This window comes from Heloderma suspectum, chromosome 7 (genome assembly GCF_057233095.1).
Source record: "Heloderma suspectum isolate Gila_16-S chromosome 7, 16-S_ref, whole genome shotgun sequence".
NCBI lineage: Eukaryota > Metazoa > Chordata > Lepidosauria > Squamata > Helodermatidae > Heloderma > Heloderma suspectum.
The window spans coordinates 59,375,190-59,519,368 of record NC_139464.1 but is presented as its reverse complement, the minus strand read 5'-3'; the positions used below and the strand labels follow the sequence as shown (position 1 = coordinate 59,519,368).

General features: G+C 44.4%; 1 protein-coding gene and 2 non-coding genes across 4 annotated transcripts; 2 read left to right on the top strand and 1 right to left on the bottom strand.

The window, feature by feature from the left end:
• The first annotated feature begins 75,784 nt into the window (after positions 1–75,784).
• Positions 75,785–75,856, top strand: TRNAW-CCA (transfer RNA tryptophan (anticodon CCA)). Its single transcript has one exon. It is a non-coding gene; the product is annotated as a tRNA-Trp (tRNA).
• A 736-nt stretch (positions 75,857–76,592) lies between these two features.
• On the top strand, positions 76,593–76,664 carry TRNAW-CCA (transfer RNA tryptophan (anticodon CCA)). The gene has a single exon. It is a non-coding gene; the product is annotated as a tRNA-Trp (tRNA).
• A 10,470-nt stretch (positions 76,665–87,134) lies between these two features.
• SLC6A15 (solute carrier family 6 member 15) lies at positions 87,135–140,904 on the bottom strand. Of its 2 annotated transcripts, none has more exons than XM_084810386.1 (12): positions 140,222–140,904; positions 120,070–120,545; positions 114,374–114,531; positions 112,030–112,156; positions 105,768–105,949; positions 102,670–102,780; positions 97,125–97,366; positions 96,826–97,015; positions 92,809–93,001; positions 90,618–90,777; positions 89,933–90,095; positions 87,135–88,579 (listed from the first exon to the last, which is right to left on the bottom strand). In XM_084810386.1, exons 2-12 carry the CDS (start codon positions 120,356–120,358, stop codon positions 88,208–88,210), a joined length of 2,187 nt encoding a protein of 728 aa, XP_084666512.1. In that variant the 5' UTR covers positions 120,359–120,545; positions 140,222–140,904; the 3' UTR covers positions 87,135–88,207. The 2 variants fall into 2 exon arrangements, with proteins under 2 accessions (XP_084666512.1, XP_084666513.1); XM_084810387.1 differs by lacking the exon at positions 140,222–140,904 and adding an exon at positions 125,715–126,616.
• Positions 140,905–144,179: the final 3,275 nt, after the last annotated feature.

Below are 144,179 nucleotides of genomic sequence, written 5' to 3'. Positions count from 1 at the left end.
GGTGAATATTGCAGGACCAGTAGCAGTTGATGTTTTTGATAACATGCAGTTAAGCTAGGGGCCGATCTACATTGCGCCCGTCATCACAATGAATTTGGTGTCCTGTCGGGTTAAACGCTCTCGCATTAAAATGTGATTATCCACACTCACCCATTTTCCCTGTTGCAGTGCTTCATGGAATGCACGAGCTCGGTTCACACTCGAGCGCTGTGCTGTTTTCCTGCTCTTAAAGACGGAGGCTCTCATTGGAGGATCAGAAACTTCCTGTTTCTGCTGATTCATAGAATCATAGAATCATAGAATAGTAGGGTTGGAAGGGGCCTACAAGGCCATCGAGTCCAACCCCCTGCTCAATGCAGGAATCCAAGTCAGAGCATCCCTGACAAATGGCTGTCCAGCCTCGTCTTGAAGGCCTCCAGTGTGGGAGAGCCCACCACCTCCCCAGGTAATTGGTTCCATTGCCGTATTGCTCTGACACTCAGGAAGTTTTTCCTGATGTTCAGTCGGAATCTGGCTTCCTGTAACTTGAGCCCATTATTCCGTGTCCTGCACTCTGGGATGATCAAGAAGAGATCCTGGCCTTCTTCTCTGTGACAACCTTTCAAGTACTTGAAGAGCGCTATCATATCTCCCCTCAGTCTTCTCTTCTCAAGGCTAAACATGCCCAGTTCTTTCAGTCTCTCTTCATAGGGCTTTGTTTCCAGTCCCCTGATCATCTTTGTTGCCCTCCTTTGAACCCTCTCCAGCTTGTCTGCATCCTTCTTAAAGTGTGGTGCCCAGAACTGGACACAGTACTCCAGATGAGGCCTAACCAGTGCTGAGTAGAGGGGAACTAGTACTTCCCGGGATTTGGAAGCGATGCTTCTATGAATGCAGCCCAAAATAGCATTTGCCTTTTTTGCAGCCACATCACATTGTTGGCTCATATTCAGCTTGTGATCGACGACAATTCCAAGATCCTTCTCGCTCGTAGTGTGGTTGAGCCACGTATCCCCCATCTTGTAACTGTGCATTTGGTTTCTTTTTCCTAGGTGCAGAACTTGGCATTTGTCCCTATTAAATGCCATTCTGTTGTTTTCTGCCCAGCACTCCAGTCTATCCAGATCACTTTGAATTTTGTTTCTGTCTTCCAAAGTATTAGCTATCCCTCCCAATTTTGTGTCATCTGCAAATTTGATCAGCATTCCCTGCACCTCCTCCTCCAAGTCATTAATAAAAATATTGAAGAGCACTGGGCCCAGGACTGAGCCCTGCGGTACCCCACTCGTTACCTCTCCCCAGCTTGAGAAGGTCCCATTGATAAGCACTCTTTGGGTCCGATTCTGTAGCCAACTGTGGATCCACATGATCGTTGTTTCATCTAGCCCACTTCGAGCTAGTTTGCTCATCAGGATATCATGGGGCACTTTGTCGAAAGCTTTGCTGAAGTCGAGGTATATGATGTCTACAGCATTCCCACGGTCTACAAGGGAGGTGACTTGATCAAAAAATGAGATCAGATTTGTCTGGCAGGACTTGTTTTTGACAAATCCATGTTGGCTTCGAGTAATCACTGCATTGTTGTCAAGGTGCTTCCAGATGGATTGCTTTATTCCACACCCACCATGCTCACAGCTCTCAATGGCCCCATGTCATCTTCCAGCTACTCATCACATAGCTTCCTCAGCACTCAATGTTTCCTTGGCAACAAGCAAAGGGCTGGATGTGCATGCGCTTGTATGATCTCGGAAGCTAAGCAGGGTCGGCCCTGGTCAGTAGTTGGATGGGTGATCACCTGGGAATCAGGCTTCCTGCATTGAGCAGGGGGTTGTACTATCCATTCAAATGAGACTAAGTTTTTTAAAAAAAATTAAGGCGTTATCTTCGAAGAATGGTGCCTTCTCCATGATATTTTTTTTTCTAATTCAGGCATGATCTTCAAAGATTCGAAACTTCAAAGATTCGAAGATTCAAAGATTTGAAGCTTCAAATCTTTGAATTTTAGAAACTTTGAAGATTCGAATCTTCGAAGATCATGCCTGAATTAGAAAAAAAAATCACGGAGAAGGCATGATTCTTCGAAGATAACACCTTAATTAAAAAAAACCAGCCAAAGCAGGGGATAGAAGGGGGTAAAACTTAAGTCTCATTTGAAGGGATAGAACAACCCCCTGCTCAATGCAGGAAGCCTGATTCCCAGGCTGTTGCCCATCCAACTACTGACTGCGGCTGACCCTGCTTAGCTTCCGAGATCAGACAAGCACGTGCACATCCAGCCCTTTGCTTGTTGCCGAGGAAACATTGAGTGCTGAGGAAGCTATGCAATCAGTAGCCGGAAGACAACATGGGGCCATCAAGAGCTGTGATTGGACAGGAGGGAATACAAACACTGCTGTATATGGACAGGCAGGGGAGGGGTCTACGACCAGATATGGTAGCGGAGGCAGAAAATCAGAGCACATTAAGGGAAAATACTGGGATATCAGGGGATTGAAAGCGGGAGCATGGAAGTGGGAAATTCCAGTTCCAATTCGAGGCGGGTACTGCATAGTGTGAAAGATGGGTGGTGAAACCTCATTGGAAGCAAAAGAAACCTTAAGTGTAGATAGGCTCTAGGCTGAGTAGGTAAGGTATGATATTGTTGTGCAGAACTGGAAAGGTATTGTATTCTAAAGAGAGAGAGAAAAACATTTGAAAAAACACAGAGAGAGAGATGTTTCCCAAGAGGACTCAGGGGAAAAGTAAATAATTTTATTTTAAACAAAATAGTTAAAGCTAATGAGCTAGAGATGCTATTATGAGCAATTTAACAGACTTGATCATGAGAGATTAGACTGTGATTGGCATTAGAGATCCAAAGCTGCAAAAATACTTTTTGTAGACATGAATCTCCATTTAGGTAAAGCAAATGGAAGCAGGGATGACTGAGAAATGAGTTCAGTTCACATTTGAATATGAACATTCCTAATGTACACTTCCCAAACCAATATGTAAATGGAAATGCCATTGTCCTATGGTTCTCCAATATGTTTCTGTCCTCTGTCCAATTGTAAACATCATCTTTGGAGGCTCTTCTCTGGGTTTCACTGCTGACAATGGTGCAATGCCTACCAGAGAAAGAGCTTTCTCTGTAGTGCCCACCCCGCCCCCGTCTGTGGAATGCCCTTCCCAGGAAGATCTGACTGGTGCCTTCACTGTACACACCAAGCTGAGTTAACCTTCCTGTGCCATAATGCATTTAAGCTTTACCCTATTGCTCTGTTTACTAACCTTGCTGCTGACTCTTTAATATTTTTAGAGTGGAGCCCAATGAGACTGGAGCCCTCCACCCATCCAGAGCACTGCAGGCAGGGCAGGTGCAATGACAGAGGTGAAAAACGCCTCTTGTTCCACCTTAAGAAAACATTTTGCTTTGCTGTGGGTGGGGAGAGGCAACAGAGAGGCTTGTGGATCCAATAGATCCATGACTCTCCTCCCCCCTCCCCACCCATCATCCCATCCCCTTTGCTCCCTCTCTGACCCTCTTCCAAGGTTGCAACAGTGATCTCAGAAAAGGAGCCACCATGAAGCTTTCCTGGGAAGGGGGACAGACTGTGTCTAAACCAAACTGTTGCCTGGACAAAAGATCCAGATCTCATTTGGAAACATTCAGAATCTAGCCAATGTGACCAGATCACAGATAGCTGATGTCTGTTTTGGGATGGATCCATTCTTGGGTATGGAAATGACAGTATTGCTCAGTGGTACAGCTAGGTGGTTTTAGTCCCAGGACTTAATGGTCTTATGCCCCTCTCCCTTGAGATGGCCTTGTGTATTACTTCAGTTGTGAAGCACATCACTAGCATTTCTTTCCCCTCCTGCCATTCCATGTTTTACAATTGCCATGTTTTATATTCCTTATATATGAGAATGTTTAAAAAAAAAAAAATGGTTAAGAAGAAATATTCTGAGCCTGTGCAGTTTTACATTTTAAGCTCACTTATATCATAGTACCATCATGACTACAGAAGTAAAATTGAGTTTGCTTCTCTTACTCAGATGGCCTCATCACCTTTCGCTCCATGGGGTGATCATTTGGGCCACCCCTTGGACTGCAGGACCCTGGATTTTGACCCCAAGGTCCAGGCCTAGCTGTATTGCTGGTACTGCCCCATTTCTCCTCACATTGTTGCTATGTCTTTCACAGCATGGGGCCTGGAAAGTTTGTGGTTCACATCCTGGCAGATACTGAGTGGTTACCAAATAATGGCAGTAGGAAAATAATTTTGTGAGCCACTTTCCCTGTTAGAAAAGAAACCAGAGTTAAAGGCATGGCAGCTCACATAATATCCCATTTCTCTTTGGTGCTTGAAGCAATTATAACGTGAGAGTCCTTCCCCCATAGGTAAATAAACTGCTGCACTAATACGTGGAAAATGGGTACTTTCAAACAACTGGCCCAGAATTAGCCAAATAAGGAGTGATGTGTAAAAGAATGTTTTAAAACACTGCAGCGACTAGTTGCCTGCTTTGCCCTAGAGTAATCAGGAGCAAATGTGACCATATGCTTACCAAATAATTGTTCCATTCCCACATATTTACTGCTTTTAAATAGCATGGAGCTGGCATCAAGAAACTCCATTTTGGCCAATTTGGGGGCAGCTTTATGATGTATGAAAAAAGGCCATGTATTTTCATATGTTACAAGATATGCCGAAGTTAATCATCCCAGTCATTAAACAGCATTTCTGAGTAGATCCTGTGACATCTGCTTTGAGAGTACCTGATGACCAGACCAAATACATTTGTTAGTCTATTGCCCGTGGATAAGCTCAATGAAAACACCTGGAACAGCTTCCCAGGGCCAGTTAAGTAAGTACTCTGTACCACAATCCAGCGAAATATGAGCACCGTTAAGTCCTATTGATCTCAGGAGAAGAGTGTACTGTATGCTTACCTATCTTCTATTTTTGTTTGTTTGTTTGTTTGTTTGTTTCATTTCTATACCACCCAATAGCCAAAGCTCTCTGGGCAGTTCACAAAAATTAAAACCAAAAAGCACACAATAAAACAATATAAAATATATAAAACATTAAAACCACAGTATAACAATACAACCAGAATAAAACCATAATAAAACCTAGCAGCAACGCAGGGATTTAAAATACAGATTTAAAACAGCAAAGCTAAAAGTCTAGAAAGCTAAAATGCCTGGGGAAATAAAAAGGTCTTCACCAGGCACCAGAAGGAGTACAGCGTAGGTGCCAGGCAAACCTCACTAGAGAGCTCATTCTGCAGCCAGGGTACCACAGCAGAAAAGGCCCTCTTCCTGGTAGCCACCCGCCTCACTTCCTTTGGCAGAGGCTCATGGAAAAGGACCATTGAGAATGATCTTAAGGTCTGGGCAGGCACGTATCTCTTGAAATCAGAGGAACCAAACCATTAATTTTGGCTGGATTGTGTCTTTCACATTTTTGAAGAATCGTAAGAATTGTAAATGAACCATATTTTTAACAGACGGCAAGCATGCCAGTTTCATAATGCCTGAAAGCACCCCTATTAATTACTTTTTGATATGTTTACAAGAAAATACAAACAAATAAAATTCTTAGCAAGCCTTTGTAATGATTGATGGGCACAATATCACTCTAGTGTTCTGCACTAGAAATTTCATTAAAAGCCAATAAAGTGTTTGCATTTGTTCTTCGCTCCTTGGGAAATGTATGGTTTGCAAAGAGGAAGGGTAGTATTTGCTGTCATTTAAAAGCTATAATTTTCCTCACTGAAGTATCTTCATTTATTGCAACATGAGTCATATCCTGTGGGGACATTTCTAAACAGATGTTCAAAAACTACTTTTTTCCAAGTCAAATGATTTCTATTTTGGATATCTGTTAAAAACTATCACTATCTGAGAATTACTGCCTATTTTTACTGATACAACAAACCACCCAACCATCCCATAACAGAAGGTGGAGCCTGCAGTAACATGCCAAAGTCACCAGCCCTGTCTCTTAATTAGCCCGTGAGTCTCCAAGCTGTTTCAAATATTTGCATTATGCTGGCTGGCCATAGTTCAAAAAAAAGAGTGAAATGTTTAATGCATGATATTGTAGCCTTTGCATAGGTGAACTGCAGAGGGCTGTCAAGTTGTTCTGTGCTGAATCTTTTATGAGATTCCATTTTTGCTGTGAAAATTGCAGTTTCAGGAGATGTGAAAATCCCTGCAAAACAACCCCTACCTTGTACTCTTTCACACAGCCATCAAGGTGGGACTTTGGGCCAGATGTCAGCAAAATGAGCAGGAGGGCACCTAAACACAGTAGGGCTGGTGTACCACATTTTGAAGGGAAGTAACTGTCAAGGGCTCCTCGGTGGCATCTCTCAGTTTAATCCAGTAGCCAAGTCCAGACACAGACAAAGGGAATCTTTTCAAAGCTTTATTCCTCTTTTACAACTTAAAAACTCTACTGTCAGCAACTAGATATGAGCAGCAGAGTACCTATGCCCTAAGTTGGAACAGTTGGTCCCCATTTGAAAGAGAATCACTGGCAGACCCTGAACTTATGGGCTAGGGAGAGTCCCTCCCCTTTTCCCTTGGATCCTCTGGGTGCAACCGTTGTTTGTGCCCAACTGGGCACTACGCCTCCTTTCCGCGCCCTCCATTTGGCGCCGCTCCCTGCGTCGGCGTCGCGCGTCCAGCAAGTCTGCTTCCCGTGCTCTCTCACTCCCGGGACTGCTATCTATGCTAGGAATGCCGGTGGGAAGAATCTCTGCCAGCTGTTGGCCCTGGGAAGGATGAGCGCACTCCTGTCCCAGGAGCGGCTGCTCTTCCTCAGAATCAGAACTACTCTGGGATTCTATGGGCTTAGTGTCCACCCCGACAGTAATACACATTAGCACCTAAAGAGGAGTGCCCTCATGAGACCATTCAGCAGCCCAGGATCTAAAGTTACCTAACTTCCCCCATGCTTTAACAGGTCTTTGTAGGTGTCCATAACTGCTGTTCCCTCAATCTGCTGCTGCTTTGTGGAGAGGACTGGGTGGGGAGAGTCCCATTCATTCATGGAATTGGGCCAGTGCACATCCAAAACTCACTGGGAGTCATAGAATCATAGAATAGTATGATATAGGTTGGAAGGGGCTTATAAGACCATTGAGTTCAACCCCCTTCTCAGTGCAGGAATCTAAGTCAAAGCATCCCTGACAGAAGGCTGTCCAGCTTCATCTTGAATGCCTCCAGTGAGAGAGACCCCACTACCTCTCTAGGTAATTGGTTCCATCGTCATCTCACTCTAATGGTCAGGAAGTTTTTCCTAATGTTCAACAGGAAACTTCAGCCCATGATTCCATGTCCTGCACTCTGGGATGATCGAGAAGAGATCCTGGCCTTCCTCTCTGTGACAACCTTTCAAGTACTTGCAGAGTGCTATCATATCTCCCCTCAGTCTTCTCTTCTCAAGGCCAAACATGCCCAATGCAGAGGAACAACATCCACATTTGGACAAACAACCAAACATTGAGTGTGGATGATACCTTTCCTCTGCCCTGCATTACATTAAATGGGATGCATGTAGGGCAAATCAGCAAAACTTGAGCTCACCAAAGTTCTCCAAATTCCATCGTAAAGCTTGTTCCAGATCAAGTCCATATCACATTGTGAACTTTTTTTTCTTTTTACATGAAAATACGTGAATAGTTCCATGCATATTTTTCCAAATGTAGGCATCAATTGTGTGCATCTTTGAAATGTACACATTCTTCTCCCATTGATTAAAATGTATTTGTGCACATTTTTCAAATGTATGCATGTTGTCAAACACTTTTGGGGGGGGTCTGCAGTCACATTGCAAGCTCAGAAATTTACAGAGTTCGACTGCAGATTGTCCATGTTTGATCTAGAAGGTGCAAACTGAGCAAATCCTGATCAAAAACTAACTGAAATGAATTTCTCATAGATGCATGGTTGGATGTGTATCCTATTGTGAGAGAACATTGGCCCAGTTGCCTCAGCAATGGGTGAGTCCTCCTTCTTTCCCATGACATCTGTGATATTTCCTTTGTGCTTGTGGGTCCCAACGGTGGATCCACAGGCTTCCATATCACCATAAGTTCTGCTTTCAGGTCAGCACTCAACAGGAGACAGGTAGGTTGATAAATAGCTTCCTTTTTATTAGGAACCATACAAGGAAACAGCAAGGCAGATCAGCGCATACAGCCTTATATTTATTTGAAAATGGCACAAAGAGAGATTGAACAAATGAGAGCCACACCCAATGGGACCAAACTACACCAGGCAATTATCAGAGGGAAAACTGGATGATTCCATTTGTTGTTCAGTCGTTCAGTCGTGTCCGACTCTTCGTGACCCCATGGACCATAGCACGCCAGGCCTTCCTGTCCTCCGCTCTCTCCCGGACTGTGCTCAAGTCCATATTCATTGCATCGGTGATGCTATCTAGCCATCTCATCCTCTGCCGTCCCCTTCTCCTTTTGCCTTCAGTCTTTCCCAGCATCAGGGTCTTTTCCAGAGAGTTTTCTCTTCGCATTTGGTGGCCAAAATATTTGAGCTTCAGCTTCAGTATCTGTCCTTCCAATGAGCAGTGAGGGTTGATTTCCTTTAGGATGGACTGATTTGACCTCCTTGCAGTCCAGGGGACTCGTAAGAGTCTTCTCCAGCACCACAGTTCGAAAGCATCAATTCTTCGGCACTCAGCCTTCCTTAGAGTCCAGCTCTCACAGCCATACGTTGCTACTGGGAAAACCATAGCTTTGATTATACAAACCTTTGTCGGCAAGGTGATGTCTCTGCTTCTTACTATGCTGTCTAGGTTTGCCATAGCTTTCCTCCCAAGGAGCAAGCGTCTTTTAATTTTATGGCTACAGTCACCATCTGCGGTGATCTTGGAGCCCAAGAAAATAAAATCTGTCACTGCTTCCATTTCTTCCCCTTCTATATGCCAGGAAGTGATGGGGCCAGATGCCATGATCTTCATTTTTTTAATGTTGAGTTTCAAACCAGCTTTTGCACTCTCCTCTTTCACCCTCAAAAAGAGGCTCTTGAGATCCTCTTCGCTTTCTGCCATTAGGGTGGTATCATCTGCATATTGGAGGTTGTTGATAATTCTCCCGGCAATCTTAATTCCGACCTGTGATTCATCCAACCCGGCGTTTCTCATGATGTACTCTGCATATAAGTTAAATAAGCAGGGTGACAATATGCAGCCTTGTTGTACTCCTTTCCCAATTTTGAACCAATCGGTTGTTCCATGTCTGGTTCTTACTGTTGCTTCTTGACCCTCGTACAGGTTTCTCAGGAGACAGAGAAGGTGGTCTGGTACTCCCATCCCTTTAAGAATTTGCCAGAGTTTGTTGTGATCCACACAATCAAAGGCTTTAGCGTAGTCAATGAAGCAGAAATAGACGTTTTTCTGAAATTTTCTTGCTTTCTCCATGATCCAGCGAATGTTGGCGATTTGATCTCTAGTTCCTCTGCCTCTTCGAAACCCCGCTTGTACTTCCGGTAGTTCTTGGTTCGCATACAGACCCCATAAAGGTACATTCAATGTAGCACTACAACTATGCCCTTGCAAACAGGTTTGCATTCTTTCACAAATCAGTGTGAACAACTGCAAAATGGAAGGCTCATTTGCAGAGTGCAAAAGTATTCATAAGATGGGGGAGTATCTGAGTGTCAGGGTGGAAAGTAAACTGAGCCAATAGAGCCCCAGAGCAGTTCTGATTCTGAGGAGGAACAGCAATCCATGGGAGAGGAGCTCGCTCATCTCTCACAAGCACAGCAGCTGGCAGAGATTCCTCCTGCCAGCATTCCTGGAAGAGATAGTGTCCCTGGCAGTGAGAGAGTGCTGGAGGGGGGTTTGCTGGACGCTCAGCGCAGATGCAGGGAGCGACGACAGATGGAGGGCACGGAAAGGAGGTGTACCGCTCGTTTGGCGCTCAAACAACGGTCGCGTCCTGAGGACCCAAGGGAAAGGGGGAGGATCTCTCCCTAGCCCATAAGTTCAGGGTCTTCCCGTGTTTCTCCTTCAAACGGGGACCAACTGCCTTACCTGGAGCTTAGGCTACTCTGCTATCTTTCCCCAGTGCTGTTCTTTGCTTTGTCACTAGTGATTACTATCTGAAAGAGTCATAAAGGAATAAAGGAATAAAGTCTTGGAAAGAATCCTCGTCATCTGTGTCCTGAGTTGGCTATTGGTGGGGACTGCAAGAGGCAGCTAGGGTGCTCCCGACACTGAGCTCAGCCCTGCTTAGAGGTAAGTCATAGAATCATAGAATAGTAGGGTTGGAAGGGGCCTACAAGGCCATCGAGTCCAACCCCCTGCTCAATGCAGGAATCCAAGTCAGAGCATCCCCGACAAATGGCTGTCCAGCCTCATCTTGAATGCCTCCAGTGTGGGAGAGCCCACCACCTCCCCAGGTCATTGGTTCCATTGTCGTATCGCTCTAGCAGTCAGGAAGTTTTTCCTCATGTTCAGCCAGAATCTGGCTTCCTGTCACTTGAGCCCATTATTCCATGTCCTGCACTCTGGGATGATCGAGAAGAGATCCTGGCCTTCCTCTCTGTGACAACCTTTCAAGTACTTGAAGAGCGCTATCCTATCTCCCCTCAGACTTCTCTTCTCAAGGCTAAACATGCCCAGTTCTTTCAGTCTCTCTTCATAGGGCTTTGTTTCCCGTCCTCTGATCATCTTTGTTGCCCTCCTCTGAACCCTCTCCAGTTTGTCTGCATCCTTCTTAAAGTGTGGTGCCCAGAACTGGACACAGTACTCCAGATGAGGCCTAACCAGTGCTGAGTAGAGGGGAACTAGTACTTCCTGGGATTTGAAAGGTATGCTTCTATTAATGCAGCCCAAAAGAGCATTTGCCTTTTTTGCAGCCACATCACATTGTTGGCTCATATTCAGCTTGTGATCGACAACAATTCCAAGATCCTTCTCGCTTGTTGAGCCACATATCCCCCATCTTGTAACTGTGCCTTTGGTTTATTTTTCCTAGGTGCAGAACTTGGCATTTATCCCTATTAAATGTCATTCTGTTGCTTTCTGCCCAGCGTTCCAGTCTATCAAGATCACTTTGAATTTTGTTCCTGTCTTCCAAGGTATTAGCTATCCCGCCCAATTTTGTGTCATCTGCAAAGCTGATCAGCATTCCCTGCACCTCCTCCTCCAAGTCATTAATAAAAATGTTGAAGAGCACCGGGCCCAGGACTGAGCCCTGCGGTACCCCACTTGTTACCTCTCCCCAGTTTGAGAAGGTCCCATTGATAAGCACTCTTTGAGTCCGATTCTGTAGCCAACTGTGGATCCACCGGATCGTTGTTTCATCTAGCCCACTTTGAGCTAGTTTGCTCATCAGGATATCATGGGGCACTTTGTCGAAAGCTTTGCTGAAGTCGAGGTATATGATGTCTACAGCATTCCCATGGTCCACAAGGGAGGTTACTTGATCAAAAGATGAGATCAGATTCATCTGGCAGGCTTGTTCTTGACAAATCCATGTTGGCTTCAAGTCCTGAACACATTAGAGATTACCTGAAGCCTCATGCATACAAGGGTTTCTTTGTCCATGGGCATTTATCACTGTGCACATAAACAGCTGCCTCTCAGAGAATGGGAAGCCCTGGCATATATCGAGTTTTAAATCCCGCCAGTCACTTGGCAGCAAGTTGCACTGAGTTCAGCTGAATTCATATCTATTTCAGCATGCTTAGGATCACAACCTATGTGTATCAGAAATCAGGGCAAAGGGATAAATGGAGGGCGGGGAATTAACAGCCACAACTATTGGGCTCACTGTTCAGGGCCAGCCCTCTCATTAGGCAGAGTGCGGTGGCTGTCTCAGGCGGCAGATACTGTAGGGAAGGGGGGTGATGCTGAAGCTTTAGAAGACAGAGCTCTGTATTCCAGACATGGTCTGTCTTGCTGCCCTCGTGGTGAAGGGTGCTGTCCTGTCGCCAGTATTGACATAAAATTCAGCTGCCTTTGAGATGTCCAGAGGAAACGTAGGGTATGAATATTTTAATAAATAAATTGACAGTCCAGTTGTGTTTCTGTACATGGAATAGTGACAGCGAGTATTTTGTCCACCTCAGGCCGTGACATGTCTTAGGTTGGCCTTGTCACTGCTTGTATTCCATAATTAATTACAAGCTACCAGAGAAATGGTGTGTTACTGAATAAGGTCAAACTACAGGAGCTCTTTTCTGGCTCATGTTCGCAAAGATTCATAAAACTACTTCTGATCAGCGGGGGATGGTGCGGCTCCAGTATCAGTGGGGTAGCAAATCAGCTCCAGTCAGAAGAACCCGAAAGGAGCTATCCAAGGTGTGACGCACTGACATTGGAGCTGCCAGCCCCCACTGCTTCTGAACAATCTAATCCTATGATTTGGCTTAAGAAGTTGCCTTAAGCCAGGTCAGACTATTTGCCCCTCCTGCCCAGTATTATCTACCCTAACTGGTGGGGACATATTTCACACTTCCCGCTGCCTGATGCTAGGAGTGCTTCACGTAAAACAGTCTTCCCCAACCTGATGCACTCCAGACGTTTTGGATTACAACTCCCAGCATTTTTGACAATGCTGGCTGGGGCAGATGGGAATGGAAGGCCAAAACAGGAGGGCACCAGGTTGGGGAAGGCTGAGTAAGCACATGCTCCACCTTTGAACTATAGTTCCTCCCCTGCTTGAGATACACTAGTACAAGCAGTGACTTGTGGTATCGAATAAAGCATGAACCAGTTAGCAATGACAAGGGGAAGGGTTTTCTGTCTCTGCCAGACTTGATGGACAGCCTCCCTCCTACCCCCAGTCTTATTATAAGAGATGTCTGGTACATGTTTGAACCAACCCTTGGGGCTTCAGAGGGCTCAAGGAATGCTGCATGCAAATGGACTAGAGGGCCCAGTGACCTCTTCCTATTATTATTATTATTATTATTATTATTATTATTATTATTATTATTGCATTTCTATACTGCCCCATAGCCGAAGCTTTCTGGGTGGTTTATAAAAGTTAAAACATTAAATACAATATAAAAAGTTTAAAAGCTATTTACAAAAAAGCACATAAAAGCACACAGACAATATACACAAACAACATTTAATTGAAAACAACATTGAACTATCAGACATAACTAAAGACACATCCAGGACCGATTAAAACTCATCTTGTGCTACCAAATGCCTGGGAAAAGTGGTAGGTCTTAACCTGGCACTGAAAAGATAATAATGTTGGTGCCAGGAGGACCTCATCAGGGAGCTTGTTTCACAGATGGGGGGCCACCACTGAGAAAGCCCTCTCCCTTGTTGCTGCCTTCCAAGCTTCCCTTGGAGGAGGCACTCAGAGGAGGGCCTTAGATGCTGAACGTAGTGTATGGGTGGGTTCATTTTGGGAGAGGCGTGCCATCAGGTATTGTGGTCCCAAGCCATGTAGGGCTTTATAGGTTAAAACCAGCACCTTGAAACTTGTTGGTGTAGGGAATGAGAAATGTGTAGGCTTCCCATGTGTAGGGAAGCTGAGGGAATGACAAAAGGCAGCTGCTGGCAACTGAGGAACAATGACCTGTCCTGCACTGGTCAAGTCAGAATAATATATCACTGCTGGAAAATGAACAGCTTCTGAGTTTGGAGACTTTGCAGGAGAAGATTATACCAAAGTTTAGAATTCAAGATTGTTAGCAGATGTGGCTGAATAAAGCAGACTGAATTCAGAATGTGAAGGGCCTGGCAAAATTTACTGAGTCATAAACAGAAGTATAAACAGCAGAGCAAATCAGACCAGGCTTCCAACAGAATGAAACCACCACTACTACAAACATGGTGAATATGCCAGTCTTTTTATACATAAGAAACCCAGGCTAAAAAGGAAATATATTTGGCTCCACATTGCTGCTGGGCAGCATCCCTGCCACCTCTTGTGACTCCTATTACATCCAAGGCTCTCTGATGCATCGAGAGCTGTTAATTAGCTCTATATCCTGACTGATCTGTATTATTGTGCCTACTGATTACTTTAAAACTCTGTGGACAAATTAACCAATAGCTTGCACCCTCTTTGGTGTGATCCCCTGTCATTGCTATTCCAGCACAAATGATATCCAAATCCCAACATTATGGACTCATTCCATTTCTTTAGTGCAAAAGCTGATTTTGAAGTTGGCGTGGAAGTACTGAATTCATGTGAGGCTTAACTCAATATTATTTCCATATTTAAATGAAAGATGTAAGAAGTACGTATATTAAACATAGTCAAATCATCAAGAAAGGCTGCATGTTGAAAATCCCATCAGACAAGTTACTGCCAGGATTTGAACTAATGCTGTGCTGTGAAAATGCATTAGCTTTTATCAGTTTTAACACTGACCCATCTTCTCTTAGGGTCTGTAGAGATTTTGCTAGGAAGTGTTCTTTTAAAAAAGAAGCTCGCCATATAAATATTTAAACAAAATGCTGAATTAACTATAATCCAGATTATTCTAATCACTACAGTCCCAGCCTCCCATGTCTGGCTCCTGAATTATTACAAGCTGAAAGATTTCAGAACAGCATTTTTGTAGGCTGGTTTGAAATGTTCCAAGTGGGCTAAAAGAGAGCATCAGTTAACCTAAGCTTTGATTGCTGGTGTGAGGCTTCCTCATGAAACCTTCATTATGCTGGCTTGAGCTGCCAGGTACTTTGGACCATGCTGGGTTTTAATGTGTAGTTGGATAGGAGCCAATCAGTTTTCTAGGACTGCATTCATATCAAAACAAAACCACCATGAAGGTCACCTAATGCTGATGCCCCTCCAATTAGTATCAGAGTTGAGCCCCTTCTGTTATATTTGACCCAGAACATCTCCCATGGGAAAGCATCTAGTTTTAATAGGTCAGTATTGCACTCACTAAAAATCTTGCCAACTCCCTTCTGGCAGTCTGTAGCCATGGCTGCAAGCTGTGCTTTATTTCTAATGTTTCTTTCCCTGGAATGTCCAAGCAAATGTGTTGTTGTTGTTGTTGCTGCTGCTGCTGCTTTCTGTTGCTAGTTGCTGAATAGAATGAAAAGGTCCATTACTAAACAATCCCTTTTCATCTAGAGGCATTTATTCATTTCAGTGTTAGCTCACCTAACCTAAGGGCCTTAACTGAGATAAGTACACTCCGCTGAAGAGTCAATCTAAATTAGACATTAGCCAGTCACACTCATTCTCTTGCTTCTTTCCTCCTTTCTAGGTGCCCTAGGCTCCCTGGCCTCTTCTTCCTCCTAACTTACATAACGTACACAACTGAAATGTTCCAGGCAATTCTTCCCAGACTCCCTTTGTTTGTGACTTGGGACAGTTCCTTCCCACAATCCCAGACTCTAAAATGGACTGTAGCTCAGCGGTGGAGCAGGTGTTTTGTATGCAGAAGGTCCCAGGTTCAATCCCCGGCATCTCCAGGTAAAGCAGGAAAAACTCCTGCCTGGATCCCTGGAGAGCCGCTGCCAGTCAATGATGACAATACTGGGCTAGATAGACCAATGGTCTGAGTATAAGGAAGCTTCCTATGTTTCTACACTTCACTCTTATGCAGTTCCACCCATCAACCCAAAGGAAGATCTCTGTTCTCTAAAGGTGCAATCTTATGCTTTTTTAGACAGAAAAGGGTCCTACAACTCCCAGCATGCGGGCTAGGGAATGCTGGGAGTTGTAGGACTTTTTCTGTCTAAAGATGCATAGGATTGCACCCTAACCCATTTGTTTATTTGTTGCACTTATATCCCATTTTTTCCTCCCAGTAGCCCAAGGCAATATACACGAGCCTCCTCTCCCCATTTCATCCTCACAGCAACCATGTGAGGTAGGCTAGGCTGAGAATCAATGACTGGCCCAAAGTCACCCAGTGAGCTTCAGGACTGAGTGGGGGCTTAAACCTAGATCTTCCCAGTCCTGGTCCAACACTCTAACCAGTACACCACACTGGTTCTCCTACCATAATTTATCATCATTGCTTGTCCAGACCTTCCCATACTTGCATATCCCATATGCTGTTGCCACATTCCCCGTACATAGTGAAAACTCATACAGCAAGTAGCTGCTACCTTTGACATTTGAAAATGTTGATACCTAGCTTACAATACTCAGCCATATTTGGGGTCAAATTCCATTGCCCCTGATAATGTTTCTTTACCTGTAATTTAAACTAAGGATATTATAAGAGTTAAGAGAGAGAGATTAGGGCTGTGCAGTGGATTTGGATGAGTCCTGAATTTCAAGTCAGACTAGGCCAATTGCAAAGCTGGATTCTGGATTCATCCAAAGCAAAGCAACAGTCTTCCAAATTGCCCTGAAGTGAATCTGAGTCCTCCCGAATCTCTGGGAGTGATTCGGAGATTTGACACTTTGTCACAGGCAGTGTGTATGAGGAAAAAAAGGATACATTTTCCCTCCAGCTCTCCCCGTAAGGGTGGAGAAAGGGCAAAGGAGAAGAAGGGGAGTTATTTTGTGACTTTCATCTCTAGCTTCCAGCCAGGGAATAACATAACCAGGGCTTCCCTCAGGGGCATTGTTAGACCTGAGTCCATTGTGCCTTGGCTCTGAATCTATTTCCCGGGACCCCAGAACTATTCCACCAAGCCCCAAGTGTCCATTGGTGCCAAGGGAAGTCCATTTTTCTCAGCTTAATTGCCACGCAGGGGACAATTTTCATGGGGATTTTAGCTGGAGAGGGAATGGTTCACTCTCTCTTCCTACATGATGCAACACCTCAACTACACAAGCCAAGTATACACTGTACACAAAGCTCTACACTTTCATATATTTTCTCAATAAAGTGTCAACACTCTATCCACTCCATCAAGGATGAAGCACTAAAAGTTTCTGTGATGTTGGTGCTGTCTATGGAGAAGAAAACTAAACCCTAAAGCTGTTTGTCATTTATTCTAACTCCCTAAGCACTACACCTATCCTAGCTCCAATTTTGCAAGTTTCGTATCTAGGGACATCTGAATGATGTATGTGATTTTCATACGAATTGCCCACAAAACACACAGGTAAGGAAATCATGCCAACTCTCTTCTGGGTTTTTGAAAACCCTCAAACTGTAAAGCAGGGAAGGGCAACCTCTGGGGGTTGGGGGCCACACTGCCCCCCTGGACCCCACTTGGGTCCACATCCCCACCCACTGCTGCTGTATAACTGAATGTACCACTGAAATATGGGGAAAGGGGTCAATTTTACTTTGGAACAAGGCATATAGTGCACATGACTTGTTTGCAAGCAAAATCAAGCTCCTGGTAGGCTTCTGGAAGCACAATTTTGCTTGAAAACAAGGTCCACACTTGCCATGTGCCTTGTTTTAATGTAAAATTGCCCCCTTTTGCCGCCACCACACTGTCACATTTCAGTGGCAAGCAGTTAGTTTTTTGCCTGTACTGCAGCAAAAAAAAAAAAAAATCAGGGGGGCTGTATGTTGACCACCCACCACACATTGTCCAGCCCTGCTCTAAAGGCTGATCTTGCACAAAAGCCCTTACATCTATCCTTAAATTTTACACGTTACTTAGGTTCATTTCTACAATGTATGCATACACAGTGCCCACAAACTACAGGGGGAAATGTGAATCCTTTTTTAGCCCCCACCCCTAAGTCAGCTTTTATGCTCTGGTTTGCATGTAATGCCAAGTCATGGATTGTTTAAGCCACAAATTAGCAGGGAGGAGCGCGAGTGAGTGCGGTGTCTCCAGCGCGTTCCTCACTTCCTCTTTAAATCAACAACCTTCGATCACCCTGTTCATAGGTTGTTAGTGTGACGTCCGAACCCAGACACTCTGGGTTGTTTAGGGGTTAAACAACCCAGAGTTAACCCAACAACAAATTGTAGGTTGACTCTGGATTATATCACCCCTAAACAACCCAGAGTGTCCGGCTTCAGACATCATGCTCACAAACTATGAATTGGGTGATTGTAGGTTTTTAATGAAAGCCAAAGTAATGAGTGCACCATAGGCAGCATGCTTGCTTGCTCCTGTTTGTGTCTGACGACCCATGGTTTAAATAACCCATGGTTTATTTGATGTCTGAGTCAGTTCTATACGTGACTAGCACAAAGAAAGCACCCTCAACCTATCATGAATTTTTTCTTCCCTAGGGGCACCTCTAGGATGATGTTGTCATACAAATTGCCCAAAGAAAACACAGGGGAGGGAAGTGAATCCCCCCCTCTTTTTTTGTAAGAAAACAAGGTACATGGGGATGGCCCACCTTAGAATCACACTCCTGGAAGCCTCCCGGAAACACAATTGTGCTTGTTAACAAGCTTGTAAACAACTCCCCATGCACCTTGTTTCCTCGCAAAGTCAGCAAATTGTGTGGAGGTGGCAATTTCAGCAGCTCTATAGCTTTTGAATTGTACAAGTGATTACCTTGAACTTATTTTGGTCTTGCTCTCTGTCCATACCTAGCATGTGAGCTTGGGTAATCCCTGCTCTGCTACTTGGCTACTTGCTGAAGCCTGTATCATTTGAGGGGAGCAACTCCATCATCCCAGTCCCTTCTTTTTGCCACTCCCTTTTGCCACCTAGTGGGTATCTTCATCTGCTAGCCTAGGTGCTCTCATTATTTTTATTTTATGTGATTTTTACATTTATATCCCACCTTTCCTCCAAGGAGCCCAAGGTGGCATACATGATCCTCGTCCTTTCCATTTTATCCTCACAACAACCCTGCAAGGTAGGTTAGGTTGAGAGTAGCAGCTGGTCCAAAATCACCCAGTGAGCCTCATAGCTTCCCCTAAGTCCCAGTCCATCATTCTAACCACTACACCACACTGGCTCACTATATAGCCCTTTTCCCTCTGGAGCTTAATAACTAGCCCAGCCAACTCTCTTTACTGGCTGTGTTGCCCCAGCTGTGGGCAATGAACTCTTAGGTTAGAAGTGCCAAGATAGTGATAAAACAGATTCAAAGGTTTACTTACAAGGAGTACTTTATTGGGTAACTTACAGCACACAGGCGTACCCAATGGTTGGATCAGACAGCTTCTCTGAACCACAAGCCATTGGATCAAATTGGTTTTATACAATACATGTTAGCAGTATAACAGCAGCAAGCACCCCCTAGCACTCATTCCCTGCATAAACTAACAGCACTTGGTTCTCAGCACAGCCACCTGTAAACAAACTTCACTTCCCAGGCAGAGAGCTTGATAACACTCTCACTCATTACTATGGAATGTGCTAGGCCATGCTATCAGCCCTTTGAATCATCTTCACATGCTCAGAGGCTTACTAGCAAGGGAATTGCACTAATAATGAACTTAAGCAAGCATTATGGATCTCTAGGCCCCTCTAACAGAACAAATGACTTGGCTACTCTTCCTGGGACCAGTACATTGGGTACCACAAATTGCATGTTTTTTGATATAGTGATTGCATGTGTGTATGTATACTCACTGTAGTGGGAATTTTACTTTTAAAGTGGAGCAGAAACTTACCTAGACAGGAGAAGTGTTTTATTTTTTAAAACAAGAGCTGTATTTTTTTTTTAAAAAAAATGTTTTTGCTGCTAGAATTGTTCTTTGTTCTAAATGCGCATAATATCATCTTGGTTGCCATTAAAATATAAAGGATGATACTGAAGAGGTAAAAACAAATATAGTTCTTTCCCCCTGTTTCGTGGCAAAAATTCCATTCAAAATGAAATATTAATTTCCTCTTGGAATTAGAAATACTCAGGCTTGCTTTGATACATTATGCAAACATATTTCTTTGAGTGAGAACACTGCGGTATATATCAGTAATTTCCCTTATGTCTCTTTGATGCAATATGAGTTCCATTTCATGAGATTCTTAAAAAAAAAACTAGATTTTACCCTTCTTCAAAACCGTCACCACTAGCTTTCTCTGCAAGATCTAGAATAACTGAAAAATTATTCTGCATTTAAGGTTCCCTCCAGCTGAAATGCGAACATAAAGCAGTCTTTTAAGTTTGGAGCAATGAATCGCAGTTAATTTAAAATTCACACAGGGATTACAAATGTATGTTTCTGTTAAGAGTTCTATGATGCATTTTTCCACATATCATTATTTCTGCTTTACATTCATCTTCTCCCAGGTTTTTTATTTTATTTTCCTTCATATTTTCTTATTTTGTTCATTATCTCTCCTTTGCAACTGCTGTAGCTATCACGTCTGTATTAAGTCGAATCTCTTTATAGTGTTTTCCTCATATTTCCTCTCCTCTTAAGATGTTATATGAACTGGAGGAATGCTTATACATCTGAATGTAAACTGGAGATGCACAATTCAAGTGTTTTTATGTACATAAAAAAACCATGGGATACTTGATTTTGAAGGAGTATAAATCAGCTTAATTTCATTTATTTAGGCTGAAACCCCGTGACCCCTGGGATAGCATCCTGGGGGCCATGGGAGAGTCAGACATAGTTCTGACCTTGGAGGAAGAGATCCAATCCCAGATTCCCCTTTCCCTGTCCCTGCAGATATTTCTATGGTCCTTCCCTCTTTGACCTCTGACACTGTGGGAGTGTGGGAATGGGTAGATTGGGGTGTGGTATGGGCAAGTTGGGGGAGGCTGTGGATGCTGAGTATTCAAAGCCCTTCCAGCCCTCAACCACACCCTCAACATGGGGAAATTTAGACCAGCCCAGAGAGCTGTTTTGGTTTTATTTTTAGAAAAACTGGGATGAAAGGAGGAACAAATGCAGCTCCTCCCTCCCTCTTGCCCTTCCAGCAGGAGCCCAGCAGGCCTAGGAAGGGCTGGAGCATTCCAGCTTCAGAGCACTCTGAATAAACAATAAGATTGCCCTGCTAATTTCTTTGGAGTGAGCTTTTTATGACCTGGGCCTGAACTTCAGTGGACTTTGGTTTTGGCTTATGTAAAGCTCAGGCATGTGGTCTTGGATGAACTCTTCACTCTGCTGTTATGAGTGTCCATGTCCTGAACTTTAGTGCCATCGCTACTCATTCAATAACTTATCCCTCCACTGACTCATAGCTGAATGTGTGAACTATTTAAAAGCTTTGTGCTGGAGGTGTTGTGAGTCAATATGAAAGTCCTGCCCACGCTATTTCATATGTGAAAACTATTTGCGACTTAGATCTTGATACTGCAGGAATCAGTTAATAAACAGGGATGTGTGAATTGGCCTTTAGATGGTTTGCAAACAGAAATAATTGGCTTCTGTGCTATTCTATTGTCTCTCCTTCGTCATTCCCTTAGTATAATTCAAATCCCAGCTAACCATTCCTCTAATGAATTGGTTTTTAGGCCAATTCACATGCCTGAAGACAGCCCCAGAGCTGTGTGGTGAGTTCAATGTACATTTCAATTGGCTGAGCAGCTAACTGATAATCTGAGTGCTTCATTGCACAGTGAGATTGATTTTCAGTGCATGATGAGGTGAATTACTGTTTTCACACACCTCATCTTAGTCTGAAAAAATCAATCTTTAAATGTATTTCTACCCTCTCTGTTGGAAAGATTGTTGAGAACTTAGAGAGGCCGGTTATCTCTGTTATATTGTTGGGATGAGAACACAAACGGAAGGTGGAGGAGAGAGAGTCAAGAGGTACAACTACAATGAGGAAATTGTGGTATTTGCAAAGGTGCACCACCATTTGTTAATTATTTTGCCTTGCTTTCCAAAAAGTATTGAATTGTTTGTTTTGAAGTGCTGGGATAAGACATTTTGTTACCAGATGCAGAACCAAAATGGCACACCCTTCACTCCACTAGGACCAATTATCTGCACCATTCAGACACAAATAACTGCCCTCATCTATTCCCCTTTCATGATAGGACCAGAAGCAGGTCACTTCACCATGCTGAAATGACAGGGCTGGCCTGTGTGCACAGACTTTTGTCTGTCTTTTACTAAACTGTCTTTTTTCTAGTTTTGCACACAGATACACACAAAGCCAAGAAGAAAGACACAGTGAAGTTCTTTGTATTCTCTTTTCTTTTGTTCTAAAATACATCCTAATGCCTTTGGAGATCTTACCTTGAAAAGAGCATGTAGGTGCAAATAGCCTTATCAAATTATGAGCTCATAATATCTATTCTCAAATGAATGGGCAATGTACCTGTCAGGGTTGTTTCTGAGTGCAGGGAGTGGGATAGCAGTTCAGATTCTGAAGGAGAACTGCCAGACATGGGGGAGGTGTTTTCCCAGGCTAGTCCAGACATGACTGGCCCGGCTTCTCAGGTTACAAATGCCCAGCTGGTTGAGGATGAGGGTTCCTCTCCACACACCCCTGTGAGAGACAGCGAACAGAAGGAGGCAGGGTGTGGAGAATCTGATCTAATAGATGCCAGGCGCAGATGCAGAGCAAAGAGGGAGAAGGCAGAGGCGGAACTTAGATGGTCTACCCAATTGGCCTTGTGTGAGAAGCTACATTCAGAGACCTCACAAGACAGAGGATCCTCCCCTCCTTAAATTAAGCTAGTGAGCCCACCTTCCTCTTCAAATGGTGGGCAACTCTCTTAACTACCTTTTGAATTCCCCTGAAGGCATTCCTTTGTAGACTGAGAGTCACTGAGAATTTGCAGCTGTCTGACCTTATGTAGTAATGGATTAAAAGCCTCTCGTCTGTGTTTGTCTTCGGCATTGAAATAAACTGGAGGCTAAAGGAATCCTGACAGTACCTGCAGTGCAACACAGAGATCTACCACTGCTTTGGCTAAATGAGGATATTATAGGTGAAAGCTGGCTATGGCTGTGGTCCAAAAATAAATATATTTGAAGTCAGTAGAAGTCAATTACAGCACACTGAGTTTTGAGTCAGCTTTCATTCATCAAGTGTGAGTCACTTCGGAATAGTGATGTATGGATTTTGATAAATCCATTTCATCTGTGTTCGTGAACTGTGAGCCATCGTTTGTTCCGTTGTCAGCTCGTTGCCAAAATCAGATTATTTTTACAATAATTTTGTTCCTGTTTGCACTTGCACAAATGCACACTTATGCAAGTCTGCATTTGCATAAGTGCATATTTGTGCAAATCCTCCCCAAAAGTAAAAAAAAAAAAAAAAAAGTCCACAAGTCTATGGAATCCATGTGACTCGGGGGGAAAACAGTCTGCTGTGGAATCTGCAGGTTGGAGTCATAGAAATCCAAAGTCATTTGAATCCATGGGAGGGGGAGTAGGGCCATGTGTGTCATCCCTGCCCTCACTAGCTCCACCCCAACATTTGTGCACTGAGTGGTAATTCTGAAGGGGAAATCTTTGTGTGTTCAGCTGGACTGCTGAGAATCCTCATGATGATCAGGACCTCCAATTGTGGAAGGTTCCCATTAGCATGAAGGATTCCAAGCATGTTTAGCCAAATGTGCAGAGGTTTCTCCTTCAGACCTTCTATTATATGCACAAAGGCTGGGGTAGAGCTTGCAGCTCCAGGGATGTTGGGGCAGGACCAGCATGCATAGGGATGTATAGACTGTGTAAAATCCATTCCGTCTGTGTTTCATGGATTGTTGGGTGCCTTTCATTCCATCGTCTGCCCATTGACAGAATCAAATTTTTTTAGTTTCTGAATTTGCACAAATTCGCACATGCAGAAATGTGCAAAAACCTCCAAGATGTGCAAATTCCCACAAAGTGCATATATTCATGCCTTAGCCTATGGGGGGAATGGCAATTTTGGCCGTGGTTTTTTTCCATATTTCTCTACAACAAAATTTGTGCAAAATTCTGAAAAGTTAGAAACATGGTCCTCAAGTCCACAGAATCCGCCCGACGGGGAAAAGCCAGTCCGCCGAAGAATCCGCAGGTGGGATTCATGAAAATCTGAACTAATTTGGTTCCATTGCAGATTTCTCCAACATGCACAGCCCTGCTACTCCTTGGATGTGTGGAAGAATAACTTCTGAATGGGGTATGTGGCTTCACTGGTTTGTGAATCAGGGTCTTGCTCAGGGGACATGGGAATAATCCATGGCACCATCAGACACTGGGCATATTCTCATGCTAGAATCCTAACAAATGGACCAGTTTTGCAAGCTTAGGACCAATTCTATGGGTCTTGGTTTTGCTGTTTTTATTTAGCATCATCAGAGCCCGTGTTGCTTTACAGAGCAGCACAAGCAAAATAGCAGCCTGCCTTACAATCTAAATTTCAACAGTAGGGGAGACAGTTGTGGTGTAGTGGTTAGAGTGTTGGGCTGGGACTTGGGAGATCTGGATTCTTGTCCCCATTCAGCCAGGAAGCTCACTGGGTGACTTTGGGTCGTCTTTGACTCTCAGCCTAACCTACCTCACAGGTAATTTTATGTGAGGATAAAATTGAGAAAGGGGGGGATTATGTACACTGCCTTGGGCTTCTTGAAGGAAAGGTAGGATATAAATGTAACAAACACATAAAATAAAATAAAGGAAAGTAATGTAATGTAAAATAAAATAAAATAAAATAAAGACAACAAAGATAGAGAGAGGACCAGGAAAGCCCAGGGACAAATGTGAGCAAATGGAATTACACATACTTAGGCTTTATTTTATTTGTGGGTGCAGACTAAGGAATTAAGGAATTCTCCGTCCAGTCTTCAGATTAGCATTACTAGAGAAACAGTGAGTAAGTGATCCATAATCATAGAATCACAGGGTTGGAAGGGGCCTACAAGACCATCGAGTCCACCCCCCTGCTCAATGCAGGAAGCCTGATTCCCAGGCGGTCTCCCATCCAAGTACTAACCAGGGCTGACCCTGCTTAGCTTCTGAGATCAGACCAGAGCAGGCGCATCCAGACCTTGCCTACTTCTTAAAACACACACACACAGTTTGAAGTGTATTTGAATTTATAGGCAGGAGAAAAGGACACACTACATCTAGATCTCGCATTAGTACCAGCTGTTTCATCCTAACATTAAGATGTTAGGATGAAACACATCCTGTGTGTGAAATATAGGCTAATACTACCCTATTATAGCAGTATTAATGTACAGTGCTTTGACCAGTAGAATTAGACATGAACCATGGGGTTGTGTGGCTAGCCACTGGTCATATTTTACTGCTTTACTGCTTCTGTAATGTTTTTAATGTATATTTCTTTTATATTGTTTTAATATTGTATTTTAGGTAATTTGTATGTAAAACACTGAGAGATTTTATGATATCCAGCAGTATAGAAGTAGTTTAAATACAATCAACAAATACGTTAAAAAAATCAAGGCAATTTACAACAATGAAAAAATCACCACAGCTTACAAGAACAAAAGAAAACACATCAACATAACATCTCAATAAGATAAACATCTATAATGGACATTATATAGCAATCCACCACTAATCCTATCATTCCAAAATGGTCCCCAGAAGCCTAAATGAAAAGGTTCCACACAACATTCTGCATTTCACAGGGCTAAGCACTGGCAAACGTCTAGCCAATGCCAAGGAAGTCGCACCCGAACCCTCATTGCGAGCAGAGATGGGTTAAAGAAGACGCAGACAACAAGCTTCGGTTGAAAATTGGGCCACATTTATTGAAATACCTGCAAAGGGGTAACTAGGACAGGCATCTAACTGTGTCAGCGGCTAGCTGGCACTTCTTGGGCGAAAACATACCCAGCCTGAGGGGTGGCAGTGATCTCGCCATCCCTCTGGACTGCCCCTTCTGGGGGAGGTAGACCTTCCGGTGTCACCCCCGACCCGGTGCCGCACAACACCTGGGTGAGTGAGTAGGGTTGGTCTCCCAGGCAACCCTTATCCCCCCCGCCGAGCCGCACAACCCGTTCGGGGGGCCTCACCTGTCACCATAAGATGCCTCTGCATGCACACCATCCCTACTTTCCTGTTTTTGCCTGTCCTAGCCGCCAACTGGAATGTGACCAATGATAAAGACCATATTCCCTTACAGGACACACTCGACCCGCAAACAGTGTGACATAGGCAAAAAAGATGCACAGTAATAGGCCAATCGAACTGTGAGCCAAAAAATTCCTACATGGTTCCCAAAGGGCAAATGGTAATAAACCCACACTGCTTAGGGGAGGGTGGGAGGGAGCTGCATCGAGCCAGAGAGCTGAGATTGGGAGGGGGGCTGAGTTTAAGGCAACTCAGCCTGCCCCTCCTTGCATGGTGGTGCCACTGGGGTGCACCAATCAGAGGCCCCTACATCTTGTCACCCCACCTGCCCGCTAGGGCCCCCCCCTTTCAGCCAGACAAGCTGGCGCCGGGGTTAGGGCATTTCTTATCTTACTCAAGGAGGCAACTCTGAGGAGAGCCTCTCTGCAAATCTTAAGAGTGGGAGGGGCCTCTTTAGAAAAAGATGGTGGCTTTCTGGACTTTACCATGTATAGAAGTCCTTTCACAAATATGGATCGTCTGCAAAACTGGGCATGGTGGAGGATCAATGAGCAGTAGTAGTCACCCCAGACAATGTAGACTAGGAAAGCCCCTTCAGAAGAGCCCTATTCATGTGTTCTATTTCTGATTCTAGTAAACATCTGAGGAGGGCAAGCACTCCAGCCCCAACCCCGTCTGTCACCATTTATGTTGCCCTCTACACATGGAAGGTGACTTTATGAAGGCGAGGGCCTTCTCTAGCCGTGGAGGATCTCCACATGATTTGGAAACCTGATTTTCCCACCCAAAAGTCACCCTCCATGCCTAGAGAGTGACAGACAGGGTGCTGAAAAGGGGCAGAGGTAGAGTGCTGCTTACCCTCCTCATGTGTTTACCAAAACCTGAAACTAAATGCTTGAATAGGGCTAAGGTTGTGTCCACATGTATTGTTCACTCATGGAGGGGAACCATGCCTCCTGGACCCACCCAAATGTTGCACACCTTGCTTGCCCCACCCCTGATGTCCGTGCATTGAGTGCAGACATCTTCAAAAGGCCATGTACTTGTATCTGGCTGAATGTGCATAGGTGCTTCACAGGATGAGGACCCCCAATTGTGCAGGGATTCTGATCACACAGAGTGCCTCTCACATTCAGCTGCTCATGTATAGGAATTTCTTTGCAGACACTTGCACTCAACAAATGGATTTCTCTGGAGGGGCCAGGAGGTGCATCCCCCTCCAAGGGTTTAGCTGAGCAGGGGCAGGGGGAGAATTTGTGAAGAGGGCTTTAGTCATATCTGCTCATCTGTTGGCCCTGTATCTGCCCCTCACATTTAAAAAAATCAATACAAGACCCCACTGTATCAATTTGATCTGCAGCTTAGTCAGAGGTGTGTGAAAACACTCTTAGTTTAGATACACTGCCCATTGCCATTTGGATTAACCTCATTAAGGATTTCCTTCAAAGTTCTTATCAAAGCCTTATACAAATAGATGTTTTTCAAGACTGTAAGCTTTTCCCTAACCATAAAAGACAGATTGTTACAAGATACATTACAGCACATCTCCACAATGATAGGTGTTGTTACATATTCAGTGTGTATTTCCACTGTAGACAGGGAACGGCAACTATTGTTATTCTTCCTCTTAAGTAGCAAAGGTTTATCTCAATGTACTTTCAATGTGCCGTTTTCTAAACCTGAGCTCCATCATGTTTGTATTATTATAAGCATACTTTCCACAAAGGGTCCATATGTGAAAATCCAGAACTGCATTACTGTCTTCTTAAGTATTTCTATTAAGGACAGGTTTGGGTGGGGAGGGGGTTGGTAGAATGACTGAAAAGACACTAGTTTAACATAGCCCTGCCAACTTGTTCTTTATTTCATAGAAATCCGGTAGAGACTATGGTATTTGCTATGGCCAAAGCTTGCATTACATATAATCAAAATTATTATGGAAATATAGAAAACATGCTCACTAACTTTCAACCCGAACTGCAATCCTGTGAAACCGTACTACTTAAATTTACCGGTGAAATGCTTTGGGCTACAATGAAACCAAGGCCAGTAACAGAATATCCATCTCAATGAGAGAGGATTTCCCCCGCCACTGCCACAGAGGCTCTCCACATTCTTTCTTCTCTAATGACACATGTACTTGCTCCTACCCCAGCATGGATTTTAGCCCCCAGCACACTCATCTAATATGTATTTGGCACTCTTTTTCTTTTCTGTTTTTGTCCAAAGCCAATCTTGCGAGGGGGGAGTGTTGGACTTAAATAAAGTCTTGAGATGGAGTGGAAGTAGCTTCTTGATTACCAAAAGACGCAGCCATTCTGCACTCTGCATTGTTGTTGTTCAGTCGTTCAGTCGTGTCCGACTCTTCATGACCCCATGGACCATAGCACACCGGGCCTTCCTGTCCTCCGCTCTCTCCCGGAGTGTGCTCAAGTCCATATTCATTGCATCGGTGATGCTATCTAGCCATCTCATCCTCTGCCTCCCCTTCTCCTTTTGCCTTCAATCTTTCCCAGCATCAGGGTCTTTTCCAGGGAGTTTTCTCTTTGCATTAGGTGGCCAAAATATTTGAGCTTCAGCTTCAGTATCTGGGTGGAAAGGAGGTGGCTTCATAATTGTCACACGAGCCAGCCAATCACCTCTTTTCATAGCCCTCATCTCTTTGAAACAAGAGGAACTGGTTGCTTCCAGGTTTAATTCACTTTGAAAGCTTGTTTATGTATTTGTTTATTCAAAACAGGATGGATCCAAATCCACAATAGGCTAACTCCTCAAAGTTTGTTTGTTTACCTATCTTTCACTGGGGCCAGGGTGGGGTTGAAGATTTGTTCATCTGTCTAGGCCCAAGAGTCTTTTCACAGCTGATGGTATAGCTTAGTATATGGCAAACATAATGAAATCTATAGAAAGTGAAAGAGACCATTTTTAAACAAATCATCCTTTCCAATAAATGTTCCTTTCCTGTTCACTTTACAGATGATCAAAATTCAAAAAACCAGTTGAAATTTCCTTTGTGAAAATGGCCTGAGTTGATATAAATAGAGTGGCCACTTCTGAATTGCCCCCCCCCCAAGAAATGCATCACCAAAAGATGAGTATAAAAGGGGACAGTGATTCACATAAAATTTGGAAATGTTAGTTTGCAGCCTTGGTGCAAGCTCTCTCACTGCAGCATTTGCCGCAGTGGGAGAGTGGGACTGGCAGGGCTCTCCAGAGCACCCACTAGTGTCACTGAGCTGGTGGCTGCTCTGGAGAGCCTCACCAGCCCTATTCTCCCACTGCGGCAAATGCCATAGTGGGGAAAGCAGCTGGCAGGGCTCTCTGGAGTCCCTGCTGGAGGCAGAGGCAGCCCCTCCTGTTGTAGGGGCGGAGAGCAGCAAAATTCACCACTCCTCTGGCTCTGCCACCTGAGGTGGGGCCTTCACCCCTCTGCATGGGAGGGCTGTCCCTGCAAATTTGTATAGATGCAAATTTGGAAATTATTATTCTAACTTAAATGGAAGTACAGCACAACTCACCATAGCATGGATGACTGCGACCAGGTAACCTGTGTGCCTGCCATTTTAGTCTGCAGATCAAGTGCTAAAGCTGATATAAAGCCAAGTGCTTCGGCTTCACTTGGGTTATGGTTCAGAAGCTTATTGTCCAGGCGAAAAAAAAAAAAATTGTGTTACGCATTTTGCTTTCCTCAAGGCAAACCAACTGCTTTCCCTGGCAGGCCATGTTTAGTGCCTAGATACTGCCCTTTGCTCAAGCAGTCTAGGACCTGGAGACATTCCCCAGCAGTTTGGGGAAAATGTACCCATGTAACCCTCTGGCTGCCCTGATTTTGGTGGAATGGGGAGCTGCCTTGATTTTCCACTAACTTTCAGCAAGTGCAGGACTCCTGCTAGCCACCCACCCTAGTTTCCCATCTTACTTGACTGTATATGGGAAGAGGAAATATGATATGGGTATGACAGGCTTAATCTTATTTGTTTGAGGCAAGAAGAGGAAAATTGTTACCTTTTTTGTTTTGTTTTTACATAATAATGTTCTAGCATTCCAGTTTATGAATCTAGGCTTCTCCCTAAATTTATATAAAATGCCTTATATAATTGATTCGTCAGCCTTTGTTTATTTTTTCCTTGCAGCTGCCTCTGCTTTGGGCAGGGTTTATTATTATTATTATTATTATTATTATTATTATATCATTGAAAAATATCATTGACCCATGAATAATGTTACAAACTAACAATATGCAATGGTATGTCATTTTGGCTGCAATACAGTTTCTTAGTTTGGAATATTGCCACTGAAGTCAATGATACTGATCCCAAAATATTGTGGATTAATTATTGTGTGGCATGCTGTGTAACAGAACAATCACATTTACCTATGTCTATTGATTCTGGTGTTCTTCCCATATTTACCTTTTTCTTTTTTGAGGTGGAATCATAGAATCATAGAATAGTAGGGTTGGAAGGGGCCTAAAGGCCACCGAGTCCAACCCCCTGCTCAATGCAGGAATCCAAGTCAGAGCATCCCTGACAGATGGCTGTCCAGCCTCGTCTTGAACACCTCCAGTGTGGGAGAGCCCACCACCTCCCTAGGTCATTGGTTCCATTGTTGTATTGTTCTAACAGTCAGGAAGTTTTTCCTCATGTTCAGCCAGAATCTGGCTTCCTGTCACTTGAGCCCATTATTCCATGTCCTGCACTCTGGGATGATCGAGAAGAGATCCTGGCCTTCCTCTCTGTGACAACCTTTCAAGTACTTGAAGAGCGCTATCATATCTCCCCTCAGTCTTCTCTTCTCAAGGCTAAACATGCCCAGTTCTTTCAGTCCCTCTTCATAGGGCTTTGTTTCCAGTTCCTTGATCACCTTTGTTGCCCTCCTCTGAACCCTCTCCAGTTTGTCTGCATCCTTCTTAAAATGTGGCGCCCAGAACTGGACACAGTACTCCAGATGAGGCCTAACCAGTGCTGAGTAGAGGGGAACTAGTACTTCCCGGGATTTGGAAGCTATGCTTCTATTAATGCAACCCAAAATAGCATTTGCCTTTTTTGTAGCCACATCACAGTGTTGGCTCATATTCAGCTTGTGATCGACAACAATTCCAAGATCTTTCTCGCTTGTAGTGTTGTTGAGCCACGTATCCCCCATCTTGTAACTGTGCATTTGGTTTCTTTTTCCTAGGTGCAGAATTTGGCATTTATCCCTATTCAATGTCATTCTGTTGTTTTCTGCCCAGCACTCCAGTCTATCCAGATCACTTTGAATTTTGTTTCTGTCTTCCAAAGTATTAGCTATCCTGCCCAATTTTGTGTCATCTGCAAATTTGATCAGCATTCCCTGCACCTCCTCTTCCAAGTCATTAATAAAAATGTTGAAGAGCACTGGGCCCAGGACTGAGCCCTGCGGTACCCTGATTGTTACCTCTCCCCAGTTTGAGAAGATCCCATTGATAAGCACTCTTTGAATCCAATTCTGTAGCCAACTGTGAGGATCCACTGGATCATTGTTTCATCTAGCCCACTTTGAGCTAGTTTGCTCATCAGGATATCATTGAGCACTTTGTCGAAAGCTTTGCTGAAGTCGAGGTATATTATGTCCACAGCATTCCCACAGTCCACAAGGGAGGTTACCTGATCAAAAGATGGGATCAGATTCATCTTGCAGGATTTGTTCTTGACAAATCCATGTTGGCTTTGAGTCATCACTGCATTGTTTTCAAGGTGTTTTATAATCTGCTCCAGAATTTTCCCAGGGATAGATGTCAGACTGACTGGTCTGTAGTTCCCAGGTTCCTCCTTTTTACCCTTTTTGAAGATAGGGACAACATTAGCCCTCCTCCAGTCATCTGGCACCTCACCTGTCCTCCATGATTTCTCAAAGAGAATAGACAGTGGTTCTGAGAGTTCTTCTGCCAATTCCTTTATTACTCTAGGATGCAGTTCATCTGGCCCTGGAGATTTGAACTCATTCCAAATCATTAGGTGTTCCTTGGCCATATGCCGATCAATCTCAAACTGCAATCCTGCCCCTTCAGCCTGCACTTTGCCTTTGCCAGGGGGGGTCATAGACCCTCTTTTGGGAGAAGACTGAGCCAAAGTAGGAATTGAGCACCTCTGCCTTTTCTTTGTCATCTGTTATCATTTTGCCATCCTTATTTAATAGCTGAACCATCATTTCTTTCCTCTGCCTTTTACTATGCATGTAGCTGAAGAAAGCCTTTTTGTTGTTTTTAGCATCCCTCGCTAACTTCATCTCGTTCTCAGCTTTAGCCTTGCTGACGCCATCCCTGCAATTCTGTGCTACCTACCTGTACTCTTCCTTTGTTACTTAGCCTTCTTTCCACTTCCTCTGTGTATCCTTTTTTGTTTTCAGGTCATCTCTAAGCTTTTTGTGAAGCCACATTGGCGTCTTCTGTTGTCTTCCACCTTTTCTTCTTGTTGGAATTGTTTGTAATTGTGCCTTGAGAATTTCCTTAAAAAATTTAAGAATTTTTTTAAAAGCTCCCATCCATCTTGGACTCCTTTTCTGTAAAGGTAGTACTTCTTCTATTATTTAATATTTATTTTGCTCAAGCAGTATGCTAATTACTTTACCATTTATCAGATTTTTCTCCCATTCACTATGAGAGTAATCCTGTGGCCCTAGACAGTGCCCCGGGGCCACATCATTGTGTAAGAAAGCAGCCCTGAGGCCTTAGACAGAACTGCCCTCAAGAGGATTTTCCCAGACATCAGTAGGGATGGGCGGATTCCCTACTTTCCGGTCCATGGGGAATCCGCCCGCAGGGAGGAGGCGATCCATTCCTCCCCCCCCCCCCGAATCTTCTTTGGCTGGCACCGCTCTGCAGCAATTCCACGGAGCTGCCAGCCAGCTCCGAAGCGCCAGTGATATGGCCGCCATGCTGTATTGCTGGCTGAAGGGGACTGACTGTAGACACAAATGGCATCCAGGACGCCATTTGCAGCCGTAAAGGCCTTAGTTTAAGGTAAATGCAGCCATAAATGCCTGCATTTAGCTTAAACTAAGACTTTTATGGCCACAAGTGGCATCCCGGACTCCATTTGCGTCCATGCTTTTCATTCACACGATAGGCTATGCAAATATTTTAAAAACAGTGAAAAAACAGGGCCGCAAATGGCATCCAGGACACCATTTGCGTCCCTGTTTTACATGATAGGCTACGCAAATATTTGTGTAGCCTATCACGTGAATGAAAAGCAAGGATGCAAATGGCATCCAGGACGTCACTTGTGGCCATAAAGGTCTTAGTTTAAGCTAAATGCAGCCATTTACGGCTGCATTTACCTTAAACTAAGGCCCTTATGGCTGCAAATGGTGTAAAATTTACTTTTTTCAAGAAAATCTGTAGAAGAGCTATTTTTTTTTTCTGCTTGCACATAGATGCATGAAATTTGGGGAACCTGGCAGCCCCTATGGAATTGACTGAACCTGCCAAAGTTCAGACAGTTAGATCCAGTGGCTTTTGTGCTAGCCACAGGTAAAATTCACTTTTTTCAAGAAAATCTATCAAAGTAAAGAGTGTGTGTGTGTGTGTGTGCGCGCGCGTGCGCTTCACATAACTGCATGGAATTTGGGGACCTGGTAGCCCCTATGGGACCTGACTGAACCTGCCAAATTTCAGACAGTTAGGTCCAGTGGTTTTTGTGCTAGCCATAGATAAAGTTTCCTTTTCTCAAAGACTAAAACAAAAAGTAAAAACTGACAAGCCACACGGTGGTTTAGAGAACCTAATCAAAAGGAGTTTAAGGTGACCATTAGGAGGGCACTATCCCTAATATCTGGTAAAGGTTCTTTTGAAGTGCAAATAGTCCTTTACAGCTATTCTGCAGAGCCACTGGCCGGCTCCAAAGCCCCAGCAATACGGCCACCATTGCTGTATCGCCAGCTGCACTGGTGAACTGCGGATGCAAATGGTGTCCGGTGTAGCTGACACCATTTGTGCCCCTGGTCTTTGACATGATAGGCTATGTAAATCTTGAATATGACTTAAAAGCGGGGGGGGGGGGGAGGACATGCCCATAAGTCAATGTTTGTTTTTAAAATTCTAAATAAGACTTGTTTTGTAAAAATCTAACAGAGACACAGTTGATTGACATAAATGACAAGACAATAGAATGGAGAAAGCAGAAGTAAGGCTCAACATTACACAACAAACACAAGCATTTCCAGAGTCCAAAATCGAGATAAACAAACAAACACAGGAATGGTGGAGGAGGGGGAGCATGGCAGCAACTTGCAAGGAAAAGCTATGTTAGTTTGAAAAAAATATGGAAAGGAAAGATGAATCTAATCAAATACAAATAACAAATGAGTTGGAGGTACAAAGATATAGGAGGAAGAGGTGCTGCAAAAGACACCATCTTAATGGGATGGACGTAGGGATGTACGAAAGTCACTTACCTTTTCGCAGGGGTGCTTTGTGGGGGGGGGAGGCGCTTCGCTTCTCCCCCCGAAGTTCAGGTGAGGGGGGGAAGGCGTCCCGCCTCGCCCGGCCGAAATTCAGGCTGGGGGGGAGGCGTCCCGCCTCGCCCAGATGAAATTCAGGCCGGGGAGAAGCGCCCCGTCTCCCTGGCCGCGAAACAAAGTGTAAAAAACAACAACAACAACCCGTGATAGGCTACGTAACGATTAACGTAGCCTATCACGGCTAGATTTCCAAAGTCAGCCATGATAGGCTATGTAAATCGTTACGTAGCCTATCACGGGGTTGTTGGGTTTTTTTACACTTTGTAATGGTGGCGGCAGCAGCCGGTCAGAAGACCGGCTGCCGCCCCCACCCCCGCTGAAAGGCCGACAAACCGCCGCCGGGACCCGCCGCCGGGAGGGACATTCGCCAAAGATAAGTCCATCCCGGGGGGGGGCGGGGGGGCGGAGAATTTCACTGCCGATTTCGGGGGGCCGAATGCGTTGGCACTCGGCCCCCCGAAGATTCGGGGAGAAATTCTCCGCCATCCCTAGGTGGACGATCAAGGAGTGAGGGAAGGGAACTCTCCCAGTACAACCAAGCTGTTTCCTTTTAATTTAAATTCTGAGGAAAGCCTAATGGCGATCAAAATTGAATAAATTGAAGGACCAACTCCTAGGAATGCATGCACACACACACGCAGAAACCATCATCTACCCACATCAGCCCTCTCTCCCAAAGACACAGCTAGCACAATGACTGAACACAACCTTTCAACGAAGTATATACCCCCTTCTCTCTCTAATTGGAGACTCCTAGTGTTGGTTCAGGCTGAGGGTTCCTATTCACCAAAGCACACTCCCTCCTCCTCCTGCCCTCACCTTCTCACCTCCCCCTGCCTTCCCGTGTCCACTCTTTTTCCCCCTCCTTCCCTCCTCCTCCTCATGCCCCTCCATGTGAGCACTGAAAAGTCAATGCATTTTGGAGACAGCCTGTCTGGACTGCTGAGGCATTCAGTAGAGCTCCAAATATACGAGGCGGAAGAGGCGCTTTGTGGGGGGCGCTTCACCTCAGGGCGCCTCGGTACTGCTCTGAACCACCTCGTATCATGAGATTTTTGCTCTGAAACAAAACAGCCTGCTTCGCCTTGTTATTTGGACTTCATAATGAGGCGGTGCACAGCCCTACTTCAAATGGTTGCGGAGAAACAAAGCTGGGGCTGTTTTGTTTGTCGGTTGCCATTATCCAGCAATAGGAAGGAATGTAGCTCAGTGGCGGAACACCTGCTTGGCCTGCAGAAGGTCCCAGGTTCAATCCCCAACATCCCCAGGTAGGGCTAGGAAAGAAGCCTGCCTGAAACCCTGGAGAGCCACTGCTGCCAGTCAGTGTCGACAATACTGCGCTAGATGGACCCAGGGTCTGGCTCAGTATAAGACAGCTTCCTGTGTTCCTCTGAACAGAAAGCTTTAATAAAAAAATTGGAGTTTGGGGTTTGTTTTTTAAGTGGAGGGGAGATAAATATTGCTACTTTATGCAATCCTATGGATGCCTACTGAGAAGTCCCATTATGTTTCATGAGGTTTACCCTCAGGAAAGTGTGCATAGGATTCCAGCACAAGTTACTTTTGCAGGGAGGTTTGCACCTTGATGTTTTGCATGTTTACTGAGAAATAAGGCCTGATGCAGTGCCTACCCAATTCCATCTAATGAACTGACTACCCTTTCAGCTCCGTCCTATGCATGTTTTGTCATTTGTGTTTTTGTTTTGTTTTTTCATTTTGCATGAACTCTGGCTTCACTGGTGAGGGAAAGGCACTTATTACATGCTCAGAGTTTCTCCATAATTTAACCTTAATTTTGTAAATGGACTCATTGGCTGAATCCAGGTGAAGTTTTGGCACAAATGAAGTTATGGGGAGGAAGATGCAATGACAGCTTGTGCATAACTAGGAGGAGGTAGAGGAGAGTTGCACAAAATAAGACATCTGTTTTTATGAAGGGTTGCTGGAGGATGGTAGGATGAGGAGGGATGGTTGCATGGAGGGGAATAGAATTGGTAGGGAGAGAATGTAAGTGCTCAGTGGTGAAAGAAAAGCATTCTGCATATGCCCAGAGGCTCTCTAAGTGCATAAGAAAAGCTGTGCTGCATCAGACCAAGGTCCATCTAGTCCAGCTTTCTGTTTACACAGTGGCCAACCAGATGCCCATGGGAAACCCACAAGCAGAACATGAGTGCAATAGCACCTTCCCACCCATGTTCCCCTGCTGCTAAGATTGGTGAAATTCTACATTTGCATGTGTGGATATCCTTCAGGAACTTGGCAGCTTTCTTGCCTGGAGGACACCTCTAATGATATATGCATTTTCATACAAATTTACCCCAAAACTATTGGGGGGTGAAGGGAAGAGAAAGCAAATCCCCTCCCTCCAAATTGGAGAACTACCCTTCCACAGGAACTGCTGCACCTATCCTTCTGAAACTTTGCTAGTTTCTTACTCAGGGACACTGAGTAAGTACATTGTCTGTACTTTTCAGGACAATGGTTCACACAGAACATAAAGAGATGTATGTCCTCTTTTACAAACCTCAAAATGTCAAGGCTACCCTTGCACAAAAACCCGTTTCTATCATTCTGAAATTTGGCCGACATGATCTCCTCTGATGGGGAAATGAAATTCCCTTGAAATTTTTATCCAGTTCTTCCAATGAATAAAAATGCTGTTGGCAGTTCCCTTTAAAAGAAAATCAAAATATAAACCCTGCACCTATTTTTCTGACATTGGGCAGGTATAATCCCCTTCTAGGGGACTACTATGCCTGAAATTATCATCCAGTTCTGAGCAAGAGAAAAAAGTTACAGTTGTTTCCTAATTTCCCATGGTAGTCAACAGGAAGCATAAAGACTCATTTTTCCAAACTTTGACTCAGCTTTGGTGCTGAGCTGAAATGGACCAACTACAAATTGGCCCAAGGAGAAGTGGGATGTTTTCCAAAATCCTGAATTGGGGTCTGAGTTGAAGTGGTGTGAGGGGCAAGTGCACACTTCTTATATATGCATGTATGTAATCCATACACACATTCAGGCACACTGCATGCACACCACACACACACACGCATATACAGTGTATGTGTATATATATATATATATATATATATATATATATATGATGTGTGCATAGACTCAGACATGCAAATTTGTGTTATGGGCCTGTGCCCCGGATCTTTTAAGAACCTAGCAATGCCCCTGGTCAACACTGATTTTTAAAATTTATTTAATCTATTTATTACATTTTTATGCTGCCCAATAGCCAAGGCTGTCTGGGCAGTTCAAAATACAACTTGACAAGACATAATATAAAACTTTTAAAAGCTTGAAAGTACCATGGAAAATGAAAGTAAAACCCAGAAGCAGTTACAGCCCAGGGAAAGTCTGTGTGAAAAGGTGAGTTTTCAGGAGGCATTTGAAAGATGTTACATTGTCTGCCTCCCAAACTGCATGATTGGCAGTGGCTCTCTGGGATTTCAGGCAGGGGTTTTCTTGCCCTACCTGGAGATAACAGGGATTGAACCTGGGACTTTTTGCATGCAAAGCATGTGTCCTACCACAGAGCTATGACCTCTCATAGCTCCTGACCATGCCCCATCCCCAGGAAACATTTAGATGTACTCAAGAGTGTGTCTTAATGTTTCCTTCCCATTGCTGGCAATGGGAGGGGATGATTTTTCTTCTGTCCATTGGAGGAAGAAAAATACTGTAAATACTCCCTATTGACTTCCACCCTGCCAGCAAGAGGGCATAGGAAGGAATGGAATGCTCCGACTGCTCTCTACATAGCATTGTTCTCTTCATTGTTCACTACTTTTCATTCTAGAGAATGTATTACTGAGTTAATTATGTGTGTGCTTTCCTTTTTGATAAGATTACCCATCTAGACATTTTAATAAACAAACATACATTACACCCAAAGGACAGCAACCGCCCATATCTAACATTACATTCAAAATCTTCTTGCATCCAAACTTCAGTTGACAATGAAGACATTTTTGTTTTTTTTAAAAAAGACAAAATACTTCTCTAGAACAGATACTGGGTACAGTGTTTCAAACAGCAGCCTGACTTAGCGAGAATAACTTCTTTTTGAGGAATTATCAAGGAGATACATTTTTTCTCTGTAAAAGACCCATCAGAAAACTCATCTATTCTCTTTCTCTTTATTGCTCTCTGTCCCTCCCTCCCCCATCTCTCTCTCCAATGCTCAGCTACAAATGGAGACCTCTTGAGAAATCTTTCCCATACAAGGACTTCACATCAATCCATGGCATAAAAATAATCAGTTTGTTCAGTCATGCAATTCCATACTACAGAAATGTCTTGGACATGGCACAGAGTGTTCATGAATAATAAATAAAAGATTTTTTAGCCAACATAGCATACTTTCACCAGCTCAATAACTGAGTTCTTAAAGAGGAATTTTAAAGGAATTTCTGATGGCTGAGCAAGTATTTTATCATGATAGAAGATGTTTTAATTTTAAAAGAGAACTTTTGCTGCTTTTGAAAGTTAACTGTCCATGACATTTGTGATTTACTGTAGGACAGCACATTCGTAATATATCTACACTGCAAACTTCTTTTTTTTAAAGATTGTTATTGGTTATCTTAAAGATGAGAATAAATATGAATAGAGATGGAATAGCCCATATAACTCACTCCAGCCTCCTTTTCCCCAGCATAGCCCATACAGAAAGTTGTAGGCTAGCTGAACAAGCAGCCAAATATAATAAGAGATAAAGAAGATAAGACCAGGGATATAAGAACAAATAGAAGAAGAAAAGTGTACAAGAGAAAGATGAGGGAAAAATGCAACTGCAGAAGGTGACACATTACTAATGTGTGTATGGGTAGAGTGCATCCCATACCTAAGTGAATGTTAAATCTTTTAAGTTCAATTTCCTATATCTATCTATTCTTTCCCGTATATATATAATCCTAGAATTACTATTTCATTCATATTCTTTCTTATACCCTTTCAGTTATCAATAAAGATTATACTGCTATATCTTTAAACCTTTATACCTTTAAAACCCTTTCTAAGAATGTGATATCTTTTCCTTCCTCCTTCTTTGAAGCCTGATGAGACTACAGGCGCCACTTTAAATTCTTGTTTTCTTTTTAAATGTAACAAACATGGTGTGAAGCAAATAGAATGCGAAGTTTGACCCTGAACGTAACTTGAATTGTAAACATCTGGAGTGTACCCTGTTACCCAAAACATTTAAGAATCAATGAAGAACATCATGAAATGTAAAAATGTTAACACTTTTAACCATTCCATGTCATGTGAATAACCCAGGCCAGGAAGGGGGAAGTGTGAATGGAGAATGAATGGCTTTATTGCAGGAAGGCCAAATGCGGGTGCTCTGGTATGTGCTGAAGATTGGCAAAGTATCAGTTACAGAAGATGGAAATGGGCCAATAAAAGAGGGGTATCTTCAGATGTTTTGATAACAGCACTTCATGACCACAGAAACAACCTTGAGAAATGTTGGGGAGTCAGAAAGATGTGCCAATTTATCAGTAATGGCTGTCAATCCTGGAATTTGGGACATTATGTATTATCAACAAAGAACATGCCAAACCCTTCTTTGATTCCATAGGCCCCAACAAAGGAAAAGAGTTATAAAACCCCTGGATCTGCCATTGTTTGGGAGAGGTGTAGTTGCATCTGGATCATTGTATGTGCACATACCAACAGTACCCTCAGTCCACAGGACATGTATTAAGTGCTCTGGCCAAGTACTTGATACTGTGGTAAGTATGTGTTGGGTAGAATTCAGGGAAAGGATTTTATTGTCTAGGGTGCAATTATCTTTGTACTGTCATACTCACTGTCTGGTGGTTTGTATACAAGATAGCAAGATCTGGATAGAGCCTGGCTGACACTGTATGCCCGTTACACAGCAGGCCAGCTGTGGCATGGACCGAGCCAGGAGTTGTGTAACAAACAGAGACTAACTGTATACTTAGTCATTTAATGCACCACATTTGGGTAACTAAGTTTGTAACTAAGAGGCATGCAACCTCTTAAGCCTCAGAGTACATGCAACTCTCTGAGGATGTTCTACTTTGTTTATTTATTTTATTCCAATAAATCTCCTTTTCTTTTATCTACACTGGTGTGTGCAAGTGTCCTGTCTCCACCTCATAAGATCCCAAACCAATCAGCCTGATCAATTTAGTGGTCCTGGGTAAAAATAAATTCACATTTCACAAAGGATCAGCCTGTGCCTACTTACCTGTTTGTCCTTTCTCTCTGGGCAGTGGTGAAGATTGTGACAAGAGGCAGAAAGCAAGTGTCTACTGGCAGCATTTTGCCTGAGCCTTCACCCCCAAATCCTAGATCCAGCACTGAACTCAGAGAAGATTGTGGGAGAAATGTGGAACTTCTCAGATTATAGAATGGATCCTTTTGTCCATCAAAGCAGTTCTTGCAATCCAAACAGCCTCAGGTTTAGGCAGAGATGTACAGATTGTGTAAAATCTGTCTACATTTCATGGATTGTGAGGTGCTTTTTGTTCCATTGTCCGCTCATTGACAGAACCGATTTTTTGTTTCCAAATTTGCACAAATTCACACTTGTATAAATTAGCACTTGCCCAAATTTTCACTTGCAAACATGCACAAATCCATCCAAAATGTGCAAATCCCCTGCCCCAATTGCACATTTTTGTGCTTTAGCCTATGGGGAATATCTACATTTTGGCTATTTTAATTTTTTTTGCATATTTTTCTATTACAAAATTGGTGCAAAATTCCATAAAGTTAGAAACATGGTCTGCAAGTCCACAGAATCCGCCAGACTAGGGAAAAGCCAGCCTGCTACGGAATCTTTGGGTCGGATTCATAAAAATCCAAACTCATTTGATTCCCATGCAGATTTCTCTAACATTCCTAAGTTTAGGCAGAGTCCATTATCCAACCTTTGGGGAGGAGTTCAATTCAGTTCATAATGGTTCTTTTTCTGAATTGGAAAAATTTGTTTCTGAATACACCCAATTCCAGGTTTTGGTGCCATCACTGCAGAAAATGGTCTGCATGTTGTGTGTGTGCGTGTGTGTGTGGGGGGGGGTATATGTAAGTCAAAGCTTAGCAACCTTGTCCCACTACATATAGACCATATACATGGGGGCAAAGTGTGAACAGGCCCTGTGAATAATGGGAACTGAAAATGAGTAGAGTAGTAGGACTTACAAAATAGTACATGAAATACTAGGCACAACTGAGGGGGAAAGTAAAGTAAAACATGCCTTCAGATGCAGGGAGTGAGGGAAATTCATGGTTAATAGTTTAGTAATAACAGTTGAAGTCTTTATATTTTCTGCATACAGAAATGAAGAGAGTGGACTGAACATTATTTTTGGTAAATGTAATAGATGTGTGTGTATTTTGTAAGCAAATTCAAAACAGATCATGCATACCTTTTTCTGCAACACTACCCAGCAAAACCAAATTTCCATACACTTTTGTTGGAAGAGCATTCATAATATGAACCTTGATTCATATGAAAGGGTTTTTTTTAATTAATGGACACTTTGAAGGAGATTTTTGCTACTTAAAAATAAATATTGAGTTTACAGATGGGCCACTTTGAAGAAGCACTAAGGATTTTTCCTCCATTTCACTGCATTCAGACAGCATTCTGTTCTCTAGGCCCAGATAAATTCAGAATGGCTTATGTACAAACAATTAGAATAGTGTCGTGTTTATCCCTAACAGTGCAATGGCCTCTAAAAAAAGAACTATATTAAATCATGATTGAAAGATGATCACATTTTGGCAGGCCACAGGAATTAGGAAGTTCTAGTATTGTGATCTGCTGTTACAAAGGCCTTACTGCATGTCCTAATTATTCATATTGCTACTGGAAATTTTATTGTGTGGTTATAAAAATTCTGAATTCCAATTTACATGTTGTACAAAATATATTTTGTGGTGTTAATCTGATTCTAAGGGAGCTACAGTAGCTGCCTATTTGCTTCCTGGCCCAATTCAAAGTGCTGGTGTTTACCTATAAAGCCCTAAATTGCTTGGGATACAAATACCTGAAGGAACACCTCTCCCTATACCAGCCTGCCTGGGTCTGAAGATCTACAGAGGAAGCTCTTCTCAAGGTGACTTCCTCTTATTGTATCGCAGCTAGGGAAAGAGCTTCTTCGTTGTGGCACCCTATTTGTGCAATACCCCCCACATGCCACTGGCACCAGCCTTTCAATCATTTCATTTCACTACCAGGTCAAAGCTTTTCTGTTTGCCCAGTCATTTTAATCTGGTCAGTCTGTCTTATTGTATTTTACTGCCTTTTATTTATGTTTTATGATTTTATTTTTGCAGTTGTGTGGCCATTTTTGTTTTATTTATTGTTCACTGCTCTGGTATTTCCTGACAAAGGGTGGTTTATAAATATCGAAATAAATAAAATAAATACGTTCATACATAATGTGTTGGTAACCACCCATCAATATTTAGGGGCTTCAGTCATAAAGCCCTGATTTTCTTGTATCAAAAAAAAAAATCTTGATGGACTGTATATGCAACTTATTAAATGCTGAAAAAAGATCTGATATGTATGAGAATAGAACCAGGTTATGATTTTGTTTCGTTTCTTTCTTAAGATCATTTTCCCTCCGAACATTACAGTGAAAGGAAGATAGAAAGGTGATTACACATAAATATCTAAAGAATCTTAACCAAAGGATGGTCTTGTATTATACTATTCTCTAAGTACTAATTCACAATGTTGAGTTTTTTGCCAGGATAAGTAAATGTATCCTAATTTATTTACAGCTTTCAGTGTTTCACTTTGGCAGACACCTTGCTGAGATGCTTAAAATATTTCAACGTAAGACCTTTAAGCTATTCCTCCCCCTACCCACCCACTCCCCAACAAGCCTTCACAGTGCTAGAGGAGGAGTCCAAAATCTGTTGTTTTTTAAAGTAAGTTTGTCTTTTAATTCAATAAGTTGACAGGATGTATAACTTATCTGCCAAAGAAATATACATTTGAGATTGCATAAGAGACTTTTAAATGTTGGAAAAGGTTCTGAGGATTGTTAAACGTTCAGATACTTCATGGAGACAAAAGGAACCTCAACTTTGTTTTCTGTCTGACAGATAGGGCAATGGAAAATGTTTGGAATAGAACAACTTCCAAATGTCAGGCTTCCAGGCACTTTACATCACTTTACAGGGAGAAAAGATGCAATGAAAGCATGACATCTAGTTTCTTTATTTTTCTCCCTATTTGAAGTGTTTTGACGGAAAACTGTTCAAGATCCTTCATAGCTTTTCACATAAATGGAGCCAAATTGTGTATTTAGCTCAGAAGAGTATCTAAATGGTTTCAAAGCATTCATGATAGCAATTTAATCCAAGGGTATGCTCATGCAGGTTTTTGTTCGTTTGTTTTGGTTCAGTTTTTATAGGGAAACTACAGCTGTGCCCAAAGGGCCTCTCCTAAGTCTTCTCCCTATTTGTGGGCAGATAAATGAGGGTGTGTGGGGGGGGGAGACAATGTCATTGAATTTCACCAGGGGGAGGAGAAATCCTCAACAGTTTCTCACAGATAGGGCTCACCAGGGCAGGGGTTGTAGTACAGCTTCGTTCTTTTTTCCTAAGGGGATTTGGGTCTTTTGTGCTGCAACACCAGGTGCGGGCAGGCTGGCCCCCATTTTGCATCTAGTGCAATTTGTGTGTGAGGGGGGCAGTGTTGTGTCCAGCTCCAAGGCAGAGATGGAACTAGGGCTGAACTTTGTTCTCTGGTTCCTTGAAAGTTTTCTTCTTCCATGAAAGAGGCTTCCATTGGTCTGCCTCATTCTTAGGGTGTTTTAATTTTTGTGGAGTTTTTGAGATTACCTAATCACTGCGAGGTAGCTGAGGGTGCCGTGTGTGTGATTTTTTTTTCTATTACACATCTGCAGCTTCTCAGGCCTCCTGCGCTTCCTGATCTGAAATAGCCCTACGGGAGGAATTGCCTCATGATGTCTTCTTTGGGGCTTTAGTTGAAGGTCAGCAAGCTGAGGAGGCTACAGGCTGCCAGAGAGATGATTGTACAGTGAAAAACAGGACACTTGTACACCCTTCTCAGCCACCTCCTAAGTAAGGTAAGCTCAAGAAACCCAAACCCAACCCAGGAGAATTTCTCCAAAATTTCTTCACCATTGAATTTCTTTTTGAAAGAAATTTCTTTCCTATCAAATTGAATGAGAATGGTCGGGCGGGGAGAAATGTGGGAGAAATGTTCAGCACAGCACTAAGGGAAACATCACCATGGGCTTCTACTCTTGTTTGCTTGAGTAGAATTCAAGCAGAAGCCTACTGCAGACTTCCCCTTTCAACATGGAGATGTTGGGAACTGAGGAGTGTGGCTGGTGCACACGGCCCTGTCACTCATCGGAACATTGGGAACTGTGTTATACTGAGTCAGACCACCGGCCCATCAAGCCCAGTATTGTTGACCCTGACTGGCAGCGGCTCTCCAGGGTTTCAGGCAGGAGTTTTTCCTAAACTGAGCTGGAGATGCCCGGAACCAAACCTGGGACCTTCTGCATGCAAACCATGTGCTCTACCACTGAACTACAGCCCTCTCTACTCATGCTGTTCAATTCCTGAATAGAACTTGACTCTAATTCCAGGGTGGGCTGATGGCTCTCAGAAGATTTCAGCAGTTCAGCCTCCATCATGAAGAAAGAAGCTGCTCCAGAGAGGTCGGGAAGGCCTATGGAACTTCCTGACTGACTTATAGGCTTGCATTTAACTGTTTGCAGGACTCAAGTGTATCAACTCCATCTGATACGGCAGCTGCGCCCCTTCCTTCCCGACCATCTGCTCCCATCGGTAGTACATGTCCTGGTCTCCTCTTGTTTAGACTACTGTAATGCACTCTACACGGGAGTTGCACTGGTTACCAGTTGTTTTCCAGGCCAAATTCAAGGTGTTGGTTTTGACCTTCAAAACCCTATATGGTTCCGGCCCAGCCTATCTTAAGGAGCACCTCCAGCAACACCAGAAAGGCCATTTCACAAGATCAGCCTCAGATGGTCTTCTCTCTGTCCCATCAGCCAGGACAGCTAGACTTGTGGGGATGAGGGAGAGGGCCTTTTCTGTGGTGGCCCTCACTCTGTGGAACTCCTTCCCTAGGGAACTCCATCATGCCCCCTCTTTAATGAGCTTCCGTCGTGCATTAAAAATGTGGTTGTTCAGGCAGGCATTTGGGTGGGTTAGGCTATTTTAGAAAATGTTTTTATTGTAGAATTTTATTGTTTTAAACTGTTTTATTATATGCTGTACATCGCCCAGAGTGGCTGGGTGACCAGCCAGATGGGCGATAAATAAATTTAATAAATAAATAAATAAATTTACATAACAATCCTATGAATGCTGATGGAGTGTTCCACTGTTGGAGCACTCTGAAAATCCTATGCTTTACCAGAAGACACCCAATACTGCAGGAGGAGTGATGGAGGTGATCATTGCCTGTGTATCCACTTTTCTGGTGATTTACCAGCAGATGTGCTTTTGAATATGTCTTGTAGAGTTGTGGGAATGGGGGTTGAGATGGGATGGGACATGGGAGGCTTTTGGATCCAATGGATCATCAGCGCCTCCCCTCCCTGCCCCCTTCCTCATTGTTTGCATGCTCATCCAAAGTCAGAGCTCTGACCTCTGCTGAGGAAACTGCTGTTGTATTTTCTGCGGTGGCTACAAGGGCTGGGAGGCAACTATCTCCATTTGGATTTCCTTTCCTGAGGTCGTAGCAGTATCTATGGCCTCAGGGGGTAGGGAGTCTGCATTGTCCTAAGGTCCCTGGGACACTCTCCCAGGGACCACAGCATTGCTCTCTTAGGCTGTTTCTTTGCTGTTCTGTGCATCCTATGGAAGGTGAGAATATTTGTATTTTCTTATTTTAAAAATGGGTTTGTAACTATAAAGCAATAGCAATTGCATTGTTAAATGTGCTGGGAGTTATTACAAACACTTAGGGCACAATTCTATGCATGTTTAGACAGAAAAAAGGCCTATAACTCATAGCATTCCCCAGCCAGCTTTAAACATGCATAGGATTGCACCCTTAAACGCTTTGGTTATATATATATATATATAGATATAGATATAGATATAGATATAGATATATATATATATATATATATATATAATGTATTCACTTAAGAATATTTAAGTTTGATATTTGTTATTTCTTTTCTTAACTTTATTATTCCAATTCAGGGTTGGAATGGGGCAATCATAGGTGGGAGTTCCACTGTCAATAGATACTGAGCCCGCTCACAGCTCCTGCAGATGTGGGGATGATGGCAGGTTACCGATTCATTAAGCAATGGGTGGGAATGGGCCTGGTTTTTCCAAAATATTTGGGCCACCTAATGCGAAGAGAAAACTCCCTGGAAAAGACCCTGATGCTGGGAAGGATTGAAGGCAAAAGGAGAAGGGGACGGCAGAGGATGAGATGGCTAGATAGCATCACCGATGCAATGAATATGAACTTGAGCACACTCCAGGAGAGAGCAGAGGACAGGAAGGCCTAGCGTGCTGTGGTCCATGGGGTCATGAAGAGTCGGACATGACTGAACAACTGAACAACCACCCAGGAACTCCATTCAAACATAGGAGGGCAAGTAGGCAATGCTCTGTCATTGTGGCCAAGAAACAACAAATGTGAAAGATGGACCCAATCACTGCTATCTGGTTACTGGGAATGCAGGCCATAGTACACATTGTGCTTAATAAATAGTGTTCAGCTTTGCCTTCCTATTTTCTTTAAGTAATTACACGCAGGGGGGATTTGAGGTGGGTGTACCGCATGGAGATGGGAAGTTTATTCCTTCCCTCTGCAGCCATGATGACCCCTTGAACATCTCACCACCACCCTGAGTATATCTAGGAACATTAGTTTAAAAATCCCATTGGTACCAATATGCATGTCCAAGCTTTGTACCTTTGCCATACTGCATATAGAGCATACACATGGGTACACATGGAGGCACAGTGTTAATGGGCCCTGTAGCAGCCATGGGAGGAGGATGATTACACCAATGTTCTTAGCTGGCAGGGAGGGGCAATATTCAGAATGGGTGCAGCTATCTTCCTTCCCACATCCTGTGACACACACACCCCCAAAGAATCGCGCGCACATGTGCCTGGCATTATGCAAGGTGAGGTGCACGTATTCATTAGTAATTACACATAACGTGTAGCTTGGCCCTGAGCCTGGGGTTTGGGCAAAATACCATTAATGTGCCAGTGTGACTGGTTAATGTTCCTGAATAGCTCAATGGGTGGCTGATGTTTCTTCCAGGGGAGAAATACAGAAATCGTTTGTGGGAAGTGAAAGCCATCAGCTATGGGGTGACTCATCCTCTCTCCCCATCAGGTAAGGATGGGTTCTGTGTTCTGTGTGTGAAAGAAAAAGACAGAGAGGAAAGGAGACCGGAGAGCTAGAGCTCTGAAGGGACTTTGCCAAACAGAGACCTCTCTTTAGGCATCTGATGTGGGGGAAGTAGATCTATTGCCTAATGGCAGTGTTGTGCTGTTTGTCTCCATTTATGTTCTCCTTGTACATCTGTTAATACATTAAACAGGTTTTTTTTTTCTTTTAAGAGAAAACATACTACAGGTCTCCAGTGGTCTCTCCTCCAACAGGAAGCCAAAACCTGGTTACCGCTGCTCCTTGGGGAAGCAGGGAGCACATAACGTTTTCCTTTGATTGCATTAGTGAGCCAATTTCCTGAGGGGCCCGGAAAAGTGTGACCAGGGCTCAATGAAATTGTCCTTCACCCTGCTTGAGCCGCACTGAAATGAAGGCAACGTAGCTGCATGCAGCTCAGTTAGACGGTGTCCACTGAATTACTCAATCTAAACTAGGTTGTGGATTAGGCTGACAAAGCCATACCACCAAAGGCTACAAAAATACAATTGGATGGATTGCATGGCAGTGCAATTATGATTGCTGGGAGGGGGGGGGATAACGGGGAGGCTTGACACAAGTGAACACTTCTCTGTTTTCTTTTTTCAAAAAAGCAAAGAAAGAACCTAGTTTGCCACTGACACCTCACACCCCCAAATAGGAAATGCATCACCAAAGAAAAGGACAAAAAAGGACACCGATTTGCATAAACATGGATATGCTATTTTCTACATAGAAAAGAAAATGTGGAAATAATTACTATAATTGAAAGAAAAATACAGTACAACTCACCGAAGCGGGGAAGACTGTGTCAGGTGATCTCTGTGCCTGCTCAGTCTGCTGACTGTTTATGGGCAACTTCAAGGCCCCAGCTCTCTGCTCTTCTGGTTCTTTATCTTTATAACGTACTTGGACTGGACAGCCCTTCCCATGGAGGTCATGTTCAAAAGAGGATGGTCCTCTGACAACCCTTCAAACCTTCCTCTGGAAAATAGGATGTAAGACCACCCTGTTATTGTTCAGTCGTTCAGTCGTGTCCAACTCTTCGTGACCCCATGGACCATAGCACGCCAGGCCTTCCTGTCCTCCGCTCTCTCCAGGAATGTGCTCAAGTTCATATTCATTGCATCGGTTATGCTATCTAGCCATCTCATCCTTTGCCGTCCCCTTCTCCTTTTGCCTTCAATCTTTCCCAGCATCAGGGTCTTTTCCAGGGAGTTTTCTCTTCGCATTAGGTGGCCAAAATATTTGAGCTTCAGCTTCAGTATCTGTCCTTCCAATGAGCACTCAGGGTTGATTTCCTTTAGGATTGACTGATTTGACCTCCTTGCAGTCCAGGGGACTCGTAAGTGTCTTCCCCAGCACCACAGTTTGAAAGCATCAATTCTTGGGCGCTCAGCCTTCCTTATAGTCCAGCTCTCACAGCCATACATTGGTACTGGGAAAACCATAGCTTTGATTATACAGACCTTTGTCAGCAAGGTGATGTCTCTCCTTCTTACTATGCTGTCTAGGTTTGCCATAGCTTTTCTCCCAAGGAGCAAGCATCTTTTAATTTCATGGCTACAGTCACCGTCTACAGTGATCTTGGAGCCCAAGAAAGTAAAATCTGTCACTGCTTCCATTTCTTCCCCTTCTATATGCCAGGAAGTGATGGGGCCAGATGCCATGATCTTAGTTTTTTTAATGTTGAGTTTCAAACCAGCTTTTGCACTGTCCACTTTCACCCACAACAAGAGGCTTTTTAGATCCACTTCGCTTTCTGCCATTAGGGTGGTATCATCTGCATATCTGAGGTGGTTGATAATTCTCCCGGCAATCTTAATTCCGACCTGTGATTCATCCAACCCGGCGTTTCTCATGATGTACTCTGCATATAAATTAAATAAGGAGGGCGACAATATACAGCCTTGTCGTACTCCTTTCCCAATTTTGAACCAATCGGTTGTTCCATGTCTGGTTCTTACTGTTGCTTCTTGACCCTCGTACAGGTTTCTCAGGAGACAGGTAAGGTAGTCTGGTACTCCCATCTCTTTAAGAATTTGCCACAGTTTGTTGTGATCCACACAATCAAAGGCTTTAGCATAGTCAATGAAGCAGAAATAGACATTTTTCTGGAATTCTCTTGCTTTCTTCATGATCCAGTGAATGTTGGCGATTTGATCTCTAGTTCCTCTGCCTCTTGGAAACCCAGCTTGGACTTCCGGTAGTTCTCAGTTCACATGCTGCTGAAGCCTAGCTTGTAGGATTTTAAGCATAACCTTGCTGGCATGTGAAATGAGTGCAATTGTACGGTAGTTTGACACTTTTTGGCATTGCCCTTCTTTGGAACTGGAATGTAAACTGACCTTTTCCAGTCTTGTGGCCACCGCTGAGTGTTCCAAATTTGTTGGCATATTTAGTGCAGCACTTTAACAGCATCATCTTTTAGGATTTTAAATAGCTCAGCTGGAATACTGTCATCTCCGCTAGCTTTGTTGTTACTAATGCTTCCTAAGGCCCACTTGACTTCACCCTCTAGGATGTCCGGATCAAGTTCAGTGACCGCACTATCATGGCTATCAGGGACATTCAGATCTTTCCTGTATAGTTCTTCTGTGTATTCTTTCCACCTCTTCTTCATCTCATCTGCTTCTGTTAGGTCCCTGCCTTCTTTGTCCTTTATCATGCCCGTCTTTGCACAAAACATTCCCTTGATATCTCTGATTTTCTTGAAAAGATCTCTAGTCTTTCCCATTCTATTGTTTTCCTCGATTTCTTTGCACTGTTCATTTAAGAAGGCCTTCTTGTCTTTCCTTGCTGTTCTCTGGAACTCTGCATTCAGTTGGACATATCTTCCCCTTTCTCCCTTCCTTTTCACTTTCCTTCCTTCCTCAGCTACTTGTAATGCCTCCTCAGACAGCCACTTTGCTTCCTTGCATTTCTTTTTCTTTGGGAAGGATTTAGTTGCTGCCTCTTGAACAATGTTACGGACCTCCATGCATAGTTCTTCAGGCAAAGGACATAATCAATCGGATTTCGATATTGACCATCTGGTGATGTCCATGTGTAGAGTCGCCTCTTGTGCGTGTTCTCTTGGCAAAACTCTATTAGCCCTTGTCCTGATTCATTTTGTACACCAAGGCCATGCTTGCCTGTTTTCCTGGTGATTTCTTGACTTCCTACTTTAGCATTCCAATCCCCTATGATGAAAAGGACATCTTTTTTGGGTGTTAGTTCTAGAAGGTGTTGTAGGTCTTCATAGAACCCATCAACCTCAGCTTCTTCGGCCTCAGTGGTTGGGACATAGACTTGAATTACTGTGATGTTGAATGGTTTGCCTTGGATTCATACTGAGATCATTCTATCATTTTTGAGATTGTACCCCAATACTGCTTTTCCCACCCTTTTGTTGACTATGAGTGCTACTCCATTTCTTCTAAGGGATTCTTGCCCACAGTAGTAGATATAATGGTCACCAGAATTAAATTCGCCCATGCCTGTCCATTTCAGTTCGCTGATCCCCAAGATGACGATGTTCAATCTTGCCATCTCATGTTTGACCACCTCCAGTTTACCTTGATTCATTGATCTTAGGGATGTACGAAATTTTAGGGATGCATGAAAGTCACTTACCTGATCTCGCAGCTTGCTTCGCGGTGGGGGGGAGGTGCTTTGCTGCTCCCCCCGAAGTTCAGGCCGGGGGGGGAGGCTTCCCTCCTCGCCCGGCCGAAATTCAGGCCGGGGAGAAGCGCCCCGTCTCCCCGGCCGCGAACTTCAAAAGAAAAACAAAACGCCCCTGTGATAGGCTACGTAACGATTAACGTAGCCTATCACGGCTAGATCTGCAAAGTCAGCAGATCTTTACGTAGACTACAGGGACCAAATAAGGAACGCGAATGGCGGCTCCCTATGGGGGCCGCCATTAGCCATACCCGCTTTTTTTTTTCTTTCAAAGTCACCCGTGATAGGCTATGTGACGATTAACATAGCCTATCATGGCTGACTTTGCAAATTTAGCCATGATAGGCTACGTTAATCGTTACGTAGCCTATCACAGGGGCATTTTGTTTTTTTTTACTTTTCTTGTAATGGTGGCGGCGGCGGCAGCCGGTCGAAAGACCAGCTGCTGCCTCCGCCCCTGACGAAGACCTGCCGAACCGCCGCCGGGACCCGCCGCCGGGAGGGACATTCGTGAAAGGTAAGTCCCATCCCGGGGGGGGCGGGGGGCGGGGGGCAGAGAATTTCTCCCCGAACAACCTTCGGAGGACCGGATGCGTTGGCACTCGGCCCCCCGAAGTTTCGGGGAGAAATTCTCCCCCATCCCTACGAAATTTACTTACTGTTTCGCGGATCTGCTTCGCGGTGGAGGGGGAGGCGCTCCGTCCCTCCCCCTGGAGTCCTGCCCGGCCGGCTACGCTCCGCGAGGATTCCGTGGAGCTGCCAGCCGGCTGCGCCAGCAGCTGGACATCCAGCCGCTGGGTAGCAGGGACGCAAATGGCGGCTGCTGTAGCTGCTGCCATTTGCGTCCCTGTATTCAACTGTGATAGGCTACGTAAAGACTTATGTAGCCTATCCTGTCTGGGTTAAAAAAAAAAACGCGTACGCAAATGGCAGCGGCTACAGCGGCCGCCATTTGCGTTCCTTATTTTTCGCCATCTTAGTCTACGTAAATATTTACATAGACTATTACGGTGAAAATAAAGGGGAACGCAAATAGTGTAGTGGGCGCTATTTGCATTCCTTTTTGATTCGCCGTTTTAGCCTACATAAATATTTACATAGGCTAAAACAGTGAATCAAAAAGGGATGCAAATAATGCCCACTATGCTATTTGCATTCCCCTTTATTTTCGCCGTAATAGTCTATGTAAATATTTTACGGCTAAAAATAAGGAACGCAAATGGCGGCCGCCGTAGCCACCGCCATTTGCGTATGCGTTGTTTGTTTTTTAACCCAGACGTGATAGGTTATGTAAATTTTTATGTAGCCTATCATGTCTATGTAAAAAGAAAAAGAAAAAAAAAAGACCAGACTGTAAATGGCAGCGGCAGCAGCCAGTCGGAAGACCAGCCGCCGCCGAAGCCGCCGCTGGAGCTGCCGCTGTCCAGAACATTCTCCCCAGGTAAGTCTTGTCCCGGGGGGATCCGCGGGGGGGCAGGGGGGCAGGCCATTTCACCACGGATTTCGGGGGCATTCGGCCTCACTGAAATCCATGGCGGAATTCTCCGCCATCCCTAATTGATCTTACATTCCAGGTTCCTAAACAATATTGTTCTTTACAGCATCGGACTTTCTTTCACCACCAGACTAGGGATGTACGAAAGTCACTTACCTGTCCTCGAAGGACGTTCGCGGTGGGGGGGAGACGCTTCGCTGCTCCCCCAGCGAAGTTCAGGCCGGGGGGGGAGGCTTCCCGCCTCGCCCCGGACGAAATTCAGGCCGGGGGGGGAGGCTTCCCGCCTCGCCCCGGCCGAAATTCAGGCCGGGGAGGAGGCTTCCCGCCTCGCCCGGCCGCGAACGCGAAAGTTAAAAAAACCAAACAAACGCCCCCTGATAGGCTACGTGACGATTCACGTAGCCTATCACGGCTAGATCTGCAAAGTCAGCCGTGATAGGCTACATCAATCTTCACGTAGCCTATCACGGGTGACTTTGAAAAAAAAAAAAAGCGCGTACGCTAATGGCAGCCCCCATAGGGAGCCGCCATTCGCGTTCCTTATTTAGTAGGGGTGAACGAAAGACACTTACCTTTTCTCGCAGCTTTTTCGCGGTGGGGGGGAGCGCTTCGCTGCTCCCCCCGCGAAGTTCAGGCCGGGGGGGGGAGGCTTCCCACCTCGCCCGGCCGAAATGCAGGCCGGGGGGGGAGGCTTCCCGCCTCGCCCGGCCGAAATTCAGGCCGGGGAGGAGGCTTCCCGCCTCGCCTGGCCGCGAACACGAAAGTAAAACAAAAAACAAAAAACGTCCCCTGATATCTGGAAAGTCAGCCGTGATAGGCTACGTGAATCGTCACGTAGCCTATCACGGGTGACTTTAAAAAAAAAAAAAAAGTGTGTACGGATAATGGCGGCCCCCATAGGGAGCCGCCATTCGCGTTCCTTATTTAGTTGCTGTAGTCTACGTCAATGTTTACGTAGACTACGGCGAAAATAAGGGCAACGCAAATAGCGTTGCCCTTATTTTTGCTGTAGTCTATGTAAACATTGACGTAGACTACAGCGACCAAATAAGGAAGGGGAATGGCGGCTCCCTATGGGGGCCGCCATTATCCGTACACACTTTTTTTTTTTTTTTTAAAGTCACCCGTGATAGGCTACATGACGATTCACGTAGCCTATCACGGCTGACTTTGCAAATCTTGCCGTGATAGGCTACGTGAATCGTCACGTAGCCTATCAGGGGACGTTTTTTTTTTTTCTTTCATTGCAATGGCGGGGGCGGCAGCCGGTCGAAAGACCGGCTGCCGCTCCCGCCCCGCTCGAACACCGGACGAACTGCCAGCCGGACCCACCGCCGGGAGGGACATTCAGGGAAGGTAAGTCCCGTCCCGGGGGGGGGCGGGGGGCGGGGGGGCAGAGGATTTCTCCCCGAAACTTGTTCGGGGGGCCGAACACGTTGGCGCTCGGCCCCCCGAAGTTTCGGGGAGAAATTCTCCGCCAACCCTACACCAGACACATCCACAGCTGAGTGTCCTTTCAGCTTTGGCCCAGCCGCTTCACTCTTTCTGGCACTACTTGGAAATTCCCTCTGCTCTTCCCCACCTGAGGGGCTCATCTTCTGGCGTCATATCTAATAAATATTAACACTTGAGATTAGGGATGTTGTGAGAAATCGAGGAGGGCTGGTCGCAAAAACAAACAGCCTTGTTCTCTTTCTGCATGCAGGATCAGGACATGAACCATAGCCTACCTTGAGCAGGCTGCCACTGGATGCTGCCCACTACACTGACGGAGAAGTGCAATGGCAGTACTGTTCCTTCTCCAGCAGGGGACTTTGTTCATGCCAGTCAATGAAACCTACACTTCCTGCCTTGCTGGCCAGCAGCAACATAAGAGTTTCTTTTCCCCATTCCTGTAAGAATGAATTATTCTATTTCATCTTATCGGACTGCAGAGGAGGAGGAGGTGATGGTGGTGGAGGAGGGGGAGTAGAAGCAGCAGCAGCTGCTGCTGCAGCAGCTTTGGGAGCCAAATCAGACAATGAGGGAGGAACCACCACCACCCCTGCTGATTCAGTCCCCTCCCTCCAGTTTTGCCTCCAAAGCTGTTTTTCCCATCCCCATAGGAACTAATTACACCATTAGTAGTGATGGATGAATCTGACATGTTTGGTTCCTCTTCTCATTTTTCCAGTCCTAAATTTGGTTCATCCCAAACTTTCAGATTTTTTGTTTTTCAGTTTGCAGAAAAATTCGTAAGCATTATTGTGCACATTTGCCCTAATGCTTGCATGTTTGTCTGCACCTTTGCCTAATATACACACTTTTGCAAGCAATTTTCCTAATATAATACCTTTCTGCTCTAATATATGCATTTCTGGTGTACATTTTTTGATTAGAGAGCTACATTGCAAAATTCAGAAAAGTGCAAATTGCAAAAGATAACTGAGTTTCAGTTCACATAGTGGTTCAAAAGTGCAAAACTAGGTAAGTTATCATTAAAATGCAAACTAAATTAATTTTCCTCCCATTCCTAGTGATCAGTTCCTATGAGGGTGGAGAGCCTGCTGGGACAGAATTTGAGGAGGAGGCTGAATGCCAACCTCTGATGGTCATCCCTGGGGGAGGTTCATCCCCCAACCACCAATTCTGGTCCCAAGCAAGAGCTGCCATTACCAGCCATTATAAACACAATAGGCCCCTGCAAGCAATGAATCAATCATGGAAATCCTTCCTCATTTCTGGAAAATATATTATAAAATTTATACACCATCTTTTATGTCACAATTGCCCCCATCAAAGGCAGCTTCTATGTTTTGGGGAGCTGCTCCACAAGGCCCCATTCTTTTTCGAGTTGAACAGCCTGCTGTTTATGCATCGCAAGTTGAGATTTGGAGTAGTTATTGATGCAATTATATTAGAAAATATATTTGATACTGTAGCATTTTAAAAGTGCTCTGATTATTTATTTATTTATTTATTTATTAAATTTATTAATCGCCCATCTGACTGGTCACCCAGCCACTCTGGGCGATGTACAACCCACCATAAAACAATTTAAAACAATAAAATTTTACCATAAAATATTTTTTAAAAAATACCCTAACCCACCCCAAATGCCTGCCTGAACAACCACGTTTTTAATGCATGACGGAAGCTCATTAAAGAGGTGGCATGATGGAGTTCCCTAGGGAGGGAGTTTCACAGAGTGGGGGCCACCACAGAGAAGGCCCTCTCCCTCATCCCCACCAGTCTAGCTGTCCTGGCTGATGGGACAGAGAGAAGGCCATCTGAGGCTGATCTTGTTAAGCGGCCTGTCTGGTGTTGCTGGAGGCGCTCCTTAAGATAGGCTGGGCCGGAACCATATAGGGTTTTAAAGGTCAAAACCAACACCTTGAATTTGGCCCGGAAAACAACTGGTAACCAGTGCAACTCCTTCAGCACTGGAGTGATGTGAGCTCGCCGGCGGCTGCCTTTAATCAGGTGAGCCGCCGCGTTCTGTACCAGCTGCAGCTTCCGAACCATCTTCAAGGGTAACCCCACGTAGAGCGCATTACAGTAGTCTAAACGAGAGGAGACCAGGGCATGTACTACCGATGGGAGCAGATGGTCGGGAAGGAAGGGGTGCAGCCGCCGTATCAGATGGAGTTGATACAGCGCTGTCCGGCTCACAGCTGACACCTGAGCCTCCATCGACAGCTGGGAGTCCAAAATGACCCCCAGGCTGCGGACCTGGTCTTTCAAGGGTAGCCGTACCCCATTCAACACCAGGTCAACATCCTCCAGCCTCCTCTTGTCTCCCACCAAAAGTACCTCAGTTTTGCCAGGGTTCAGCTTCAGCTTATTCCTCCTCATCCAGCCACCCACCATCTCCAGATACTTGGGCAAGGATTCTATGGCCAACCTTTAAATGAGAGGTGGAGCAGCGTGTCATCCCCATATTGATGACACTGCACCCCAAACCTCCTGATGATAGCCCCCAGTGGCTTCACATAGATGTTAAATAGCATCGGGGAGAGGATGGAACCCTGTGGCCCCCCACAAGTAAGTGGCCACGGGTCCGAAACCTCCTCTCCCAGTGCTACCCTCTGGTACCTGCCGGAGAGGAAGGACCGGAACCACCGCAATACAGTGTCTCCAATGCCCAACCCCTCCAGGCGGTCCAAGAGGATACCATGGTCAACGGTATCAAAAGCCGCTGAGAGGTCAAGGAGAACAAGGAAGGAGCATTCACCCCTATCCAGAGCCCTTATGGGGCAGGAGGGCACTTCCCGTGTCATGGTTTAATATGACATTTTATAAAAAGTCTAGATTAAATTCCTCTTATTGCTTGCAGTGTTTCATTTTGCCAGTGATAGTGCAAATCCATATGTGTGCTTACCTTCACTGTTCTTATCAAAAGTTGCTCTGATTTTTGTTTGCAGTATATCAGTAAAAATATTTTTTTCTGAATTTAATTGTACTTATTTTATGTAATTTAATTTTCTAATAGCCACAAAATGTACATCCTTTGTATCACAATTTTAGAATCTCTTCATACACATATTGATTTCAGTAGTATAACCTAGGAATTGTTCATTATTTTCTGGGTTGTACTTCCATTTTTTCCCCCCAGAACTGTGGCATTTTTTTTTAAACTTAAGACACAGTTGAAACATCAATCTATGCCATGTGGATGGGTATCCAAGAGTATTGTCTCTTTAATTAAAAATCTTCTCTTGGTGACTTCTGCTTAATTGATTGCTTCCTGTTCCCTCCCCTGCCAAGGCATACCTGAATTAGTCCCTAGTTTAGGCAGCTCACATTCCCTGCTTGGATGTCTGGACAGGGTGGGGGGCAGCGCTTTAATTACTGGTTTCCTCTTACGCCAGCGATTACTGATTAATTTAGTTCAGTTTTGTGAGCACAATTTCAAAATTTTGCAGTTGCGCTCATCATCAATGAAATGGGGAAACTGCAATTGCTCTGGTTGCAAAGAGGGCAGAGCCATGGTGAGTCAGCTGATGGGCTGAGTTTCAGGGGCAGAGGTATGACCAGCTTTGAGAGGGTGGAAGGAGGTAGTGCATCCTGAGCCCCTACCTTTGCCAGAGAATGTGTTGGCTAGTAGAAGTCCCCCCGCCACCGCCGCCCTGTCTATTAGTGATTTTAGGCTGCCTGAAAAAGGATGTGTGTGTGGATTTTGTCTTGTATTCAAGGTCTATTCTCATAATCCTGGCGCAGGGGTACCAAAATTCTTTCAGCCCGAGAACCAAATTCAGTTTTTTGAGAAGCTCTTGGGGATCGTATTCCAGTTAGAGCTGTGCACAAATGGTTTCTCAAAATTATCCAGCTTATTTGTGGGCAGAGAAATTGGGGGGACAATTTCGCCGAATTTCTCCTAGGGGAGGGGAAATTCTCTAACAGTTTCTCACAGATAGGGCTCACTATTGGCAGAGGTTGTAGCACAGGTCCTTTCCTTTTTCCTAAGGGTTTTTGGTTTACTTCATTGCTTCTGTAGGTGACAAGAGCATCATCTGTGTTGAGGATTCCATTTTTCTGAAGGATAATTTTAAATTTCTTTTGGTGATATTTTTGAACTCCCCAACAGTTTCTCAGAGTGGGTCTCACCTTTAGCAGTGTCTGTAGCACAGCTTCTTTCTTTGTTTCTAAGGGTTTGTGGATTGCTGTTGTTTTGCACTGCCACTGCAAGTGACAATAGCAGCAACTATGTTTACAGCCTGACCACCATTTTACGTCCCGCACAGTGCCCCATACCTAGAATCATCCCCATTCTGGGAGAGAAGGTGGCCACTACAAAAATAAAAACAGGCTACAGTTTAGAGAAAATTCTGCAAAGTAGCCTATTTCAGACCATGAGGGCAAGAAAAAGAAAATCTGAGAACTTTTCTCAGCAAAATATCTTCTGAGAAATTGTGGCTCAGCTCTGGTTGTTGTTCTTTTCAACTCCTTCCCCAAGGAGTTTCACAAATGTTAAAGTTCGGAGGGTTCTGGATACATCATTTATCTAGTACAGATGCTTATAATACCATTCCTTCTCTGCAAGCCCTGCAGTGGGTGTGAGGGAGACAGTGTTGTATCCAGTGTTGAGGGAAGAGGTGCAGGTAGTGCTGTGCCAAAATCGGTCTTACAATTTCCTGAACATTTTCTTCCCCTGTAAAAGTGGCTTCTGTTTTTCTGCCTCATTCTCATGGGTGTTTTAGAATTTCTTTTGGTGATGTTTTTGAGCTTACCTTACTATTATGAGGTAACTGAGGGTTTTTGTTTCTACTACATGTTTCTCCATGACTCTGCAGCTTCCCCAGCTGCCCACACTTCCTAGTCTGAAAAAGCCCTGGGGGGGGGGAGTTACCTCATAACATCTTCCCTGGGCTTAAATTGAATTGTGGGGAGGCAGATTGCTGCCAACCGCCTGAGAGATGATTGTACTATGAAAGACAACACACACACACACACACACATGCAGTCCTCAGCCACCTCATAACTAAGATAAGTGAGAATTTACAACCATGAGAATTTCTCCAAATTTTTATTTTCCTTTGAACATTTTCTCAAACCTAATGTCTTTTATATCAAATTGAATGAGAATGGTTAAAGAAAATATGGAAGGAATTTTGGAAGGAAACTAGGCACAGTACTAGTTTGTATATTTGAACTGGCTCTGTGACTGCAGGATTGAGCTATATCAAAGTATGAACTTGACTTTCTGTGTTTTATTTTTTATGATGGATGAATGACCTCTAGGCATCTAGCTGTGTTTCACTGGTGGTGGAGACACATTTGAAGCTTGAGCCTAAGCAACAAAATGGTACCAAGCACCAAGACATTTCAATTTTCCTTTCCCTGGAGCTTGTCCTTTTCAGTGTTGCTGTTATCATCTTTGCAAATGTGACACATTAAATGCCCAGATCTTTTAAAAGAGCAATTTCAACTAGACAGAAGAAATGAAGTGCAAATAATGCGTGAGGCTGTAGCACTAGCCAAGTGTGACATATGCTAACAATTTTAGTAAGGCATTTGATATAGTATCTCACTGAATCTTACTCTCCATATTCTCTGAAATGGCATCAATAGGATCCTTACTATTAGACTGGAAGAAATAGAACAACAACAACAAAAAAGGCTATAATATTTCACTGCAACTTTGAGGTGAGGGTATGAGGTATTTAAACACTCATCCCTGTTGCCATGGAGGGTGCAATCCTATGGCTGCTAGTCAGCGGCTAGATGGCCGTAGAGTATCTTGTTTTCCGGGAACTGACCTTGGAGCCTGCACTCTGAGGTCGGTTCCCAGAGAACTGACCTTCCCCGCATTCCATGCTGCCTGTGATGCAGCACAGAGAAGCCCTGTGCTCTGCGCTCACAGGAGGAGCACGGAGCAGCCAAAATGGGGCATTACAGGGGGTATTCAGGGGCAGGGCGGCCGGAAATGCCTGTATGATACATCCTATGTGTCATACGGCAGCCTCGTCCTCCCCCACTCAGCTGAAAGCGGCTATCTAGCCACAAATGCAGGGCAGGAGGAGCGTGGAGAGAACGATCCCCTCCATGCTTCTTCTGCCCTGCATTGGATAGGATTGCACCCTAGAGGCCTATTCACCTGAACATGTTTCTTTGGGGATAATTGCACCTGTCACGTATTAGCTTGGCAACTGCATGCATCACAGTTTTCTTCACATGAAAATAAATCATTCATGGGAAGAAAAATGGCATGTGGCAAGCTTATCATGTGTTGGTCCCCCTTCGGTGTGATGGTTTGAATTTTTTCTTTCTCTCCAAAATTATTATTATTATTGATGGGCTAATTAAATATTTTTACAACCCTCCCAATATAAGATATCAATAAATAAATGATGACATTTATGCTAACTTCAGTATACAGTCTTCACTGAAACAAATTATATACTTAAGAGACAATGAAGCATGCATATTAATTTATGTATTATAATTTGCTTTCCAGTGATAAATGAAAGGATTCCAGACTTTATTTGAGTTTAAGGCACAGAGAACTGCCCCCACATAATGATTACTGATCAATTCCCTATGCTACCTTGCTTATACCACTGGCTGGAGCAGGCAAGCATCCTGTAAAGATCCAACTGCCATCAACAGTGTAACTACATGTGGAATTGTAGCATTAAGATGACTGTAAAAGGAAAATTCTCAAAAGAGAGTGCAGGGGTTCATAAAGGCTCAGGCATGAGCTAAAGTGCACAGAAGAATTCATAATGAGAGACAGGCAAGTGCTTTAGCCTCTCACCTTCAGAACTGCAATGAAAGGGATTCGTGATCCAAATAAAGGGGGATTGTGTGGCTGTACGTGGAGGTGTGGTGTGTTCTGTGGAGATATTTTTAATGTATTAATTTATTAAATTTCTTCCCTTGAAATGTGATATGGTATGCGTGCAAGTCTGTGTGGAGATATGCGTGCAAACCTGTGCTGTGTGCTTATAAATGGATGTGGGAGTGAGCATGTGCAGAGAACTGAAACACTGCTAATATCAGTAGGTGGTTGCCATCCCAGCCATGGACACGTTAGCATCTCCTATAAAAAAAATGATTATTTGCAATGCACACATATGTCTTCAAAGCAGTAATTCTCCCTAAAACCATGATAATCTTCCAGTCCCAGAGCATCAATTAAATGTTGAAAAGAACTGACATGTGGGGTGGGGGGGAACAGATGCAGGCCACTTTCCTGCCAAGTTCCTGGGCATGCATTAGTCATTTGCGGCAGCTGAGTTTCTCAGCCATGGAAGGAAGGGGAAAGGTGGGTTTGCAAAATGCAGTGTCGCGAGTCAGGGCAGCGGCAAATTTCAGCGTGTCGCACCTCCTGCCCCAAGTGCCGTCTGATGGGTTGACTTCAGATTGTTTCATGTTAAGGTTGCCGCCAGCTGCAAAGACACAATGAGCCAGCCTACCATTAAGAAGAGCAAAAGGTTCCGGCACTAGCCTAGAGGACAATCGTGAGGGCAGTCTGTTGTTGCTACATTCTTTCCGTTGACTCCTGAAGGGCCACTGGCAATGCCCCAGCATTGACTCCAGAACTCACAGCGAGAGGGGACTGCCTTTTGTTGTGGGTGGTGTACCTTCCTTTTGGCCAGGCAGTGCTATAGCAGATAGGGGTGTGTGTGTGTGTGTGTGTGTGTGTGTGTGTGTGTAGGATTCCCAGGATGGCTAAACAGACAAGGGGAGAGAACTGAGTCGATACTATGGATCAGGGGAGAAGGGGTGGCACGCAGCTGGACACGATCGAGTGGAGAAGGTTGGGTTTGGTGACACAGGGCACTGGTCAACCAAGGACGACTTTGATTATTTTAGTGGGTCGCAATAAAGACAGAAAATAGATCAGCTATAATGCCTCAAACTTAGAAACGTTTGGCTCTTCTATACGATAAATTCATGGGTTGCTACTGCCACCAACTGAAGAATAAAATATTACACATTGTGAATTTAAAAAATCCTAGAATCATGTCTCTAATGCAGAACACAATGAAATGAACTAATGGCTACAATATTGTAAGACAATTCTCCCCCTATATAATAAAGATTGATTTGATTTAGCAGTGAACTAAAGTGCTCCACATTTTTAGGGGAAGGGGAGGAAACACTCACATTGCTTTTGCAGCAGCTGCCCAACTCACTAATGATCACAAATAAATAATAACTCCAGGAGACATTCTCTTAGAGTTTTGAGGCAAAATTTAGCCCCTGGCACTCCTCTGGATATAGTTTTCTGTTTTTATTTCCCCTGGCTTCAGGCTACAGAGTACTGTTTCAGTATTCCTATTAATTTCAAAGCATCTATATATTGTTTGCTGCAACAGCCTAACATGGCTACCCCTCTGGAAAACATATTGTTTGCAGGAGGCATTTTTACAGCACATGCTCTAACCTTCATTCTACCACCACCCCGTTTTTCAACAAACCTGGCATATTCAGGATCTCCATTACAAAGAACTGATGATGGCATCAGCTCACGATGACAATGAATTGAATGTTTAAAAGCTGTAGATTATAGAGTGCGCACTGAGTTTCGAAATGGCCTCTCTCCACTTTTTATAGTGCATTCACAACAAATGTGATACATCCTGGACTCAAAGGCTTTCTTAGCATTATTTATGAAAAGACTTGTTAAGAGACAGATTTCTACATGTCTCCTCTGATGTAAGCCCCACTGAGTTCACTGCCAGGTATGTGTGTATAGAACTTCAGGCTTGGAACCAATGTGTGTTCCAAAACAATCTGATATAGGAATCATGGAAGCTGGCCTCAGTAAGAGGAGGTTATAGAACTGCATTGTGAGGAAAGATATACAGGAAGCTGGATATGATGTAGTTCCACAGTCAGGAATAAAGCAAGAACCTGTGTGACCACCAGAGGGCTTGAAGAGGATGAAGAGTGGAGGAGAAGTAACAATGGAGGAGCAGCAACTAAGCCAGCTATATAGTAGAGTAAGAAAATCATCTACACAGTGGTGGCCAGTTAGTGCAGAAATGCTACTTCTCAGGGCTGACTCAAGAATTTGGGAGGCCCACAGCAGGATGCCATCCTAGAGTCTTTCCTACCTGGACACCTGCATGGGTGCCGATTTCCTCAGTCTCGCCAGTTGTGGCCACCAGTTTTATTTCCCCAAAATGCAATGCACGTGCACTATGCACCAGAAGTTCCAGTTCCACCGCATCATGAGTTAAAAAAGAGGCTAAAAAGGTAAAGGTGTCCCCAACCAGTCGTGTCCAACTCTAGGGTGTGGTGCTCATCTCCATTTCTAAGCCGAAGAGCCAGCGCTGTCCGAAGACGCTTCCATGGTCATGTGGCCGGCATGACTGAACACCAAGGTGCACGGAACGCTGTTACCCTTCCCGCCAAAGCGGTACCTATTTATCTACTTGCAATTTCTTGCTTTCGAACTGCTAGGTTGGCAGGAGCTGGGACTGAAGACGGGAGCTCACTCCGTCACGCGGCACTCGGGTCTCGAACTGCTCTCCTGCCGACCTTCCGGTCTGCAGTTCAGCATCTTAACCACTAAGCCACCGCGGCTTAAAAGAGGCTACCAGTACGTATATAGTAGCTACCTCGTATTTCTAGAAATAGAGATGGTAGCCACAACGGAAGCCCATAACATCATAAAAAATAACCTCCTCACAAGTTGTATAACTTTTAAAATAATGTTTCATGTATGTAGTTTCTTGAAGAGTATATATGTTGACCAGAGAATGTACAAAATGCTGTTGAGATATGCACATTCCCCAAGGCCCGTTGGAGAGTATGTATATTGACCAGGAAATGTGCACAATTCATGAGCAGATTATGTGCACATTCTCCATGAGGCATGGTGAATGTGCACAGTGGCTGGTTGTTATGCACATTAACAGTTCAACTCACATTGCCCTTAACACAGAGAGACAGAGAGATTAGGGTTGTGCACCGAATGCAAGTTTGGCATAGTTTCAGAGTACAGAACAAGTGAAAAGTCATTTTTAGTCATTTTTCAATTTTCATATTGAAAGTAAACTTTTTCCAAGATTCATTCACCCATTTTTCATTATGGATAAATTTAAGAGCAGGGCCTACAGTGGACTCAGTATCCAGTTCTATGACACACCCCACCCTTAAGTAAGGATGTGGTTTACCTCTATTGATATCAAGTACCATCTGCTAATCACCAGTTCTCTAACTGCATTGAATGGCCCGGAGGCAGAGTGCAGCCTGCCCCTACCAATTTCTTTTTGTTTGTGTGTTTGTTTTTTGTTCAGTTTATCTTCCACCTTTCTACAATATAGTACATGAGATGGCTAAAAAACAATGATATAAAATGCAATAAAAATTCAAACATCTATAACAATATGATAAAAAGAGCAGATAAAACAAATCAAAACAGTCAACATTAAAACATCAAACAGCAACCTATTAAAAACATGTTAAGACTGCAGCTGGGGCTATGCCACTAAATGACCAACCAACTACTTTTTTGTGTTTCTTTAAAAATTATTACCACCCTTGTGTGTTTCACTGAGAGCTTGAAAGTACATCATTGAATCCTATATACCTGTTCTTTTTCCTTAATCTGCTTTCTGCTCCTTTGGGGTTGAGGATGACTTTTGTTTCATCCTAGTGACACCTGGGGAGGTTTGAACAACATGTTTTTTTTTTCTTTAAAAGAAAAATAAATATTTTTATAAATATAAACATACACTACATATTAAAAAGATTGTATATATTTATATTACATTTTAAATAAACATTTAAATATATACTTAAATATATAAATATATGGGATTTATTCCTAAATATTCATGAAGTGGTGACTTTCATTTTAAGCAACACCTGCTTAGGGTGCAATCCTATGCACATTTAGATGGGAAAAGTCTATTTCTTATTATTATGTATTAACATTTATATACAATCTTATCTGCTAAAAGCCATCACTGCAGTGTAAACAATTTAAAATAATAAAGCCCTGCAAAAATAACAGCAACAACATTAAAAATGGCTGGATGACCAGCCAGATGGACGATTAATAAATTTAATTAATAAATAAATAAAACAGTAAAAACATTAAGGGTGGATCCTACGTACGTTTAGAAAGAAAAAAGTCCTGCAACTCCCAGCATTCCCGAGCCAGCACTACTGACTCAGGAATGCTGGAGCTTGTAGGACTTTTTTCTGTCTAAATGTACATAGGATTGTGCCCTTAATGACAAATACATAGGAAACTTGGAGCTGGAGTAAGACTTAGTCATGTTAAAATTAATGGGACTTAAGTTAATCATAACTAACATAAGTCCCTTTTTTCGGTGGGTCTACTCTAAGTATGACTAAGCTGGGATCCAAACAATGGTTATTCTCCAATGGCTTGTAGATGCATTTCTTAGATGAAGCTGAACTATGAAGCAAGTGATATCAGACACTATTAAAACTATGAGGTTGGTTAGTTTGTTTTCTGCTTGGTAAAGACGTAATGACTGAAAAAACTCAGAAAGTGGTTATTTATGGCAGGCACTAAGACATTCAACCAGTTTGACTTTTTAATAAATACCCATCAAGCCAATGGCGCCATTCTAGCCGGTTGTTGTTCACCAAGGGAAGACTTGACATTGACATCTACATTACACAGCCTGAGGTTTACCACATACAGTCATCTCAGTTCCAGTATTTGTGGCTGACCACCTCGTGTTTCAGTTACTATATACATACTGAAGTTGAAGGACTTGGTTAAATTATCAGCTGTCTATATGTGTTATTCCAGAAGAGCCTCTGGTTTTCTAGGAATCTGTTCAGCCTTCGCTGTTCTATGAAACGTTTTAACCATACATTTCCAGCATATTAATTACTCACAACAGCAAATGAAAATGGCATCTTTTAGGAGGTCATTTGGCTGTTTCATAGTGCAGGTAGATTTTTTCCAAAACTCTACATTCCACGTTAGAAACATTGGCAGTGCCATACAGTAGTGGAGGCTGGTGGTTCTGATGTCAGTGGAGCAGCGAATCCACTCCAGGTTTCAGTCAGAACCAGACTCAAGAGTCTAAAGGAGCTATCCAAATTGCTTCTGCACCTTGGATAGCTCCTCTAGAGTTCTGTCTGGTTCTGATTGAAGCCTGGAGAGGATTTACTGCCCCACTGACATCAGAGCCACCAGCCTCCACTGCCATACAGCGTATAGCACACACCCAGGCTGATGCTCATCTCACTGAATCTGCTGGACTTTCAGAATACAAATAGCAGAGGTTGAATGCAAATGAGAGCAGATAAGTGGAACCTGCAACAAAATATTGCAGTATGGAGTGGTGCTGCTGTTCTCCAGCCCTTTCCTAGATTACTCCATTCCATTCCCTCTCCTCCTGTTCACCCCCCCCCTCAAAAGAGTCAGTCAGCATGCTATGCCCACTGAGCATGCGCAGTGTTCATCAGGCTATTTTAGGAGGGGCGTTTCTCTCCTTAAGCTTTTTCTGCAAAATATTTTTGCACTTCTGCATACATTGGGGTTCCCCCAAACCTGCTGATACTTCCCCCTTGTGTGAAGATGGGGCCATTTTGGCCACTTAAGGATTCATACTCAGATAATGAGTTCACTATTCATATATACTGTGTGAGTGTGAGTGTGTGTGTGGGGGTATATGGGGTGGTTGTGTGTGGGGGAGAGGGAGAGCTTCTCTACAGGTAGCATTTATTGTGCACTCATGATTCCTCACTCCCAGTACTTTGCAGATGCTTTACATCATGACATCCTCCTCCAGGGCTCTCCCATGCTTTGCAACCATTTTAGCGTTGTTGTTCTTTTTTAACAAGGAAAGTTTGGTATTTCTGTAAATACCGCTATATCATTCTGCCTCCTAGTGGTTTTGTAATGGAACGTATACAAAGGCACGGGAAGAAAAACTCGGGGGGGGGAACACATGTAAAGGAGCCAATCTTAATCCCACAAAGAATCCGGATGCAGAAGCTTCAAGTGCCATGAAGAAAAACCCAAAGTGTGCATGTGTCTGTGTACGGCGATGAACCAAGAGGGAGTGCGTGGATACGTGGGTGGTGAGCCCAAGTGACAGTGTGCATGCGTATGGGGTGGTGGTCTGGGGTGAGAGAGGAAAAGATATGGGGTGGGGATGAGTTGGCTGGCAGAGAAGGAGGGGAGAGCCTTCTGTGAAATAGGTTTCTGTTGGCACAAAAAATTCTGGGTTCAAAGGAGTTGTTTTGTGTGTTGGGGCTCAGCACGCACCTCTGCCTTATACTCAGTTTGGGGGGGCAGATTCCTTGTCCTTTGCCACTCCTCCCATGGCATCCACATTGTGGTGGTTCCCAGTACAGGTTCTCAAATTGCAAAAAGTGCCCATGGGTACCCAAAAAAAATGTCTTCCCCAGTATATAGGATGACCTGGGGTGGAGCAAGAAGTGACAAAGAACACATAAAAAATGGCAACCTTGAGCACCCTCGAAAGCATAATCATGAGATGGGAAATGCATATATGATAACATCACGCCATGCATTTCCATTATGACATGTTACAATGGAAAGGAAAGAAAATCAACATAGGACTGATGTTTGGGGCATCAGTTCTATATTCATTTTCATAGCTAGTTCAGCATTCTGCTCCATGCTGAACAGATTACAGATAGTTAGATTTCACTATGAAAAATAACTGGGGATTCTGGTTTCACAGTGCATTCAAAACACATAGAGCTGGTTCACACTGTCAAATTCTTCAACGAAATCATGTGAAGAAGAGTGTGGATGTAGGCAAACTGTGGCTGCAGTGACTGCATTCTCTGTCCCAGTGCCCAGATTCTCCATAAACCTCCAATAGTCTGTTTTTGCTTAAATAATTACAGGGATGGACTGTGGTGACTTTTACCTGGCAATTCTCATATTAGATACTATCAAACAGACCTGGCTTTGCATGGGTGTCAGGAGCGCCCTAGCTGCCTCTTGCAGTCCCCCCCAATAGCCAACTCAGGACTCAGACAACGAGGATTCTTTCCAAGGCTTATTCCTTTATTACTTTATGACTCTTTCAGATACTAATCACTAGCAACTAAGCAAGGAACAGCACTGGGGAAAGATAGCAGAGTAGCCTAAGCTCCAGGTAAGGCAGTTGGTCCCCGTTTGAAGGAGAACCACGGGAAGACCCTGAACTTGTGGGCTAGGAAGAGTTCCTCCCTCTTTCCCTTGGGTCCTTGGGACGTGACCGTTGTTTGCGTGCCAAACGAGCACTACGCCCCCTTTCTGCGCCCTCCATCTGTCGTCGCTCCCTGCGTCTCCACCGAGCGTCCAGCAAGCCCCCCTCCAGCGCTCTCTCACTGCCAGGGTCACTATCTATCCCAGGAATGTGGGCAGGAGGAATCTCTGCCTGCTGCTGTGCTTGTGAGGGATGAGCGAGCTCCTCTCCCACGGATTGCTGTTCTTCCTCAGAATCAGAACTGCTCTGGGGCTCTATGGGCTCAGTTTCCACCCTGACAATGGGTTGGAATAGCCCTTCACTGGATACAGTGAAGCCTTCAAGGAAACGTGGACAGCTGTCAGAGTTGGACGCATTGCACCTGCTTCATATGACTATGAGTGATGTTATGCTGTATGCCCCAGCCGTGGGCTGCTAAGGTTTAGAGGTGCCGAGATAATGATAAGCCAGATCCAGGTCTGCTTACAAGGAGCCTTTATTGAGTACTTACAGCACACAGGCGTACCCAATGGTTGGATCAGACAGCGTCTCCGAACCCAGAGCCAAGGGGTACAATGGGTTTTATACCATACATGTCAGCAGTGAGGCAGCATGACAGCAGCAAGCGTTAATTGGCGTTCACCTGAAAATTTCTCAGCATAGACTAACAGTGCTTGGTCAGAAGGAAAACAATCAGAACTTTCCCAGCACAGCCACCTGTAACTTGGCATAAACATAGCCTCACTTCTCAGGCACATCCTAGGCCCTGATAAGATACTAGCCTTCGTTAGCATGGAATGTGCTGAAGCCGCGCTATCGACCTTTGACTCATCTCACATGCTCAAAGGCTCACTAGCAAGGAAATTGCACCAATAATGAACCTAAGCCAAGCATTATGGATCTCTAGGCCCCTCTAAAACTACAGGTGACTTGGTTACAGGCCTGGGGCCAATACATCTGCCCAGTGGCATCCCTAGGTATGGCCCCTGCCATGGTGCATCACTATAGCCCTTTGTCCACTCTGTTCCCCTGAAGGGGGAGTGCTCCACAGAAGGGAGAGGGAGAAGCCATATAAGGGTGCAATCCTATGCATGTTTAGACTTTTCTCTGTCTAAACATGCATAGGATTGCACCCTAACTCTGTCTCTTGGCCTACTAATCTCCCCTGGTTTCAAACTATATTGACTGCAAGGCTATGTATTGGTTAGGCAACTTTGCCCCTAGTGACTGAAGATGTTACTGCAGGCCTCAAACACATGAACACATTAAAATTAAAATTAATTTGGGAGCAGTCCTATAGCCCTCAGGCAGAGTCTGGGGGACCATAGGATAGTTTGGATTCCTGGATCTGAGATCGAACTTCAGAGCCAGGAATCCGAGTTCCTCACCCCTCCCCCTTCCCGCAGGTGCAGAGAGAACTGTGCCAGCTGCCTCTCCGAGGTCACAACAGGCAACCTCAGAGAGGAGGGAAAAGGGGGCATGCTGGTGGGAGAGGAGGGGAGGGGACTGGGGAGGCTGGTTGATGCTGTATCCCCAGGGTTCCCCAGCCTCTTTCCCTCCTGGTTTGCAAAGTCCCAGCTAGATGGACAAAAAAGCCTGTCTAGCCAAAATGCAGAGTGGGGGGAGAGCAGAGGGGAAGATTGGAGGCTTACAGTCATCCCAATAGGTTTGCACCCTTAATGTATTTTAACGACAAAACAAATCTGAGGGACGCACCCTGAATATGCATGAGAAATTTCAGGTGTCTAGGCTTTGCACTGACAGGTGGGTGGATAGACAGACAGGCATCCTCTGTCATTAATATAGATTACCTCTCATAAACATTTATTCTACAGTAAAATGCAACGCACAACAAAAAAGACCTGGAAAGCATCTTTCAGAGAGAACTGTGCAGCAGCTGATAAAATGGCTTCTTTGGATACGTGTTTCATCGTTAGCTTGAAGGGAGAGCAAGAGGTGCTTGGGGTAACAAAACTGAGATTTTGGTAAATATTTAACCTGCAAAGTTCTCTTTGCCAAATCACATTTGGGTCACATGAAATAGATTTACATTTTTAAGCCATTCAGGGGATATTAAAAATGGAGTGAGGGCAAAGCAATAGTGTTTGTAAAATATTTAACGACTAGAGGTAGTCAGTGGCTGGGGGGAAACATAACTTGAGTTTTTAAATATTGAATGGTGAGAAGCACTTTGCTGCTACGAAGGCAATGTTTTAATAATATTTAGCACTTAAATCTACTTAGCATGTGAGAGAAGAACAGTTGGTAAAGATGTATAATGAATATAGCTGTAGGATAATCAGCAAAAGGACTCAGTGGCAGTGCATATTCGACCTGCTCAGTGACTAGAACATGACTTGAAAAGTTGTTTGAATGTTAAGAAACTTTACATGGAAACAGCAGCATTTTGAAGGTAGGATGCTAATGAGTGATATTACAATGGGAGCTCTACCAGAATGCTGAATATTATATATGAAGATTCGGCAGCATCCTTCCCAGGTGCTGCAGATGTTCTGAAGACTTCTTTTTTATTATTATCCAATTCAGTTCACAAACTGAGCTACTGTACCATGTACTTTGCTCTTTCAGTTGTGGGAGTCCTAGTGCTGCCTACTGGAATGGTATAGAAATATGTATGTAAGGGAAATGTATAGATCTTGTTTCTGGAAGTGTGTAGAGCTCTGTTTGACTGAGGGGGATATACTAAGGCTGTGCACCACTGTGGTCCAAAACCCAAATCCCAAAGTGGATCAGGGTGATTCAGACCAAAGTGATCTGGTTCTGGAGTGGGACGGGAACAGTCTGAAGTGGGTTGGGCAGCTCCCGACCCAGCTGCACAAACCCCCTGCTCCTTACCTGGACCCAAGGGGAGGGCCCACAGCCATCACCCTTCTCAAGGGAGTCACCCTTTTAAAATGGCGATACTTTTCCAGAAATGAAATCTTTTGCAAATGGCAGCCATAAGGCCATCATGTACACAACATTACAGGTGTAAATGGGCCACTTACGCCTATAATGTTGTGTACATGGTGGCCTTGTGGCCATCATTTGCGTAAGATTTTATTTCCAGAAGAGATGAGTCACCTCCCACAAAGAGCGCTCCCCACAGCCCAGGTAAGGAGCAGGGGGCTTGTGCAGCTGGGAGGCTCATGCGGCTGGTGGGGGGAGCGATTTGGATGTCCAGATCTTGCTTTGTATGCTTTGAAGCAGGTTGGGGCCAATTCGGAAGCTCCAAATCGGCCTCCGAAGTGGGTTGGTGGGGTCTTTGCACAATCTTAGGTTCCCCTGCCTTTCTTTATAAAATTGGAAATTGTCCTTGGGGAGTGAAGAATAGTACTCGGGGTTGAGGATTTTTGAGATGAGCAGGCTGGCACAAAACAAATCAGCCCTTTTGTGATTTTGTGCCACTTTTTGTTTCTTGGGCAGGACAGCCCATCACATGGAGGACACCTTCCAGCAGAGGACTGTCCTCTGTAAACTAGGACACATGGCCACCCTATCATGAATGCAAACACTCTTATGATCAGGACACTGAGCCTGACCCTATGATCTCATGTGCACATAACACTGTGTTCAGGGCTCCAGCTCTGGGATCGGGGGGGGGGGGACTAATTACTCAGCCAGGGGGCATCAGAGGAGCAGGAGTGGAGGCCCTGCTTCAGGATAACCCTTATGTGGCACCAAGCATACAAGAGTTGTTTGCTGGGGGAGAAAGGAGCAAAGAGGCTGTAGGGCTCATTCCAGCCCCCTGAACCCCATAATAAGGTCACCTCCTAATGCCAGGTCAGCCTTATGCCAGCTGATAAATGGTAACGTTGCTTTTAGAGGCAAGAGGGAAAACCTCTGCCTTGCTTACCTTACCCCCAAACCCATAGCAGCTTTAACGGCCTGAGCTTCTTCTTATACCACAACAGCTATAGGCAAAAGTAGAGCAGGGCAGCTGTCTGATCAGCTTGGCAAAGGCAAACGTCTGATCATCGTCTGCCGAGGGGAAGAGAGTGGTCCAAAAGGAGTGACTCCTACAGGCGGAGTTCCCCAGCCAACCTGCTTCTTTGCGAAAGGTGCTGAATCGCTGTGAAATAAGCAGGCTGCAGGAAAAAGGAAATGGCCCATATCCATGAAATTGCAAGCTACGGCTTCAATAAAAGGCACATGTTTCTCCTTGCCCACAGATTTGTCAAGAATTGGCCTGGTCCAGATAGCTTGAAGTCAGCCCAAAAGGCTTCTGGATTCCCCCCCCCCGCATCTTCACTGTTTTGGACCTGTTCCAGTGTCCTTTCTCTCATAATACCTCTTATTAATTCTCTTTTATCTTCATCTTTCATTGACTCAGTTATAAATTATGGCATAGGGTTCTCTCCTGATTTAAGGCATCTGTGGTCTGTTCACAGGGAAATGCAATACATAATACCAGTCAATGAGCATAGCTTCTAGGAGGGCGGAAAAGAGCTGTGGAGGGGGGGGTTGTTTGTTTTTCAGAAAAATGCGCTGTGCCTTTATGGCGATGCATTTTTAAACCCGTGTGATTGGTTTAAGCCCAATCTTGTTGCTGTTTTAATGATTTAATGGATGTGTCTTTATCTCATTGTCTTTATTGTATTTGCATTTTTAAACCCGTGTGGTTGGTTTAAGCCCAATCTTATTGCTGTTTTAATGATTTAATGGATGTGTCTTTATCTCATTGTCTTTATTGTATTTGGGGAAGGGGATTACATCCAGAAGCTGCCTCAGGGGCTTGTTCAGCTAGAAATATCTTTAAGGGTGCAATCCTCTGCATGTTTAGACAGAAAAAAAGTGCTACAATGCCCAGCATTCCCTATCCGATCTGGCTGGCTGGGGAATGCTGGGAGTCGTAGGACTTTTTTCTGTCTAAATACACATAGGATTGCTCCCTAAACCACTTAGGGATTTTAATATATTAAATGGTATAAAAATATTATAAATAAAAAAGAAAATAGATAAATAGGCACATTCATTCATACATGCATACATACTTCTTCATATGCCTCAACTGTCCTGATTAACCAATGAATTATTGGCAAATCATTGCCCATTATTGCCTCTAGGGCAGGGATATGGAACCTGGTGCCCTGCAGATGTTTTGGTCTACAACTTCCATCATCATTGGCCATCCTTGGCTGGCTGGGGCTGACAGAAGTTGTGTAGTCCAAAACAACTGGAGGACCACAGGTCCCCACCTCTGCTCTAGGGAATGCCTTATGAACATTGAAGTCTTGTGGCACCTTAAAGACTAACCAGTTTTTTTTCTGCCATATATTTTCATGGACTATAGCCCACAACTACCGCCCACATCGACTGTTTCACCAGATGAATGGAGTACTATAAAGAGTTTCAGGTTTATATATGGTATATATGGTGGGGTAGTGGTTGATGCAACTTGCCTCTATAATGAATGCATGCAAACACATACGTAGGGATTCTGAAGTGCCGTGGAGTAAGCAATCTGCTATTTTGCATTCTGGTGAGGCTTATTTTGAATGGTTGTTAACCAATGATTCAGCAATTGATTAACAAAGTTTCAGGAAGGTTCAGATTTGAATTTGGTCCTCTTCAGAGGAGCCTCACTTTGATTCAGACAACTCTCAGATCTGTCCGAATCATCCCGATTTGCTGTGGGATTCGGTTGAATCTGAAGCACATGCCTTGTATTTGCCCTACATGTTCTGCAGTGAGGACAGGTGTAGAGAATTCATTCACTCTGCAGTCTCCTGATCATCCTTTAGTACTCCTTAAACTCCCTTGTCATCCAATGATCCAACCACCACCCCAGCCAGTTTCCTGCTTCTGATGTATTAAAAGAATTATTTATTGTTGCTATTAATTTTATCAGCAATATGCACCTCAAAACCCTTTTTGCATCCCTTATACACTGCTTGCATTTCTCACACACACTTGTTCTCCTTGTCTAGGCACAACTTCCATTTTCTGAAGGATACCTTTTTTCCTTCAATAGGTTCCTTGACATTGATGCTCATTAACCATGTTGATGATCTTGTGGACTTGGTGGTACCTTTCCTGACCAGCATTACATATTCTGGCTGAGCTTCTATTATTGTTCTTTGAGTAACCTCCAAGCATTTTGGAGAGATTTGACTCTCTTGGCTTTCCCTTTCAACTTCCTTTCTACCAGTCCTCTCATTTTTTACAAGTTTCCTCTTTTGTAGTCAAATGTAACTGTGTTGGACTTCCTTGGCAATTTTCCACTCACATAAAAAATTAATTTGATAGCATTGTGGTCAGTATGTCCAGTTGTTCAACAACGTTTGCATCTCACACTAGGTCCTGGGCACCACTTAGGATTAAGTCCAAGGTCACCTCCCCTCTGGTTGGTTCCATGACCAACTGTTCTAGGACATAGTTGTTTAGGGTATCTAGGCGTTTGACCACTTCGTTGTAGGCACATAGGAGGAATTCATCTGTGGGGTCAAGTCCACTGAGCTTTTGGTGGCTTGGCTCCCTGATTCTGGCTCACTTGTCCACAAGCAGGCCCGATTCAACACAGGTCAAGTCGGGCCAGCTCATGGACTTCCACCGCCACTGGCACCATTGCTGACTGCTCTTCACGACTCTCTCACTTAAGAGAGTTGTGCAGAGTGGCAGGTGGGTGATAGCAGTGGTGGCAGGGAGAAGGAGACATGTGCACACAATGACTGGAGGTGCAATGTCCACTGCTGTCTGCTGTGCTCAGCTTGTCTCTTCTTCTCCTTGCTGGGGCCCAGGGAGAAGGAGAGAAGTTGTGCACAGCCGCAGTGGCAGCTGGGAATCCATGAGTTCTGGCATGAATGCAAGCCAAGCCAGGGGCTCTGGGGAAATCTGTCAAGTCCCAAAAGGGCCAGATTTCCCCACGGTGGACATCCCTACTTTGTTGTGACATGTATTTACCCAGTCTTTCAACCCCAAATCAGCCACCACATCCTTTGCGCCACTGGAACTCATGCTGAGAGCCTTCACTGCCCTATGTACACCAGCTTCTGGGGGACGTGGGTGGAGGTGCTGTTGCTCTCATGTCCTGCTTGTGGGTTTCCTGTGGGCAGCTGTGCCACTGTGGTTGGCCACTGTGTAAATGGAATGCTGAACGAGATGGACCCTTGGTCTGATCCAGCATGGCTCTTTGTATGTTCTTATGTTCTTAACATTTGAATGCCTCACTGCCCTATCTGCTGCCCTCTAGTTGTCCAACGCACTCACCATTGCATCACAGATGTCTCCTGCAAACCTTCCAAATGTCTTTTCTGGACTGCCAGTCAATGGAAGCAGATAGCACCCTGCATACCTTCTGCTGAAGATTCAGTGGACAACCGTCATGGGTGCCTAGCACTGACCTTGTGGCACAATGGTAGCGCGTCTGACTCCAGATCAGAAGGTTGTGTGTTCGAATCACACCAGGGTCAAGATGCTGGCTTTTTTGCTTGTCCCCTGTGCTGGTTAAGATGCAGGCAAGAGGCTAGCTGTGTTGGCTTAGCTCGGTGCAAAAGACAGCAGCCCAGGACATGCACCAGACAGGACTCAAACCTGCAGGCTTCTGATCCAAAGCCATGCGCAGCATCCATTGTGCCACTACTTCTCTTACTGAAAGCTGCTGCATCCTGCCTCCAGCTATCTGAGGCAGAATGTGTGTGTCTGTGGAAGCAAGCCCACAACCGACTGGCCACTTGCCAGGATGTCATTAAGAAGGCCTATACACTGCAGTTGAAGAGAGGGAAACCTTGATGGCATCACGCATTTGAGTCATTCTGTGAACCTGGAGCTGGTTGGCTTGAGACTGGCTGTGTGAAGGGCAGTGGATATAGTTGTGAATCAGACATTTTCTTTCTTTGGGGCCAAGGTGGGTTGCATCAAAGAAACCAAGCAGACAGGCTACTCTTTTGAGCAGGGAATGCAAAAGCAACTCTGGCAGAACCTGAACCCAATTCTTCCAGTGCCTCTCTGGGGCTTGCTCACCCTCTGAACCGCTTCCTACAAGTCCCACACATTCTCCACTGCACCGCAGGGTCATGGTTCCCATTCTCATAATGCTGTGCCTTCTCTGGCTATAGGTCAGCCATGACAGACAGCCACGGACCTCCGGCCACCCAAATGCCTTCCACTGCAGCTAAATCCTCTAATTTGCAGCGAGCACCAAGCACTGACCTTGTGGCGCAATGGCAGCGCGTCTGACTCCAGATCAGAAGGCTGTGTGTTCAAATCACACCAGGGTCAGGAGTTCGCTTTTCTCTTTTTGCCCCCATGCCAGTTTGGCTGTAGCATGTGTTTGAGTTTGTCCGTGAAGCTCAAGCTGCTTTGCACATGCCTGGCTATGCACAGGGTGGAGCAGTGATATCCCTGAACATTTTAACTCCTTGGGGTCCAGCAGAAGAGTATGAGGGTGCCCTGGGCAAAGTGAACATAAAAACATAAGAAGAACCATGCTGATCAGACCAAGGGCCCATCTAGTCCAGCATTCTGTTCACACAGTGGCCAACCAGCTGTCAACCAGGAACCCACACGAAGGGCATAAATGCAACAGCACCCTCCCGCCCATATTCCCCAGCAACTGGTGTACAAAGGCTCACCGCCTCTGGTACTGGAGGGAGCACATAGCCAGCAGGACTAGTAGCCATCGATAGCCTTCTCCTCCATGAATTTGTCCAACCCCCTTTTAAAGCCATCCAAACTGGTGGCCATCACTACTTCCTGCGGTAGTGAATTCCATAGTTTAAATGTTATCTGTCCTGAATCTCCAACCAATCAGCTTCATGGGATGACCCTGGGTTCTAGTGTTTTGAGAGAGGGAGAAAAAGGTCTCCCTATCCACATTCTCCGCACCATGAATAATTCTGTAGACTTCTATCATGTCTCCCCTTACCCTCCTTTTTTCCGAGCTAAACTATCCCAGCTGTTGTAACCTTCTCTCATAGGGGAGATGCTCCAGCCCCTTGATCATTTCAGTTGCCCTTTTCTGCACTTTTTCCAGCTCTACAATATCTTTTTTTAGGTGTGGTGACCAGAACTGGACACAGTATTCCAAGTGTGGCCACACAATAGATTTGTAGGGGGGGAATTTGATGTTGGCAGTTTTATTCTCAATCACTTTTCTAATTATGCCTAACATGGAGTTTGCCCTTTTTACAGCGGCCACACACTGGGTTGGCATCTTCACTGAGCTTCCCAAGGGATGCCTCCCTCTGGTCAGCCTCTTCCTGCTGCCCTGACAGCCAACTTTTGCTTTTCTTTTTTACCTTGGGTTAGGGGAGGCTCAGCTCCAGCACCTTGGATAGCTCCTTTAGAGTTCTGACTGGTTCTGAATGAAACCCGGACCAGATTCACCACCCCATGAACTTCAGAGCCACCAGCTTCCACTGGCATGCAGCCATGGGTCACATGTTGCTTACCCCTGGCCTATATAGAGAATAAGAACTAGGTCAAATAAATCTCTAGTTGCATCTGCTATGTATGATTATGCTTTTAACCCTAATGGTATACTTGGATCCTTTAAAAACTGGAAGAAGAGCATTTTTCATAGTTATGGTACAGTATCTTCAAACAGTTGCGCTTAGTCTTATATAGCTGCCCAGTGTTTGATCATGGCAGACAGGTCTGTGGCTCTTGCATCCCAAGTCTCTTCCAAATAGGGATGTCAGAGAATTTCGCCACGAATCTCGGGGAGGCCGAATGCCAGCGCATTTAGCCCCCCAAAATTGGTGGTGAAACGGTCTGCCCCCCCCGCCCCCCCCGGGATGGGACTTACCTTGGGCGAATCCTCCTGGCAGCAGCGGCAGTGGTGGTGCGGCGGCGGCGGCAGCCGGTCTTCCGACCGGCTGCCACCACCACCATTTCCAAGTTAAAAAAAAACAAAAAAACAAAAAAACATGATAGGCTACGTAAAGATTTACGTAGCCTATCACGGCTAAATTTTTAAAAACACCGTGATAGGCTACGTAAACGTTTACGTAGCCTATCACGGCTGAGTAAAAAAAAAAGCGTGTATGCAAATGGAAGCACCCATGGGCGCCGCCATTTGCATTCCTTATTTTGGCATGTCTTAGTCTACGTAAACATTTACATAGCTATTTGCGTTCCCCTTATTTTCGCCGTAGTCTATGTAAATGTTTACGTAGACTAAGACGTGCCAAAATAAGGAACGCAAATGGCGGCGCCCATGGGCGCCGCCATTTGCATACGCGCTTTTTTTTTTTACTCAGCCATGACAGGCTACGTAAACATTTACGTAGCCTATCACGGCTGACTGCAGGGACGCAAACGGCGGCAGCTACGGCCGCCGCCATTTGCGGACCCAGCCGGCCAGGATTCGGGGGGGAGGGACGGAGCGCCTCCCCCCCGGCCAGAATTTCGGGGGGCGGGACGGAGCACCTCCCCCCCACCGCAAATCAAATTTCGTTAAAGGTAAGTGACTTTCGTACATCCCTACTTCCAAAGCATTCACATCCAATGTGAGCTGAGCAGCACCAGGCATCTTGCTTCATACATTTCTGAGTAAGAAGACCTCTTGGTTGTGTGATCCTGTCTGAACACAAAGGGAGGCAGAGGTGGTAGTATGTCTGAATTTTTATTTTTATTTTTGCCTGTTCCTTGGTTTTGCCAGCAGATGTCGGGATTTGGCCTCATTGCCTCTGAACCAAAGTCAGCTTCAGGTTTAGTAAGCATAATGTAGTATTTAGTAGAGTCATGGGAAGTTGGCAGCCATGGGAGTACATCTCTGTCCAACTTCTCAGCTAATTGCGGGTGAAAGGAGAGGGCAATTTGGAAGAGCAAAACTGTCTTGTCAACCCAGCTGCAACATTCGGCCTTGGGGCAAAGCCCTGATTTGTTACGTGGAAAATCTTTCATGGGAATCAAGCATGAGGAGAGAAGCGCTGTTTAGGGGTATATCTCAGCTAACAGCATCAGCAGAGCAAAAACACCCTGGTTTGTCATATTGCTTGTTTATGGGTCAGATTCACTTGTCAGAACACGAGTAATAATGAGCTTAGAAACCATTTCCCTGTTTATAAGCTGTTACACAGGCTAACAGGCCTTGGTGGTGTCAATAACTTTTATGGCTCAGAATTCCCTTCAATTGTGTTTGCTTGCCAAAATTGCTATTTGAGCTTAGTGTGTTCATGGTCCTGGTAGCCTGTTTTAATCTTTCATTCATGAAAACCCTGACCTGTAATATATTGCTAAGCAAGGACTTTGTAACTCTTTTTAGCTCTCTGCCGTAGGGGCTGCTGCTTCACCTACTCCCCTGGACTGTGTTAACCCTGGACTTTCTCTAACCCCAAACTGTGTTTGCCTGGGCTCCTGCTTGTAGATGTACTACAAGGGAACTTCTCTGCCACCTTGGGACTCTCTTTGTCTGGCCTTTCTTTGCTGAACCCATTCTGCCTGGACCCTCCATCAAATGTGAACCCTTGTCTCTTGGACTGTTGCTTGCCTTACATATTGTGGAATCTATTGTTGGACCGATCACTGCTGGTGTGTGACTTTCTAGTCTTAAATCTGTTTTCTGGACCACATCTTGAATTGCCTGGAATGTTTTCTGGCCTGGGCTATTGTGACCCATGATCTTGTTTTGCATTTTAAACTGCAGCAATGCCAACTTGGAAATTATCATTGGACTGATTGCTGACATAGCTGTAGTCATTAGCTTAACTCCTGAACCAAAATCTGCCCAGGGCCCTTTACAGTAGAGGCCCTAAGGGAGAACTGTCTCTGCTGTGCTGGACTCTCTCTGAGCTAATTAATACCTGAATCCCTGGACTAGCTCAGGTTGGACCCCTGCAATTCTAAGAAAGGAACTTCTCCAGTAAGCAGGGTCCTGCCTTGCCATGACTTATTCCTGTAGCCTTGAGCCTGGGTCAGCTTGGGCTCCTATGCATAGAGATCCTGCATTTGGGAATGTCTCTACATTGCCTGGAGAGCTCTTGAATCATTACTTTATTCTGGAATCCCTGGACTTAGATCAGCTTGGTCCCCAGCAATGTGAGAGCCAGAACTATGGAACTTATCTGACAAGCCAGGACTCTGCCTTGCTTATTTCTGTATCCTTGAAACTGAGTCAGCCTGGGGCTCCAGCCATGACCCTTTTTGAATTGTGGCCAATAACATGTTCTGAATCTTGTATTGTGAATCTGGATTTCTAAGTGCGTTGAACCCCTATTGTTCTTCTAAGACTATGCCTCCGACTATGTTTATGTACCTGCTTCTGTATTGTGCTTTCATCTAAGCCACCTGCCATTAGCTCTCAAGTTAACAGATTTGAAACTTTTAAGGTTGTGCCAATAAGGGGTGTACGAATCATTTACCCCATTCCACTGGGGCCATCTGCGGTGGGGGGGGAGGCGCTCTGTCCCTCCCCCTGGAATCCTCCCTGGCCGGCTCTACTCTGCGGTGACTCCGTGGAGCCGCCAGCCGGGACCGCCCACAGCCAGACTTCCATCCACTGCTGGGCTGCGGCCGCCATTTGCATCCCTGCAGAGGCCGTGATAGGCTACATATATATTTACGTAGCCTATCACAGCAAAAGGCAGGAACGCAAATGGGGGCCACTATGCCATTTGTGTCCCTGCCTTTTGCCGTGATAGGCTACATAAATATATACGTAGCCTATCATGGCTACCGCAGCGACGCAAATGGCGTCCCTGCATTAGCCATGATAGGCTATGTAAATACTTACATAGCCTATCAAGGATAAAGTAAACAGGAAATGGCAGCCGCAGACTGCGGCAGCCATTCACAGGGCAGCAGATGGCCAACAAAGGTTGGCTCTGTTCCGCGTACATTTTGTAGGGGGGGGGGATTGCTCCGTTCTGCCATGGACTCCGGGGGGCCAGATTCTAAAGAAGCTGGCCTCACTGGAGTCCGTGGTGGAATCCTCTAACATCCCTAGTGCCAAGGCCTCTCGAGTGTGTCACCTAATTTGCACCAATAAAACCAGTTTCACTAAATCCCTTGTCTTTGTCAATCTGTCCTAAGGTGAGGGAGCTAAGCCACCCAGACACAAAGGACTCTACAGTAGGGATGTGCAAATCAGTAAAACTTGAGCTCACCACAGTTCTCCAAATTCCATCTTGAAGCTCATTCCAACTCGAGGCAGTATCAGATTGAGCTTTTTTCCCCCTTCTTTTTCTGTTTACATGACAGCAGGAGGCCTTCCCCTTTCTTTGAAGTAAAATACTGGAGGTTGGGCCTGAAGGGGAGTCTGGAGATTCTGCTCATGTACCGCCCACCCCGCTGCACAACTGCCTCCCTGGCTGAGGTGCTTGAGGTGGTCTCTGATGTGCGTGTACAGTCCCCTAACTTATTGGTGTTGGGGGACTTCAATTCAGAGGCCATCCTTATTAGGGATGTCAGAGAATTTCGCCACGAATCTCGGGGAGGCCGAATGCCAGCGCATTCGGCCCCCCGAAATTGGTGGCGAAATGGTCTGCTCCACCACCACCCCCCCAGGACGGGACTTACCTTGGGCAAATCCTCCTGGCGGCGGTGGCTCCGGTGGCGGTTCAGCGGCGGTTCGGCGAAAGTGGCAGCTGCAGCGGCCGGTCTTCCGACCGGCTGCCACTGCCGCCATTTCCAGTAAAAAAAACAAAACAAAACGTGATAGGCTACATAAAGATTTACATAGCCTATCACGGCTAGATTTTTAAAAAACACCATGATAGGCTACGTAAATGTTTACGTAGCCTATCACGGCTGAGTAAAAAAAAACAAAAAACTGCGCGTACGCAAATGGCGGCACCCATAGGCACCGCCATTTGCATTCCTTATTTTGGCACATCTAGTCTACGTAAACATTTACGTAGACTACGGCAAAAATAAGGGGAACGCAAATAGCGTAGCATCCACGCTATTTGCGTTCCCCTTATTTTCGCCGTAGTCTACGTAAATCTTTACGTAGACTAGACATGCCAAAATAAGGAACGCAAATGGTGGCGCCCATGGGCGCCGCCATTTGCGTACGTGCGGGGTTTTTTTGTTTTTGTTTTACTCAGCCATGATAGGCTACATAAACATTTACATAGCCTATCATGGATGACTGCAGGGACGCAAACGGCGGCGGCTACGGTCGCTGCCATTTGCGGCCCGGCCAGCCAGGATTCGGGGGTGGAGGGACGGAGCGCATCCCCCCCTGGCCAGAATTTCGGGGGGGGAGGGATGGAGTGCCTCCCCCCCACCACAAATCAAATTTCGTTCAAGGTAAGTGACTTTCGTACATCCCTAATCCTTATAGGGGCACCTCAGGACTTCATGGAGACCATGGCTTCCTGGGAGCTGCAACCTATTTCACCTGGGCCCACCCATGTAGCCGGTCATGCGCTAGATCTTGTGTTTGTTTCTGGAGAAGCAGGGAGTGATCTGGAAGTCAGGGGTATATCCACCATCCCCTTGTCATAATCAGATCATTATCTGATGATGTTGGACTTCTCGGTTCCACAACCCCTCCGCAGGGGTGGAGGACCGATTAAAATGGTCCACCCCAGGCATCTTATGGATCTGAATGGATTCCTGAACGCGCTTGGGGATTCTCTGGAGCATGCAAACGGCCACTTGGTCAAGACCCTGGTGGATGGCTGGAATGCTGCAATCACTGGGGCATTAGATTGGGTGGCTCCAAAATGCCTTCTCCCCCGGAACAGGGTTCGAACTGCACCATGGTTCAATTCATGGTTGCAAGCTCTGAAACAGGGGGTGAGACTGAGATGGCTAGAGCGCTGGTGGCGGAAGTCTCGCTCCGAAGACAGTCGGACACAGGCTAGAGCTGTATCTTCAGCCTATCACTTGGCAATACAGGCAGCAAAAAAGGAATATTATGCTGCCTCTGTTGCATCCTCAGAGTGCTGTCCCAGGAGGCTGTTCCAAGTGGTCTGTCGGTCCAGTTGCTCCGGAACCGCTGCAGCATTCTAAAGCCTCCTGTGAGGACTTGGCAAGGCACTTTGCGGATAAAATTGATCAGATCAGGAGTGTCATTCTGTGCGCCATGGATACAGTTAGTGAGCGAGAGGCAGCTTGTGGCAGACCAGTTTTGTGGGATCGGTTCCAGCTTCTTCCTCCTGATGAAGTGGACAAGGTGCTTTCATCTGTAAAGCCGAACCACCTGCTTACTTGATCCTTGCCCATCTTGGCTCATTATGGGCTGCAGAGAGAGACTGGGTGAGGGGATCAGGGTGAATGCCTCCCTTGAGGAGGGAGTAATGCCATCAGCCCTCAAGGAGGCAGTGATAAGACCGCTCCTAAAGAAGCCTTCCTTGGATTTCCAATCTTGAACAACTTTCAGCCAGTCTCGAATCTGCCATTTTGGGGCAAGATGATTGAGCGGGTGGTGGCGATGCAGTTGAAGGCACACTTGGAAGAAGCCGATTATCTAGATCCATCTCAGTCGGGCTTCAGGCCTGGGCATGGGACAGAAACGGCCTTGGTCGCCTTGGTGGATGATATGAGGAGGACTCTGGATAGGGGTGAATGCTCCTTCCTTGTTCTCCTTGACCTATCAGCAGCTTTCGATACTGTTGACCATGGTATCCTCTTGGACTGCCTGGAGGGGTTGGGCATTGGAGACATCGTATTACGGTGGTTTCAGTCCTTCCTCTCCAGCGGGTACCAGCGGGTAGCACTGGGAGAGGAGGTTTTGGACCCGTGGCTGCTCACTTGTGGGATGCCACAGGGTTCCATCCTCTCCCCGATGCTATTTAACATCTATGTGAAGCCACTGGGGGCTATCATCAGGAGGTTTGGGGTGCAGTGTCATCAATATGGGGATGACACGCAGCTCCACCTCTCATTTAAAGGTTGGCCATAGAATCCTTGCCCAAGTATCTGGAGATGGTGGGTGGCTGGATGAGGAGGAATAAGCTGAAGCTGAACCCTGGCAAAACTGAGGTACTTTTGGTGGGAGACAAGGGGAGGTTGGGGTATGTTGACCTGGTGTTGAATGGGGTACAGCTACCCTTGAAAGGCTAGGTCCGTAGCCTAAGGGTCATTATAGACTCCCAGCTGTCCATGGAGGCTCAGGTGTCATCTGTGAGCCGGGCAGCACTGTACCAACTCCCTCTGATACAGCGGCTGCACCCCTACCTTCCCAACCATCTGCTCCCATTGGTAGTACATGCCCTGGTTCCCCTCATCTAGACTATTGTAATGAGCTCTATGTGGGGTTGCCCTTGAAGATGGTTCAGAAGCTGCAGCTGGTGCAGAGCACGGCGGCTCGCCTGATTAAAGGCAGCTGCCGGCGTGATCACATCAGTCCGGTGCTGAAGGAGTTGCACTGGCTACCAGTTGTTTTCTGGGCCAAATTCAAGGTGTTGGCTTTGACCTTTAAATCCCAAATGGTTCCAGCCCAGCCTATCTCAAGGAGCGCCTCAGGCAGCACCAGACAGGCTGCTCAACAAGATCAGCCTCAGATGGCCTTCTGTCTGTCCCATCAGCCAGGACAGTTATGCTGGTGAGGACAAGGGAAAGGGCCTTTTCTGTGGTGGCCCTCACTCTGTGGAGCTCCCTCCCTAGAGAACTCTGCCATGCCCCCTCTTTAATGAACTTCTACCTAGGGATGGGGGAGAATTTCTCCCCGAAACTTCAGGGGGCTGAGTGCCAACGTATTCGGCCCCCCGAAGTAGTTTCGGGGAGAAATTCTCCGCCCTCCCGCCCCCCCCCCCCAGGATGGGACTTACCTTTCACGAATGTCGCTCCCGAATGGCAGGTCGCAGCGGAGGTTCAGCAGGGCTTCGACAGGGGCAGGGGCGGCAGCCGGTCTTTCGACCAGCTGCCGCTGCCGCCATTCCAAGAAAAGTTAAAAAAAAAACACGCCCCCGTTAGGCTACGTGACGATTAACGTAGCCTATCATGGCTAGATTTGCAAAGTCAGCCATGATAGGCTACGTAAATCATCACGTAGCCTATCACGGGGGCGTTGTGTTTTTTTTTTTTACTTTTTATTTCGCGGCCGGGCTAGGCGAGGCGCCTCCTCCCCGGCCTGAATTTCGGCCAGGCGAGGCGGGAAGCCTTCCCCCCGGCCTGAATTTCGGCTGGGTGAGGAGGGAAGCCTCCCCCCCCGGCCTGAACTTCGGGGGGAGCAGCGAAGCGCCTCCCCCCCACCGCGAAGCAAGCTGCGAGACCAGGTAAGTGACTTTCGTGCACCCCTACTTCTACCACACATTGTAAACTTGGTTGTTCAGGGTAGGGATGGCAGAGAATTCCACCATGGACCCCAATGAGAATCCAGCCCCTTGGAGTCCATTGCAGAACGGACTGCTCAGGCTCCGTCACCCTGCGGAGTTCACCTGGGACAGACCCTACCTGCCGCTGGCTGGGTCCAGGTCCGTCCGCTGCCGGTCTGGTCTACCGACGCAAATGGCATCCGGCATAGCGGACACCATTTGTGTCCCTGCTCTTTGCCATGATAAGCTACGTAAATATTTACATGGCCTATCACGGCAAAGATCAGGGACGCAAATGGCATCCGCTATGTTGAACACCATTTGCGTCTGCAGACCGGCAGCGGAGGGAAGTCCAGCTGCGGACAGGCCTGGCTGGTTCCGCGAACTCGCTGCAGAGCGGAGCTGGCCTGGGAGGATTCCGGGGGGAGGAACGGATCGCCTCCCCCCCGCAGACCCCCCAGCAGACTGGAGAGTGGGGTTTGTACACCCCTAGTTCAGGGAGGCGTTTAGGGTGGGCTAGGGTACTTTTAGAATAAGTTTTAATGCTTAATTTTACTGTTTTTGATTGTTGTGTTGTTGTACATCGCCCAGTGTGGCTGGGTGACCAGCCAGATGGGTGATTAATAAATTTAATAAATAAAATAAATAAATAATCCCAGCTGCCAGTAAGAAAATGTGTTAATTAAAAAAAACTGGGAGGGGTAGGGCACCTTGGCCACCAAAAAGGTGTCCAGGGGCACATTGGAGCTCATGGGGCACCACATTGCCTACCCCTGCCTTAGAGGGACAGGACCCTGGCCTAGCACTCCCCCATCTCTCCAATGGCTCATGCCTGGTGCTCTGCCAGCACCAGGAACTTGGAGCTCCTGGAGAAATTGATGCTGGTCCAGTGCTGGAGTTAGGCTTGGAGCTCTCAGGCTCGGGGTCTCTGGTCACTTGGGCTCAGAGCTCTCACGTTCTTCAGTGGTGCTCAGGCCTGGAGTTTACTCTGGCGGCACCGCTGGTTCTTCATCCTCAGAGTCCATGTCACTGCTGGGCTCCTGGGTCATAACATGGATTCAGATTTAGGTGTGTGCAACTGGGCTGGCAGAAGTACACTTCCCCGGGCCTTCTTCCCCAAGGCAGTCCCTCCAACCCTCTGAAAAAAAATGCTACAGAGAGGGCTGGGGGAACCTACTGTATGGAATGGGCTGTGGTATGGAGGGGGAAGGAGGCTTCCTGAAAATGAGGCAGAGGCACCATGTAGCAGCTCTGGGGGGGCTGGAACCACTAAAACAGCAAGATGAAAAATGTTCTGATTGTTCCACACTGAAGAAAGTGTGCATTTCTTTCTGAAGTTGCAAGCATTTCTTCCTGCCCTCCCCCCTCTACCTCATTTGGGAGAAATGGCATATTACTTTTTAAAAAATCTATAAATTTATAAACTGGATGTGCTATCATTGGTTGTTTGTTTTGTTTTTGGAGAGCTGTATCATGCGCATCGCATTGCCTACATATTGGTTCATTTGGGAGAGACAAATGTTGCAAAATTCCAGAAAATACAATGCATACATCTTTCCACTCTTTATTCCTAGATTAAATATAATGGCATACAGTTCTTAATTATCACTGACCGGGGCGGGGGGGGGGGATTTCCTCTCTGCATAAAACAGAAGCAAAACAGAAACATTTTTTAAAGCCATCTTGCTTCAAGGTTTGAAGCTGTCACATACAATATTACTATACATATGTACATTACATGTATATTATATATAAATATAATGTATGTAATCCTGTAACCACAATAAATATCAGGAAGGGTCTCTTATTTATTTTTTTAGGCACACAGCTTAGAAAAATGCAGAATCTGCACAATCTTTAAGAGTCTTGGAGCGACTCACTCTGACATAATTTTCACACTGAAAAACCAAATATAGTATGTAAAATACAGCCACATCATATGCAGTTCCCCAGAGTCTGAGGAATTTTGTGTTTCCAGCATAATCATACTTGGTTTTCTAATACTATTGCTCTATACAGCTATTACATGTAAGAAAATAATCTGCAGGGTTTTAAATGTTTTTTTTTTGCTTTTTTTTTAAAACTCAGCTAGTAGCCTAAGGAACTGTGAGTGCTTAAAAAAAGTACAGGATATCTACAAAACATATGTACAAATAAGTGCAGTCAATACAGGCTTGGTGAATTCTTTGGAACGAATTTTCCCAAGACAGGGGAGTTAACTTGCAGGAACAAAGAAGGAATTTCCAGTTGACAGCAGTAGAGAAATATGAATTCACTTAAAAAATTGCTACAAACTGAGGTAATACCTGTACTTTAAAGATAGAAAACTTTCAAATTAAATGCAAAAATAATTTTTTTAAAAATTGGCAATCCTGACAAAGCTAGGCCATCACTGATTGATATTTATGTGCATTCCCTTCGGCACAAAGGGAAACCAGAGAATCAAACCAAAGGGAATATTCAAGCTATTTGTACCACATGCCATGATGTTTTGAAGGACATATTCATGGGGCACCTGAGATTGCACTCTAGGAAGTGAAGCTGACCACCACTTCTCTTAAGAGAACAAATGTTCAGTGGTTCCCTATAAGGACAGAGATGACTGCTTTGCAGCTACAAGTCAGATTCTGGCATATCTGACATGTTTGCCATTATGTAACCTATACCATAGCGACCGTTGGGAGCGGTATCCACCGTTGGAGAGCCAGTCTGTTTTCGGTATATGTTTTTGCCAAAAGTTGGAGATGGCACCTCACTTGGACTCTTCCCGTGAATCAGACTGGTATCGTCTCCCTCAGGATTCACCGGCTCCTTTATAATGCGTCCCCTTTTGTAGGAAACAGCTGCCAAGCTACCAGAGCTGTCATCAATAAGGTTGCAGCGGCGAATCACGTAGACTACTGGGACAGGGAGCATAGCCAAAACAATCAGAGATACACAGACAATCAGCCCCCAGGTTGGGTAGTTCTGGAATTCCTCCATTGCCTGTACAGTTCAAGAGAAATGTCAGAAATATCATTAGCACACCTTCCTGTCATAAAGCCAGCACTTCCATTGCTTTCCCAGGCATAATTCCCCTCTGGTGATTTGTATTCATTCTGTCCAAGCTCTGACCATCAGTAATAGGCTTTCCCCCCAAAAAATTCTCCTCAATCCCAGTTTCTCCCTGGATTTTGGAATTCCCCAAATGATGGGTTCTTGTTTCTGAAATGCAACTGTTATTTTGTTTTCCATTTCCAAATTTTGTACAGAGCACTGCTATGCATGAGCACTTTGCTGCAGCCTTCAGTTCCCTTCAGTCATGCATGCATTTTACCCCTCTACGTTGCCACTGACAAAATGTGGCCAAAGATCAATCTCGATGTGATTGTAGAATGACTGGAGCCCCATGCAGGCATTATATCCTCCACACCATGGGTGGGCAACTTGTGTTCCTCCAGATGTTTTGGCCTACAACTCCTATCAGCCCTAGCCAGCATAGCCAATGGTGAGGCATGCTAGGGGTTGTGTTCCAACAAAATCTGGAGGGCCAGTCGCCCACCCCTGCTCCACACAACTTACATCACATGGAGAGAGAGAGAGAGAGAGAGAGAGAGAGAGAGAGAGAGTGCGGCTGTGCAAACTAGCCCCACTCCTGCATCCCATGCTGGCCCCATGCATGCCCACACTGGCCACACATTGGGAGAAGGTCTGAAGTAGGGAAGTCTGGTGAATATGTGTGGGCTGTCCCCATGAGCTGGAACCATGGGAGCACAGAGTACCAGCTCACAGGGACAGCTTGTGCATATTTGGCCTGCTTCCCCTCTGCAGACCTTCCTTCAATGTATGGATGCATGGGCTGGTGCTGACATGGGGCACAATGGAAGGGGAAGGCTAGCACACACAGCCCCACACACTCTCCACACAATGTAAAATGGGGCTTGGATCAAGTTTCTTTTTGTGTTGTGTTCCTCCAATACACATATGGACATGTGTGAGTTGATAAAATGCAGCACAAAAAGTATACTGATGCGACTGTTATCTATAATTGCATGAGAATTGCTTTTTATTTAATTTTGAGAGTGCTTTGTCAATGCTCACATACACAATGATAATGCTGAGAAAGGGGTGGGAGATGAAACTGGCCAGAAGGAACTGAATGCTGCACCAAACAGTGAATTATGCAATTATGGAAGTAATTTTAGAAGTTCTGTTAAACTAGGATTCCGGACTGGGATGTAGAGAAGTTTATACATGAACTATAGATTTAAATTGCTTTTTATATTTCTATATTATTTAGCTATAGCTATACTCTTAAATTATTGGTGGTGCAGGTTACTTTTTAAAACTGTCACTCACCTTCTCTTCAATCCATGCATTGTAACCTGGGGGGCTTAACACCATCTGGACAATACTAGCTACCAGCAAGGATAATAAAACAATAGGGGAAATATATTTCCATGTGTAATAATAGTATTGGTTTGGAGAAAAGCCAAGCATATCTTTCAGGTCTTCCATAAACCTGGAAAAAAGGGAACATTATTAGTTCATATGCTGTGTTGCTAAGGTACGGGCTAGACAGAACACTTCAGCTAATTTAAAAGAATTCATATATTGACAAAATTTAAAATTTAACCTTTGGTGTATCATATGGATTAATATTGAATATTAATAATGAATAATAGTACTAGCTTCCTTCCTTTGTAGAAAGATTGTGTCAATAGCACTATGATTATCATAATCACACTGACAGCCAGTGTGGTGTAGTGGCTAGAGTGTTGGACTGGGAGTTGGGAGATCCAGGTTCTAGTCCTCACTCAGCCATGGAAGCTCACTGGGTGACTTTGGGCCAGTCACAGACTCTCAGCCCAACCCACCTCACAGGGTTGTTGTTGTGAGGCTAAAATGGAGAGGGGATTATGCACACCGCCTTGAGTTCCTTAAGGAAGAAAAAAAGGCGGGATATAAATGTAATAAATGAAAAAAATGAATGGATAATTGTCAACAGTGTTGAGTATTGAAACAACTCAAGATATGCACTTACTTGTCAATCCCATAAATATAAGACATGGCAATATTCTCCAAAATGACGACAATCAGCAGAGGCAATGTAGCTGAGTAGTCATCAAACATAGTTACAAAGTAATTACCAGACCGCTGTACAAATATTAGGCCAATGCAAAACGCGAGAAGACAGCAAATGACTGCAATAAAGCACAGAAATGGGAAGAGGGGGTGGAGTTACCACACATCCATGAATATTCTGGGTTGATGCTACACCTTTTCCCCTCCTTGCATGGAACTGACTTCTCCATATTTGCCACTGTATTGTAAGGCAGGCCAGGGGACAGTTTCTTCCCTACCCTCCACCTCTTGGTGTGTGGTCAGACTGTGAATGGACCAGAGCTTTTCATACTTCTTTCCCACCCAGCTGGTCATCTCTCCCTTCCCAGTGGTAGAAGTGCTAGAAGTGAGCACCTGACCTGGAAGACTCCATGGTTATTTGGGATGCAGAGAAAGTTGCAGGGTTTGCATTTTAATACGGACCTACCGGTTTCGCACTTCCAAAACCAATATGCAAACCAAAACGCAGTTCTCTTCAGCATGTGCACTTGTCTGAATGTTGTAATGCAGCTTCCCAATCAATGTATTATATGGGGAATATATTAGCATATATTAGGAGTAAGTGTGCACAAAAATGCATATATTAATGAAAATAAGAGAGCAACTCTGTGACCACTAGCCAGGGTATGAAGTGCCATAGGAAGCAGCGGATCACCTCTTCCACACCTGTAGACAGAGGTACAAAGCACTGAGGAGAGGATCCAATTGTGGATCTTCCCTCCCACACCCCAGCCGCTGTGAAAGGCTTCACAGGTCGCAACTGTGAAGATGGAAGTGGAAGAAAGTTGGAGAGGGAGAAAAGTTGGAGAAAGAGAGAGGGAGAAAAGGGGGCATGCTGGAGCGCAGGGAGGGGAAGGAAAAGGACAGGCTGTGCAAAATCCTATGGCCTCTCCAGTCCCCTTCCCACCCACCATCTAGTTAGCTAGATGGGCTCATAAGCCCATTTAGCTGTTTTCTGCATTTTAACTAGAGGAACGGCAGTATCCTCCTCTCACTCTGTCTGGCTCTTGCCAGCAGGGCATAGAATCGGTGGAGGGCTCTGAATTTGGAGCCCTCTGTCTATTGGGAGTGTAACCCATAGGACTGTGCCCTAATACTTGCACAGTATGCATATATCAGGCAAAATGATATATCTGTTTATTAGGAGAAATGCATGCAAAATGCATATGTACTTTTGATGCAGACTTTAAAAAAAGAAAAAGACTGAAAACTGAAACAGAAATGGAAAAATGATAAATGGAGAGAAACTGGAATGGACAGCTTTGTCCATCCCAACTGGTATCTCCTTCAACCTTAAATGAAAATGATTTCAATATCCCAAGTTAGGGGTGGGGGAACTCCTCCATTAAAAAAACAAGAACAACAACCCATGACACATCTCAGTTCAAGCTTTCACCATTATGTGTGATAAGCCGAGCAGGGGAGAATGACACTCTGGTTTGAAAAGGGAAGATCTGGAGCTTGTGCATTACAATGCCCATGAATGATGGGTCTATAATTCAAAATATGGGGCTCAAATCCCTCGTTGTAGTACATGGGCCAGAAATATAACCTCACTGTTTCTTTGTCTCTTTTACTTTAGTTTCTAAAGAATAACATGTGCAAAGTTTGACAGCTTGTTTGATCAAACAAGTTTATCCTGTTGTATGAATTGGAAATATTGCCCTCCTGTATCCAAACTGGTCATTATGAAACAAATGATCCTTAGTGGCCATAAGAAGAACCCTTGGGTTGTGTCATTTAGCCTTGAACTGGCCATGTTTCCCATTGCTGGTCTACTGTGAATCGTTTTGAGGTACCAGATCTTGTCATGAGTCCCTTACATTATGGTCATATAGGACGCTTCAATTCTGTTCCCCTAATGAAAGTTATATCCTTGTATCACTTACATATGCTTTTTAAAGAAGTGGTAACAACTGTGAAGACAGAAGTTTGAGAAAGTAATGACTGGTTCTCCTGAAGATGGAACTTAAAACCTTAGCTATAGGGAAAATCTGTAGATGCGTTGACTGTGACCACCAAGCTGCAAGTCTTAAACCTCAAAACAAAATAGAATTTTGTCAAGGCCCTTTTCTCCTAGAATTTAAGGAAAGAGACATGTATCAACTCACCAGTCAATATTTCTTTTCTCACTTTGAAGGTATCGACTATAGGCGTCGTAATGCCTTCAATGGTCCCAAACATGCTGCCAAGACCCAAATTGACCAGCATGAGGAAGAACATCACTGACCAAAAGGGAGAAGCAGGGAAGTGTGTCATGGCTTCTGTAAAGGCAATGAAAGCTAAACCGGTCCCTTGAACAGCCTGTCAAGAAAAAACCCAAACGATTAAAGTTGGGTAGGAAGGCAAAGCACAATAAAATCAGAATAAAGAATGCATGGTGGGCAAACTCACTGAAGTGAGGAACAGCAGAACCATAGGCTGCAGTCTTTGAATTCCACACCTTAGAAAGCTTCCAGTGATAACAGTGAAGCTACTTCAGAATAACAGTGTATTCATGAATGTGTTTTCTTTGCCTATCCCAGCATGAATTGTATCTAGCATGCCATCTAAAATTATCTCCAGCTTTGCTAATATCAATGGTATCTACTTTCTCTCTACTTCTGTTTTTCCACCCACTAAGGAACCTGTGTGTTTCGCCTAAGGATGGAGGCACTTCCGAGTAATAACTGGATTTTAGATGTTCAGACATGGGGGCTCAACCATTGTTTGTTTGTTTGTTTCTTCTTCCCAGCAGCCCTAGGGGCGGTTCCATGTGAAACAGGAAACCATCACCTCATCTGCTAGAGCCACCTTGAGTGCCATTTTTGATGGAAAGGTGGGATATAAATAAAAGAAATAATAATTAAAATATCTGAAACCCTCTAAGAACATAAGAAGAGCAATGCTGGATCAGACCTAGATGTATCTAGTCCAGTATTCTGTTGACACAGTGGCCAACCAGCTGCCCATGGGAAACCCACAAGCTGGACATGAGTGCAACAGCACCCTCCCGCCCATGTTCCCCAGCAACTGGTGTACATAGGCATGCTGCCTCTGATACTGGAGGTAGCATACAGCCATCAGGATTAGTAGCCATTGATAGCCTTCTCCTCCATGAATTTGTCCAATCCCCTTTTAAGGCCATCCAAATTACAGCCATCACCTCCACCCTTCATCTTAAGATGATGAGCATGCAGACCTCATGACTTTAACATCAAGTCAACTGTTTTTTTCCCCCTCCCATCCCCGTCCTTCCAATCTGATTTTTGTAACATCTTGCCTGATGAAGAGATCTGGAGATCTCAAAAGCTTGCATGTTTTTGTGACCTTTGAGTTGGCCTGATATGGCATAATTAATTATCCTAATTAGTTACCCTAATATGGACATGGATTTTGTCTTATGGCCAACACAGCTACATTTGTATTATCAGGGACCGATAATACGTTATCAGAACCCCCACCCCGCACCCCCACACATTCTTCAGGCACTCAATTAACACATGTTGTGTGGAGTGGCATTACAGTGGCAGGCTCTATCCCCAAACCTGTGTGTGTTCATTAGAATAGCTGTAGAGGGCCCCTGTGCCTAATGCTGTACATTTGGGAACCTTGGAAAATTAGAATTCCCAGTCACAGTATGCATGGGGACTCTCTACAGATGTTCTAATGATCATGCATAGGGTGGAGGTGGAGCCTACCACTGCAGTGCTCAAGCTTCTATGCGTATTCATCAAATGTACAAATCATGTCTGTAAGGGACTACAGAGGAGGTTGCTTCTTGCTGCTCTATTAATGGTGCCATATTGCATATTGTCATGAGAAATGCCGGGTTGGATGAATCAGAGGTCGGAATTAAGATTGCTGGGAGAATTATCAACAACCTCCGATATGCAGACGATACCACCCTAATGGCAGAAAGCGAAGAGGATCTCAAGAGCCTCTTGTTGAGGGTGAAAGAGGAGAGTGCAAAAGCTGGTTTGAAACTCAACATTAAAAAAACTCAGATCATGGCACCTGGCCCTATCACTTCCTGGCATATAGAAGGGGAAGAAATGGAAGCAGTGACAGATTTTACTTTCTTGGGCTCCAAGATCACCGCAGACAGTGACTGTAGCCATGAAATTAAAAGACGCTTGCTCCTTGGGAGGAAAGCTATGGCAAACCTAGACAGCATAATAAGAAGCAGAGACATCACCTTGCCGACAAAGGTCCATCTAATCAAAGCTATGGTTTTCCCAGTAGTAATGTATGGCTGTGAGAGCTGGACTATAAGGAAGGCTGAGCGCCGAAGAATTGATGCTTTCGAACTGTGGTGCTGGAGAAGACTCTTACGAGTCCCCTGGACTGCAAGGAGGTCAAATCAGTCCATCCTAAAGGAAATCAACCCTGACTGCTCATTGGAAGGACAGATAATGAAGCTGAAGCTCCAATATTTTGGCCACCTAATGCGAAGAGAAAACTCCCTGGAAAAGACCCTGATGCTGGGAAAGACTGAAGGCAAAAGGAGAAGGGGATGGCAGAGGATGAGATGGCTAGATAGCATCACGGATGCAATGAATATGAACTTGAGCACGCTCCGGGAGAGAACGCAGGACAGGAAGGCCTGGCGTGCTATGGTCCATGGGGTCACGAAGAGTCGGACACAACTGAACGACTGAACAACAACAACATTGCATATTGACATCAGCCAAATGTACGTGTCTGTGTCAATGTGTGGTATGGATATGGGCTGGGCCTGGGGAAAGTGGTAGTGCCTGGGGACTGCTTGATGCCCCTCTCCCATCCTTTAATCAAATCTGTTTCTGCCTTTGTTCCAAGGTATGTGTGGGTGGCACGGCTCTGAGGTTTTTTTTAAGTTAGGTGTGGTAAGCATGTGTATAATTCTACCCTTATTTATTTATTACATTTATATCCCGCCTTTTTTCCTCCTTAAGGAACCCAAGGCGGCGTACATGGTCCTCCTCCTCTCCATTTTATCCTTACAACCATAAACCTGTGAGGTAGGTTGGGCTGAGAGTCCGTGACTGGCCCAAAGTCACCCAGTGGGCTTCCATGGCCAAGTGGGGACTAGAACCCGGATCTCCTGACTCCTGATCCAACACTCTAGCCACTTCACCACGCTGGTTTTTTGAGGATGTATGTCATGTCATTTGTTCTGAAAGTCATGAATAAAAGAACCCAAGGTACGCCCTGCTGGATCAGAGCAAAGGCCCATCTAGTCCAGCATCCTATTTCCCATAGGAGCCAACCAAATGTCTATGGGATGCCCACAAGTCAGACATCAGGGCAATAGCCATCCCCCACTGTTGTTTCCCAGCAACTGGTATTATAAAGTGGCATACAGCGGCATACAGCCTCTGATCGTGGCGTAGGCTTGCATCAAGAATAGTAGAGAAGTCCAAATCTCTTCTAGCCCAGCAGTAGTGAAATAAATGACTGTCTGGGTAAAGTGAAACAAAGCTAGTAAGTCAAGGTGTGGAGGCACTGCTAACAGCAAGATGGTGAATATGGATAGATGGAACTATGAATCTATCACAGTGTGATTCTGGCTTATTTTCCAGGTTTGTTGACTGACATTAAACTACAGTTGTCTAGTTTAGATGTAACACGGAACTCTGTCTTAATGTAAGCCTGGAGGGGCCACAGTAGATGGTTGTGGATCTCCAGAACCATGCAGCAGGTAGGTGTGGCACTACTATGCCTGGCTGGGTTATAATGGTTATTACTGACATAACTGTATCAGTCCAGGCTTCAGTTCTAGCAAATTATCCTGGGTTGGCTTGCAGTTCCAGCACAAAGGTGTACATCATGACACTGCACAAATGCAGGGGTTGTTCCATCCCATCTTTAAACCTTATTTACTGTTGCAATCAGTGGCTCACAGGAGGAGGCTGCTAGTTTATTCTGTACATCATTTTCCATCGACACCAAATATGATCTCCAGATACGGGGTGAATGAGATTTGGATGAAGCTGGACGGAACACAAATGTGAGAAAATATTTTAGGCAGCTGATTCAGTGTACCCAATGGAGTCAGAAGAGCCCTCTGGAAGTGAACAGCAATACTGTTCTGCAATAATAGAAGGGTTGCTCAAACAGCCACTCGTTTGTAATCTTTGCATAAGAGATTGAAGTATCACTCTAACCTTGTTAAGTTCATCTTCAATCTGGCAGGGTTTCAGACCAAGAGGAAACTCTTCTTCTTTCACTTTCTGGATGATATAATAAACGATATTATAATCTTCTGCTGTGATGCTCGATAAATTAATATGATGAGGTATTATAGCCTTGCTAAGATTGCCAACGTTTAGAAGGTTGACAATCCTTTCGGAGTTTCTGTAAAACACAAAGTGATACAAATGCACACGGTCAATCCAAAGAACAACTGTGGGGGTTCCTACGTGAAATATACTATAAAAATGGATAAAGAAATGAATATTCATACTGGGTAATGCATTTCTCATTTATGATATTTGCTTTGAAGCCCAGAACGGCAAACACCACCAAAGTTGCCAGCACAGAAGTGAAAAAATTGATGAAGGACACCAGAACAGCATCGAAATGGCAGTTGTTGTCTCTCTTGTTGTAGCTTGAAAAGGCAATGACTCCACCAAATCCAAGCCCTAAGGCAAAGAACACCTGAGTGGCAGCTTCTCTCCAGACTTTGGGCTCCAGCATTATTTCAAGCTGTTTGAAATTAGACACAATATATGTCAGCTACAAAATACAGCATTTCTCCGAAATGGAGAGGCAACAAATAATCCAGGAATATAACCCACATCATCTTCAATTCTAAACTCAAATGTCAAAACACAATACAATCCGAAACTGAATGGAAATCTGCTGCGAGATCATTTATGGCACACTGTCTCTTTTGTCTGTATTACAGGTTGATAAACATATCACAAATATATGTTAATCTAAAATCAGTATTTTTGCTGATAATCCCCCCCCCAAAAATGATCTCTTATCAATGTTGTCGATGGCTTTGGGGGGTATACCTGTGTTTATAAGCAACAAAAATTATTTCATAAACTAAGTACTAAAGCAGATGATTAAATCCATGTTGTTAATCGTTGTTTTGTGTGCAAACCATCATCACAGTAAAAGCATTAGAACTATCATTCCAATAACTTTTTTTTTCTTTAAGCACTTTCAGTAAAGAATCTGGAAAAACTTCTTATGCGAAATGGGTAACATTGGAACTTTGTATGCAAGTAAGTAACTTTTGGAATGCCAAGTTATTTTAAGGGTATCTTTCTTTTTTGTCTAGTTCTGTCTGCAATAGTGTCCCATAATAGATATGGGGGCAGCTACTTTTGAACTGGAAATGTGAAATTTATTCTATGAATGTCAATGAAAGTGAACCATTTGTTAGCTGGGTACATGTATAATTCTATGCCTGTGCACTCAGAAGTAAGTCCCACTGAGTTCAGTTGAGCTTACTCTCATGTAACTGTGTACAGGACTGCAGCTTGAGGAATTTTCAATAGATTTCAGAAATACTATTATTTTGGTAAACAGACAACTGAAACAGTCAGTCAAATATTTCATTATTACATTTCCACTAAGCATTATTCCTTTCTATTAAAAGCAAATGTTTTTGTTTTACTATGACTTTCTAAATCTCATAGATTTGTCCAGAGCTAAAATAAGATTTTTCTATAAAAATGTACAGTATTATAATTAGACACATTTAGACAGAAAGATTTCTCTATCAACTCCATGTACAAAGTGCCGAAGATAAAAATCCTCACATAGTCCTAACACTGTTTACTCACTAGATGGTGCTAAATATCCATGCTCTCTGAAATTCCATCCAGTGATGTACCAGAATTTCATTTCTGCGCACAAAACATGTGATCATGCCCTGCTCTCAACCCTGAGCATGAGAACGAGTTTGCTGAAAATGTTCACAAATTACCAAACATGTACTTGTGTTCTATTTGTGCAATTTTCCCCATTCAATTTGCACAAATGTCCAAATTTGCACCAATTTCTAAAGCAGCCCTGCTTTAGTCTATGGGAAACTTTGGAAATTTGTTCAAATTTGGGGATTTTTCCGCAACTTCTACGTTTGATCGTTATTTGTTTTCCATTCGTGCAAAATGAGCAGCAAATGTGAATGTAAATTGGACACGTGATGAGCAGTGAGATGATGTTCGAAGAATCTTGGCATGCTCAGACATCGCTAATTTTCCATCCCTGTTTTCACCCACTTGTTGAACCAGATGCCACTGTTCTGTTGTATTCTGATTTGATCATGGCATTGAAGTGATTATTCACATCCTGGAAAAGTTCTTAGTAACAATTTTGTCCTAAATGCATGTACATAATTGCCACTGATTTCAGTGGAATTGATTTCACTGTGTCTAATTTGGATCAAGCCATGTAACCACATCCATGATCTGATTAAATGCAAGTATGTGGATTTAAGGGTGCAATCACATATACAGTTCCTTGGAAGTAAACCCCATATGTAGGAAATCACCTCTGAGGTATGTGGAAATCTCCTCTGAGTCGACATGCATATGATGTTGGGGGAAGGAAGAGCCATAGCTCAGTGGAAGGGCAGGTGCTTTGCATGCAGAAGGGTACAGATTCAATACCTGGTCTCTCCAGGTAAGGCTAAAAGCCTCCTACCTGAAATTCTGGAGAGCTGCTGCACTCAGTCGAGACCAGCCTTCCCCAGCTTGGCGCCCTCCAGATGTGTTGGACAACTCCCATCACCCCCAGCACTGCCCATGTTGGCTGGGGGTGATGGGAGTTGTAGTCCAACACATCTGAAGGGTGCCAGGCTTCACCTGGGGGAAGTCTGGTGTAGTCCATACTGAACTAGATGGACTGTGGTCTGACTCCACAGAAGACAGCTTTGTGAGAGCATGCTACATGCTGAAATCAATAGACTGCACAGGTCATGCACATCAGAGGACTGTGCATGCTGAAATACTGTTAGCTAAATCAGCCACATATCATTAGCTGCAACATGGCAATGTACACGCACACGTCTCGCTGGTTTCAATAGCACTTGGCAGTGTTTAGCAAGACACTGAACTGCAGATACTCCCTCTCCCTTCCATTAGCTGAGTCACTTTTGTGTTAAACCAAACATTGTTATCAAAGCCACATAATTTAAAACACTCAGAAACAAGTGTGCATTTTTTTAAAATTGCATCAGGAGTGTATATTCTGTTTATACACTTATTATTTTACATTGTATCACAGAAGTTGCATTGCTTATAATTCCCTTTAGAACAGCGGTGGATAACCTGTGGTCCTCCAGGTGTCGTTGGACTGCAACTCCTATCAGCCCCAGCCAGCATGGCTAATGGTCAGAGATGATGAACTGTAGTTGCAGTCCAACAACATCTGGAGGACCACAGGTTGCCCACCCTTGTTTCGGGATGTGGCCTTAGGTATGGTATTATCCCTGGGTATTGAGGCTGAATGATAAACATTACAATTTAGGTCTCGTTTACATATTCAAATCTACACTAAGTTAATTTCAAGAAACCTGACATTACAGACTATTCTAGGAAGCCCTTCTGGGAAGAGGCCTCAGACTAAAGCAACTGATATATGAGAAAGATCCAGTCCCAGGACCCCATCTCCTACCCTTGCACCGAGCTGGAGGATTAGTTCCATTCTTATCCCTTGTTATCCTAGCAATACCAAGGGTGAGAAGCAAATGGGTGGTGGAGCATTGAAGGAGGGGAGTGGATAGCTGTGACCGGGTACATTGATGGCAGAAGATGCCGCAGCATTTTGTCAAGGAAGCATTTTACCCAAGGGTAAAGATTTGATATCAGCTCTGTCTCCCAAAAGACCATCCCTTCTTGTAAACAAACAAAACTGCTTATCTAAGACAAACTACTTGAACAACTAATGCAAAGCTACCTGAGATTTGCAGAGAGCCCTGAAAATATTCTTATGTACCATCATGGGTACCCCTATACAGAGGGATTAGTGAGATCTCAGTTCAATCTAACTGCTGCTTGAGACTTCCCGTGTGACTTTCCCTAAATCTCTTAATCATTCTCTGGCTTAGTTTTCCCTCATTAAGATGTGAGTAATACTTCCAGTCTTTTATCATGTATTTGTCTTCAAGGAAGGGAGTGTCTTTCTAACAAGGATTTGTAACTACCTTGTACAAACAATCTTACCTATGGGATCTGTGAATTTTCCCCAATGAAAAATTAGAATATAGTGACAAACAGCCTAGCACATCGTCTAACAGTCCAGTAACACTAAGGGCAGTATCCAATGTTGCAGCTGTACTATCAGGAATGACTGCTAATGCAACGGGAAGGTAGTACTTGCTGGTGTAAATGAAAACTGGCTGAAACTATCGCGTCCACAATGGGACAAGTCAGCTGAGCGTTCAGAAGGGAGATTCACTGACTTGTCCTGTTCTGGAAGTGGTAATTTCAGCTAGTTTCCTGGGTTAAGTAAGAGTGCAACATGTTTTGCACTGGCAGATAGCCAGCAAAGGATACTGCCCTGAATTTTATTTGTGTTCACTAGGCTCTTGTCATCATTTTAACATGGACTCTTCTGCCTGATGCTTTCACATAAACCAAATTTCCTTGTTATGGGACAGAGAACATCTAAGCTTTTGAATATAGTGTGCTCGCACGTGTACACACACATGAAACTGGACTGTAAGCTACATGTGTCTTCTAGAAATGTGAGCTGAAGGATCCTGAGGTGTTCAAGAAAGTCGGTAAATGAAACGAAAGTATTTCTAGAACGTATGTCCTGTAGGGGTGCAACAGAAGCTCAACCTTCCTTCCCCTTTGCTAAAGTCCATGAGATGATTCCTTGAGTGGATTTTGGCATGCTGAGAGAGTTCCATAAATGATCCAGAAGACCTCCATGTTCTCAAACATGAATCCAGCCAGATGAGGATTGGGGGAGTTCATATGACCCAGGAGCCATGACACTCACTGGGCAACCTTGGGCCACTCGCTATCTCTCAGCCAACCTCAAAGGATTGTTGTGAGAATAAAATGGGATATAAAGCTGATGCGTGACTTGACACCCTGAGATTCTTGGATGAAGAATGGGATAGAAAATATCATAAATACAACACCACATCTTTGTCTAAACCAAAGTGGGTTTTTTTTTCCTTCCAGGATGTAGCTAGGATCACAGAAGAGGGGAAAAGAAAGAGGGGAAGCGTAGTAGTAGCCAGGGCAGGGTGGGGGCTGTTGAGGAGAGTGAAGAGAGTAATGGTGGGGGAAAAAAACACTGCACGGAGGTAGGGGCTTTGTGTCTTATGGCTCTCGTCAAGTGTTACGTTCGAAATGCACCGCTCAAAATCTTCGTATGGAGAGAAGCAGCACCAGAGATAAATGGTTGTGTCTGGCATAAGCAACTATCCAAGGAAGCATATTTTGAGATTTACTTAATGTAGATGAGTTCCATAGCACTTAAACTATCTTGTTGCACTCATAGTCCAATTGGCTAGATCAGGGTTGGGCAACCTGTGGTCCTCCAGACGTTTTAGCCTTAAATTCCCATCATCCTTCACCATTGGCTATGCTGGCTAGGGCTGACAGGAATTGTAGCTAGATATATTTATGGATAAAGTGCGGATTCTAATTTGTAGTAAGCTCCCTACACACGTACATATGTACATACACACACACACACACACACAGAGGGTAGGGCCTGCTTCCCTGCAGTGTTATCCCGCACCACTGGGAAATGGATGTGAATCAAACAGCCATATAAACAACGCTAATTGAGTGGAGAAATCACTATATGGGTAGAGTTTTGGTTTTAAAGGTGTAAAAAGGATGAGGACTTGTGTTTGTTTTTAAGTTAATGGAGCTAGAATTATACTTCACAGCAGATACACAATTACTCAGCGGACTTCTTGATTACAATAGAATCTGACCACAAAATAAGAGCTGGTTCAAATGATTCAAGCATAAAACAACTGCCCCAAGACAAGCAAACATAATAAGCAGAAACCAAGTACATACCTTAGGGGTAAACATATGACGAATACCATCCAGCGAACCATTTAAGAGCAGAGCTCTGATTAGAAAGCAGATAAGTACCACATAAGGGAAAAGAGAGCTAAAATACATTATCTGAAAGATAGGGAGAAAAACATTTAAAAAAACCATTAGTGGTTCTGACTAATACGTCTACAATCTGACCACATCTAAAATCTGCTAAGAAACCTAAGAACATTTCACAAAACATTCCCAATCAACAAATTCTGTGTTGGCTTAAGAGATCTGTAAAGACCAAGGGTTGGATGCAACCCTCGCATGGGCGGACGTCTGCTCACGCAATGAGACTTCCCCATTCTCTCCTCCCCACTGCAACCCTCTGTGCACACCCCAAATCTGGTCCAGACTCCAGAGGGTCCCCCGACCCTGCAGAGTAGATTTGGGAGGGGGCTGAAGAGGGGAGGGGAAATCCGTTCCACCAACAGTTTCCTCCTCTGAGCAACCCCAATAAATATGGATTCACTAATTCTGTTTTTCTTTTGAAATAAGAAATGATTTATTTTGAAAAAAACCAGTAACACTGAAACAAGAAATGTCACCAGGAACTCAGCTATGCTGCTATTAAGAAAGAGACTACCATGTGACTGGCAGGAGAGCCTACCATCATAATGATACAGTCATGTCTTCAAGAAATGCATTATCTGAAACAAGTAGACATATCAAAAGTCTTTGTTGGTTTTGGCCTTTTTGGAATTCAAGGCTGTAATTCTCTCGATCGCTGGGCAAGAAAGAGAGGTTCCCTGTGTTGTATTCTACTAGCACATCAATGTACCTGTAAACTATAATTTGCAAAGTGGGAGCCAGCAACAGAAATGTGCTCCTTGCCTATCTGTCCTTACCTCCTTTTCCTCTCAGAGTTAACCATGATTTCACACGATATCAATTTCACACTATATCAATTCCAAACCATAGCTCTTTCAGGGACTGAAATTATTGTTTGAATTGGGACTGCAAACTGTGGCTATAAGGGAACAACATTTGCATGTTGGGTTACATCGGAGCACATGTAAAGCGTAACCACAGTTAAAACAAGGAAGGGAACAGAAACTGTTCCAGGGTGTGTGTGTACTTATTACACATCCAGAAGCTGATTCTGGGTGACAACTAATGATTCCCTTCCTCCAATGGAAGAAGTCTTGCTCTGACAAAAGAAAGCTTTCCATCAGTTGTTCTGTGCTCAAGTCCTTAACTCTTACAAGCAGGGAGTAGGAAAGTCTGGGGTCCTTACAACTCTGTGAAAAGAAATATTTCATGGTATTACTACTCCTGCTGGCAAGATGACACTGATGAGTAGTGATATTCTGCCTTTTGATCTTTATCAATTTTTATTGATTAGAAAAAACACACACACCACTAAGCCAGTTCTGTACCAAAATTGGCTATCTTTTAATTATTTTATTGCTGAAATAAGATTTTAATAACTGGGCTGCCACAATCCCTTAAACAAGCTAAACTTCTGCGAAGATGAAAGCCAGAAACAAATTGTCTAAGAGTACAATTCTTACATACCCTTACAGGGACTTTTCACTTTTGGCCCTACACCTGTGGAATTCCCTCCCACAGGAAATACATGTAGCCTCAACTTTGGAACCTTTTAAGAGCATTCTTAAGACTTTTTATTTCAGTCCACTTTTTATTAATTGCTGTGACTAATATAACTGCTGCAGCTCCTTTTAAGTGGGTGTAATGATGTTTTAATTTGATAAATGTGTGATTCTCATTATCTTCTCATAAAATTTTGTATGCTGCTGGGATGACAACTGTGCCTTGGAGATCAAGTTATAAATTATTTAATTAATTAATAAATATTCCATGGTAGTCCCATGAAAGTAAGAGGGCCTTACTTCTGAGTAAACATGTTTAGGATTGCACAGCACAGGCACCCATCTTGGAAATCAAGATGGCATAAGCCAGTCCCACTGAAAGAAAATTTGTGAAAGAAGTTCCCAATGGATTGTGATTATCTGAAGCATCATGTGAAAAAAAGGTTATCCTTCTTCGTCACTGGTCTTATTAAACCACATTTCAGCATGAGTCGGTCCTCTTGCCCCAAGGGAAGTTGGTCACGATAACAGTTCCCATGTGAGTATCTGTACTCAGCTTCAATGCATGATTCTGTGAACACATCACCCATGTGATTGACAAGCCAGGACCACTTGTAGAAGAAGAACAAGAATCAGGGAAGAGTGTATATAATTTCAGCTGCAAAGACCTATTGTGCAATCTGGGATAAGTTACAGCAAAGATCCATCAAAGAAAGTGCAGTATCTGCACATTCCATACCCCGCCCCCCATTGCAGTAGGAACCAAAATGCCAACCCCAGACTTTAAACATAGTGTCAGATAGGACCCAACCTGGAACAAGATCTTACTGCCAGTTTCAACCTTTAACAGTTGGGGCCGGGGCCGGGGGGCCGGGGAGCAGACACACAAAAGCCAGGAAACCACCAAAGGTGGTTGGCTATCTGAGGAACCCAAGGGCCAGATTGAGACCCCAAGCAGGGTGGATTTGGCCCACAGGCCTGAGGTACAACACTCCTGATGTACACTTTCCCCCTTGCAGACCACCTGAAGGATTACAACCCAGTATGTGTGTCCTTCTCCTGTTTGGGGTGAATCCTTTGGCAGTGACATCCTGAACACCTCACTTGGATATTCAGCCTGGCAACTTAATTGTTTCATAGGCCCAGTCCAGATCCAGAAAGAGACAATACTCAGTCAACTGGCAATCCCATTTTTGTGTGTGTTTTCTTTTTTAATTATGTGTTGAGATATAATTATAAGCATTATCTACAGCAAGTGAAAACAAAAAAGAGTTCTCATACCGCAACACTCCTTCTCTCTCTCTTTCTCTTTATCCAAGGATGGTTTCTGTATTTAATAGGCTACAGTTTTAAAGTTGATGTACCAACATTACTCCACATGAGATTACAAAAAAGCAAGTGAGTCATGGCTTCTAGCCTGCCCATGCAAACTTTATGGGAGGATAGGCAAAGGGGTGGGGTATATCAGAACTGAGGTGGCAAGTGTGAAGACCTAAATCAGAAAAAAGAAATACTCACTTTGCCTGAAGACTGGATACCTTTAATCATCGCTAGGCACACCATAACCCAAGCAGCCAGCAAGCAGGTCGTCATTTTCCAGTTTAGACCTCCACTCTCCGAGATAGAGCTGGAAATATTGAGTGCTTCTCTGTACCAGTAATAGGTTGTAGCTGAGCTTTTTTCACATTCTGGCTCCACAACTGACCGGAAAGGAAAGGAAAAGAGGTGATACAAAGTATTCCTTAGATCATAAATTGGAAGCAGGACATCAATTTTCCTCCAAAGCATTCAAAGCAGTCCTAAACCAGTTCCTACAGTTTGTTATCAACTTAAGGTTTATCCAGACACACACAATTAAGAACACAGGGATCTATAGACTGTGTTGTTGTTCTAAATCAGGAGAGCACCACAATTGCAATTAGTCCTGTATCGCTTTTTTTTTTTTTTTTTAAATAGTTCTAAGACTCCTGAAACTTGTCCATGCAGTGAAGTGACCAGATGCATAGAACAGGGCTCCTGTATGCAGTGCTAGTGTAAGCATTTGGTATCCTTGGGCAGTGGATACCACTGGCAATGCCTGCCTAGGCCCCCCTTTATTTTATTTTTGCCTGGCCTGGAACTCTGGGCAGTGCCAAACTGCTGGATGAAGCCACCATTTTTCCACACAATGCATCTGATGTAGCCTCGATCTGGGGCATTGTGAGGAATCAAAAGGGTGGCTAGACCCAACTGTTCAGCACTGCTCAGAGCAGTGCCATTGCTGTCAGGTAAGCCCACAAAGGCCCACTGAGAGAGGAGGGGACACTTTGCCCAGGGCCTCTTCAAACCTGGAGCCAGCTCTGTCGGTACCTTTAATTTATCTTTTCCTAGAAGAGGGGATTTCAGCACATGCAGCTTGTAATGTAGGGGTGAGGAAAAGCTGCACCTGGCAAAATTCACACTTCTACATAACTTGTAAAGCTACAGGAGCCCTATTTTCCTATGCATCTGATCTCTCTACTATGGGAGCTGTGATCATAACAACATAGTAATAACAACAAGTTGGCCACATGATTTTTGTGTTCTTGGCTTACAACTGCAGTCCTGACCCAACATCTCTTCTGGAATTTGTCTGAATGGCAGTGATATATTTGTTCATGTGCAGAAACTCACAAATACAAATACTTCTGTTTCAATTCAGCCATCTGACAAGGCTTTAGTAATAAAAGCCACTTCTTACCATTGTGACTTTTATGTCACAGAAATGCTAAAAGTCTCTCTTGCAGCTTAAATCAGAACTTGGGAAGGGTTCCACATGTGTCTGCTTGTTGGACACTGATGTGCTGAGTAACTGAGGGATGCACAGTACAGAGACCTTGCTTTAAAGTACTGGTGGTGGTAGTAGCTTAAAAAGTAGTAGTTTTTAATTAAATACGCCTATTTTGGGAACACAGCGTAAACTGATGATACTTATTTAATTCTGCTGCAACTTGATTATTATATTTGTTGTTGATTTGTGATTTCATTTGTGTTTTTAGGATTGGTTTTATTGTTGAATTTTTATTGAGACTGTTAGCCACACTGGGCTCTCAAGAGAGGAAGGGTGGAGTATAAGAATGATAAAATACATAAGTAAAAAGTAGTTTGGGCACAGGCCCAAAACAGAGCCCAGAGGAATGCCAATGGAGAGAGGGAACACAGAGAAAGAGCATATCCATGTGGAAACACTAAAGGTTTGATTAGACATGTAGGAAGCGAACTGAGTAAAGAATCATAAAGACCTAGGACAAGATGGGAATCAAGCAGGATGGAGGTCAAAGAAGATAAGGACCGAGGAGAAATTTGGCAGTGAGGAGATAATAGGTGCTGCCGATGAGGGTGGTTTTGGTGGAATGCTGTGAGTATCTAGTGGTATCCAGAAGTCTGGAGATAAAAAGTAGAAGGGAAACAGTGCAGTAAGGTGAGGGGAAGGATGGGTCAAACAATGTGGATTTCTAACAACAGAAGAAACAGTGGCATGTTTAAATGCAGTAGGGGAGGAACCAGAAAAGAGATGGGCTGATAATGTAGTGGAGATAGGGATGGCGGAGAATTTCTCCCCGAATCTTTGGGGGGCCAAGCGCCAACGCACTCGGCCCCCCAAAATCAGCGGTAAAATTCTCCGCCACCTCCCCGCCACCCCCCCGGGACGGGACTTACCTTTGGCGAATGTCCCTCCCGGCAGCAGGTCCTGGCGGCAGTTCGTCATGGGCGGGGGCAGTGGCCGGTCTCCCGACCGGCTGCCGCCGCCGCCATTGCAAAAAAAAAAAAACTAAAGTAAAAAAACAACAACACCCGTGCATAGGCTACATGACGATTTACGTAGCCTACCACGGCTAGATTTCCAAAGTCAGCCGTGATAGGCTACGTAAATCGTCACGTAGCCTATCACGGGTGACTTTGGGAAAAAAAAAAGCGTGTACGCAAATGGCGGCGGCCCATGGGCGCCGCCATTTGCGTTCCTTATTTTGGCACGTCTAGTCTACATAAAGATTTACATAGACTACGGCGAAAATAAGAGCAACGCAAATAGCGTTCCCTTATTTTCGCCTTAGTCTACATAAATCTTTACATAGACTAGACGTGCCAAAACAAGGAATGCAAATGGCGGCGCCCATGGGCCGCCGCCATTTGCGTATGCGCTTTTTTTTTTTCAAAGTCACCCGTGATAGCCTCCCCCGCACCGCGAAGCCAAGCTGCGAAAAGGTAAGTGACTTTCGTACATCCCTAAACTGTGGAGATGAAAGGTAATGGTGGGGGAGTTGGCAATCTGAAGTGAAAATAGGATAGGATCAAGAGGGCATGTGGAGGTGTTAGATGAGGACAACAGGGCAGTCAACACATCAAATGAGATGGGGGAAAGGAAAGAGTTGAGGGAAGGGTAGGAGGAGGGATTGCTGGAATGGGGGAAGTGAGAGAGAGAGGCAGGATGGCTGAAGTGGATGGTTCCAGTTTTAGCACTGAAAAGAAAGCAAAATCTTGAGCCAGGAGAGAGGAGGTAGGGAGTGAATGGGACAGACCTGGGATGGGCATCAAAAGTAGAGGAATGGTGCTAGGGATTCCTAGACTTGGCATGAATCAGATAGGTATAGTACTGGAGTTTGGCCAGGTAGACTGCAGACTAGAAAGGAGGAGAAGATGACTTTACACCGGACAAAACCAGCTCACTCCTTTGTACTCCTTCAGAGGTGCTCAGTTTCATGAGAACATGAATGGAGATACTGAATGGAGAGAGGAGTATGTGTCAATTTAGATCAAGTTAGGGAGCTGTAAATGCTCTACAATGAACTTTGTGTCAAGCTTTCCATGAACACCTAACCCTAAATAAATCAGAAATAAAGCCCACTGACTTCAATGGGGCCTACTCTCAAGTAAGTGTATACAGGGACTGCAGCCTTAAATTACTTTGCATTTGCATAATGCAACTTTTGTAATGAATATGAGATAACAAACTGTTTGGGAAAATACTGGCTAAGATGTTGAAATCCTGTATATAAGCAACTTGCAAGAAACTGGATAGAGCATTTAGGTAAAAACATGAAGACACTTTCTGACAAAGTTATTTTTTATTTACTTTCAAGCAATCCTATGGCCCCGTAGACAGTGTATCTCCCCTGTCCCTCCCTAGCACCTCCCATCTGCTGCAGAAAGCTCTGCAGCAGCTCCTCACCCAAAGTCAGAAGGAGTGGGCATGCCAATGGGTGGGGCAGGGAGGGGCCAACGATCTGCCCGATCCAAAGGCCTCTCAGGTCCTGGCCCCAGACCTGCCCCCAGCAGCATGTGGCAGCTAGATGGGCTCAGAGGCCCATCTAGCAGATATTTTTCAAAGGAGGACGGCAAGTCTGTAAAACCTTTGCCATTCCTCCTGACCTGCATGGCTCCTGCCAGCAAGACACTGGATGGGTGGAGCAACTGGATGGGCAATTCTTTAGCACTGCACTCTTATTCTTTTAGAAACCAGATCTTCAGGCCTGTTCTTGCAGGGAATTCCCATTCCATGAGACGTCAACAGAAATACTCTGGAATAAGTGGTTTGAAGATTATAGCCTAAAGCTGTGATCCTACTACAGTCAAGTAAATGTGAGCTTTGCCAAACTTTTAATCCTTTTCCTGAACCATATATTATCTCAAATATTTTATACAAGAAACGTCAGTTATTTTACAATAACAGTAATCTGCATGTGCTTGGATAATTTGACTACTGAGAAGCAATTATAAAACTAGCAAGCATCTCATCAGGAAAGTTTCTGCAACATTTCAAAATAGCTTATAGACCTGCTTCAGGCAAAGGAAAAAATATTATTAGAAATGCAATTAAGATCTGTTTCTCTTATTATCTGGAGATGAAAGCATGTGGTCACCGAGAGATAATTAAAGCCTAGAGATAGATTGCATTTTATAGTCCTTCATGATATGCCAGAATGGGATTATTTTATTATGGCTATGAATGATTGCCTAATTCCTGTTGGTATATGAAGCAGACATAATATAGTCTGATTATTCACAGGTATTTCACTTATCCCCTTGGGTTTTCTGTTGCTTAACGTTTAGGAAAACTACATGACTGTAACAAGGAAATCATTAGTGTAAAATTTCACCTGAATTTTATTTACAAACAACTCTGCTTTAGTGAAAATGTTGATAAAGCAACAGGAAATGTTTGACATATAACATGGAAAGGTTTCAAACTTGCATCTTCTTGTTTCAGACAAACTGACCCAAATGCTACTATGAAAATGAGCTAAGTAAATTTGGAATGTAACTTTTAACTTTGCCTTCGGAGACACTTTAAATAAAAAATTATTCAATCCATCTGTTTCCACTTTTAGCATTTTGGACCCACAACTTGAAGGTTGTTTCTGCACAGACTCGCATTTGTAGTGGAGCAATGGGTACAGCAATTCTATGATCCCTGTGAGAGCATGCAGGCCATATAGGATATAGCGGATTTCCTCTTCCAAGGCCATAGACACAGCTACAACCATGGGAGGGAAAATCCAAATGGGGATTTTCTCACTCTCCTCCCAGCTGCCACATAAACACTGCCACAGCTTTAGTGGGAAGAGGGGAATGGAGAGATGCAGATTTGCAAGAAACACAAGGCTCCCAGCTCTGTTCCCAGGTGAGTGAGTGAGTGATCCAGACAGGCTCAGAGGCCTATGTGGCTCAAAACAGAGGAACAGAAGGCTGTGAAGGCCTCTGTCACTGATTCTGCGCTACCTGGCTCTGTCGGCCAGAGTGTTAATTCTTTAAATTAGAATTAACTTTAAATTAAGTTTTAGAGACTTCCCTGAATAGACGCAATCCAGCCCTCCCCAGCACTGCGAGCTTTATGCTAAACTGGAGCATAAGATACATTTATTGTTGTGAATGATTGAGAAGAGAGGAGTTATGTTTGGGAAAGTCATTTAAAAGTCTTGTTTCGAGTAAAATTCACCCGACATGAATTTCTGTGTTACTGCCCTAATATCATTCCCTTGGTTTATGTTCAAGGTGGTAGCTGATGGGTTACCAATGTAGTTATTCAAAAGGTCACTTTCGGGATGTGCGAAAAGAGACCTCTATAGTTGTCACAAAAGTGCTGTATTCAATCCAAACTCCACTAAAATGAATGAGGCTCTCTGTGAGTGCTCTGTCTTTGATAGCCTCATTATTTGGTTTTGCTTTCATGACATCATCCTGCCAAACTCGAACAGGAAGCCATGTAAAATAAAGTAAAATGTTTTATTACAAATTACATACGACACCTACCATAAGCATCTCTGCCAAGCTAAACAACTGGAAGCATTTCATCCCTGTTCATTATACAAACTCATACAAAGGGAAATAGAATTATTTCCCTTTGTGTGGGTTTACAAGGAAACCAATGTAAGTGGGAAAAAAAATCCACCAACTCCAAAAACAGAAACATAATGGATTTTTTCTTTTCTGCTTTGTTTCAATTTGTACACTTCTTATACTTGATATCAAGTGTTATTGGTAAGAATAGTATTGTAAAAGTAATATGGGGGAGATCAGCAACTTGATTTAACAATACTAACCACTGCAGTTCAATATCCTTTTAAAAGTACCTATTAAACTATAGATATCTTAACCCAAACCTGAGGAAATAATCAGTGGGTTTTTGACCAAATTATTTGCACTCAATAATCTCTCTTTTGTTGATTATTATTGTTGAATTCTGTAATGCTTATAAAACTTCAATGAAAATATATATTTTAAAAAGAGAGGAAAAAGAAGCCTTAATATATCCAACACTTACAGGTATGCGAAGAATTTTTCACCAAAGGACATTGGTCCCATGGCAATGGATGCTGAAAGGACTGAGAAAAGTAAAACAAACTCCATCCAATGATGACATTGTAGTAGAGGGCCACAAAAAAGCACACCTGCAGAAAAAGCAATGCATTTTTAAAGCATTTTTTTTCCTTAGGAACTGCATAGACTAGGGTTGCACAACCTTTTCAGTTCCAAGGGCTGCATCAGATGTCTGCTGGGGTGACAGGGCCTGCACATACCTGCGTGCACACCCTTCTCTCTCTCTCTCTCTCTCGCATGCACATACACCCTTCTCACTCAGATTCACTGAAGCAGTAACAGATCTTCCTCTTCTAGGAACAGCATCAAGGTATCGAAGCCCCCAGCCACCCCAATGTGATCACAAAAAAGGGGGAGCCACTCTATGAATAGGCTCTATGGTTCTTGCCACAGAGAAGTTACCCCATTCCTAGAGAATCTCAGGAACTAGGCAGGAACCTTCAACCACTGCTTCCTAGAATGCTCTAGGAATGAGGTTCCTGCTCTGTGGAAGAAACTATAGATCCTGTTCCTAGAGCATTTTTCCTCCCCCTCTCCCCCATTTTTTCAATGGCAGCAGATGCTGGGGTCGGGGGATGGGGCAGACTAGGCTTGGAGGGCCGCCTGTAGTCTGCACTGTAGTCTTTTTGCACGCCTGGAATAAACATTCAAATAACAAAAGGACTGTCTCTTGGCAAACAAGGGAGAAAGCCTTCTTGGTGGTGGCTCCCAAATTCTGGAATAATCTCCCCAATGAGGCTTGCCTGGAACCAACATTGTTATCTTTTCGGTGCCAGGTAAAGGCTTTTCTCTTTTCCCAGGCATCTGGCAGCATGTGATGAGTTTTTAATCAATCCTGGATTTGTTTTATGGTTTGGCAGATTGCTGATCACTCGAAGTTGTTTTTAGACATATGTTGTCTCTGTGTATACTGCCTATTTGTGTTTTTTTATGGTTTTAAATTTTGCATATTGTATTTTTAATGTTTTAACCTTTGTAAACTGCCCAAAGAGCTGTGGCTATGGAGCAGCATAGAAATGTAAATAATTATGATGATAATGATAATAATCCTATGATTTGATGTAGGAACAAATATTGGGTTAGGACGGGGTAAGTTGAAGACACAAATTCTTGTCCTTATCTATCCACAGTCATGGTGTTGCCCTAAGCAGGTCCCTCCACCCTGCTACATGACAGAGCCAGAACCAGCTCAGCAGCTGATAACATTCACACATGTAAGAACTCCAATTCCAGTGCAAGGGTAAGCTGTGGCTTTGCACAGGCACTAGGGCTGAGAACTTCCACAACAGTCACTATTCGTGTTCCTGCCCTACTACAAAACAGCCACAGAAAACAAAATACTTGCTCAAGAAAGAACATGATGAAGCGGAACCAGCCTGATCATGACACAGTCTGAGGCACCCACATCAGGTGGAGGAGTGGCAAATTGTGCTGCTTACTCCTGCCCCCACCAGGAGGGCCCCCTGCCACCATCATTGTCCCGCAGCCTTCAGCGGGTGCTCTGGAGAGCCCCACCAACCACTCACCTGCTGTGGCATTTGCCACAATAAGAGAGCGGCTGACGGGGCTCTCTAGAGCAGCCACCCACCCTGTTTCCCTCACATTGTACGCCCCCCTTCTCTTCAGTTTTACTGCCACCATGGCCAGAAGATGCAGCCATGGGGCTCTGGCCAGCTGAGCTCTCATAAGAGCCCCAAGACCAGGGAGGGGTGCAAGGTGGCAGCAGCAGTGTGTGTTGCTGCCTCAGGCAGCAAGATACCTTTGGACCGGGGCTGTGATGAGGGAAGGACTAAAGATATACCCAGTTATGACCTATTACATGGTATGATAAAGACAGTTTGTCCAACTCCAGGCCCTCAGCTCCCCATACACTTTGCATATGTATGTTTCTTTGGTAAGTCCTTCTAGGGATATTTAATGGCAGGTAAGGCAGAGGTGGCTGCATTTACCTGTTAAGAACAAGATGGCCTTTAGCTGCCATGGGTTGGAACACAACAGCTAAAAAATGGTTTTAAATCCATACAACTGCATGATCTGGTAGTAAATACACTTAAAAAGAGTGGGCAACATTTGCTAAATGCTTTCTTTGCATTTGTTGTTGCACTATTTTAAAGTTTTATTCTTAGTGCTTTAGCCTCTAGTTGAAATAACTGGCATGTATGCTAATTGGTTTCATGGTTACATGGGCATTTGCACAGATTTTGCACTAGTACAAAGATTTGATCTTTGTATTGGACACTCCCATTATGCATTAAGGTTTGGGAAACATGTAATATGCAATTACTTACTATACAGCTTGCAAATCCAATTCCACCAAGTTTAGGGCTGATATAATTCCATACTCCAATGCTTCCACGACGGATTCTCTGACCCACTGAAAGCTCCAGGAAAAAAAGGGGTATTCCTATGACCAGCAGCAAAATTAAATATGGCACAAGATAGGCACCTGTCAAACCAAGAAGATGTTGAGTAACCATTAGAATACTGAACCATATTTAGAAAGGATTATATAGCAACTTGCAGAAATAGTTGGGGGCAGAGCATGACTGTAAAGCACCCTTGCAAAGCCTAGAACAAAGGCTGCATGCACCAATGGGTGCATGCAGCAAACCTTCTCCATAGCAAGGACTGAAAAACAGGAATCACTCTGGGACCCAGTGAAGCTCAGAGATGTTGGGTAGAGCACAATAGCCTGGTGGACTGAGCCCACAAAAAGGTACAGAATACAAACGAGTGAGAAATTTGGACAAATTACTGGAGAAAATTGCTTGTTAAAAGAAAAAAGAAAAGCTCTGCAGTACAGTCGTCTTGTGATCCTCAGAGCCAGGGGTGGGTAACTTGTGTCCCTCCAGATATTTTGGCCTAGAACTCTTATCATGCCTCATCATTAACTATGCTGGCTAGGGCTGATGGGAGTTGTAGGCCAAAAAATCAAAGCAGACAACCCAGTGTCCTCTCAGGATCAGAAGCATCCTTGTAAGAATCAAAAAAGGTGGGGGACCTAGCATTCCACAGGCATGCCTGGAATAGGATATGAGTGTCTAGACACTTTGATGCTCAGCAAGAACTACCGGGCTAGCTCTGTGAAACACGAAGAAGCTACCTTACCCATAAAGTGCATAGCTAAGGCACAAATACTAAAGGTGCACAAAGAAACAGCAGTGGCTCCCCTTTCTACTTGGTATATGTAGACAAAATCATAACATTTCCAGTTTTAATCTATGCTAGGGGTAGGCAACCTGGTATCTTCTAGATGTTTTGGACTACAACTCCAAAAGTCCCAGCCAGCATGGCCAATGGTGAGGTATTAAGGGATACAGTCCAAAACATCTGGAGGACACCAGGTTGCCTACCCCGATCCATGCCTTTCTCTTTCAAGTCTGTCTTTCCGCCCAATACCCAAAATTCATGTTTTATTAACATCCACACAGTATTGTAATATTGTGAAATTACACCCTAAATGCACGTTTTACGTTTACAACACTCTATTTTCTGCAAATGTGACCTTCCTCCAAATCTTGCCAAATAAAGCCTAACTCTGCTATATTTTATGTGTATTTTCAGGATTCAGGGAAGTGATGACTGAATCAGCTGCCTAACTTTTGATATCCTCTTCCGAGATCTCACTCCAGGTCCCCTGGCTATCTGAAGTAGGGTGGATGGGTATAAGAGGCAGGGATTTTTCTGTGATGGCATTGAGATCGTGAAATGCCCAGCCAAAAGGAAATGCACCTGATGTCAGGAGCGCCCTAGCTGCCTCTTATAGTCTACTCCAATAGCCAACTCAAGACAAAGACAAAAGGATTCTTTTCAAGGCTTTAGTCCTTTTACAACTTAATGACTCTTTCAGATGCTAACCACCAGCGACCAATCAAGGAACACCACTGGGGAAAGATAGCAGAGTAGCCTATGCTCCAGGTTAGGCAGTTGGTCCCCGTTTGAAGGAGAATCACGTGAAGACCCTGAACTTATGGGCTAGGGAGAGATCCTCCCTCTTTCCCTTGGGTCCTCAAGAAGTGAATGTTGCTTGCGCGCCAAATGAGCACTACGCCTCCTTTCCGCGCCCTCCATCTGTCGTCGCTCCCTGCATAGGCGTCGAGCATCCAGCAAGCCCCCCTCCAGCACTCTCTAGCTGCCAGGGTCACTATCTATCCAGGAATGCTGGCAGGAGGAATCTCTGCCAGCTGCTGTGCCTGTGAGAGATGAGTGAGCTCCTCTCCCATGGCGTCAGGGTGGAAACTGACCCATAGAACCCCAGAGCAGTTCTGATTCTGAGGAGGAACAGCAATCCGTGGGAAAGGAGCCCGCTCCTCCCTCACAGGCACAGCAGCTGGCAGAGATTCCTCCTGCCAGCATTCCTGAGATAGTGACCCTGGCAGTGAGAGAGTGTGGGAGGGGGGCTTGCTAGATGCTCGACGCAGACGCAGGGAGTGACGAGCGATCGAGGGCGCGGAAAGGAGGCTTAGTGCCCGTCTGACACACAAGCAATGGCCGCGTCCCATGGACCCAAGGGGAAGAGGGAGGAACTCTCTCTAGCCCATAAGTTCAGGGTCTGCAAGTGATTCTCCTTCAAATGGGGACCAACTGCCTAACCCGGAACATAGGCTACTCTGCTGTTCATTGCTTAGTGGCTGGTGATTAGCATCCGAAAGAGTCATTAAGTTGTAAAAGGATTAAAGCCTTGAAAAGAATCCTTTTGTCTGTGTCTTGAGTTGGCTATTGGAGTAGACTGAAAGAGGCCGCCAGGGTGCTCCTGACACACGGATTGCTGTTCCTCCTCAGAATCAGAACTGCTCTGGGGTTCTATTGGCTCAGTTTCCACCCTGACACCTGACCCCATCACTCCTCACTGTTTGGCAGGCAGCCAAGACTCATCGTTTTGAGTAATCACTTTTAGCTATTGCCTTTTAAACAGAACTCTGAATGCTGCTCTTCAAAGCCATCTTGATTTTTATGAAGTTTGAGTTTGATGAGTTTGGATATATTGCTTTAATTTTCATATGCTGTTTTTTGTGTTGGACATTTTTTATAAAAGGGTGAGATAGAAATGTGTAAGTATACATGAATAAATATGTACACATGGTTTTAGTCCTCTTCTGTGCTCCCATTGACAGGACAAAGGTGTGCAATATTAACGTCCTGTGCTGTTCCTTCACCGGTGACCCGTAACATGTGGAAAAAACCAGCAGTGGTACTTATTGGAGTTAGCAGGAGTAAGCAGGGCTCCTGCTAAAAAGGGGTTGGTACAGATATGATATGGGGATGATCAAAATGTTCTGGGATCAACTCTCTAATAAACATATAATATTTCCCATGGAAGATTTGTAGCGATTATATTCCAGAATTTAGAACATAACAACATACTTCCTTCTTAGCTTGCAGGCATCGATGCCCAGGCAGGATTTTTCTTCTATTTACAGTGCATGCCAAGCAACATGCTCTGTAAACATCCCCGTCTGTAGAAATGGCAGGACATTTCAGTAATTATGAGAAATCCAATAACTGAAGAGCAACAGGAAGCTATAGAACGCCTGTTTTGCAACTACAGGAAAAATAACTGCAAGTAATCCGCAGTACAAGAGGATGTTCACATTTCAATTGTATTGGAGAAATGCCAAATAAATTTTAAGGGTTTGGCAATGTACTTTGAGAAAAAAATATTATAGAGAAATACTTAGCAACAAATCCTAACGCTTGCACATGCTCTCTTTTCTTCTACCTCTCTAATTCTGGGAACTGATGCAGGGTTGGAAATCATCCCAATCTCTTCCTTCTCACTGGTGTAAACATCAGGTGTACTAGGGATGTCGGAGAATTTCTCCACGAATCTCCGGGAGGCCGAATGCGTTAGCATTCCCCTGAAATTGGTGGGGAAATCCTCCGCCCCCCCGCCCCCGCCGATTTGGGACTTACCTCTGTCAAATGACCTTCTCGGCAGCGGGTCCCGGTGGCGTTGCGGCGGCGTTGGCGGCGTTGTGGCGGCGTTGCGGTGGCCGGTCTTCCGACCGGCTGCCGCCGCCACCATTTCCCAGTAAAGTAAAAAAAAAAAAAACATGATAGGCTACGTAACGATTTACGTAGCCTATCACGGCTGACTTTGAAAATCTAGCCATGATAGGCTACGCAAATCGTTACGTAGCCTATCACGTTTTTTGGGGTTTTTTTACAATTTACTTTTTTATTTCACGGCCGGGGAGACGGGGCGCTCCCCCCAAGCCAGAATTTCGGCGGGGAGGGATGGGGCACCTCTCCCCCAGCCTGAATTTCGGCCGGGAGGGGCGGGGCGCCCCCCACCAAGTTTTCGGGGGGAGAAACGGAGTACCTCCCCCCCCACCGAAAACAGCTGTGGGACCAGGTAAGGGACTTTCATCCATCCTTAGGTGTAGCCTATCCAAGGCAGCAAGCTGAGCTCCACCTCTCAAATTAAAGCCGCAGTCCTACACAGACCTGAAAGCAATGAAACTTGGGTCTGACTTTATGATTAGGCTTAAAGTTTTCCAGAACACAATTTATGTTCTGCCTTTTACTTCTGCTGTGCAGGGGTAGAAGCTGCCCTTCGTGAGTCAGGGACAAACTACACGTTCTGCTAATCATACAGGTGTATCTGAGCCTGATATTTTTCTTTACTCCACTGTAACTGCACGCAGTCCTGATTCAGATCAGGACCAGCACACTCTGGGAGGGAAGGATTAAACCTTTCCTCTCCCCATTTTTTCCAAGGGGGGTTAAAAATATGAAAATGACCCCACTGGAGTCCATTAAAGGTCAGCTGATGCCTACACAAGCGGAACGTGCATTTGGGCCAATAGTTCCTTCATCTCCATCCCACATGGTAGTGCAGATACCTTTTAATCTATTCATGTTCAAAATTATAGATGAGTGAGCTCCGGTACAAAATCACATAATTCAAGCAACTTGTGGGTAGAGTGGCCAGAGGTAATATTTTGTACAATATCTACATAGAAGAGGGAAGTTCAGCAGGTGTAGCTGACATTCGCTGTTCTATTACACAAGTATTAAAAGTGCAGGAGCCCTGTCCTCTTTTGCATCTGGACATCCAACCTGTGAATTGGACTCAACTTGTGATTCATTACTTGGCTTTAAGTAATGAATTCATTAATTTAGTAAATTTCAACAAACACAATACCTCAATATCCTTTTTGAGGAGATTGGAGGAAAGTACTGTTTATCTTGCCAGTGTAAATCTATGGAGGTCTAGGGGAAATTACCAAATCAATTATTTTTTGAGGAATGATTAAAAAAAGAACAACAAAGTTGTTTTTCATTGTAAGAGATTCTTCAAGGACTTGGGGCCAAACTAGATGTAATGGTAAATATGTTTCTGTATTTAACATACATTTTTAAAATGTATGTTACAGTAGTAACAGCTACTGTGGAGGGGGGATAATTTTTGGGATTGCAGCAGGCAGGGAGGGAGTTAAACCCCTTCTTCCCCTGTTGCGGACCTGATGAAAGTAACTCTTCTGAAGCAGCTATCTGTACTGGGGAGAAAGCTCCTACAGGTGCCAAAGGGGGATTTCTTCCCAGCGCAAATAGCAGCTTTAAAGGAGAAATTTTCATCAGGATTACAGCAAGGGATGAAAAAAAAGTTAAATTCCCTCTCCTCACCTGCTGGGGTCCTGATAATTAGCAGTCCCTCCCTCCAGCAGCTGCTATTTACATTTTTTTTTTAAATGTGCATGTTAAAAGCAGATTTGTTTAATGGCCCTGGGAGTCAACACTGATTATCACAACAGTAGGAATGGGGGTGAGACAACCTTCCCTAATGTGATGCCCTCCCAATGTTTTGGACTACAACTCCCATAATCCCTGACCACTGGCCATATTGCTTGGGACTGATGGGAGTTGCAGTGCAAAATATCTGGAGGACAGCATGCTGGGGAAGCCTGGGATAAAAGAACAACAGGGACCAATAGTAGCAGCTGTACATAAGCAAAGTCAATGAGTAAATACAGAGTTTTACCTCCGCCATTTTTTTGACACAGGTATGGAAATCGCCATACGTTCCCCAAGCCTACGGAAAATCCAACTTGCGCCAGAATATACTGAAGTTTGCTGTTCCAGGCTGGTCTCTCTTCTTCTACATCAGATCCCTCTTCCACATCTACATCTTTGTCCTCTGAATCATTAACCGACAGCTCACTTTTCTTGAAAGCATCATCAACAGGGTCTTCATTTGATAAGAGATCTTTAACTGATTCAATGACATCATCGTCTATTTCTCTTTTTACCACCTTGCTGTTCTTAGGCATTTGCAACAAGGAAACGATAATCAAGTTCAGATCAAGTTCACTTCAGATGGGCTATCCAGCCTCAGTCAGTATCTGTTTTTTGTCAAGTCAAGAAAATGTGAAGAAAATGTCAACAATGCCCCTTTCTGCAATGTGATCCAGGTGTTTGTAACTGCTGTGTGTAATTTCTTGCTGTAAACATAAATACCTGTAAAAAAAAAAAAAAAAAAAGAAGAGTATATAATACTAGAAAATGTTGCTTCATTGGTTGCCTGTAGATTATTTATTTCATTCTATGACAAAAATGCATAGTTCTCATTTCCAGCACTTTTCTGTACTTTCTTTTTAAAGGCTAAATGAATAATTGATAGTATTTCAAAATTATCCTACTTCTCAGCTGTATTACTCCATCCAAATCTTTTAGAGGTTAAATATTCACTTAAAATAAAACACTCTTCTGCTGACACATTTAAGAGGCAAGTAAGCCAACACTATGGTATGATCACACTACTTTTTACATATGCATCCAAGAAGATTATTGATTTTGGAGCATCCTTAGCCAAAGAAATATTGTTTAAAATTGAAATGTATTTCTTTCAACATCTAAAAATGCAATTCCTTTTTTATTTATTCTTATTGTTAAACATCTCATAAAATAGATTTCTCTAGGTGTTGTATAGTTCAGTTTAAAGCACAATAAAAACACAACAAACTCAAAATAACATCCAACACAGCATAAGACAAATAGATATGTACTGACACAGCATAAAATGTAATTGTTGTTCAGTCTTTTAAGTCATGTCCGACTCTTCGTGACCCCATGGACCATAGCAAGCCAGGCCTTCCTGTCCTCCACTCTCTCCCAGAGTGTGCTCAAGTTCATATTCATTGCATCGGTGATGCTATCTAGCCATCTCATCCTCTGCTGTTCCCTTCTCCTTTTGCCTTCAATCTTTCCCAGCATCAGGGTCTTTTCCAGGGAGTTTTCTCTTCACATCAGGTGGCCAAAATATTTGAGCTTCAGCTTCAGTATCTGTCCTTCCAATGAGCACGCAGGGTTGATTTCCTTTAGGATTGACTGATTTGACCTCCTTGCAGTCCAGGGGACTTGTAAGAGCCTTCTCCAGCACCACAGTTCAAAAGCATCAATTCTTTGGCGCTCAGCCTTCCTTATAGTCCAGCTCTCACAGCCATACGTTACGACTGGGAAAACCATAGCTTTGATTATACAAACCTTTGTTGGCAAGGTGATGTCTCTGCTTCTTACTATGCTGTCTAGGTTTGCCATAGCTTTCCTCCCAAGGAGCAAGTGTCTTAATTTCATGGCTACAGTCACCGTCTGCGGTGATCTTGGAGCCCAAGAAAGTAAAATCTGTCACTGCTTCCATTTCTTCCCCTTCTATATGCCAGGAAGTGATGGGGCCAGATGCCATGATCTGAGTTTTTTTAATGTTGAATTTCAAACCAGCTTTTGCACTCTCCACTTTCACCCTCAACAAGAGACTCTTTAGATCCTCTTCGCTTTCTGCCATTAGGGTGGTATCGTCTGCGTATCTGAGGTTGTTGATAATTCTCCCAGCAAACTTAATTCTGACCTGTGATTCATCCAACCGAGCATTTCTCATAATGTACTCTGCATATAAATTAAATAACCAGGGTGACAATATACAGCCTTGTCGTACTCCTTTCCCAATTTTGAACCAATCGGTTGTTCCATGTCTGGTTCTTCCTGTTGCTTCTTGACCCTCGTACAGGTTTCTCAGGAGACAGGCAAGGTGGTCTGGTACTCCCATCTCTTTAAGAATTTGCCAGAGTTTGTTGTGATCCACACAATCAAAGGCTTTAGCGTAGTCAATGAAGCAGTAATAGACATTTTTCTGGAATTCTCTTCTATCTCCATGATCCAGCGAATGTTGGCGATTTAATCTCTAGTTCCTCTGCCTCTTGGAAACCCAGCATGGATTTCCAGTAGTTCTCAGTTCACATACCGTTGAAGCCTAGCTTGTAGGATTTTGAGCATAACCTTGCTGGCATGTGAAATGAGCGCAATTGTGCGGTAGTTTGAACACTCTTTGGCATTGCCCTTCTTTGGAATTGGAATGTAAACTGACCTTTTCCAGTCTTGTGGCCACCGCTGAGTGTTCCAAATTTGTTGGCATATTGAGCGCAGCACTTTAACAGCATCATCTTTTAGGATCTTAAATAGCTCAGCTGGAGTACTGTCATCTCCGCTAGCTTTGTTGTTACTAATGCTTGCTAAGGCCCACTTGACTTCACTCTCTAGGATGTCGGGCTCAAGTTCAGTGACCGCAATATCATGGCTATCAGGGACATTCAGATCTTTCCTGTATAGTTCTTCTCTGTATTCTTTCCACCTCTTTTTCATCTCATCTGCTTCTGTTAGATCCCTGCCTTCTTTGTCCTTTATCATGCCCGTCTTTGCACAAAACGTTCCCTTGAGATCTCCGATTTTCTTGAAAAGATCTCTAGTCTTTCCCATTCTATTGTTTTCCTCAATTTCTTTGCACTGTTCATTTAAGAAGGCCTTCTTGTCTTTCCTTGCTGTTCTCTGGAACTCTACATTCAGTTGGACATATCTTCCCCTTTCTCCCTTCCTTTTCGCTTCCCTTCTTTCCTCAGCTACTTGTAAAGCCTCATCAGACAGCCACTTTGCTTTCTTGCATTTCTTTTTCTTTGGGATGGCTTGAGTTGCTGCCCCCTGAACAATGTTACGGACCTCCGTCCATAGTTCCTCAGGCACTCTGTCTATCAGGTCTAATCCCTGAAATCTATTCCTCATCTCCACTGTATATTCATAAGGGATATGATTTAGGTCATACCTGAATGGCTTAGTGGTTTTCCCCACATCCTTCAATTTAAGACTAAATTTTGCAAGAAGCAGCTCATGATCTGAGCCACAGTCAGCTCCAGGTCTCATTTTTACTGACTGTATAGAGCTTCTCCATCTTTGGCTGCAAAGGACATAATCAATCTGATTTCAATATTGACCATCTGGTGATGTCCATGTGTAGAGTCGCCTCTTGTGCTGTTGGAAAAGAGTGTTTGCTATGATCAGCGTGTTCTCTTGGCAAAACTCTATGAGCCTTTGTCCTGATTCATTTTGTACACCAAGGCCATGCTTGCCTGTTATCCCAGTGATTTCTTGACTTCCTACTTTAGCATTCCAATCCCCTATGATGAAGAGGACATCTTTTTTGGGTGTTAGTTCTAGAAGGTGTTGTAGATCTTCATAGAACCAATCAATCTCAGCTTCTTCGGCCTCAGTGGTTGGGGCATAGACTTGAATTACTGTGATGTTGAATGGTTTGCCTTGGATTCATACTGAGATCATTCTGTCATTTTTGAGATTGTACCCCAGTACTGGTTTTCCCACCCTTTTGTTGACTATGAGTGCTACTCCATTTCTTCTAAGGGATTCTTGCCCACAGTAGTAGATACGATGGTCACCTGAATTAAATTCGCCCATGCCTGTCCATTTTAATTCACTAATTCCCAAGATGTCGATGTTCAGTCTTCCATCTCATCTTTGACCACCTCCAGCTTACCTTGATTCATTGATCTTACATTCCAGGTTCCTAAAAAATATCATTCTTTACATCATCAGACTTTCTTTTCACCACCAGACACATCCACAACTGAGTGTCCTTTCGGCTTTAGCCCAGCCGCTTCACTCTTTCTGGCGCTACTTGGAAATTCCCTCTGCTCTTCCCCATTAGTATATTGGACACCTTCCGACCTGAGGGGCTCATCTTCCAGCGTCATCTCTTTTAGCCTTGTGATACGTTCCATGGGGTTTTCTTGGCAAGAATACTGGAGTGGGTTGCCATTTCCTTCTCCAGTGGACCACATTTTGTCAGAACTCTCCACCATGACCTGTCCGTCTTGGGTGGCCCTGCATGGCATAGCTTATGGCTTCACTGATTTATGCAAGCCAGTGATCCATGAAGGGGATAAAATGTAATACAGATACAAAAATTAAAACCACCATCAGGTACAAAAGTTAAAGCCACACCACAGTGACTAAAATAGACCTTAAATATGGAAAATACTAAAATATTTTAAATTCCTTAAAGAACAGACAATTCTTAACTAGCACCAAAAAGATAGCAATGTGGGTGTCAGGAAAGCTTTGCTAGGGAGAATTTTCCAGAGTCAGGGGCCACCCCCAGAAACCCCTTTAATTCCTATGTGATGATAGTATAGGTGTTCTAAAAATTGTTAAGGCTGCATGCCAGCAGGGATCTGACTGCACCAAGTAGCTCCGCCCCCAATGTTGCGCAGCATTTCGCTCCTCCCCCAAGCATCTGCCTGTACAGAGCAAACATCTGCAGGGAGGAGGTCTTTGTGCCTACAGCTGTACACACACAGTGTTCCATGGGAGCTGTATCCCTGCACTATCAGTGTTGCCTAAACAATGTTTAGAATGCCTGAATAAGGTTTATTTGTTACATGAAATGTACACCCCACAGTTAAGTCAATTTCTATGTGTGTACAAATAGCAGCATCTCTCCTGCTCTTTGTATCATGTGTAAAGGTTTTTAATATGGGAATGAAGTGGGAAAGAATACTTTTTAATCATATGTGCAATCATGCAAGTGTAGATTTTCCATTCCTATCACAGAATGGGGAACACATAAGTGTTTTAGTGTCATCTGTAGAACTTCCCCATGGCTAGCAAAATGCAAGCATCTCAGACAGGAGGTGGTACATGTAATGGAGGTGGTACGTGTAATGCATTTGTCAGAAAATGATGACTAACTAAATAATGTCACGTAACAGGCTGTATCCTTACTGTAAGTATATTCCTATGATCATAGAAGAATTCAAAGCCCAGTGTAGCACTGGTTGATGATAGCTTTATCAACTGGTATGAGCAGATATAAGATTTTAAGGTGTATCTTTCACTGTGTAAAAATGGTACTGCACAAAATCCAATTAGCAATGTGGATTCAGGGTCTGAGTTTGGCAAGCAGTGATATACTCATATAATTGCTTCACCCCGTGCAATACAGAGAGCAGAACAGTCCAAATGAATCACGCTGCCCAATGCCCCCCGCCGCATGCAAGCTATAACCAATAAAGCTGTGGCCATTTAAACCCAACCAGGTCTAGAGTGTGGTCAGTCACTTTCCTCCTCCCTATCCATCCACGAACTACTCTGCGTTGCTGCAAATTTCTGGCAACTTGGTAATAGTGCAGTGAATGCAGCTTGACTTGCAAAGCAGTTGAGAAAGCAAACTCTCCAAATCCACTCAGCGCACATGCTGACTACTTCAATTTGGCCTTGTGAATTGGTCCTGAGATTACTGATAAGTCAGTCTACCTCGTCTAAATCCCCAATGCAAGTCTTGCTTACCTAAGAATATTAAAGAAGATCTGGTAGTCAGATTTTAGTTTTACGGAACAAGAATTCATGTCCTTCAAGATATAGGAGGCACATTCAGAAGTTATGGCAGTTCCTTCTCATTATGCAATCTACCAGAATGGCTCGCCCATCAATATTGCACATGTTATCCAGTTCAGGGCTGAGGTGACAGACACAGGCTTGGCCTTAGAAATTTTGGTTCTTCAGATTTCTGAAGAGGTGGATTGTTTTCAGGCTTCTTCAGCCCTAATATGATGCCAAGAATAAATAAATTAGACCAGGGGTGGGGAACATGTGGCCCTCCTGATGTTGTTGGACTGCAACTGTCATCATCCCCCATGTTGGCTATGATGGCTACGGCTAGTGGGAGTTGCTGACCACAACATCTGGAAGGCCACACATTCTCCATCCCTGAATTAGACTGATCCACAGGCATTTAATTCACCTTCTGGCTTCTAAGGCATTAGAATAACTAACTGAGAAGTCCTGCAAGGCTCAGAAGTGGTTGGCAACCACAGTCTCATCAGCACCAGTCCCTGCAAAATGAAAAATCCTGATTTCATTATTTGACTGTTTCAAACTTCCTTAGAACATAAAAGAGTTTTGACTTAATAATTATCAGCCACTTTATAAAAACTCTCATGCTAATATACAACAACCAAAGCTATCAAGGCATTTTTCTTAACACAGGAGACCATCAAAAATAAAGACAATGCTAGAAAATCAAATCTCATTTCAGAAACACTAGCAAATGCTGACTGTATCCCAGTAAATTTAGATTAATGTGTGCTCTATGTACCTTGGATGAACCTACTACAAGTTGACAATAAAACCTCAAAAAGGAAAAGTATAGATGGTAGAACTAACTTAACTATGTACCAGCCAATTTCTACAGAGCACCTTGGCCAAAGCTTTATGTACATATCTAAATCATGTAAAAGCATTATGTATGTGAGTGGAATAAGAGATAAGGTATTGTCCATACTTTAGTAGAAAGTAGATATATAAGGAGAATACAAATATTTCACAATTTAGTGTATTGCAAATTAACAGAAGTAGCCTATCTAAGTAAACATTAATAGATATTTATACAGGGGGTCAACATTTTTTCTGAGTCAAGTAGAAAGCATGCTAATCCTAGCTGCCTACACTTTGAGCATAGCTGAATTACCCTCAACTACCAAAACAGAATTAGCATGCCTCAAGCTAGGAATGGTATAATAATCTCTAGTTAATTTGCCTGTCTCCTTAAAAAAAAAAAGGCGCAGACAAAACACAATCTTGTCCATTGACTCAACATCATGTGAACAAACATTCTCAAATGGAGCCCCACATGATACAAATGAAATAACAACACCAGCATACAGTGGTGCAGCTAGGGCAGGACTATCGGGCCAAATTCCAGGGTCCCTCAGCGCTGGGGGGCCCAAATGGGAGGGACCATAGCTCAATTAACATTTCAGGAACGTAGCAGTAGTTGCAAAGTATGAGAAGGGGGGGGAGAAATGTTAATTGTGCACTTAATACACGTGGCTATCTAAAAGGCAATCCTGTTATCAACTAAATGTTGGTTAGGGAATAGAACTAATGTGTGATTATAGCCACCTTTTTTAAAATTACAGTAACATATATATTGTAATTCTTAAATAAGAAGCAGTTGTCTACAGATCACAATAGATCATTAAGCTTAGCATTCTGCTTGTATTTAATAGAACATATTTGGCTAGAGTTATATATTTATAATTTTAAATGAATTTATTTTAATTCTTTGAAGCTGTGGTCTGCTTTGTCCCATACCTGAAACCAGCTACTTTAAGAGATATCAGGTACCTAGGAACCAAAAGAATTTATATTTTATACTGGCAGCAGAATTGGAAAAAATAAAAAGGATAATCAGCTGGTGGAGTGATCCTCCACTTGGATATAGTTATTAGTCCTCAATGAAATGGTCAGATTAGTTAGTGGTGGTGAGATAACTTTCAAAGTTCCCCCCCACATTTGATGTGAGAGTAGGATACACTAAAGAAGAGGTTTTCCTTGAAGGGGTTTTCCTTCAGTAGGAAAAGGCAATATAATGGCAAACAGGAGATGTGCATTCAAGTGTTATGCTTGGGAGATAAGCATGTGACATACACAGAGCAAAGGCTTACTTTTGGGGGTCCTGAGCATAATAATTTTACAAGAAAAAAGGGACATACAGCAGAACTGGTGCCCAGGTTCGTCCTCCAGAAAGTAACACCCTAACCACACAGCCACAAGGGATGCTTGTGACTGGGCCTTGTTGTCGTGCGAGAGTGTAGCCCATGGCATGCCCTCCCTCCCTTGCCCCATGTAACCAAAGAGTCCACTATCCAAAGGGTACTCTGTAGAGATGTTGCTCTTCAAAAACTATTGTCCCTGGCTACCATCTCTTAATGAAAAATGGGGGGCAAAGGCATATACATGCACTTTGGACACTGCAACATGACAGCCAATCAGAATTACTGACTCATGGACCAATAATTATAGAGGTAACTCTTTGACTTGTTCATCTAACCATACACCTCCCCCTGCCATTTTCCTTTGGCTGACTGCCAGTATCTGTGGTTTATTGTCCCAGGACATCACACACTTCATGTGGCCCAACTGCAGGGGTTATCATCACAATAGCAGTAACTGGGAGTAGGGTGTGTGTGGGGGGACCTTTTGTAGTGCTCCAGTGGATACGGGCAGGATACAAACCATCAGCTCTGTTGGGTGCTGTAGTGGAAAACCCACATTCTACCTTCACACTGTGTGGGCCCCATCATTGAGACAACTGAGGTGGAAACCAGGGTGCAGGAGTTCCCTATCTGCTAACCATCACAAGAAACAGTCACATTTTTTATTGAATAGCATCAGTTTGCAGTGAATTTTGTCAGCATTTTAGAGGATGCAGTGGGCTTGTCAACTTTTTGTTGTTGTTGTTTCTCCAGGGCCATGCCACTGAAAGCTGCATGACTGAAAAAGGTGCAGCAGGTGCAGCTGTCCCCATCACTGCTCCTCTGCACTGGGTAGGACTGTACCTATTACTCTGCTAGCATGCATTCTGGAAAGACAAATAAATGCTAGAATGAAAATGTGGAGGCCTTAGAGAGGAAGTGTTGGTTTTCCACTGGTCACTGCTGCTGCTATTTGTAGTCTGCATGGCAATGTGGTGGAGAACATCCTTTCCTCTGTGGGTATTAAATGGTTACTTGGTTGCCTGTGGAGAGACAAGAGAAATATGGGCAATGGGGATGACTAATGGGGTGGCAGCTGCAATACATAGGTCCTGTGACTAGGTGCTCACTGGGATTTGGTGGGTAAAAGTGAGAAAAGGTGCTGTCACCTGGGTGCTCTTCCATTCCACATACTTCAGTCTAGCTACCCATTCTCCCATTATTAGTGCACCTGACATCTATGTTGGAAGGTTTACCTCTTGGAGAAAAGAACGAATTGGACCTTTCTCTGCAGTTTCTGTTTGTTCTGCTCCATGTGTCCTGGCTAACATTCTTCAAAGAAAAGAATGTTGTGTTTGGCCAGTAGTACTAATAGGTGAAGACAAGTGCCTGATGTTCATCAGCTAAGGAGGCTGTTTCCCCATGTTGTAGTGGTGGAATGGGAGACTGCATGGCCTTGAATGTTTGAATCCTCTGTACACTGAGGGGGCGGGGGAATGGAGAAGTTCTGCTTTGAAGCATCATCTCCATCTACCTGGTGAGCCCTCTATGGCTTACCTGTGCAGTGTGCCTTCTACTTGCAGCTCCAGATGCAGGAGTCAAGGTTCCTGGAAGATGTTTGAGTTTGGACTCTTGGGCCAAAGTACCTGTAAGGATTATCAAAGTGTAATTCATCTGCCCGTCATTTATTTATTTTTACTTCCCGAGCTGCTGAGTGGTTTGCTTCTTTGTTTGTGCAATGTTCTCTCAAGCTGCAATCCTACCCCTTCTGCTTGTACTTCACCTTTGCCAAGGGGGTCATAAACCTTCTTTCGGGAGAAGACTGAGCCGAAGTAGGAATTGAGCACTTCTGCCTTTTCCTTCCATCTGTTATCATTTTGCCATCTTCATTTAATAGCTGAACCACTATTTATTTCCTAAGGCTTTTACTATGCGCGTAACTGAAGAAAGCCTTTTTGTTGCTTTTAGCATCATTCACCTCAGCTCATTCTCAGCTTTAGCCTTCCTGATGCCATCCCTGCAATTCTGTGCTACCTGCCTGTACTCTTCCTCTGTAGCCTGGCCTTCCTTACACTATATGTCCTTTTTGTTTTCAGGTCATCTCTAAGCTTTTTGTGAAGCCACATCAACTTCTTCTGTTGTCTTCCACCTTTTCTTCTTGTTGGAATTGTTTGTAATTGTGCCTTTAGAATTTCCTTTTTTAAAAACTCCCACCTATCTTGGACTCCTTTTCTCATTAGAGTTGCTTGCCATGGGACCTTACTTTTGTTCTGAGTTTATTAAAATTGACTTTCCTAAAATCCAGGTTACATGTTTGGCTACACTCAGCTTTTGCTTCCTTTAAAACCAAGAACTCCAATATAACATGGTCACTTTCCCCCCGAGTTCCCGTAACTGCTACTTTATCCACCAAGTCATCTCTGTTGGTTAGGATCAAGTCAAGGATAGCCAATCCTCTAGTTCCTTCCTCCACTTTCTGTAGGAGGAAGTTATCAGCAACACAAGCGAGGAATTTCCTGGAGGGGCCATGTTTTGCAGAATTTGTCTCCCAACAAATATCGGGGAAATTGAAGTCCCCCATTACTACTACATCATGCTTCCTTGAAACATTGGCAATTTGCTTTTCAGAAGTTTCATCCTCGTCTTCTCCTTGATTGGATGGCCAGTAGTAGACTCCGACCACCATGTTCCTTTTATTCTTTGCTCCATTTATTTAAACCAGATACCCTTGATGGGGCTACCAAGTTCATCCTCCTGTATTTCTGTGCAGAGATATGTATCTTTAACATATAGTGCAACTCCACCTCCCTTTCTGTTCCTTCTGTTCTTTTTGAACAAGTTATGTCCTTCAATTGCTGTATTCTAGTCATGGGAGTCACTTGCATACTTCTCACTTGCATACTCATAGTTCCCTAGACATGAGAGCATAGTGATGTAGCCCATGCCACATATCTTGATAAATGAGAGTTGTGCTCCCTGGCTGGGTCATATATTGTACAGAGTTAATCAGAATCCTATCTTCCATTGTGACTTGTGGCTGGAGGAGATCAATGGGGACAGTCATCTGGGCTTCTCCATTGACTCCAATGAAAGTGAAATATTAAGCCGCCATCAGAGTCATGGAATTGATTACTTACAGGAGCATAGGATTCCAACTTGGGCACATAGGATTCCCCTACCACCTACCCAACTGTACTCAGTTTCCCCCTTGTACCAGTGGAGTCCCACCAGCATAAGGGTTACATGGGTGGTGGTCTCCAACCAGTGCAAGAGTAATGCTGTGCCAGGTAATATAACATAGCATTGTATTGTGCCAGTGCAGGAGGATTTAGGAGCAATCCTTTCCTGCCTGTTAAGAGCAATCCTTATCCTGTTTCAAATATCCCATTTGTTTTAATAGTTCCAAATTGTATCAACAGGCTGTAAATCTCAAACTAGTTACTCTGGAGCAGGGGTAATTTGGTATCTACTGGTAGATCTCTGGGTGATTTGCAATAGAATGGCAATAGTTTATGACTCCCAATTGTTTAACAATAGCAGCAACAAAATTACTTTTATAATCTAAATTAGGGTGCTGAAATTAAGAAATTGGAAGTGGACTTTTGTGTGAAAGGTACACAAAAGTTCAGTTCTGGTACTGAAAACAAATTCCTAAGCATTAGCTCAGGATATGTCAAGAGGCACCCTATTTTTAATTCTAAGTGATTTTTTACATCTTGTTCTGGTTGGTGGATCTTGGGGTTCTGCTAAAAAGTAGATCCAGCAAACCTGAAGTCTGTCCACCTGTGCTCTAGAATGCTTCTGGGGTCAAACTGTTCTAGAATATTGCTTCTCTGAGGCACAGAATGCTGTAGACCTCTCCTTTATGGTATAAAAATTTCCACTTATTAAAATCTGCTATGGAAACTTGATATACTTGGATCATAATGTCACCAAGGCTACCCTCCAAAACAAATTGTCCCCCAACCCGCTACAAACAGATGAAGACTCAAGTTGCATGTGATTTTAACTTTCACTAATGAAATATGCCAACTGGTCCAGATAAAATAGTGCATTTCTTATACACTGTATGTTACATAACCTCAGTTGTAAATGCATTTACTTTGAAGAAAAAATAATTTATTTATATCAGTGCAATTGACATCAAAGCTGGAAAACTTTATTGAGAATCCTAAATTGATTTGGATATGATTTAGCATGTGCATGTAGTTTGGGTTTAATTTACCTGCCTGTTTACAAACAGACAGACCTTGTGTGAATGTGCGTGCGTGCATGTGTGTGTGTGTTAATTACAACTTTAAATTGCCCAATTTAAGTGGTATTAGATCTGTTCCCAATTTTTCTATTTCTAAAATTACATTGTTTCATAAAATTAATTAGTAATATTAGGTTACTTATTAATAATTTCACATAGTGATAACAACTGAGCAAATGATTATGACTGATAGCAAACTCAAGTGCTATATAGCCAAAAATGGGACTACTGAGAAATGAGAGACAAATTAGCACGCTTGGGGGAATCCAAGGGTTTGTAGAAGCAGAACAATTCTTGGGCGGGGGGAACACTATGGGGGAAACCACCACCACCCCACACATACACCCAAATAGCCCAATGCAGACTGAGCATGCTCAGTGGTCACAGAGCCAAGTGCTGAGAGGAGAAAACAAAAACAAGAGGAGAAGTGGAATACAAGGAGTCTCATGGAAGATGGCATGGTTGGCTCCCTGGAGGCCCAATATGTTTCACTAATTAGTAAATTATGTTACTAATTAATTTTATGAAGAAATGCATTTGTATTGAATGGAAAAATTTATTTGCAAAACTACAGTCCTGAAATTTTTTCTGTTCCCATCGCTGGATGCATTGTAACCTTAATCTTCATGAAATGTATCTGAATCAGTTCATAGTGGTTATCAACTGCTTTTTTAAAGCTGTTATCTGGACTCGAGATTAAGAATACTGATGGATCTGAACTGGAACTGAACTCAAGTTTGTAATTATTTGATTTCAAATAATTATTTGAATTATTTATCAGGCAACAGATACATGGTAATTCAGATAGGTTCTTCCCTGCTCTCACTTCCATTTACCAGACCAGTCTGTCATGATGTTACAGAGATTCAATGAAAAACTTAATACAGTGTGCAATGTTTAAGTGAGAGGAAAGATCAATGTATATTAAATAGATAATCCCTTAAAGTGCTAATAGACTGTTATTACCAATGAAATGCAGATATGTTTCTGTTGACAGCCATCTTAACAGTCTCATATACAGGCAATTTCCTAGTAGCTTTCATTAATATCCAAATAAAAAAATGTTCAGAATCAGATGTTCTCCTACTTTAAAGGGGATTAAAATGGAAAATGCAGTAGGCGAAGACAAAGCACTCTACATAAATAAACCAGGAATAATTTGGTCATATGAGAGACCTCCAGGGAACTACATAACAGCCATTTCAATTGCCTAAAAATTGCTCCTACAAATATGAAAGTCTTGCAGTAATTACTGACAGGAAACCAAAGTATCAAAACTTTAGCTTTTAATCAAAGGACCAAAACTTTTAAAGATATATACATATATAAAATACACACAATTATGCATTTCAAACAAGACTGTTCATTTTCTGCTCTACAAGTTGATTTTTTTTTTCATACAACAGTAGTTGTATAATTAGAAGCTTATGTGAGCTATCCTACTCAAGGACAGCCCAACCTGGTCCCAATCCTCTCCAAGGCAACCAGGGGGTTGTGCGGTTTGATGGCATCCCAATCGTTGCATTTGAACCTTGGAGGACAACTATGGAAGACTGCAGATATACCCATCAACCCCACTGGTACTGGGACATAAAAGCTCCACCCATGGAACTGTCAAGGCAGTAACAAAGTCAAGCAGTTTGCAGGATTCCAACTCCCGAGAGTTTTCCGCAGGAATGGAAGAGCAGCCATACTAATTCCATACCCACTGTTCCACTGTGGAAGCAGAAGGCCCAAGCTCAGCAGGAAGCCTCCCTTCATCACCAGCAACTGGACACTGGGAGTGAGATTGCCATATCTGGTTCCCATATCTTCTTCTGGTAGGGTGGCCATCTGTCCTCTTTTACAGAGGTCAGTCCTCTATTTGAATAGCTATCACGAGACTGCCCTCTAATTTGAAGGTGTCCTCTATTTGAAAGGTGGTGCATTCCAAGTCCACTTTAAAGATAAAGAACTACCAGAAGAAAGATCTGGACCTTGAAGTTGTCCATCAAAAGCACCTGGACTGCAGACTGAACCGGCACAACGGGTTACCTGGTCCAAGTCTTCCACGCTCTGGTGAGATGTATTGTATTTCAATTTAAATTATAATAATTATTTCTAACTTTTCATCTATACATATACATTTGCACATGCAAATTTTATGAAAATCAGTGCCCTCTTTTGTTTTCTTTTTGGTGATTCACAAGTGGCCATTCTATCTTCAGTTACCTCGGCCTGAGATTTTAGGCCCAGGCCAGAATTTTGCTCTTTTTAAAAAACTAAAGCAGGGCTGTAGGGAGATCGAGGCAGCCTTGGCTAAGGAAAAACCACTCATATTACTACTAAGAACATCTGTCATAGCTGCCTCACAACTGTGAAGGGGTCTGATGAAATACATAGCTTCTTCACAGCCACTTGGGATAAGGGCCCTGCCAAAGGTATGTACCCAGCCAATCTGTCCACAAAGCTTTTAAAGCACTGTACTCTCTGTGCTTGGGCAGAGGAGGCTTCCCCCTTCCCACTCCAGCAGGGATGGCTTTTGAAACCATGGATCCTCACTTGCTCACTCTGCACAGCCTCTGCCTCTCACTGGGAACGGCTTGAGACTGAAAGGGTGGAGCGGGCAGAGTGGGCCAATACTGAAGGCCACCTGCAGTCCATGGGTTCCCCACCACTGCTATAGTACGTTGTTTTTCTGCATCACAAGAAAATGTGATCGCACTTCTGTATTGCATTCTGGAAAATGAATTCCTAGCACAGGTCTCTAGTAATTGGTTCCAGCTTCAGATCATATTATACAAGAGGATGTGAGGAGTGGGGCATGTCTGGTTTGTTTTGTAGATTCTGGAAGGAAGTGTCAGGTTAGCCACCCAAACTCTGATCAGATGGTACTGCTCTGTGGCCACAGGTCCAATGGTGCCAGGCTGCATGGTCAGGCAGCTGACAATGGCTTGATACCGGCTCCTTGCCGCTCCCCATCCTCCTATGTCTGTGGAACCGCCACCACTTCCAGTTCCTCCATTGGTAATGGTGCCAGATCCTCCTCCTCTCCCTGCTGTTCATCAGACAGTCCTGCCCACCTGCTGAAAGCAAACTTTTATGATGAGAGAGCAGATCTGGGCCCACCTGTCACCCATGGCATGGCAGGGGGGCACAGACATGGGAGAAGGGCCCATCCCTCAGACTCCTGGCCTGATAGGCCACAGAAATATGCAGCTGGCCCTGTGTGGCCATCTGGCCTGCTATCTCTAGGTTTAGTCCTGTTAGTCCCAGTGGCTGAATCTGTGTACAGAATATCACTTCTGTAGAGCACAGGACTAACTTCCTTCTTAGCTTTATTGTGGCGCGCAAGCCCTGATCAGTATTGGTAGTGTGACAACAGTACAAATGGAGGCAAGAGGGAGCTGGAACCGAGCTGTTGCAGGGAGGAAAGCTGTATGGTATTTCTCTCCTAGGGAAAATGAAGAAAAAAAATAAGAAAATGTTCTTGAATGGTGAGACACTTCTGAGAAGGAAAGGTAGCCTTGTACAGTTTAGCCCTCTTCTGTGAGACCTCATGTAATATTAAGAGTTGTAGCAATGTTAGAAGTAGTTCCAAAATTGCACTAAGGAGTGTGGCTATTTGGGGAAAGCTGGAAGGCCGGATTGGGACCCCAGGTAGGCTGGATTTGGCCCACGGGTCTGAATTTGAACATCCCTGATTTATTCCATGCAATATTAATTTCTCTCCTAGGGAAAATGAAGAAAAAAATAAGAAAAATGTTCTTGAACGGTGAGACACTTCTGAGAAGGAAAGGTAGCCTTGTACAGTTTAGCCCTCTTCTGTGAGACCTCATGTAATATTAAGAGCTGTAGCAATGTTAGAAGTAGTTCCGAAATTGCACTAAGGGGTGTGGCTATTTGGGGAAAGCTGGAAGGCCGGATTGGGACCCCAGGTAGGCTGGATTTGGCCCACGGGTCTGAATTTGAACATCCCTGATTTATTCCATGCAATATTAATTTCTCTCCTAGGGAAAATGAAGAAAAAAATAAGAAAAATGTTCTTGAATGGTGAGACACTTCTGAGAAGGAAAGGTAGCCTTGTACAGTTTAGCCCTCTTCTGTGAGACCTCATGCAATATTAAGAGCTGTAGCAATGTTAGAAGTAGTTCCGAAATTGCTACTGGCACAGATCTGATGCAATAGATCTAACGGATGACCATGACAGAGTTGCACTAAGGGGTGTGGCTATTTGGGGAAAGCTGGAAGGCCGGATTGGGACCCCAGGTAGGCTGGATTTGGCCCACAGGTCTGAATTTGAACATCCCTGATTTATTCCATGCAATATTAATCTTCCTTGATATCCTTCTCATTTATTTCCATGGGGTGGGGAGGAAATCTGAAAGATGGTTCTGCTTCTGTATGAAAGGGGAGGTCAGATGTATTCTGCAAAAAGAAGCATGAAACTGCACAAGCAGCTCACTTGTTGGTGCATCTGCAATTCTTCCTACTAGGATAAAATCAGTTGGAGTTGTTTCCTGAATTTACTACTGTTCAGACTCAAAGGAATTTGGGTGTGTGCAAAATTGGTTCCAGGTATTCCAGATAATTATAGTGCCTAACAACTGTTATTTGAATTGCCCATAATTATAGGGGAATAGCAAACTGATAGATTTTGACAGGACTATGCTTAATAATTAGTAACCATATTTCCTTTTTAATTCACAGAATACTAATGCTATGATTCCAGTGAACATATCTGCATATGTATTCATCAGCAACTATATGAATAGGTAACAGCAGACTGCTGGTACAATTTCACGTTATGTTTGCAGAATACACCTGGCTTCTGCTTCCACATGAAAAAGAACTTTCTGTTTCAGATTTCCTTTTATTATTTTCATTACAGAATGGAGGAAGTGGGGAAATCCCAAACAAATCTTAGTGCACAGTCATCGTGTAACAGCTGATGAAATGTTTGACTCCTATGTCATCAGTTTTCAACTTTCTAACTGAACCACTTTAGGAGAGGAGCAAAATTAAACTATCTTCTTATTTAAAATCAGTTTTCTTCAACATCTTATATACCCCACTGTAAACAGTACTTAGCAATGCTAAACACCATCTAAAACATCTCCCCAGTCCAGCACTGTATGACCTTGAATGCAACACTTAAAAATAAAAAGCTAATACTTGCCAGTGATAATTGGAATTCTTTTATCATCTAAATTCTTTTGCATCTTCTCAGCTTATTAGTGAGGAATGTGTGTGAGAGAGATTTATGTATCTGCATTCTAACTTCCCTTCCGTGAAAGAAACAAGAGTTCCCATTCATGCAATGGGGTTTCTCACCTCACCCTTCCTTCTGCAGCCCCCTGAAAACCTGTTCCTGGGGATTGGGGGACCTTTGGGAATGGTGTGGGATATGGTGGGGGGGACTGCAAATGGAGGAGGGTGTTAGCAGAAATTACCCCTCTCTTTGTGTAAATGAGGGAGATAAGTGCTCAGAAATGAATTCTATTCTGTTCAATAGGGTTTACAGTCCTAAACACAATGGAACTTACTTTTGAGTAGACATGTATAGGACTGCACTGGTAGGCTCCAAGTCAATGAGTGTTGCGTAACACACACATACACACTCACCTTGTTAGTAAGAGATAGGGAGTGAGGGAGTGAGAGGAGAGAGAGAGAGAGAGAGAGAGAGAGAGAGAGAGCGTGCATAAGGATATACTCATATACCTGTGTGTTTATGTAGTGAGTGTGTATGTATAAAATAATTATTTCATACATATACACACACCATATAAATACACATTTTTATTAGATTCCTAGACAGGCAGTGTCATAACAAACACAGCATATACTGTAGCAAATAAATACCAGGTTTTAGGATTTACCATTCATTCCGAACAACAGCAAGGCAAGCCCGTTTTGTAATAACCCTATGTAGGCGATAGCCATCAACTTGGGGAAACCAAAAAGAGCTAACCACGTGGTAATTTTAAGCACAGGATCGTCCCTTTACTTGTTAGCTATAAACGAAAAGTCTGAGGTTTATAATACCGGATTGGGAGGGAGAGCAAGCCAGCTCCGTAGACGGCGAGAGCGGCTCCTCATTAACATATCCACCCAAACATGGTGACATCACCGGGTCCCAGGCTTGCGCCCGCCCACCACTACTCCAAGCCGGCTGGGATTAGGGCCGCGCCGGCGAAGCTGCGCGGGTGTCCTTGTCATCGGGCGGCCGTACGCCACGATCAGCCGCCTGACCGACCCCCTCCCCGCGCTCAGCCACCTTCGGAAGTATTGGTCTTTTATCCGTCGCCACCCCACTCCCATTCCCAACTGACCTCCCCTGTGCGGGCATTTCTCGGATCGCAGCCTCTCGCCCGCATTTCCCACCCCGGGAAGCCCTGGGCGCCGCTTCTCGCCCTCTTTGATCCACCGGAACCACTGGCCCGGCGATTAAGATCGGTTTCCCGCTGCTCTTCATAAGCCGTCCAAATAGCCCTGCGGAGGAAGAACCCGCCGATCCTCGGATCACGCGGGGGTGGGTGGCGGGGGTCTCTTCCCGAACAGGCGGGAAGACACAACGGCCACAACGAAGGTGGTTTGGGTATGGGGGTGGGGGGGTAGGGGGGTGAGGTGTCAAGACGGCACGCGGGAGCCGAAATTACCAGCGGAGTCTGGTGGCTCCCATTTCGGTGGGGCTGTGGAGCCTGTCTGGGTTTCAGTCATAAGCAGCACGAAGTCTAAAGGAGCTATAAAATGGGTTCAGAACCTTAGATGGCTCATATAGAGTTCTGGCGAGTTCTGATTGAAACCCAGAATGGATTCACAGCCCCGGCGACATCAGAGCCACCAGCTTCCACTGAAACTAACATGCTTTCACCTGATGCAATGAAAGTTAAGTAAAATGCCCGCCACGCATTCTTGTGTAAAATGCCGGATTTCTTCTGCTGGCTAACACATACACACACTCGTCTCCCACGAAAAAAACACAAACGAGCACAAGGATTTCAACCACGCCGGAGAAGATTCCCGAGAGGGGGCGGGATGCCTCTTGCTTTCTTAGCAGTATCCGCGGATCTGGAAAAAAAATGCGTTTGAATTGGGCGGATGGATTCCCCCAGGCAACTCCCTCCTGAGGGGGTGGGGTGGGGGAACCGTCACAGATCGCATCAGACTGCGTTGGCCTGGCCCTGAATCCTACTGCTCCTGTTTCTCCCCCCACCCCCCACCCCGCCCCCCAAGACCAACCTTGCTCCCATCCTGCTGTGTCAGGACGACATACCCCAGAACGATGCTCTGTACATATTAGATGCCTTCCTCCGCTTAAGTGTGCCAAATTCTTTCTCTGGGTCACAGGGCACGCACCGCCTATCTTCGCGTCTGTGGTGCTGATGGTCCCATGACCATCTATTTCCCGATGCCATATTATTACCCCCCCTTTCTAGCCCACAGTGGCTGATGGGCAATGAGAGATCCCTTGCCTGGATCCCTTCTAGGATCCGATGCTAGGAAGAGGCGGCGGGGAGGCAATGCTCACCATTGCTCTCGAATGCCCCTGAGTGAGTTATCGCCTCATTCCGCTCTCCCCGTCTCCCGTGCTGGGTTTCTCAGGTCCGTATGTGACCTATATGTCACATATGTGTATGTGAAACGTAGGTCCATTCCGGCCTTGAATGCATTCACATGCTGTCTGTTCCACATATGATGCTGCGCGGCGCCACTGCCCATAATATGCACCATGTTTGTTCTTTAGAAACCATGGAAATTTGGGGCGGGGGTGCCATGATTTCCATCGATGTTCCCACTTATGCTAATGAGGGGCGGACGATCCAATATCCATGGGTACCGAATCGTCTTCCTTAGGATGGATCTCGCTTCCCTCGAAGCTGTCTGCGTGGTGTTATGTGCGCATGGCCGGTGCGCTTCCCATAGCCTCGCCTGGGCGACCACGAGGCTCGCCTCTTAAGCGGCCCAGCCGTCCCCGCACCCCACACAAGACGCACGATCCCCTTCGCCACTGCGCCCGCGGGACCCGGCCTCGCTCCTTTCCCCCGGGTCCCTGTCCGGAAGCCCCGCACGCTTTGGCTTACCTTCTGCCCAGGGGCGCCCGGCGTGGCTTGGGCGGCTCTCTCACAGCAGCCCCTGCAATGTGGCGACGATCGGCGGGAGGAATCAATGACTGCCTGAAGCGGCGGGCGGGCGGGCGCGCGCTCGTGTGTGTGTGTGTGTGTGTATTGGTGTCTGAGGCGGAGGGAGGGAGACGTTCATGTGCGCGGCGCCTCCGATGCAGGGGCGTTTAAGACCGAGGGGAAGGAAGGAGGGAGGGGGGAAAGGCAGGGCAGAGGGAGCCGCACCTCCCTTGACGCAGCGCGCTCTGCAAGAGCGGCGGCGGCGGCGGCGGCGGCTGCAGCATCTCCCCGCGAGGCTTGGGACGCGAGAGGGCGAGGGGCTCTCCCGCCCTTCCCAACTGCGGGCGGCCCTCGGCCTCGCAGTCGTTCGACGGTTCTGTACCCGGCAGTCGAGCCTGTCGGGGAACAAAGCAGAGCCCGCCGTCCACACTGCCCCCCTCCCCCCCCCCGTGGCTTTTTCGCGGGACGTTGCGGCAGGTTTCGCCCTCACAGGCGCGCCACGCGGTCTCTGGGAGGAGATGCGACTGGCGCGGCTCCGGTACTGCGCCTGCGCGCGAGCCTGTCCCTGCTCCGGCTTGGGGACTGGGCAGAATTCGGACTCGCTCCGAGACGTCTCTGCCTGCTGCTCTACGGACAAGAGCGGTGGGCAGCCGACAGGCAGCCGGAGTTTGGCAGGGGGGTGGGGGGAGGAGGAGGTGCCGGTCTGTGAAGGGAGGCTTCTGTGCGAAGTGGAAAGGAGGCGAGGAAGATCAATGCAGATGTTTTTCTTTTCTTTTTTTAACTTCCCGACGAAGACGGGAGGGGGAGGGGGAGGGGGGGAATTAAATCCAGCGGAGGCTGGTGGCTCTGATGTCGGTGGGCCTATACATCCGCTCTGGGGTTCAGTCAGAAGTCTACAGAAGCTATCCAAGGTGCTATTTGGGGGATTGGGTTCAGCACCTTGGGTACCTCCGTTAGACTTCTGGCTGAAATCCAGAGTGGATTCACAGTCCCCCTGCCGTTGGAGCGACCAGCCTCCCCTGCTTAACGCCCCCTCCCCCCCCGTCCCAGAGCACAAGGATCCCAATAGGTATTGGGGGTTTGTTCTTCCACTGAGATAATTAACCCAATTTGAAGAAAGCGTAGTTTGGCACTTAGTGGCAACTGAAGTGGGCAGTTCTCGGCCAAGCTCAGGAAAAGCTGTACGTTGTACAGATACACTGTAACTTAGGGCGAAATCTTACGCATGTTAAAACAGCAGACAGTCCTACAATTCCCAGGGTGCCCTAGCCAGCATAGCTGGCTGGGGAATGCTGGGAGTTGAAGGAGGTTTTTCTGTCTAAACATGCATAGGATTGTGCCCGAAGAAGACATTTTATGTATTTATTTATTCCATTTCTATACTGCCAAATAGCTGAAGCTGTCTGAACAGTTCCCAGAGGACTCTGCAAGTGCTATAGAACCACTTAATTGCACAGCAATTGCTTTTTGCCAACAAGAAGGAAACTACTTTTCAGGAATAATTTAACTTGAATAGCAGTAATGACATCATATATTTCACAGAGTGAAATCATTCCATAAACAGAACAACTATCTAGCTTTCCACTTGAGGTTTATCCATAAAGTAGGTACATGAGTGTGACCATGATCATATTTATGTCCCATTTATGAAGCAATTTAAGTTCCCTACAGTATCAATTTTCACACGTAACCAAGAAGTTTGCAGGTTTATTTGCAGGTTTATTTGGGGGTTATTAACGTTTAATGTGAACATTAGGTCAGTGATGATATAAAATTACTTTTCCAGAGACAGGCCTGGTGTGCACATAATGACAACCCAGAGTATGGTTTGTTGAATTGTGGGTTGTCGTTACATGCGAACCCTGCAGTATGGTTCAGCTATGGGATGTTAGCCACGAACAACCCAGGAAGAGAACCCATAGTTTATTGTTGGGTTGTGAACTCTGGGTTGTTCGTAGTTAACCCATAGTTAAACCACAGTGCAGAGTTTGCACATAGCCCATGATTCAATAACAGCCCATACTCAACCCATACTCTGGGTTATCATTATGTGCAAACCAGGTCACAGTAACAGAGGCATATAAGATTTAATCTGAACACCATTTTAAACATGCTATTCAAAAACAAACCCATGCTGGCTTCTTTGGCAGGTTTGAAACGTCACATTAATAATTTTAGTTTACTAGCAGTGTGCTTGTAAACACTGCCTGATCACTTCTGCTGCAAGTGGGAGGGGCTAAACAACCCATGGACTTTTGGTGTGAACCCAGATCTTTGGCTTGTCTCTTCCCCAACATGCCAGAGAAATAACCCAACATCAAATCCACTTGCAGCAGGAGCAATCAGGTAACATCCACAAGCATACTGCTCATACATAACAAGCCAGGGTTCTAGAGGATATGGGGTTTTGTTTCCTGATTCTTCCAAGCAGAGTTTGTTGTACCGTCTTTTATCCAAATGTATTTTATCCTTTAACATTCAGAAACAGTAGATCCAAGGTTAACATTGTCACCATTTCTAAATTCTCAAATCCTTGAGACTCAAGTGGGTAAAAAAAACACAAACCTTAAAAATGTAGGCAAAGAGGGTGCAGGGTTTAAGTAGGGAGATTAGTTCAACAAAAAGGTCATGAGAAATTTGTAAAAAGTAAGTGTAAGAAATCCAAAGAGAAACTCATTGACAAGTGTTTTAAATGCAGACATTTGCAAGCAGTTGTTTTCTTCCGCTGCCTTTACTCATTAGAATTGTCTGCTTTTTGTACAGTGAGGAAAACTAGTGGTCTTTGAAGCAGAGATTGATGAAATTTGTGTATTTATTTATTTATTTGATTTACACGCTGCCCTTCAACACGTTCCCAGGGCAGCAGGCAGAACAATTCTAAATGGGGTTGGAGGGGTAGCGATATGGCGGATATACGGTCACATATAACGCTTTGCCAGCTCATACCAGCCAGAGCAGAAGGGGGGGCAGGGAGAGACTTTTGAGGGGGGGGGGTTTAGCACAGCAGGTCGCTTCAGTTTAAATCCACATGTACACACACATGGAAAGCAATGTGGAAAAATTAGTTGCGGAACAAAGTAGGTTTGGATACTGTGGATCCAAAGCTAGCTCCAACCTGCCCTTACCCCTAGAATGCCCCATTTCAGGATCCTATGCTTGCTGCTGGTGGGTATACCACCAGTCTTCACTTTCTACCCACAGCCCTCTCTACAGCTGTACTGGGGCCTCTGAAGAAGCAGAGCCCCCCCACCCCCCAGCTCCTCTCTGCTGGCAGAGGATGGAGGGGGGGCACCTCTGCCAAATCATAGAATAGTAGGATTGGAAGGGGCCTACAAGACGGAGTCCAACCCCCGGCTCAATGCAGGAATCCAAGTCAAAGCATCCCTGACAGATGGCTGTCCGACTTCGTCTTGAATGCCTCCAGTGTGGGAAATCCTAACCCATCCAGCAGGCAACATCAGGAGGCGAATTTGCCCTGTTAAATCTGTTCTGAAATTGCATGGTTCTGATCTAAAAATGATTTCAGGTGGTCTGATTTTCAACTGGATAACTACCAAACTTCCATACCTTCCTCTGGAATGCGTTCCACCTTCTGTCACCCAAAACTTAATGAAATATCATTTCTGGCAGCAATTAAGGGTGGTGGCGTTTTTACAGAATTCATAGCCATATGTATGTATACAGGCCTACAACACGAACATTATGTCAGTACTAGAAACATGCATAATGCAAGACAGTCTGCAACATCACTGTTTTAAAATGAAAAGAGAAAAATGAGAGGAAATTAGTAATTAAATTATGTTTTTATGTTAAATTATTAGGGGGTTGCTATGTTTTATTTAGATTTTGTTTTGAATCTGGATTTTGATAGCCACCTTGAGTGTCATTTTTGGGTGGAAAGGTGGGATATAAATTAAAT

Coding starts and splice junctions, on each gene's coding strand:
- SLC6A15 (XM_084810386.1), bottom strand. CDS start 120,358: ATGCCTAAGAACAGCAAGGTGGTAAAAAGAGAAATAGACGATGATGTC. Junction 114,532..120,069: donor GTGTCAAAAAAATGGCGGAG/GTAAAACTCTGT, acceptor TTGGTTTGACAG/GTGCCTATCTTGTGCCATAT. Junction 93,002..96,825: donor TTGAAGATGAACTTAACAAG/GTTAGAGTGATA, acceptor TTTTCTTGACAG/GCTGTTCAAGGGACCGGTTT.